At 35.1% G+C, this 144,179-nt stretch overlaps 4 protein-coding genes across 9 annotated transcripts in view; 1 reads left to right on the top strand and 3 right to left on the bottom strand.

Moving 5' to 3' along the window:
- Positions 1 to 3,103: 3,103 nt before the first annotated feature.
- Positions 3,104 to 8,832, bottom strand: LOC110102837 (5-methyltetrahydropteroyltriglutamate--homocysteine methyltransferase 2). 4 transcript variants are annotated; one of them, XM_028697456.1, is made up of 15 exons: positions 8,692 to 8,805; positions 8,268 to 8,461; positions 7,068 to 7,421; positions 6,873 to 6,960; positions 6,443 to 6,570; positions 6,155 to 6,346; positions 5,830 to 6,032; positions 5,581 to 5,744; positions 5,288 to 5,368; positions 5,038 to 5,204; positions 4,801 to 4,906; positions 4,189 to 4,439; positions 4,026 to 4,098; positions 3,819 to 3,947; positions 3,104 to 3,736 (listed from the first exon to the last, which is right to left on the bottom strand). In XM_028697456.1, the coding sequence occupies exons 1-15, from the start codon at positions 8,788 to 8,790 to the stop codon at positions 3,368 to 3,370; spliced, it is 2,598 nt and encodes an 865-aa protein (XP_028553289.1). In that variant the 5' UTR covers positions 8,791 to 8,805; the 3' UTR covers positions 3,104 to 3,367. The 4 variants fall into 4 exon arrangements, with proteins under 4 accessions (XP_028553289.1, XP_028553291.1, XP_020687014.1 ...); XM_028697458.1 differs by lacking the exon at positions 8,268 to 8,461 and adding an exon at positions 7,958 to 8,035 and having other exon boundaries at positions 8,692 to 8,773; XM_020831355.2 differs by lacking the exon at positions 8,268 to 8,461 and having other exon boundaries at positions 8,692 to 8,832.
- Positions 8,833 to 38,664: 29,832 nt separating this feature from the next.
- LOC110102734 (dehydrin HIRD11) lies at positions 38,665 to 39,395 on the bottom strand. Of its 2 annotated transcripts, none has more exons than XR_002303878.2 (2): positions 38,955 to 39,395; positions 38,665 to 38,849 (listed from the first exon to the last, which is right to left on the bottom strand). XR_002303878.2 is itself a non-coding variant. In XM_020831227.2 (2 exons), the coding sequence occupies exon 1, from the start codon at positions 39,318 to 39,320 to the stop codon at positions 39,009 to 39,011; it is 312 nt and encodes a 103-aa protein (XP_020686886.2). In that variant the 5' UTR covers positions 39,321 to 39,395; the 3' UTR covers positions 38,665 to 38,849; positions 38,960 to 39,008. The 2 variants fall into 2 exon arrangements, 1 of the variants encoding a protein (XP_020686886.2); XM_020831227.2 differs by having other exon boundaries at positions 38,960 to 39,395.
- A 25,099-nt stretch (positions 39,396 to 64,494) lies between these two features.
- On the top strand, positions 64,495 to 132,345 carry LOC110102564 (trafficking protein particle complex subunit 8). Its single transcript, XM_020830968.2, has 29 exons — positions 64,495 to 64,641; positions 67,192 to 67,434; positions 67,519 to 67,613; positions 73,728 to 73,827; positions 86,343 to 86,447; positions 86,603 to 86,765; positions 88,696 to 88,816; positions 88,912 to 88,974; positions 89,232 to 89,312; positions 89,386 to 89,480; positions 89,569 to 89,719; positions 103,915 to 104,001; positions 104,270 to 104,389; positions 104,542 to 104,673; positions 104,775 to 104,872; positions 104,989 to 105,112; positions 105,199 to 105,306; positions 108,834 to 108,975; positions 109,847 to 109,957; positions 110,042 to 110,105; positions 110,224 to 110,299; positions 127,009 to 127,191; positions 127,274 to 127,384; positions 127,653 to 127,817; positions 127,913 to 128,071; positions 128,617 to 128,850; positions 129,916 to 130,077; positions 131,385 to 131,488; positions 131,578 to 132,345. The coding sequence occupies exons 2-29, from the start codon at positions 67,272 to 67,274 to the stop codon at positions 132,125 to 132,127; spliced, it is 3,867 nt and encodes a 1,288-aa protein (XP_020686627.1). The 5' UTR covers positions 64,495 to 64,641; positions 67,192 to 67,271; the 3' UTR covers positions 132,128 to 132,345.
- A 6,389-nt stretch (positions 132,346 to 138,734) lies between these two features.
- The window catches only part of LOC110102487 (ubiquitin-conjugating enzyme E2 2-like), a 12,168-nt gene continuing 6,723 nt past the window's right edge, over positions 138,735 to 144,179 (bottom strand). Inside the window, exon 4 of one of the 2 annotated variants that reach the window (XM_028697455.1) lies at positions 138,735 to 139,130. In XM_028697455.1, the coding sequence (XP_028553288.1) occupies positions 139,002 to 139,130 (129 nt within the window). In that variant the 3' untranslated portion in view covers positions 138,735 to 139,001. The remainder of the gene's footprint in view (positions 139,131 to 144,179) is intronic. The other variant, XM_020830872.2, reaches the window with a different exon arrangement.

Raw genomic sequence — 144,179 nt, 5'->3', positions numbered from 1 at the left:
AGTCCCCTCCTATTAAACTTTCTGTCAACACGTCAACAAAATAACTTATAGACTATTTTATTTTGTTGGTTGAACATTGTCGACTCTGTCAACTTACCAACAGAGGATTAGGTTCGTCGTCAGCTTTATGCTTTTATTAGTTAGCTCTTCATGTTATGGACCTTGTAGGCCTAATATGAATGTATAAAATAAATATCTCGATCGACGCCAAAACTGCATATTTGTTTGATGGTTCAAACTGTGTCAACTCCTATCCATTCATGTATAAGGATCAGGCTCAAACTTAAGTTCATTTCTTGGCCCGCGTAGCATCCTCAGACATCATTTGTGTGCACACATCACGCTCGTTTGGGCACATACATAAAGTCATATTTTAATGCATGAGGGAGAGCATTTAAATATTTAAATATAATTATTTGTGCTAAGCATGGTTTTGAAAACCGAACCGGACCGGCCGGTTCGACCGGTTCAACCGTGAACCGGTCTTACGGCCGGTTCGGTCTTCCCTAAGAACCGGGCTGGCAACGAACCGGTCAAAACCGGTTTGAACCGCCGGTTGAACCGGCCGACCGTTGAACCGGTCCGTTTCTTAAGAACCGGCCGGTTCAACTAAAAATATATTTAAATATTTTTTTATACAATATGTTTAAATAAATATTAAATTAATTTAAATATCATATATTTCATTTAATTAAAATGATTCCAAAAATTTTATTATATTATATATTAAATTAAATATAAATAATCTAGCTTACATGATGCCATAATACCATGAGAGCTCTTAACTCATTGGTACAAAGAAAGGTATATAAACAACACAACATAAAACTCCTAAGTGATGTGGGACTAAACAACTAGTTGCATGTTTATATTTAAATTTAAAATTAGTAATTATTTATATTTAAATATATAACATAAATATAATAATTATTTATATTTAATTTTAAAATTATGTAATATATTATATATGTATGAATTTTGTTTATTTTTTAGTCTAAAAATTCTTAGAATTATAAAATTTTTAAGAATAAATTGTCATTATTATTATGTTAATTTTATTACTTTTAATTATATTATTATTTATTACGTCATCCGGTTCGACCCCGGTTCGACCGGTCGAACCGGTCGAACCATGAACCTCTCATTTTTCCGGTTCGTTGTCCGGTCCGGTTTTCACAACCTTGGTGCTAAGTGATTGTTATTAAATTTTGTGCAAAATTTCATTTGAAGCTTGAGAAACATCTTTTATTCACTTGCGCAAGTGTTGCAGATCCGGTGACATGGCGCTGTGCTATGGGTTCCCCATTACTTATTACAGGTAGGTTATCATACAACACTAAACTCTTGTTTAACAAGTAAGATGCACGAGCTTCGTTGAAGAGCCTGTGAAAGCTTTTTGTCCGCTTGTATGCATGTTGTGAATCTGGTGGGATTGTTTAGCAACGCAATTGGTTTCATTTATTGTGCATTGGCAATGCGATTTAGTTCATTTTGTCTTCAGTAGATTGTTATTTTCTTAAGCATTTAGCCTGTGGGAGTATACTTTAGCCTGTAAATAGGTTGTGTAGTGTGTTAGGAACCTCCTACTTGCCTCTTGCAAGTAAGTTGATTTATCTAGTGTGACAGCCTGACTCCATAAATTTATTGCCTCAGATTACCAGTGGCCCAAAATTTTTTTACTATAGATTCCATGCTTTTACTTATAGGTGAACCGTAGTGTTGGGTTATGGATCGTTTGTTGTTGTATGCAAGTAAATTATCATGTACTAACAAATCTCATGCAGTAGCTTGTAGGTGCTTACATTTGTTGTGGTCCTTTTACATGTGGCCATAAATAGCATGTTGAGTATATAACGAGTCTCCTACAATGACTCGTAGGTGTTTGCATTGGATGAAGGTCTTCTTTATTTTCTTGTAGATAATATATTATGTGTATAACGGGTTTCCTGCGATAGCTTTTAGGCAGATTGATTAGAGCACCATGAGTCTTATGTTATCTACCTATTGGGAATTGTGCATAATTGCTTGCATTTAGATTGACACCTTACTTTATTGTTCTTGCTGATCATTGCTTGCAAGTAAATCATGCTTGGAGTTTTGTTCATCACAAGTTGATGCCTGCAAAATTTCTTATGCTTGGAAATTGGTCCATCACAAGTCTCATGTTTGTTCATTAATGCTCGTTTGAATGATTTGAACCATATTTTGGAATTTATATTTTTAATTTAATCGTGCATTATAAAGTTTAGCGTACAATTCCTTGTCATCCAATTTGCATGTTCTATTCGCTGTGATCCAATTTGCAAGTTTGGTTCGTTGTCATTTTATTTAAGTTCAAGTCCTCTATCATTTGAAATTTTGGCAATTTCCCGACGTCTCCCCATTTAGGAAAAATTTGGGGAGTTGGGTCTTTCCATCACGCTACTAGAGCGTGTGTGGTAGGTGTCAGGCGACGTTGTGCTCGTAGTTCTTCAATCCCACCACACAACGAGTGCTTGTACGGGACTTCAAGGTACTTTGGCACTTTGGCATGTACATGAATACATAAAGTTTTCTCTGTCACGCTTCGAGAATGTGTACAAGGCCTTTCCACCTCGCCTCTAGTGTCACACCGGACTCCCTCCCACCACATTACGAGAGCATGTATAGGCGGTCCAGGATTTTTTGAGCTTTAGGAGCCATTATACCATAGTGAGTGAGCATGATGATGACGCGCGAAGATCAAGGCACAAAAACCCCACTTTTATTTCTTTTCTCTTTCTTCTCTTTTCTTTCTTTCTATTTTTCTTTTTTTTTAAATAAATAACTAATAATATTACTTAATACCAATTAATATTAATAACAATAATAAAGTTTGTTGTGTTGTTTTGGTGGGCTATTTTCTAGCGGATTGAAGTGGTGTAGGGAAATGGGTTGGGCTGTCTGTAAGTGTGGGATACTTAGGTTGAGGTGGATGTAAGAGGAATGGAGTTTACTGTTTGGGAATGGGAAGGAGGATAGTGGGCTTGAGGTGATATGTTTATGTGGGCTGCAGCTGTTGGATGTCAGAGGGATTTCGGCTGTGATGTGAGATTGCATGCAGCGATGGGTAAGTTATCTTCAGTTTGAAATAAAGAACAGATATTTTCATTCCACAATTTCTCAGTACAAAGTACTTCATATTGCAATACAGACAGACATAAAAACAAAACTATCCCTTCTTGTAATTGGTCATGAGAAGATTAGAAAAGGTAAGAAAGGGCATACCAGTAATGCCTCTGCAAACTCAATAGCGGGGGAACAATACAAAAATAATATGTTGCGCGAAATTACGATGTAGCAAACCATAGTTATTACTGGGTGGGGACAGAGCAGAAAGGAATTCCTCTCACTTCGTGTTAGCAAGCTCAGTGCGGAGCTGCTTAGCAGCAGCAACCAGATTGGTGAGCGCAGGCTTAACCTCAGTGTATTTGCGGGTCTTGAGGCCACAATCAGGATTAACCCACAAAATGTTGGTCTCAAGCACAGCCAGCATCTTCCTGATCCGGTCTGCAATTTCCTCTGTGGAAGGAATCCTGGGAGAGTGGATGTCGTACACTCCGGGGCCGATGCCGGCGCCATACTTGACTCCCTCGCGGAATACGGAGAGGAGCTTCTCATCTGAACGGGAGTTCTCAATGGTGATCACATCGGCATCCATGTCAATGATCGAGAGTATAATATCATTGAAGTTAGAGTAGCACATGTGAGTGTGAATCTGTGGTAAGACAAGCTCTTGAAGTTAAGGATCAGGTAAAATATGGAGCAGCAATGCAACAAATAGAGAACAATTTAAGAACCTGAGTGGTGTCCTTGACTCCACAGTTAGTGATCCGGAAGGAGTGGACAGCCCATTCCAAATAGAAAGCCTCCTCGGACTTGCGGAGGGGAAGACCTTCCCTGAGAGCAGCCTCATCAATTTGGATAACCTGTATGAAGACAATTTCAAATAAATCATAAAAATCATTGATCAATGAAACTGGGGAAAGAGAGCGATGAGAGCATACATTGATGCCTGCTGCTTCGAGATCCTCGACTTCCTGCTTGATGGAAAGAGCAATCTGGTAGCAGGTCTCAAATCTGGAAGAATTTTTGCAGTGTTGAGATATCTTGCATTCAAGATTGAGAAATTTAGGAAAAGATTGGATCTTGATAGAGTCATAGACAAACCTTGGCTGGTCATTTCGGACAAAAGACCAGTTGAGGATTGTGACAGGGCCTGTAAGCATTCCCTTCATAGGGCGAGAGGTCATGCTCTGGGCCAGCGAGGACCAGAAGACAGTCATGGCCTTGGGGCGGCTCACATCACCATAGATGATGGGGGGCTTGACGCATCGGGAGCCATAAGATTGTACCCAGCCGTTAACAGTGAAAGCAAAACCAGAGAGCTGCTCACCAAAATACTCAACCATGTCGTTTCTCTGCGCAAGAAGATCAAAAGTCATGCCATGCTTTTAAAACACTGGATGCAAGGAACAAAGTAACAAACAGTTTTTCTGCGATGCCTTTCCCCCACAAGATGAGATGCACTTCACATGGGAAAATTCTTACGTCCAGTGTCTGGATTCATCCGGACACCAATCCAGACGCACCACGTCACCCAGATAATTCGGGGCCTAGTGTATCCAGGTGACGTGGCGCGTCTGGATTAGTGTCCGGACGGTCCGGTCACCAGAAGTAATAATTCGCCCTTCACATGAAAGTTTTCGTTGTAATGATAGTTATAGACTTGTTGAATTTTCTTTTAAGGCCCAAGAGGGTAAAATAAATGGCAAAAGTTACCTCGGGTTCTCCATGGACAAGCACATCAATGTCCAATTCCTCCTGGATCTTAACAACCTTGTTAATTTCATCCTTGATCGCATTCACATACTCCTCCTCAGAGATCCTGCTTTACAGACAATAATGTAATATTGAGCATATGAAGGGTATTAAGTTTTTTAGTAAAGTAATGAAAATACTGAAACAAACGTGAGTGTTAGCCTTCGTAAAGTAATGAAAGAACTGCAAAAAACGTACTTGTTAGCCTTATACTCCCGGCGCACTCGTCGGAGTTCAATAGTTTGGGGGAATGATCCAATGGTGGTGGTAGGAAGAATTGGAAGGTTCAGTTTCTTTTGCTGGGCATCCAATCTGACACTGACATTTGTTGCCCGGCGGTGCTCAGAGCCCTTAAGAGCAGCAGCCTAAGAATGAAAAATGGCAAGTATAACTTAGAAGAATGGAGTCAGGGAAATAAAATCCAACTTCAAAACCATCAACAACTTACAGCTTTCTGAACTTCAGGATTGGTCACGCGAGGAGATGCTTTCCTTGAAGCCTGAGCAGCAGCATTTGCAGAGAAGAAGTCCTAAAAAAAGTGGCATTTGGTTAGAATTTATAGATGAATCTCCCAAATAAAATCAACCAAAGAGTTCATGAAAGACTTGACAAAAGGTCAGCTACAAAAACTATTACAGGCAAGCCAACTACCTGCTTTAAGCTAAATGTGAACGTTATTTTCTAGATAAAAGAAATGTATGGTCAAAAGAAACATAAAGATTGGTGCATTTGAAGATTTACCTCATCCTTTTGACCAGACAAAGCCTTAGCAAGTGCATTAACCTCCACGACTTTCTGTGCAGCAAAGGCCAACCATGACTTGATTTCATCATCCAGTTTTGTCTCATTTACAAGATCAACAGCGGTGTGTAAGAGGGAAGAAGAAGTTGAGACAACAAGCTTGTCTGCAAATATATATATAAATGGCAAATTAACTTGATGCAATATATTTCAGAGGCGAAATAAGAGCCAAAAAAGTGTCTGTCATACCCTTGCCAACAACATTCCCAAGATCCTGAAGAGTGCTAAGGGAGGCAGCAAGATCATTGGCCCAAATGTTCCTTCCATCCACAATTCCAGCAAAAAGATACTTTCCAGATGGAAATCCTACACTTTTGATCACATCAAGGGTCTTGTTTCCACGTACGAGGTCAAATCCAAAACCAGTGATTGCATTCAAGGCAATGATTGTCCTGAAATGGGCAGTTATACAGTAAATTTCATTGTGACTTGTGATGATTAGCTTAGCTGCTGGAGGGACAAGAATTAGAATTTTTTATTATTTTTTTAGGGACAAGAATTAGAATTGACTTACTTGTATGCCTCAACTGGGACATCAGCAAAGTATGTCTCAATAACCACATTCAATCCAGACAAGGATGATTCGAGCTCTGTATAGGCCTTTGCAAATGCTTCCAGCTGGTGAGAATCAAGATCCTTGACCAGGGTGGGCTCATCAAATTGAATCCATGAAGCACCAGCAGCCTTCAATTCAGCAATAACTTGCCTGTTGATGTTTAGCTAGTCTAAGAAATGAAACTTAACAGGGTAGAAAAATAAATCAATCAAGTTGATAGTTTTCAATAATTGAATAAAATCTTACTTGTATATGGGAAGAATATGGTCAAGCAGTGACAGAAGTGGGAAGGTTTTTGCAACACCTTTGGCAGGCTTTGAGAGCAGCAAGTAAGTCACAGGTCCAACAAGCACTGGAACAGTATCAATTCCAAGCTGAACGAGAGGACAGAAACAAATCAACGAGGAGACAAACCAAATAAATCTATCAAACTAAAAAGCTTCACCATTTAAGCAATATTGACACAAGTTGTTCGTAGAGAAGTAATGCCGGATAAATTCCTCTCAGATATACAGAAAACACGAAATGAAAAAGCTCCAGCATAGTGAAAATTCACAACAAAACTTTATGGAATTTATAAGTTATTATTATGTGTTTAAAGGATTGCCATAAGAAAACTAAAAAAATAGTAAATTATAATCTGCGATTAAAAGAATTGATGTGGACAAGTTCATACCGACTTAGCCTCGTTATATTCAGAGACAGCCTTGTGAGAGGCATATGAGAACTTCGTGTTGGGGCCCAATTCAGGGACAATGAAGTGGCTTCAATAATTCAAATGAAGGAATATTAGGAATAATATCACAGCAATAAGAGAACATTCCAAAACAAGTTTGATCCGAAAAAATAAAGATGGAGTATTCTAACTTACTAGTTGGTATCAAACCATTTGGTCATCTCCATAGCAGGCACAGAGGCATTTCCTCTAGCCATTGAAAAGTAGGTGTCAAAACCAATCTCACCGCCATTCCAACTATATCTCTCAGGGACCGCTCCAAGCGTCGCAGTCGTATCAAGAACTTGATCATAATAGGAAAAGGTATTACTGGGAATGTACTTAATTCCGGCATCAGCCATCTGCTTCCAAATGGAAGACCTGAGATTGGCAGCAACCTTCTGCAAATCCTCAGCAGTGCTTTTACCATCCCAAAAAGATTCAAGAGCAAACTTGAGCTCTCTCTTTGGCCCCATGCGAGGATATCCAACAATGTGTGATGCCATATTTCTGAATATTAATGAGAAAATATATAATTACATTACATCAAAATCAAACAGATGAGAAAAGCATCAAACACATTAAATTTTCTTTTATTGAAAAGACAACAGAAATAGAGAATAGACTTCTCAAGGGTTCCTTACACCAATAGGTTCAAAATAAGAAAAAATTGCTTTCCTTTAAGGAGATACTTAGGAGGGATTTAACCAAGGTTTAACTTAAATTCTGCCAAGCAGATTGTTGGATATTTTAAATCCTACCATTTTAATAAATCTTATTTCAAAAATTAAATCCAAATTTTAATAAGGATTTTCTCTGCTTAAAAATCTTAAATCCTAAAACAAATTGCCAAATAAATTTTAAGACTTTATTCAATCGAACCGTAATTATACGATCAAAGTTTCGAATTTAATCGTCTCAAGATTTATTAAATCTGGATTTACAGGATTTACTTAATCCTAATTGTAGCCAAACAGCCCATTAAATTTTTCTTTAATGGGACTTTGGGCGAGGCGACTAAACTTAATTGCAATAAACACGGGTACCAAATGCCGGCACAAGATCGCGCGCTGGGCGGCCGAAGCTTCACCAGCAATTTATCCACGGCCTAAGCGGCTACATTCCTTTTATATCATTTTGAATAATACAACATCAGATCTAGAAGCTAGACATAGAAAAGTGCTGGAACAGCAAAGAGAACGTAAGATGGTTAAGAAAATAGCTTTCACAGTATGATCTAAGAATCCGCCACTGAAAACAAAATTGAATCTCACGTCTGCATATGTTATCATACACTTTATTTGAGATCTGAAACTCTAAATCTACTGCATATCAGATCTAGAGATCCAGAATCACCTAGAACCAGATCTCAAGCTAAAAGCTCTCAATGTGCCAGATCCACAACCAAATCCCAGACATCTTACAAAAGGTCCAACGCTAGCAAAACTAGGCATGGTCGTAAACACCCTAAGCCCAATCAGCATCCTAAACACAGGATCTTCGAGCAAGCAAGGCAAGAAAAGCGAGCAGAACTCACAGATCCGCGGTGCCTACATCAGTTCAAATATCAAATAAGATCAAGACCTCAACATCCAACTTACCAGTTAAATCGAAAGAAAGGGGAAAATAGAAGGGAAATTCTAAATCGGATATTGGGAGGAAAAAACTTGTCGACAGACGCAATCAAATCGTCGGGAGAAAGAGGCAAGAAGAGAAGACTTTGATGGCCTACGCAAAGGGAACGAGAGGCAGAGGAATGTCCTGCGAATAAAGCACGCACCTTCTGCGGCGAAGAACTCGAACCGGAAGAAGAAATACCAGAGAAGGTCGCGGTCGAGAGAACTGCGAGGAACGAATAGGTGGGAAGGAGGGCGGCCATATTTATAGCTAAAATGCCAGAAGAGAGAGAGCGTAATGCGGAATGAAAACGGCTTTGATTCCAAACAGTAAATACTAATTGATTTCGGCGTATTCAAACGGAAATGGAGAAAAAAAGCCTAATCAAACGAGGCCTCAGTGATATATCAAGAAAAATTTATCTTGATCAGTCATGAATACCGAGGTAATTTCTGATTAAAAACTTTCGAAATTAAATTCGGAGCCATTTGAACTCTGATTTTAGCAAACTGATAGTCTAATTGAGCGTCCCGAAGAGACAAACCCAACGACTTCAAATTCGATCCAATCTGAGCTCATCCAAATCAAAAGCCCAAAGCATGTTTAGAATGTTCAAAGCATAAATTGGATGATCAAATAATTTCCAATTGTGATGTACTTACAGTCGAATCGAGCGGCTTGACGATACGAACCCAATATCATCAAATTATGACATCATTAAGGTAGTCAAATGCTCGTTAAAAGGTCTATGATCAAAGGAATCAATATCGATCATCCATTAAAAATACTCCCAACATGCTCTTGATCTTCTTATTTACTAGTCATAACACTCCCAAAAATTATAAATAAACCTCATTCTTGAAAAAAAAAAGAGGAAGGAAGAAAAAGGGGAAAAAATAAAAGGGAGAAGGAAAAAATATGAGATATTTCTTGCCACCAAGCTCCTCCTCAACCATCTCCCGACCACCAGCCTTCGCCAGGCTTTCGCTGGCCACCCACCGTCATCGGACTTCCGCCCAGCCATCAACCAACGTCGGACTTCCGCCCAGTCACCAATCGTTGTAGGACCTCCGTCAAGCCACCTGCCAACATCATACTTCCTCTTGGTCGCCCACTGACACTAGGGGTGTCAATTTCGGGTTGCATGTCGAATTTAGGTCGAACCCAAAACCGAACCGGCACTATTCGGGTCAATCCGAATCTGACCCATTTTTTGCAAACGGACTGATTTTTTGGACCTGAACCTGACCTGCTTTGGGTCCGGGTTAACCCGACATGGCCCAATTGACACGGGACCAAGAAAAAATTGTTAGTTTTTTGGTCAAAAAATGGGTCAATCTCCTCTTTTCAGGTCAAAATAGGTCAATTTTGGGTTAAAGGGCCAACCCGAACCTGATCCAATTTTTGAAACGGGTCGAATTGTTGAACATGAACCCGACCCATTTGTGGTCTAGGTTAACCCTAACATGAAATTTTTGGGTCGTATTCGAGTCTGCTTTTTGAGTCATGTCAAATATTGACACCCCTAACTAACACAGGACTTCCACCTTGCCTCTAACTAACGTCGAGCTTCAGCCGGGCCACCATCGACTCTTAACTTCTACCCATTCCTTAATAGACGCCGGACTTTCTCCTGGCCCGCCAACTATCGTATGACTTCCGCTCGACCATCGAGTGATGTCAGACTTTTGTTCAGCCATCAACTGAAGTTAGACGTTCTCCCAACCACCGACTTACACAAGAATTTTGCCCGACTACCAAATGGCGTTAGACTTTCGCCCCGATCATTGACTGTCACCGGACTTTCGCCTAGGTGTCAACCAACGTCGAAATTCCTTCCACACGCCGACTTTCACCATACTTTATCCAAGCCTCGACTAACGCCGAAGTTTCGCCCATCCACCAAACAATTAATTCATGTGATTCAGTAAATCAAAACAAATTATTTTAGTGTTCAAACGTATCAAAATTTCTATAATTATTGAATGATTTTTTCAATTATAAAGAAAGGCCAATATTAGGGTTGTCAATATTTGACACGATCTGAAACGTGACCCAGGCCCGACCCAAAAAATTTTGGGTTCAAGTAAACCCTTTTACCATAAGGATTGGGTTCGGGTATGAGATTATGACCCACTTACAAAGTCAAGTAGGATTTGGGTTGACTTAGAAACCCAAAATTGACCTGGTCCTGCATCCCACACCCGCTACCCAGCACTGCCGCACTACACCCACAGCTCGCGCTAGCGGTTAGACCCCTAGCTGTGCCCACACTCACAACTCAATCCAGTAGTCTGCATCCCGCGCTTGCCTCTTCTGCGGCCCTACGACTCGATCCCACCTCACTTGCTGCCGACACTAGATCCCTCATCATGTTCATGCCTATTACCCTTACCGAGTCACCGGCACTTTTGCACAGCACAATGGCGTCCTATCTGGACTCGTCTAAGCACACGACACATGCATCTAAATCAATAAGTCCTCGATCCAATCCAAAAACCCTAAACTCCTCCTCCCCCTCCCAATCTTTCGTCATTTATCCACTAATGTTGTGCCACCCCATGGAAGTCTCCGCCTTCGAGGAGACACTCCACAGCAATCTAGATGAGAAGCGGGCCGTCATGGACGCCCATGCAGAAGCGGGAAACTGTCTATAAGGTGTAAGCTCAAGGCGTTTGGATTTGTGGATCGGGTTGGGCAGCCCGGTAACCCTCACGGGTCATATCCTAGTTGGAATTCCGGACCCGTTTGTAAATCGGGTTGGGTTAGGATCAACCCATTTGGACCCAAGCTAATATTCGAGTTGGACCCAAGTTAATATTCGAGTTGGACCCAAATCCAACATGTTGACCCATTTTGACACCGCTAGCTAGCATTACGCAATATTTTGGATAAAAAAAAATTGTGACAGATTATGAGGATATGGTTAGAATAATGGAGTTTTGGGGTGATGAAATGCAAAATTTACTAGAAAGAAAGTTGGATAGGCGAATTTACTGAAAAGAAAGTTGGATAGGCGAGTCGGTGGGAGTGGGAAGAAGGTGGCGGGCTACTATATTGGCACTAAGGTTTGTGGGCCATAGTGAAATTATTTTCAGCACTTGCCATTTATTTATGTTTAATTATTGGGTCATTAACATTAAATTATGCAAGATAATTGGACACGAGGTGAAGAAAGAAATGTATAAACGCATTTCATAATTTGGAATTATTCGAGAGGGTCAGTGTTGTAAATTTGTCATAATAACGACAAATGAAGATTGCGTTTAAGAAATTTTATGCTTTTTTTTTTTAATGCTCATTTTTCACTCATAATTGTAAATATATTTTTTTGACAATAGCTTTTTAAAAGATAAAATTTTTAAAAAGTTGTCAGTAAAATACATATTATTTATTTATGAAGTATGAACTTTATAATATTGTCGAGTTATTTTTACTAATATGAAATATAATTTTAGACGAGGGAAGATTGATTGTCCCTTGCATGAGTATTTACATTGATCAACAATTAGTACCTTGAAGTATATACTAAAAATATAGTTGTGAAATGAATAATTTCACATAGAATTTAGATAATTGCATCTATTGAATGCGGGTAAAATAGTTAAAATTCTTATTATTTTGAGAAAAAAATCAAATTTGACAATTGTCCACCCTAAGCTATTCATGGTTCCTCTCCTAGTTGCATTTACGATAATTATTTTCAAAAATAATAATGTGGACATCTTATGATGTAAAAGCAAAAAAAAAAAGATTTGCCTCTCTTTATATGTAGGAGTTACTATTTTTACTCCCAAGACAGAGGTCTGGTATTAGGCCTAACGCACCACTAATGATGCTCGATCTATTGGAATTCTTATGAAGTGGAGTTTTAAAAGCACTAGGGAGATCACTTGTGTTAAGTGCAAAAAGAAGAGCCATATAGCATCTGTGCGAGTCCCAAATCCTATTTTGAATGAGTTTAATTTGCCTATAGGTGATGATCTTGAGAATGTATTTAATGAGATATACTCATAATAAGGTGAAATTGACAATAATAATAACAATCATATTAGAGTTATAATATGCTTATCAATTTTAGAAGTAAGATAGAGGATTGGAGAACGAAAAATATTATCTCCATGCATGTAGCATGCATCAATAAGAGGTATAAGAAAATTATTGATGGTAGGGTTGTCATGAATGTCATATACACCCATGTACTAACTAGTAAGGGATAATTTTTATGCTGAATTTTATCTTAAGCCCCTCCATGAGAGTTTGATGAATAATACCTCCCCTATATATCACCAATACATTTTTTTCTTCCCCTAAAGATGGTGTTTACTAGGATTTGATATGATATCCTACTTATAAACATAACACACGTTTTATTAGGCTAGCCATAGCTATATGATATGTGTGTTATATATGGTGATAGGACAAGCGCTTATATATTTAAGCATCAAATCAATACCATTAACTTTTACCTACAAAGTTGATGGAAAAGGCACCCATTATAACACCACACAAATCCACATATGAAATCCATGCATTTCACTCATAAGAAGAATGACATACTATAATTTATTTGTTTAGATCCCCTATAAATGGAGTTATTGGTTGTGTATATAGTCTTATGGTTATTACTCTTGGTAGTGGGGTATAAAAGGTAAGATTTAGTTCTATTAGATGAGAGTTTGTTGAACTTTTCTCATTTCATTTATTTCATATGAAGGAGGTTATCCTTATGACAGTGGTGGCACACTGACGAGCGCCAGGGAACTCCATGGTGGGAGGATGATTATGTGCATCAAATTAAAAAAGCTTTGGTAGATCTCACTAAAATAATAAAACTAAATGATCATAAATAAAATTTAGATAAAAAATGATAAATATGTCACAAAAAAAACAAAGAGTATTCGAAATAAAACTTGAGAGCAAGCAACAAAATCTATTAAAAAAGCATATACATATCACTATGTCAACTAATAGTAGGCATAGATATCGAAATAAAACTTTTGAATAAAAGCATGATGATCCTTATGTAACAACCACAATATTCTCACATGTGTGCATTCTTTATATAAATATGTGGGATTAATATAAATATATTAAAGTTAAATTGAAAATTATTGCATGCATCAAAATTCAGGTGGGAGCATTATGGCGTTGCCTCACTATTTTGAAGTATTCTGGCTTAGCGAGTGTAGTAGTGCTGGAAAGCGATGCACCAGCACTGATCCCTTTGTTCTATAATGAATTTGGGGGAGCACTGCAGCGTTGGTGTCTAGAGCACTACGGCGCTAGTGTTTAGAGCGCTGCAACGCAAGGCCAGAAAATTTATTTTTTAAATATCTATATCCACTCATATATTTAACTAACCCCAAAGCCCATTCCCTCTCCATTTGCATGCCTTAGCCGATGAGAAGAGGAGGAGAGTGTGCTTCAGGTTGGTATTTTTCACAAATCTTATTATGAAAATTATTCTGATCGTTGTAGGTGACCTTAATCATATCCCTACTTTTTATAATTTTTACTTCATATATATTTTCTCTCTCCTAAATGTAATAAGAATATTATATTTTATAATCTAGATAGCTTTCACTGTGTAACTTTTGATATATTACATATATATATATAATTATTATGCGCATTTTGATATGATTGTTTTGTATTTTTATCGATTAGTTTGAAAACTTTTGTATTCCATATATATTAATATAAATTGCTACAATTGATCAAAAACTTCTCGAGGCTAAAAGGAATATTACATATAACTATTAAGTTTGATTTTTATGTATAATGCGATCCTGGTGAACCTTATTGTAACAATATTATATTGGTGACATGCATATGCATTGTGAATACTTATTAATACTACATACATTGGAGGATATGGTTATATTTGTCAAGCCATAAGATACTGCTTTTTTTTTTTTTTTTTTGTCGGTGTGAGCAGGGATTGGAACACCGCCAAATCGCCAACATGTGAAGCTACCGACGAATAGCAATAATTGAAATAAGGATTGTTTTAATTAGTGAGTAATTAATTGGATCCAGATCAAGATCTTGCCACTCCTGGGCTATTTATTGTTCAATCGGCACCGACATCAAGCCTTGCATTTCCTTGCACCCATATATATATATATATATGAAAATAAATTCAATAATTTTAAAGCATGTTCTAATTTAAAATTTGACAAAGATATCTTAATACAATTTTTTTTCTAAATATAAAGGAGGAAGAGAGAGATGATTACATATTTATATCTTTTGAGCTAGGTTTGTGTTCCATCACATTTTACTTTTATTTTTATTTCATTTTTGTTAAGAAATTTTTGGAGAATGAGAAGGAAGAGATCATCTTGAGCTTCTTCGAGGAGAGAGAGAGAGAGATAGGGAAGGGAGACCCTTTATTTCACTTCAATTGGGATACAAAGGAATATCAATTACACCAACATATATATATATATATATATATAGAGAGATAGAGAGAGAGAGAGAGAGAGAGAGAGAACTTCATATGGAGTCTTGCAAAGCAAACATAACCTAAACCTAGACCAATATTTAACAATCTCTACCTTTGTCCATATTTTACCAAAAAAAAACTTAACAAACTCCTCGACCTGCATCGTATGTACCTGAGCCTGTTGGGATTCGAACGCACCGTCCGGCTCCCTTTGTGCTTTCTGACTCAATGCCATGCAACCATACCCAAGATCTCAGCCTACATGAAATCTATAGTTTGTCACCGCTTCTGATTTCGCAATTCATTGCCACTCTGAAGCCTATCTTCCGCTCTCACACTTGGATCCAATTCATGTCCAATCCCGCACATCCAAGAAACGATCATGATCCTACTGGCGAACTCGCTTCGGTCTTCCCTGCTGCGAGCAAACCAGCTTCGCTTGTTCTCTTGCAACGTTCGCACCTCCTTCAATATCTCTAGTCAACCTCAATTCTACGAATAAGCCCCAATTGAATGAACTTCGCCTCCCATTCACTTGCACCCAGGCCTGACCAAATGAGGCGACTCGGCTTGTCATGCCTCCCAATCGCGGCACCTCCTACAATGTTTGGCCTACACCCACGACTGATCTTTGTGCGCAAGCTTGGATCAAACCCACATGTCGTACCTCCACCCCGCTCAGTACATCCAACACGTCAACCTTTGTGCACTCCTTTCTTGATCACAATAACCTTCCTCCACGATCGCCTCCACAATACTATGATACCACTTCTTAAGAATTTCTTAAGAAGGATGATATCTTCTTGAGCTTCTTGGAGGAGAGAGAGGCACGGAAGGGAGAGTTCTTTATTTCACTTCAATTGGGATACAAAGGGATACCAATTACACCAACCTATACACTTATATATAGCTATAAACCCTGATATGGAGTCTTGCAAGACAAACATAACTTAAACCAAGACAAATATCTAACAATTTTGCATACATATTTTAATTTGAAATAAAAATATATTTTATATTCAATAAAGATTTGTCTTCATTTTAATTGAATATTACATAAGACTGTTATTACGGTTGACAAAAATATTTGGTGGCTAACGGTGGTGGGCAGTAATATAGGTGATTTTTATTAAGAAAATAAAAATATTAAAAAATTATTTTGGGTTTTTCAAAGTAGCTTAATTTATTTTAAAAATAGAAATCAAAATATAATAATTAATTATATTTGTAAACAATAAAAAAAATAAAATTGATACCGAACAACCCCTAATTAATTTATTAATTTTTATTATTAAAATGGTTAGTATTATGCAAATCTCTAGCCTTATTCGTTGGAGGCTGATTTTTTTTTAGACATTTGAGTCAATTAATTAAGACAAATTCAAACATACATTACATAAGCAAGCATCGAACCCAAGACATATTCATTCGTAGCTAAAGCTCTCAACCAACAGATTAAGATGAGCTGCGTAGGTTGGAGGCTATGACTTCCATAATGTAGATGGGAGTTTGAGCAACCAAATCATTAATAATTATAAGTAAGGCTTCGTTTGGGACTGCTTTCTTACTGGTTCTTAAAATAATTTTTTAGTACAAAAGTTAGATTTTTTTGTACTCGAAAGTTGCTTTAAGAAGTAGTAAAAAAACTGTCTCAAACGAAGTCTAAATTTGATTAATGTTTAAACAAAGAATTATCATTGACAATGAACCTTGATTTGCTTCTCTTCATTTGTTTTAATTAATTAATTTGATTAATTAATTTGCTTCTCTTCATATATAGGCTTCTATTGAACGGCTTAGGGCTCGTTGTATTTTTTTGCAAATATAAAATATATTTAAAAAATAATAATGGCATTATATGAATGTAGCTTTTCTTTGAATTATTTTCAAACAAAAGCGTTTTTATACTTTTGATTGCATTTTATCAACGACTGTTAAGTCATAAAAATGATCACTAAAATCTTAGATGGAAAGAGGTTAGGAACATAGATGAATTCCTTGATAAAAGGAATTATAAAAACGTAATCCCTCTTATAAATAAAATTCTAGGAACATACTAAGGCTTCGTTTGGGATGACTTTCTTATTGGTTCATAAAACGGAGTTTTAATACAAAAATTTTAATTGTTGTACTAAAATTCCGTTTTAAGTATCAATAAAAAAGCCGTCCCAATCATTTGGGATAATTTTTTTATCGCTTTCTAAAGCAATTTTTTAGTATAAAATTTTCTAATTCAAAACATTTTATATTAAAAAAATTACTTTGAAAATAATGAGAAGGTTATTCCGATCAAGACTCGGTCTCTTTTGTTTATATATACAAACATCTTTCTTCGTGACTCTTTTTGTTGCTAAATCTCATAAAAAATAAAAAAACTAATTAATTTTATTTTATTTTTTCTTACATGTTTTTAAAATACTATCAATCATTGACATATATTTAATACACGTATAATTAAATATATTTTTTAACTATATATCTAACTTCGTCTTCACTTCGGAGCTTTTTACGGATTGAGCTAGCCGCTATTTGGTTGAAGTTGCGATCCGAGTTCGGTCCGCCTAAAACTAAAAAAAAAAAAAAAAAAAAAAAAAAAAAAAAAAAAACAAGACTCTCTTAGGGCATCTTCAATGGAAAAACTCATTTTCTATTCTAAAATACAGTAAAACTAAAAAATGCAATAATTCATCTCCAATCAACCGAACTACATTTCTTTCTCATCTTTCGCACGCTTCTTCATCTCGCTGCAAAGGTAACCATCTTTCTTCTCTTTCGCATGCTTTTTCAGCAAATTCCATAACACAAAATTGAAGTGAATAATATGACGCCAATATTATCATCGCACTATTCATCTACCTAATTTTGACGTAAAATTCAGTATTCAAATGGTGCTAATCCATATATTGTTGGATGGCCAAATTTTCAGAAGCAGCAGCTTTGAAGCCATATTTAGGGGAAAAAACGTAATCGAGAAAAAACTTAAAAAAGAGCAGAAATGTCGAACCATTTGGCGTAGTCCAGGAATGTACAATATGATTTGGCGCATTCAAAGAATGCGCCTGAACGTTCGCGAACGCCAACCGCAATAATTTCGCACAAAATTCGGATCTTTATTTCCCATCATCCAACTGATGGCCTCCAACCAACCTCAATAATTTCAGCGCAAAATTCGGATCTTGTCCCCCGCCACAGACAAGATTTCGCACGGAATGCGCCTAAACAATCGGCGCATTCTTTGAATGCGCCAATCAAGACTATGTATTCGCTCTTTTTTAAATTATTCCTGCATCACGCTCCTGCTAAATTACTCCAAAATTATGCTCGTTCCAAAAATTTAGCCTAGTTGGATCAGAGATTACCTTACTTTATTCAGAAACACTATCTTAGAAGGAAAAAGTCTGTGATAAGGGACAAAAAGCTTATGGATACGATCTAAAGGCAGCATGGCGCCTGACAGAAAGCAGACGAAGCTATTTTGGTTCTTTGTAGGACAATAGTTAATTAAATAGCTTTAACTCCTAATGTGCACTACAAAATTATAATCATAATAGAGATATCTTAAACTTCATTTGAGAAAATTTAAAAAATAGTAAAAAAAAAAAAAAACTCAAATGAAAGCTTAATATTCAAACTTGTCAAGAGGAGCCATCCCCCTTCCCTTAATCTAAACCCTACATTTTAAACAGTGGCGGAGCCAGAAAATATATGTAGGGGAGCCTAAATTTTTTTTTTTTTTAAATTTTTCTTCAAATTTTTTAATCTGACTTGGAACCGGCGTGGATAGTTTTAATTTTTTTTTTCTAAGTATTATTTAAGAAGATAGATTATTAAATATTAAATAATAAACAACTTACGGTTTATAACATCTATTCTTAATATTATGAAAGAATTAAATGATTACTTTATTATCAACATTATATAAAATATATTTTTTAATATAAGCAAGTAACTTATCATTCAATCAATGCTCTTCAATTCTATTTCGCACCTGATTTTTTATCTATCGGTCATGAGATTATATTTGTTGTATTAAAAGCATATATCATCTGTGTGGCATTCGTTATCTGTGTGGCATTCGTTGTCTCTTCTGCTTTTAAGGTCGTTTATGAGGCTCATTACTCGGAGCAATTATTACGTCAGATCACCTAACGCGTTCAGAGACCAATAATCACGCGCCACGTCACCCGAAACTCGATATTGCTCGGTATGCGTTGTGTGTGTGAGTTTGCCTTAAATGGCCTAAATGTCCCAAAAAAAAAAAACGTCTGGATTTCCAATTTTTTGTCCGAACGTAATAACTTCTCCATTATTACTTGCTTTCATCATAAAATGATCAGATTGAAGTTTGTAGAAACCCGCACTTTGAAATAAAAACAAAAGAAACAAAGGAAGAAAGGCGTTTGTGTCTGCTATGTAATGGAAGAAGCTGTAGTGAGAGAGAGTTTTTTTATTGTAAGAGTATATTATTCACATGCATCAAGCTATATAATATATAATGTTTGAAATCTGCATAGTTTTATCCTTCTTTTGTATGTGCAGTTCAATAGTTGATATGAGAGAAGGATTTTTAGCTTTGAGCTGAAGCCCGGCGGCGGATGGCGACCAGACGGACGTCCGGCAGCGATCGACAACCCAAAGAAGGTATGGCGGTCGGGCAAAGCTCAAGCGGCGGAAGGCGGCGGGCGAAGGTCCGGTGACAAAGGTCGGGCTGAAGTCCGGCGACGGACGGCGGATGGTGGTCGGGAGAAACTCCGACGAAGGTTGTGCTGAGCTCCGATGGTGGTCGGTGGCCAGGCGGTGGTCCGACGAAGGTCGGGCTAAAGTCCGGCGGCAGTCTGCGGCCAACCAGTGTTCCGACGAAGGTCGGGCTGAAGTTCGGTGGTAGTCGGAGCGGGGCGGTGGTCCGACACCGGTCGGCGGCCGGACAAACGTCCGACGATGGTCGGGCTCAAGTCCGGCGAAGGTCTAGAGAAGGTCGGGCTAAAGTCCGGTGGCAGTCGGAGCCGAGCGGATGTTCGGCGGCAGTCAGCGGCCGGGAAAAGGTCCAAATATGGTCGGGCTGAAGTCCGGCGACAGTCGGAGATGGGCGGTGGTGTAGCAGGGGTCGACGGCCAGGCAAAGGTCCGACGAAGGTCGGGCTGAAGTTCTGCTGCGGTCGGCAGCCACAAAATGGTGCTTGAGCTCTTGAAGCTTCAGAGCTCTCTCCAATCTCGACGAAAAGGTCACCTTCATGTAGAAAGTGGAGGTCTATTTATATATTTTCATGAGTGGCACACCCCGTAAATATAGAGAAGATCCGGGGTATGTACAGAGTGCTCCATCGTATGGCTCGTATTGATTCTCTTGATCATAAAGAGTTTTTCAACTGTTTAAGTGCCTTAACGGTGTCAAAATTCAGAGATATTGGGCTTATTGGATTTGTCTCGTCGAGCCGCTCAATTTGATTATAAGCATGTCATATTTGGATATCATTTTATCATCCAAATAATACTTTAAACCTTTCCAAATGTGGTCTGGGCCCCCGATTCGGACCCATTTGGGCTTGGGTTGGACCAATTTTGATGTTGTTTGGTTCGTCTCTTTGAGATGTTCAGTTTTGGAATTCAGATGATCCCAAATTTAATTTTGAAAGTTTCTAACTTGAATATGCCTCAAGATTCGCGCTCGATCAAAGCAATTTTTGAGTACGTATCAATTATAAAATTCAATACAAGATAATTATGTTTCTATTGTAAAGATAATTATTAATGCAAAGTAAAAAAGAATATTTTAACTTGAAGAAAGAGAAACTTTTATTGAATTGTGAATAAATAAATATATTTAATTTTCTTACTTTCAATTGTGAAATCAGTCATATTTACATAACACGTTTTTTTATAAAGTATTTTCTTCCAAAATTATAGAATTAGATTTATAAATATGATCTATTAAAAATATATATTACTTGGCATTTTATTAGAAAAAAAAAATTGACAATAATATTATAATATTCAACATTTTCCTTTTTTTTTCCAACCAAAAATTATGATTGCTACTTCTATCTAACTCTCCACCATCTACTTCCACTTGCTTGTGCTCCTCTATGAAAGAAGCATAAACGTACTAATTGGTCCCACCACCTTAATTGTTGATTAGGGGACTTTCATTAGCTTTGACAAAAGAAAAAGAAAAACAATTGACAATGACTTGCAACCCCTACAAGTTAGGTGCTCCTACTTTTCGAGGTAGGTAGAGTTGTGTGTAACTGAGTCAGATCGTCCGGAGGTGAATCAGAACGGGTCATGTCATTCGGTACATAACAAACGGGTGACGTGACTCATTTTGATTCGCCTCTGGCCAGCGTCCGTATCCACAAATAATAATTTCATGTAATTGAGGTCTCGTTTGAGACTGCTTCTTAAAGCAATTTTTTAGTACCAAAATTTTAATTTTGTAATAAAAAGTTGTTTTAAGAAACACTAAGAAATGCGTCTCAAACGAAACATGAGTCAAGTAGACTCATGAGTTGGCTTGAGCATGATATTAAATGGTTCGTGATACCAATTTGATGAGCTAGCGTGTTGAGTATCAGCTAATTTTGACTCGATTTGTTAGCATGTAAGATAACTTGTTTAAAAATATTAATATAAAAATAATTAAAATCAATTATAATTTATGAGTTTAAGTATAAAGTTATTTAAAATATTTTAAAATTATATTTTATTTTTTATATTAATTATTTTTTTTATTTTATATCATTATTATTTTTAAATTCATAATACATGTGCCATTTGGTAGGCAGACTCAAACTCGTAGACCGTGCTCGAGCTCGAGCTCCAGCTCAAATTTGAATAATTAATCAAGTTGAATGGAGATTTATTTTGGCGCTAATCTCAAAGCAATGGAATAGAATGAGTGGCTGAAGAACCATTTCGGTGGGGCCATGTTGGTTCATTAGGAAATAATAATGCCCTGATAACTTAGTGGAAAAAAATTATACCATGAAATTATGATTATTTTTAAGTATAATATTAAGAGAAATAATCAAAGCGTTATTGGTTTAATTTTATCTAAATATCTAAATAGTCCTTACTATTTTTATATTTTTTAAAAAAATTGATTATCTCGCTTTTTATTACATAAAAATATTCCAAAATATCTGATTTGATTTTTCCGCTTATAGTAAATCGTTAGGTTTGACCATACCAAACACTTATTTCTTATGATGAGGGTATAATTAATATTTGTTTTCTTATTGAGTATGACGAATTTTTAGAATTTTTAAATCCCTTTTCTGAAATTCAAATAGGAAAAGCTTGAATGAAAGAGGCAATTAGTCAGTTTACAAGCACAAATGCTGACCATGGTTAACTAATTTAGGCTTCGTTTAGGATTACTTTCATACTTCTTTTTAAAGAAGCTTTGTAATACAAATATTAAAATTTTTATACTAAAAAATTGTTCTAAGAAGTAGTAAGAAAGTCGTCCCAAACGAAATCTTAGGCTTCATTTGGGACCACTTTCTTAGTGCTTTATTTTTCAAACCTCAATCATAATTCTTATTTAATCACTGTATTTTCAATACTTGCAAAAAAAAAAATGTTCGAGAAAGTTACTTTCTACAATAACTTTTAAAAAAAATTATTTTCTTTGCAGCAACTTTACAATCATATTTATAAAACATTATAGACATCCCAAACATACCTTTCGATTTTATTTGGGACAGCTTTTAGCCGCTGGCTTTTAGTTGCTTTCAAAAAAAATTGTACTAAAAAATTTACTTTAAAAAATAATTAAAAAAATCTCAAATGAAATTTTACTTTCCATAATATTTTATTGTATGAAAGTAATTTTTAATTTTTTTTAAAAAAAATGAATACTGAACCACATACTGAAAAAACAAGCAAAGCGTCAAAAAATCTCTGCACTAATTTAGTGCCATTCATCCAATTGATGTAATTTATGCAAAGCTTGCACAGACTATTCTGATGGTGATAAAAAATAATAAATTTTTTTGAAATTTGCCCACCAATAAATGTTTCTCCAATTAAGTTGGCCGCTACAACTTTCAAAATATCACGTGCAAATTTGTATTTTAAATATTTTGATATGCTAAGGCGTTTACGATGACTTTCTTGTTGATTTTTAAAATAATTACATATTAAATTTATTCTAATTACGTCTTCATTTGAGACAACTTTCTTACTGTTTTACTTTTCAGACCACAACCACATTTTTTGATTAGCGTCTATTTTTTCGTTATTTTCAATAATTTTTTGTGTTGGAAGTTGTTTTGTACATCATCCGTAAAAAAATTATTTTCTCAACAACAACTTCATAATTACCTTCATAAAAATTAAAAAAATTATAGTCATCCTATATAGATCCTAAAACTAGAGCAAGGATAATAGCAAATAAAGCGCTAAACACAACAAGCACTATAGCAATCAAATGTGTAAACTAAACAAGTGAGTGCATGTTAGGGGTGTTAATTTCGGGTCACGGGTCGAGTTCGGGTTGAATCCGAAATTGACACGGCACTATTCGGGTCAACCCGAACCCTACCCATTTTTTAAAACGGGTCAATTTTTCAGAGCCGAAACCGACATGCTTCGGGTCCAGGTCAACCCGACACGACCCGAATAACATGTTTCCAACAAAAAAAATCCTAGTTTTTGGGTCAAAAAACGAGTCAATCTCCTCTTTTCGGGTAAAAAAACGGGTCAATCTCGGGTTGCCATGTCAAAATCGAGTTTTCGGGTAAAAAAATGGATCAATTTCGGGTCGATTTTGGGTCAAAGGGTTAACTCGAACCATACCCTATTTTTTAAACTGGTTGAAATGTTGAACCCGAGTCCAAAATTTTTGGGTCAGATTCAAATCGGGTTTTTGGGTCATGCCAAATATTGACACCCTAGTGTAAGTAAAGCAAAATAAGCAAGAAAATATGCATAATAATTTTATGTGGCTCGACCACAACTCGTCAGAGTCCACACCAAGCTAACTCCTGGGCCAGGATTTTCCTGGCCGAAGGTTATCCTGTAAATAATTTGCTATTTTATAAACTATTGTAGTTCAACAATTGGATTAGGCCCAACTGCAAGTCCTAGCAAAAGCCTACTCTAAAGGCCGAGGAAAAAGCCTATTTACAACAGCCCATTTGTAAAATATTTAAATTTGCAATTCTGAATTTTGTTTTCGATATTTTATCTTCCCTTAGAACCATAATTTTTATTGCTATTTAAATTTAGCTTAATTTTAAATTTAAATATTAATTAACAATCAAAGAAAATAGGCTAGACATTTCATTTGCTATATATCTGATGATATTTATCCTTTATTGAAAAATAAATAAATAAATCTTAGTTGTTATTGTTTGATTAGTAATTAAAAATGCAATATTATATCCTACCTGTAAAAAGGGTCTAAAGAGCTCTTCCTTCAGCTTGTTATCTTCTCTTTTCATCAACATGATCTTGCATACTATATTTCAAGCTTTTTAACTCTACAAGGCATTTGGACATCATATGATGGTTCATGGATGTTTTCTGTTATGTAGCTAGGGTTGAAAAAAAGCGAAACCGAACAAGTGTTTCTTCATATTTGAGTTCGTAAGCTTGTTCATGCTTATTTTGAGCTCGATTTGAATTTTTCTATTGTGTTTAAGCTTGGTTCGTTTAAAATGATAGATTTTTATGTTTGATTTGTATTTGATTCAGGTTTAATTCATTTCGTGCTTATCAAACATTAAACAACTTAGCCTTATCAAACTATTTATGAGATGAGACTTTTTGAGCCTACTAACAAGCAATTATATAGAGTTTGTTCGTGAACATATCTAGCGAGTACTTTCCAGCTACAAAAGAGCTTATTCAGGAAAATATCTAGCAAGTGTTTTTGAGCTAGCAAATGAGTCCATTCACAAACAAACGAGGTCAGAAAGTTCTTTTTCTTATAATTTTTTTTTTCTTGAACTCTTTAAACAAACAATCCAGCAAGCATGAACAATTTCTCTTGTTCATGAACAACTTCATTTTGAAAGAGTATAATATTAAAATTGAAATTAATTTTTTATAAAATAAAAATCATTTTTCATAATAAAACTAAAAATTATGCAAAAACATACCAAATAAAGATTTATAACAAGACTTAATTGATTTTTAACACACTAATTCACAAGTTATGTATTAAATATTAATCAAGTTTCTTAACAAGCTTTATATCGAGCTTCTTATTAAGTTTCTTCATTAGTTTTAATTGATATTGTTTATGAACATAAACGAGTCAAACTCATAGTTGTTCAAATTTGTTTATTTAATAGTCGATTTTCTTACAAATTGTTCAAATTTGTTGGATTATTATAGATAAACAAACATGAAAGAACTATAATCGAGTCGAACCACAAATAGCTTCTAGAACGCTCAGTCCTATCTTTACCAAATGATATTAATAGTGTGATGTATGCTTTTTGCAATGGCATAGTTCTAATTGGTACACATAGATCCACTAAAATAAGTGAATATATAGAACAATGAATACAATATTTATAAAATATAACCGGTTATAATTACTATAACAAAGACCGAGTAGTCCTAAATAGGTTGATTATATTACATTGTACCAAAAATAATAGAATACACAAAATGTAACAGAAACAAGATAAAATCTTCATACTACAATGGCCATAGAAAGTCTTGCAGCTTGAGCAAAGCTATTACAACTGTTATTGCTGCATAAATAGGTGGTACTCTAAAAATTTTATGGAATTATAGTGACTACAAACCTTTTCAATTGTATTCTTCTTGGGTGTTTAGAACTAATGAACATTGTGAACACCCTCTCATTTGCCTCTAAGTTCTTATCCTTTAGGGTAAGGCATTCCTTAGAGAGCATTTCACAAGCTAATATCTAAATTAAAAATAATATATACTTAATTTTAAATTAGATAATTAAATAAATCACTATAGAGAAGTTAGGATAATGTTACCCATCTATGCCAACATCTTTAGAAGACTAGGAAACATATTTATGAATCATATTAATTCTTCATAATAGTAATTGATCCTAAATAGACTATAAAAAATAAAACAATTATTAATTATTTATTTACTATCAATAATAAAATAAATAAAATAGTTTCATATCGACCCTTATTATCTTAAAATGGACTTCACATGACCCATCATATAATAACATGTTTATTTCTTAGAATTTCTATTTTAACACTGCCCTCTCTTAGAATGAGTTATTTAGTAAACTCTAGTTTATTTTTTAAGAAACAAAAATTAAATCAAAGTGTGGTGCTAACCTTATCTTTTCTACTTTTATGAATCAAAGTGTGGCACTAAGGTAGAGGCCGGGGGTCCATTGTCAGGAGATAGATGTCAGATTGATCGTAGTCAACGGACGACAGTGGTCATAGGGACCATAGCCTATGTGTAGCAACACAAAAAATGAACAAAAAAGTAAATATTTGAAATTTTAAAATGTTTGGATTTAAAATTTTTGTGTTTTAAACTCATTTGCATGTATTTAGAAGTGTTTTAATTCTTGAAAAAGATTAAGTGCTCTAGAATGAGTCCCAATAAATTTGGAGCAAATTTTGGAAAAATTTGAAAATTGTTACTATTTAAGCACCCAAATGTTGGGTGTTCGAGCGTCTCAATGCTATTATAGTACTAGACACCAAATAGTGACATTTCAGTGCTCTGAGTTCTGGGATTTGAATTTTTGAACTAGCATCACAGTGCTAGATCATAAATAGAACTTTAAATATAAAATAAATCCACTATTTCAACTCATTTAAATGCTGTGCCAGCCGAAGTAGAGAGAAAGAGGGATTTATAAGCATTTTATTGAGAGAAAGTTGGTTTTGAGTTGCTACTAGTTTTTTTATTCGTCGGACTAGTTAAAAAAGTCTTTTGGATTGATGTAGGTACATTAAATATATCTCAGATTTCAAAAAAATTCAAAGTTTTCTAGATTTTTTAATTAAATTTTTATTTCAGTTACTAAAAATTGTGGATAATTTTGTATTGATAAAATTTTCAACGCGTAACTTTTATATGTTATAGAGATCTAAATTATGAATATTTTAATTTTCTAAAAATTTTATAATGGTATTTTAGATTGTGTATCTTTTTAATTGAACATAAATTAATCTAAACTCTAAAAAATAGTATTATAGTACAATTAAAGTATATTACTTTTTATTGTAATATGTGTAAAAGACAAGTAAAGATTGGTTGTCCGTTGGTTGAAAATTTATTGACCTGTACAAGATGGTGGGTCGACGGGCTTTCCTTTAAATATTATAGTTGAATATTATCCTCAACTAATTCACGTGAAATAATAATATAATGATTAGGAGTTATTTGTGTGCCAACATGTAAAGAGTGACGACTTTGTTTATTAAGCTAATAGTTACTGACTATTGATTACCGGCTACTAAAAAACGTTGTGATAAACTTCTTACTTGTTTAGTATAACTACTGAAATGCATATTTAAAATTCATTATTACTATTCAGATTAGTCTTATAAAGTTGATTTAGCATTACTATCTTGGGTTTACTGATACGAATAAGAACATCGATATTATTATTAAACGATTACTTATACTACTATTGATTCATTGTATTGATTATTAATATTAAACATGTGACACTGAACTCAACACACGATAAAGGAGCAATATGCATGTAAGGAGTGAAATTAGAACATTAGCATGCACATAATCATAGGACAATATAATAAAAAATCAATAAAATAGAACAGACGTCAAATCACTAAAGCAATTGTCATATAAATAATATAATAAGTACAGAAATTATATAAAGAATCAAATTAAACCATCGATAAAAAATGTTGAAATTATATGAATGAAGTAAAAATATATAAAAATAATTGCGTCCATGTATCACATGATCAAAAATATTATATCAATGTCAACTCAAGTTATTGTCTAGTGCACATGCTCAATATATATCACTTCATTATCATATCAATAACAGTATAACAATAATATCATAATTGTAGAATAGTAACGTCAACATCATGAGTGATAGTAATAGTAAAGTTATATAATGACAATTATTCAGAGCATGCATTCTAATATTCATATTAAATAAGTAAATTCCCTTGCTACAGCGATGTTTTTCCAGTATCAATAACTCGTTAGCTCAGTAAATAGAGTCTTCACTCTTTGCTCATTGGCACAGTAATCATCTCATTATAATTTTCAATTAATATATCATGTGAATTAGTAGATGATAACACCCAATCATAATATTTAAAGAAAAGTCTGTCGGTCCACCATCCAATATATGGGTCAATCAATCTCTAACCAAAGTCAGTGAATAACCCATCTTTACCTATTTTCTCCCACACAAATATATTATTATACACACTCATTTTTAATGCATTATAGTAAATAAAATATAATTAAATTTAATTCAAAAAGTTTCAAAATGTCTTAACGTCAGGCAAAAAAATTCAACTGATCAAAAATTCATATTTTTAGAAATAAATCAAATTAGCATATATTATGTAAAATATCTTTCTAAAGCTTTAATTGAACTAAAACACTAATTTAATATGTCAAAATAAATTTTAAAGTAGGCAAAAATAGTTATTTTTTTCAAAATCAACCACTGAAGAAAAAAAATTTAGGATATACTCAAATACTTATAATCTCGATTTCTATAATATATAAAAAGTTACGCTATACAAATTTTAACAATACAAAATTATCCTCATTTTTAGAAGAAAAAAATACAAATTTGATTGAAAAAAATATCAAAAACACAAAATTATTAAAATTAGAAATATGATAAAGATTACTTACAACGAGACGAACAAATATCCCAACTAGCCCGATTAATGGAAATCACTCCACGACCTGCAAATCCGAGCTTTTCTTTTCTCTCTCATCTTTTTTCTCTCTATTTTTCTCTCACATATCTCTATTAGCCGAAGCTAAGGGAAAGGCATTTTAATGGCTTTTAGTTAATTACTTGAGATATTTATAATATTATAATATTATTAATTAATTATATAAATTAGTTAGTTTTAAATATAAAAAATTTATATAAATCATTTTATATCTTCAAATTTCTAACATAAAAATTATTAAAATATTTATAAAATAACATATTTTATTTAAAAAATAATGGTGAAATCAGTTTGCAAAATGGTGGACACCTAATGATCCTAAAATCCAGACTTGTAATGGCAGGTGTCAAGGATTTTCATCTATGCCCAAAATTACAAAAAATTAGTGCAAGCAAATCACTATAATATCTATAATATGGCGAAGTCAGTTTGTAATTTTGACCTATAATGACTCCAGGAAAAAAATCAATTGGCTATGTCAAAATCGGACTATTACATGTAGTCGGTGGGTCGTTCTCGATGGGTGATGATGGTCAGAGGGACCGTAGTCAGCGGTTGATGGAGGTCGAATGAAGGCCTAACGTTGGCTATCGGATAGAGGTCCAACAGTGATGGTGGGGCACATGGGCAGAGGGAGGGGGGGGGCAAGGGGGGGCACGTGCCCCCACTAAAAAAATTGAAATTTTTTTTTTAATCTCAATACAAAATTTAGTTGGTAACTTCAAAAATTAATTCGGAGATCATATGAACTCCGATTTCAGTAAACTTACAGTCGAATTGAACGTCTCAAAAACACAAACCTAATGACACCAAATTCAACTCAATCCGAACCCAAATGACTCCAAATCAAAGACCCGAAGCATATTTGGAAGGTTCAAACCATAACTTGGATTAACAAATGGTTTCCAAACATAAAATGCTTATAGTGGAATCGAGCGGCTAGACAAGACGAATCCAACGAGCCCAAGATCTCCAAATTATGATATCACTAAGACATTTAAATGCCCAATAAACAGTCCATGATCAAGAAATTTAACATCGATCATCCATTCAAATCACTCCCAATTTAATTTCCTATTCATTTATATTTTTTTTCTTGATTGATATTAGCTTAATCCTATATTGATTCGATCTTAAAGAGATTTTATGATTTTTTTTTTTTTTGAAATGAGATTTTTAATATCACGTATTTAGTTAATTTATTTAATATCATGTATTTAGTTAATATATTAAACACGTTCTAGCAGAAATCGAGTGATTTGATGATTGAAGTCATTTTGTGAAGAAAAAAAATAAACTAATTCACTAACAAAGTTTTATCATTTTTAAAATTGATTATATTGGTCCTAAGTCTGGATGTAAAAAATTGAAGAAAAATAATAATATAATAAAAAAATTTTAGGCCCCCCCTAGAGATATTTTCTGGCTCCGCCACTGGTGGGGCAGAGGTCCAGTAGCGGTAGCCTTATGGCAACAGTTCGCCAGGGGCGATGTTGGTGTGGAGCTTCGGGATGCTTCATGCCTTCGAGCTCTTTTGAGTCTTTGGCCCATGTTTTGGGTCTATTGTGTTTATGTGTCTTCGTGATACTATTGTGTCATAATTAAAGGACCATCTACTTCAAGACTCTTCTTCTACCTTTCCTTATACTATGCATTTAAGCTTTAATCATCTGTAATTCCTGGCAACCATGATCTGTGATAATTTCTGTAGAATTTGAAGCTTCATATGCCCAAATCAATATTCTAAGGAAGTATGTAGTTCTTTCTTTTTGGTGAGTACACCATTTTTTTTTTTTTTTAAGGAACACTGATCTGTATGATATGGATGCTAAAATATGATCTTGATTGGTTTGTACAAACCAATGGCCGAACTAAGATTTAAAGAGAAGGGGCGACAAAGTTAGAGATCAACCAAAATAAATTGAAATTAAAAGTTCAATTTCTTATTGCTTTCTAAAGTATTAAGATTTTGTAAAAATTTTGTACTAGAATGCTACTTTAGATAGCAGTAAGAAAGTTGTCTCAAACAAAGCCTATATCTAATATTTCCTAATTGCATCAAAATCATTAGGGCTGCAAATGAACCGAGCCGAGCTGAGTATGTGAGTGTTCATGTTTGTGTTCATTTAATATCGGCTTGTTCAAGTTTGGTTCATGTTTGTTCGAGCTTTATTGATTGTGTTCATGTTTGTTTCATTTAAATTAATGAGTGTTCATATTCGATTACGTTCATGTTCAGTTCATGTTCGTTCGTTTAGTGTTTATCGAGCTTGTTCGCGAACGTATTTAACGATTTTTTTTAACTATCAAACAAACATGTTCATGAACATATCTATGAACAAACACATTTATAATATAATAATTGTCTATGTAACAAAGGCAGTGATTATTTATATTTACTAATTCTATAGTCAAATATTAATTATTTTTATCGAGCTTACTCATGAGTTCAAAATCAAACACGAATTGAGCTTTCATCAAGCTTAATGTCGAGCTTGTTCACGAACTTCAAATGATGTTGTTCGTGAACATAAATGAGCCGAACGCATTAGTGTTCAAGTTTGTTTATTTAAGAATCGAGTATTTAAAATATTATTTAATTTTGTTTGTTTAGTTAATCAAACGATCACAAACGAGCTTTAATCGAACTAAACAACGAGTAGCTCGTCGAACGTTTGATTTGCTTGCAGCTCTAAAAATCATCACGTATCTAAAATTAATAATTCTACAATTTCTTGTCATTATGTATCTAAAGTAGTTATATGAAAATATCAACGTTATAATAATGTTCCAGCTCAACATTATCCCTAAATCACGTTGTAGTTTTATCGTTAAACAGATTGATTTGATAGATTCCAAAGATTTATTCGGTTCATATGCCATAAAGAGATGTTTGGCTGGATCGTTTATGTCTTAGAAAAAGAGGCCTTTTGCTCTTCAGATTCCCATTAGTGTTTGGCTTTGAATATATTCATATTCAGCTGGTCGCTCTCCTCTTAGCAACGAGCCTGAAAATGATTTTGCCTTGTCTAAGTTCTTATTGGATTTATTAATATTTATTTATTTATTGACGATGCCCAACAACAATGCTTAGTTAGGTAAAGAATGAACATAAACGGAACAGTAGTAATCAAGAAGACAAAGAATGAGTTGAGAAGCTGTAAGCTTTTCTGAAACATAATGTATTTCTTGTTATTATTATAGGCTAAGTCACTAGTATATAAAGACTTGAATTTACATGAATACATGTGTACAATTGCTATAGGAAGAATTTATTGTGATAGCAGATGTGGTATTTATTAAGTTGTGCTTTTGTCTTCTAATAGTCCCGCGCAAATTGATGGATTTGGAACAATCGTCAGTTTGAGTCTTAGCATGTGAAATCTTGGAGTGGTTAGCGGCTTTGTAAGAATATCAGCGATTTGATCAAATGTGCTTATTGGTAGTAGCCTGATATTGTTGTTTTGAATTTGATCGTGAACAAACCTTTGACCAATCTCAATGTGTTTTGTATGAGAATGAAAAACCGGGTTATTAGCAAGGGCTAAAGCCGAGGTGTTGTCGCAAAATAGATCAGATGGCTTATTGTGAGGAATATCAAAGTCATGTAGAAATCTTTTGAGCCACATTATATTTGCAGTGGTTGTCGCTAACGCTCTATATTATGATTATGTAGACAATCTTGCCACTGTAGTCTGTTTATTGGCTGACCAAGATATAAGGGTTATACCAAGAAATGAGCAGTAGCATGACGTTGATTTGCGAGAAACTGAATCTCCCGCCAAGTCAGCATCGGAAAATGTTCTCAGTTGAAAATCAGACTTGGTAATTGGTAGACATAAGTCTTGTGTTCCCCGTATGTACCTGAGAAGACGTACGTTTGAGCATGTACGTGTGGTATGTGGATGGCTCTTGCATATGTTGCGAGAGAAAATTGACTGCAAATGCGATATCGGGACGTGTTAACATCAAATATTGGAGGGAACCTGTAATTCTTATGTAAAGGTTTGGATCAGATAACAGAGGATCCGAACTAATCTTGGTCGGAGTCTTGGTACACATGGGATTTGACAGAGAATTACACCGTGCGAGCTTCGCCTGCTGAAGAATAGATATGGCATAGGCTTTTTGCGAGAGAAAGTATTGATCTGGACTGGATTTGATCTAAATTTTGAGAAAGTTTTTTGGTTAAATCATAATAGTAAATCTTGACTCAAGTTGTTGAATAAGATGATTGAGAACAGTTTTGTTGTTGCCTGTGAGGAGTATATCATCTACGTATACAAGTAGGTAGATTCTTGTGTCATTTTGTTTGAAGGTAAGTAAAGATGGATATGCCTTTCCATGTTGGAATCCGAGTGAGATAAGATTATTGGTAAATGTGGTGTACCATTGTCTTGGCGCTTGTTTGAGGCCATAGATGGCCTTGTGCAGTCTACAGACGTGATCGGAGGTAGAAGAGTCCTCGAATCCTTTGGGCTGCCTCATGTATACAGTCTCGATGAGATCTCCATGTAAAAATGCATTTGCCACATCCAGTTGTTGAATATCCCAATTGTGAAAGAGCGATGTTGTAAGGAGCACTCTGATAGTGGGTAGTTTTGCTATTGGACTAAACGTTTCCGTATAATCTATACCTTGTTCTTGTCGATTACCTTGAGCGACTAACCTCGCTTTAAATCATGCTATGGTGCCATCCGCGTGATATTTGATTCTGAATGTCCATTTGCAACCTAAAATAGAAGCAGTCTGAGGTGGTTCAACAAGTGACCATGTACCTTGTTGTTGGAGAGCAAAAAATTATGCAACCAACCCCTTTCTTCATTCAGTACTTTTGATAGATGCACTATATGACATTGGTTCAGATTGAGAGGAACTCGGACCCTATTTATGGAGAAGATTTAGATGATTGCAAGGTTTGAGTGAGCCAGTTTGGAGTCTAGTTAACATAGGATGCCTTGTAGGCTGAGGAGACAGACTTGGCCTGTGCAGAGATGGAATGTTGGAGAGCTGTGTTTCTTGAGTAGATATGATATTGAGATTCACAGGAGATTGATGAGTATTGCTAGAAGAGCAAAGATTTTCTTGGAAGTATGATGAGTCGTTGTTGATATACTGGGAATTGGAGATTAGTATGAGAAATGATGGCTGAACGTAGGTGGTTGGATTGGATTGTTGATGGATAGACTTTTGAAAAGGAAACGAGTCTTCAGAAAACGTGACATGACTTGAGATGTGAATGATATTTTATTCTTTTTGTAAACATTTATACCCTTTGTAGTTATCTGAATAACCCAGAAATACGCAAGATATAGATTTGGGTTGAAGTTTATTGCGAGTATGGTGAGGAGTTAACGGAAAACATTCACAGCTGAATGTTCGTATATGAGAGTATGAAGGTTTGATATTCTGAAAAAGATGAAACGGGGAGATATTTTTTGTAGTTGTGGAGGACATGCGATTTATGAGATAAATAGCAGTTAGAGCTGCATCATGCCAGAATTTGTGAGGAATAGAGGCCTGTTGTAAAAGTGTCCTAGTTGTTTGAAGAATGTATTTATGCTTATGTTCAGCCAGACCATTCTGTTCTGGTGTGTAGGGACATGAGATTTGGTGGTGAATACCGTTTTGAGAAAGAAATTGTGTAAATGGTGATTGAGGTATTCACGACCACCATCGATTCTGATGGTTTTTATTTTATGAGACGATTGATTTTATACAAAGACTTTGAAATTTATGAATACATTATAAACATCATATTTGTGCATAATCGAAAATAGCCACGTAAAATGCGAGAAGTCATCTATGAAAATTACATAGTATAGAAAGATGAGGATTGCTGCTAGCAATAAGATGAGTAATCTTGTGATGGGGATGCCCCAGAAGGTTATGCCATATGTCCGAGGAATGCATGATCGCTTGGAATGTTGAAGGTGTCAGCTAAACCAGATTGGAGGATATGGGATACAGACCGTCTTTACAGGGGCCTTTGAGGAGGATTTGATTTGTCTTCATATCCTTGAATAAAAAAACCCAACGGATCAAATGTGATAGATATATCATTATCTTTGATAAGATTTGAAATGGAAATAAGGTTGTGAGATATGTTCAGAAGATGAAGTAGATGATATAAGTGGAGCTTACGAGACGGAGTTGGAAGGATACCAGTGCCCGAGTGAGCAATCGGAATCGTCCTCCCATCTCCGATGGTTACTGTGTCAGAACCCTTGTAAGGCATCAGTTGTGAAAGATTATCCTCAAGATTCATCATGTGGGAAGAAGCTCCATAGTCCATGTACTAGTCAGTCATTGCCAATTCAGCAGTAACGACCATAGCTTTGTTAGTAGTGGATTGTAATTTATGTTGAGTATGTGCCAGCAAGCTAAAGTCGTATGCCCTCTCTTGTTACAAATTTGACAGATTGTAGCTGATTGAGATGGAGTCCGCGTGTTGGAGGTGGTGTTCTGCGGATACCGTCCACGATTTCTTTTATTTCTTCCTCGATATGTATATAATGCAGTTTGTGAGTCATGATTCATAGAGATTATGGCATTGTCTGCGTTTATGTGAATTTCTTCGCTTATTAACAGCGCGTACAAGTTGTCAAGACTGGTCTGAGTAAGAGTCGTTCTTATCGCAATCTTAAACGCTTGATAAGGAGGTGGGATACCATTCAAGATATACATGATTATATCTTCATCATCTATCATGGAACCTGCAGCCGCGATCTGATTCACCTGAATTTTGATTTCTGTCAGATATTGTGTCATAGAGAGCGCCTTCATGGAGACATTATGTAGCTTGTTCTTGAGCTTGATAACTTTAGATTGGTTAGTTGATTGAAATATGATTTCAGGTGTCTTCCGTTGCGCTTGCGGATAGAAATCCGATTAGAGAAGAAGCGGAGTTCGCCATGGAGGATACGCCAGAAAAGAACATGCTCTGATACCATAAAGAATGAATAGAAATGGAATAGTAGTAATCAAGAAGACAAAGAATGAGTTGAGAAGCTGTTCTGAAACAAATTGTATTTCTTGTTATTATTACATGCTAAGTCACTAGTATATAAAGACTTGTATTTACATGAATACATGTGTACAGTTGCTATAGAAAGAATTTATTATGCTAGCCGATGTGGTATTTATTAAGTTATGTTTTTGTCTTCTAATATTAGGGAACATTGATAACGTGGCCTTCTTACTCTTGGCATATTGAGAGTGCCAGCTTTCTTATTAGTTTATTTTTAAAATTGTAATCATAATTTTTATTTGATATTTATTTTTCATAATTAAAAAAAAAATTATAATAGTAAGTTACTTTCTACAATAATTTTATAAAATTATTTTTTCTATAGCAACTTCACGAAACAATAAGAAAGTCAGCCAAAATAGTTTTTATCTCTAACACAAAATTTTATAATTCAATAATTTTTTAATAATAAAAAACTGCTTTAAAAATCAATAAAAAAATTATCTCAAATGAAACCTAAATCCTCCCCTTCATTATTGCCCTGTGTTGGAGTGGGCATATCATATCATGCAGATGCAAGGTACTTCTCTAATGGGGAGACTTAGCTATGAAGGAAACATAATGCTCTTTTTTTTTAACTTTTGAATCACTTAAAATAAATTTATACATATCACATATATAAAATTCAAACTCAAAAGCTCTTGGTTGATAATTAAAACTCCCAATCAATATCAAGATCAGTTGCATACATATAAAGCTCTCTTGGTTCACCTTTTTTTTTTAATTAAGAAAATAGGTGAATTGAGCGAGGGGCAGATCTACATAAAACTCAAGGGAGCCTTGGTCCCCCACCATCTACTTTTTAGTCTTATTACAAGGATTTTAGCATTTGTGAAATCTCTACACATTTACTTATAAGTTTTCCTCCCATGAAAATGAAGGCTGGTTCCATCCATGAATTGAACTTTATTTTGAGTTGTTTGCCTTATCAAGTATGTTGAAGTGCTAATTTGGTGCATTAACAAATAATTTATGTTGTGATTAATGGGACTTTTCATTTTGTTTTTTTTTTTAATCTTTATTTGTTATAGGTGTTCCTTGAAATCCGCATGACATCATTTTAGAAGGAGCTATTATTCTATACAGACACCTGACGGAAGAACCGTCTGGTTAAGCACTGAGTACCCAACAATACTAAGGGGTACTGAGCTGAATACCAAACGATGGGGTGACATGGCGCTTTTTTTATTGGTCTCCAGACTCTGCACATAATAATAAATCTTTTGGAAGAGCGCCTACTGGCTAGGTTAGCATTGTGCTTTTTATATATATGTTTATATGAGCATAGCTTAAAATTTTGTATTTGACCATATTTCAATATTAAGATTAATTTACAATTAATTAAATTTATTTAAAAATAAATATAATAATTAATTTCTTTAATAAAACCGTAAAAAAATGAATATATTCATTTTTGTTTGCAAAAAGTTAAAAGTTCCTCCGATTAATTTTTTGGGGAATAGTAAAGTGAAAAGTTGATGAAAATAAAATAAAATTATTTTTTAAGCTATGATTTGAAGATAAACTAAACAAGACAAATTAACATGGTTATTAAAATCAGATTAGATCGATCATTTCAGTCGGTTGATCCGAAACCGGCTGGCTGATCGGTCTGACTAATCCTAAAAACCGGTCTATCATCAAATTGATAAAAAACCAGACAAACCGTCCGATTTTGAAAGAACCATCCAATTAGAATCGCGCATAAAGGGAGTTGTGGATTGTAAAATGAACGGTCGAAATCAATCTCTCTAAGCTACTCAGCACGTAGTTCCTTCGTTTCCCCCTCTCAAATCACGGTCATCCCTCTGTTCTACTCTGCCATAAGTCGTCGATTCTTCTTCAATCTTGTTGGACCATGCAAGTCATTGAATCTTCACAAGGCTTGCTTTCACTGTCAACACTACAAGAGAATGCTCAGGGTCTTCATTACTAACTTCTTTCCTTTCTTTTTTTCTCAATCTTCTTCTTCTTCCCGCATCTATTTGCCTCGTAGATCTGTGGTTTTGGTCTTTTATTTCTATTTATACACCATTCTTTGATTTCTTTTTCTATTGAACTCGAAGGGATCATGTTTTGTAATTAGAGGATTTGATAGAGCAATCATGGTTTATTTGATGGTTGATGGATTACATGGGTATCTTGTTTTCGTGACAATTTTCTAATAAGTTTTATTGTTTAATTACGGATTTGACTTCTGTTCTATGGTTTGTGTTTGATTTCGCATAGATTATTTTGTGGTTTTAGCGCTATCATGGTAATGATCATTCCTTGGTTACTTTTTGGACTAATTTATCTTGAAATCTATTGCAAACACTGTGTTGCGTACAATTTCATGGATTAACTGCAAGAAGATATAAAATTTGTGATTAAGGATTAGTAATATCTCTTGTTTTTGTTTGCTAAGAAAGAGAAAGCGAGAACTAGACATGTTAAACTTTTGTTTCACTCCAAACAAATCTTGGATACTGCTCTGTTGAAAAGTAGGATTTTCCTATGTGATATCGAATTCTAAAAAGGAAAATTAGGTTTACTTTTGTGTGATAATATAAAATGTATTTGATTTTCTAATTATCATCTTCATCTCAAAATAAATAAAACATTAGTCAAAACTTTGATTAGAATATTGATCAAATTTGTCGCCAAATCAACAAATTGTGTTCTGTTTATAGCAACTATTATTAGCTACATCCAACCAGTTAGAAACGGCCAAATTTTGAGATTCTCGATGTACTGGAGATAAAAAAATTTGGCCAGCCGTGGAACCATATGCATTTGAACAAAATTTGAGATTAAAATATGAAGTCATTAAGATCTTTCTTATAGGGTAGATGATCAGAAGTTCATAGTAAAGATAATACCAAGTACTTTATTACATAGTCATTCATCAGCACCATAACAGAGCTTCTATAAGCAAACACACATCACATATAAGCACTCCCCAATCCATGCCCTAATCCTTCTCTGTTCCTGCAAAAGAAAAAAAAAAAAAAAAAATTCTCATCAGAACAAAAACTACAAAGCAAGACGCAAATCTCCAAACAAAATGAACAAAATAAAAAAAAATCAAACAACCTAACCTCGCAGAAGCAACAAAGAACGCAGATTAGGGATGATATTTTGGGGGATCTAATCGCTGTCGCTGCTGCTGCTACCATGACCGTGGTGCTCGCCCTCCTTCTTGTCCTTTTTCTTCTTTTTGTCCTTCTTATCACCCTTCTTTTCCTTCTTCTCCTTCTCGCCGCCATGGATCTTGTCCTCCTTCTCACCGCCATGGATCTTGTCCTTGATCTTCTCCACGATTCCCTCCTTGTGCTGCTCCCCTTCTTTGTGATGCTCTTCGCCAGAGTGGTGCTGCGCCTCAGCGTTGTGTTTCTCATGCTCCTTGTGCTGATCGCCGCCGTGGAGCTTCTCCCCGATCTTGTGGATTATTCCCGCCATTGCTTGCTTTGTTATCACTCGCCCTTCTCCTCTAGCTCGATTTCGATCGGATCTGGACTGTGCTTTCTAAGCCCTAAACCTCCGTGTTATTTATAGGCCGGAAGGAGCTGAGACTCGTTGTTCCCAGTATTGTGCAAGATTATCCACAAAATCACGGGCTTGCCACAGCAGAATTTGCGATGATTGCAAATAGGGGCAGCCGTGGCATTGTGTGATTTGTGGGTAGCAAAAAAAATGGGTGAGTTTTGAGAGGCAGACCCTTTGCATTTTTCGAAGTGGTTGGGCGGTTGCCGACTACTTGCCACGACGCATTTCCGCGTCGCTAACGTCGAGGCGCAAGGGTAACATTTTTGGTGCAAGTACATTTGCAAACATAAATCAAAAGAGATATTTATAAGGCGATATTTATAGTACTTGTTATTTTCTCTTTCTATTTTTATATAATTAGATCAAAAGATAAATTATATACATACAGAGTGAAGATATTTTTATTAATTATTTTCAAAAAAAACTTAAAAATATGTAGTAAAATTTGTTGTCTTGAAATATTTATGAAGGGTGTAGCGTTCATAAGAGTCATCAGAATTTTTATATGGAAATCCTTTTAGAAAAATCATTGGTCTTGACCCAATTTGAATGAATTTATTAGTATTTGCAGTCGATTACAAATGAGGTTCTTCCTTTTGGGAATGTCTTCGCAAATATATATCATATAGAGTGCATTATATGGCGGGAATTTGAAGAATCAGTATTGACATTTTTGTTTGGTCTGCAGGACCATAGTCGACGGCAACAGAGGTCAAAAAGACCGTTAGTCGGGTAGTGGTAGTCGAAAGGACCATAGTCGGTGGATGACGGATGTCAAAAAGACTGTTATCATGCAACAAAGGTCATAAGGATTGTATTCAGCAGTCGATGAATGTCGGAAAGATCGTAGTTTACCAACATAAGTTGGAATTAAGGACCGTAGTTGACATGTGACGAAGGTCAGAATGATCGTTTTCTAGTGTCAAAGGTTGAAATGATCGTTGTCAGCATGCGAAGGTGGTCATAAGGATTGTTATCTGGTGATGGAGGTCTGAAGGGATCGTAGTCGGGGGGCAATGGAGGTCTAAAAGACCGTAGTTTGGCTACGGAGGTCGGAAGGATCGTAGTCGGCAGGCAGCGAAGGCCAAAAAGACCGTAATCTAATGACGAAGGTCGAAAGGACCGTAGTCGACAGACGATGTAGGTTAGAATGACTGTTATCTAGTAACGGATGTCAGAATGACCATAGTCAGCATCCGACTGTGGCCAGAAAAAACTATTATCAATGGTGGAGGTTAGAAGGATCGTAGTCGGCGGAAGACGATGGTTAGAAAGATTGTGGTTAGGAAACGGAGGTCGGAAAGACCATAGTCTAACTACGCAGTCTGCGGGCAAACGGGGGCCAAAAAGTCCATAGTTTAGTGATGAAGGTCGAAATGACCATAGTCGATAGACGGCAGAGGATAAGAGGATCGATATCTTGCCACATAGGTCCAAAGGATCATAGTCAACATGTGACTATGGTCAGAAACTGTTGTCAGCGATGAATGTCAGAAGGATCGTAGTCTGCGGGCGATGGTGGTCAGAAAGATTGTAGTCACGCGAAGGTGGTAGGAAGGACATAATTGGCGGACAATTGAGGTCAAAAAGATCTTAGTCAGTGACTGGTTGGGAGGAAATCCAGTGACAATCAATGGTTGGGTGAAATTTTGGTGATAATTGGTGGCTAGATAAAAGTCCAGCGATAATTCATGGTCTAGCGGTGGTCGAGGAGGAGCATGGTGGAAAGAGATATATCATGTTTCACTTCCTGTACTCTCTTTTTTTTCTTTCTTACTTGGACCCCGTCATTGAAGAATTATATTATATTTAAAGTTTTTTGGGAGTGGCATGACCAGTAAGTAGGGAGAATATCAAGGGCATGTTGGGCGAATTTGAAATGGACGACCGATATGGACTCCCTTGATTATAAACCATATATCAAGTATTTAAGTGTGTTAATGATGTCAGAATTCAACGATCTTAGTCTCGGTAGATTTGTCTCGTCGAGCCACTCGATTTAATTATAAGCATGTCATATTTAGAAATCGTTTTGTATGTAGTTTATAGTCTGAACCATTCAAATTCACTTTGGATTTTTTATTTGGAACCATTCCGACTCATATTGGGTTGAATTTGGTGTCGTTGGGTTCGTCTTTTTGAGACATTCAGTTCGACTATAAATTTGCTGAAATAAGAGATCGAATGGTCTCAAATTAAATTTCAGAAGTTTTCAACTTAAATTTGCCTTGAAATTCGTGCCCAATATAGATAAAATTTTTTATGATATATCAAAAATATATAAAATCACAATATTATAATATTTTAATAGGTTGTGAAAATCATATCAGACATAAAACAAAAAGGAGAGGTTCAAAGTTTAATGTTTTGATCCGGACTTAACTAAATAATATAATTAATATTAAAATTATTCAATTATAATAGAAATTATATAATAAATGAAGTTTTTAAAAATAAATATTTAATTATCTCTATTAAGACTCTTAAACAAACTCAATTAAAAAATATAAAGTGTGGTAAAAAAACTTGATTAATTATTAATATGAATCTAAATATGTGTATTATAAATATAAATATATGAACATTAAATATACTTATAAAAAGTCACGATCGTCCTGGACGGTTCCCAGAACTATTCTCATGACGGTATTTTGAACAGTACAGATCGGCCTGGACGATCTCACTATCGTCCCGGACGATCCTGGGAGGAAAATCCAAGTCAAAGAGGAACAATAAGGGAACGAGGTCTCACAAGTTTGGGAGAAAATTCAAATCATGACAAAATTTTGAGATGGAAAATTTCATTCACAATCTGATTATAAGTTTTCTTGTGAACATGTTATCATTCTAAAATATGATGTTAATTATAATTTATTTAGTTCAATTTCAGTAATATAGTTTTTAGACAAAATGAATATGCAAACATTCATATAGAGAAAAAATTTTACGGAAACTAAAATACATCCAAGTCATTTAGATCGAATTAGGGTTTATTTAGGATTTCTTTTATATATATGCATATACATATTAAATAGCATTCATAATTTTTTTTTTTTGCTATTATTGTCTTTGATATATTCTCGAAAAAGTATATTGATCGGCATGAATCTCGAGGCAAAACCCAACCTGGAAACTTCAAAAATTAATTTTGGGAGCACCTAAATTCCGATTTCAGCGAGCTTACAGTCAAACTGAGCGTCTCGGAAATACAAAACCAACGACACCAAATTCAACTCAACCCGAAGCGCTGTTGGAAGGTTCAAACCACAATTTGAGTTACCAAACAGTCTCCAATTTTAACGATCTTATACTCGAATCGAACAGCTCGACGAGACAAATTCAACGAGCCCAAGATCGCTGAATTCCGACATCATTAAGGCCTTCAAATGTCCAACGAACGGTACATGATCGAAGGGTTCAACATCAACCGTCCATTCGACCACTCCATATTAGACCCTGATCTCACACCTATTTATAAGCCATGTCACTCCATAAAATATATAAATATAGCACTCATTCTACACAAAGGGACTCAAGTGAGGAGAGAGAAGAAGAGGAGAAAGGGGAAAGGGAGAATCATCTCCTCCTCGACCACCGCTGGAGCTCTTCCCGTCGCCTGAATACGCCGGAACTCTGCCGGATTTTCAAGAACGACGGGATTTTGCAAAACTTTGTAACTTTGCTGATTGTAAACTGATTGTCTCAACTTGTGAGACGAATCAGTCTTTGTACTTCAAACAAATACTAGTGAAATTATTTCAACTGGGCGTGGCCCCGTGGTTTTTTTCCCTCTTTCGGGTTTTTCCACGTAAAAATCCTAGTGTACATTTTCTTTCTGTTTGTGTGTGGAATATAAAAGAGCTTGCTGCAGAATCAAGTATCCATTCTGAAGTATTGGAGCTTTGATTTTGAGAAAGCAGAGCACGACTGGGCTCTGAAGAGGATGATGAGTAACGATACCAGCAGGTCACAGCAGTGTGTCCATTCTTGGCACATATCTGACAGACGGGACGAGTGTTTGGAGTCGTAGCTTGAGGACGTCCAGCATTGGATTGTTGCCGAGAGGTCATTCCGCGGCCTCTGGTATTCATACGTCCCCTGTTATTTCTCCCTCGGCTGGAGTAAAAGGCTAAGTTGTCAGTTGCTGGGGGAGTATCCTTTCTCAGTTCATTTTGTATATTTATTTCTTCACTGCACAAAAGAGAGTATAAAGTCTCCAAGCTGATAGGAAGCAGAGAAGTTCGTACAGAGCTCTTGAAAAAGTTATACGAAGCCGGCAAACCATTGAGAATGTACATTAAAATGTCTTCAGTGTCCACGTGAGAACCTGCAGCAGCTATATTATCCACAAGAGTTTTAACCTGAGCCAAGTATTGCGTCATTGAAGAATCCTTCATCTGTATATTATGCAACTCATTTTTGAGTTGTATAACACGCGACCTGTTGGTCGGCTGGAGCCTGGTGGCCAGCATTGCCCAAATCTCGTGTGCAGTAGACAAGTGAAGTACATAGGAAAGTACTGATGGAGATATTGTTGAGAATAAAGCCGATACCAGGTTTTGATCTATAAGGCGCCACAGCTTGTATTCGGGATCGGTCACGGAACAACTCGGGCAGGCTTGTTGTCCTGATAGGTAACCTTCAAACCCATTCGCTGCAAAAAGTTTGTGAATCTGAAGACTCCATATAGCATAGTTCTCATTTGAGAGCTGAATGTTAACTATGGTTTTCAGGTTAGACATCAAGAACTTTAGCGGAGCAGGGATTGTGAATTCTGCCATTGTTGAGGTTAGAGAAGATACCGGAGGAGCAACGTCAGCTGCAGCTGGCGGAAGAGCAGTCGAAGATGATGAATCTGGATTAGCCATGATGCAGTTGCTCTGATACCATAAAAGAGCTTGCTGCCTGTTAGAGCCTGCAAGCAAGAAGAAGAGAAGCGAGCAGCAGAGGAGAAGAAGAAACAGAGTGATATTGAAGTTACTGTAGCATTCTATTTCATTAGCTGCTCATACAATGGTATTCAGTATATATAGATAAAGCAGGAAACACAATAATGAGAAGCCGTTGGACACAGACTGAAAAAGAGGATAGCAGCAGAGCAGCGTATCGTATGCAGGTGGTCCACGGATATTCAGATGGTAGTGGAGAGCAAAGGTGAGGGTGCTAACATAATATTCGTGCAACGCTCGGACGCGAATTTACGAACTCTACCGCCGCGTATATTCTAGCACGCAACAATCTTGATGTTTTTCAAAAAAATTAATGATAAAAAATTGATTTTTGCAATCAAAATAATTAAATTATTTTCTTCACAACAATTATACAATCAATTTTATAAAACCCTACAACATTCTCAAACGGATCCTTAATAAAACCTCATTGATAACTTGATTGAATTTAAAATATCTCGACAGATAAATAAAACAATTAATCATCAAATTTAAGGAATGATGATATCTTCAATGACCCACCGCTGCTTGTTCGGGTGGCAAAGAGCCGGCTCGGCAAAGCCTAGGTTCATAGTTCGAATCCCTTGGCAAGCAGAAAAAGTTTTAAGTGTTGGCCCGTATAAATTGATGTGAGTTACATTCTAGGTCGACCACAATTTCGTCTATATATATCTCTCTCTCTCCAATGCAGCGCAGCGCGTATCGAGTAGCGGCTTGCTGGTTCACTCCCATGCCATAAAAAAAAAAAGGGAAAGGGAAATGGAAGGTCGTGGGCCTCGTGGCCACACGAGTGGCTGCAAAGTGACCGAATAGTCCAACGCCAAGCGCACGTGCCGGCACGGCAGTGGCTATCGGGAATAAAATAAATAAAAATTATTCCAAAATAAATAAATAAATTATAAATGTATAGAACTTGGGATTCCTCGAGAAGAGATCAACTCAGCAAATAGAAATTGACCACCACAAAGATCTAAAGCCGAGGAAGAATATGTGATGGTCCTTCACTTTAGTCGGACTGTAGGTGCAAATAAGCCTCGGCTGCGGTACAGAACTTCGTTCTTTCCATTCGCGGGTCCATAGTGGTGTCGGAATCGCTTGCCGACAGCACGCCAAAATCGCAAATGGGAAGCCTCTACGTAGCTAATGTTGGATGAAACTTCCTTTTACGTGGTTAATAAATATTTATTTTTCTGGGCATAATTTTTACATATTGTTTTGTAATATGATCATTTTATGATAAAACTGGTGTCAAAATTAAAGGAAAAAAAAGTTATAAAGCTTGGCAAGTCTTGCGGTGACTTTTCCTCTATCTTTGTTCATCTCATTGATGACTTTTCTAACAAGCACTCTTCACAATCTCGATTCCTAGTCATGTCGGTGCATATTCTCATGAGTTCTGATATGTTATCATGAAATTATCTTGATCGGGCACGAATCTTGGTGCAAAAGTCAAGTTGGAAACTTCAAAAATCAAATTTGGAAACACATGAACTCCGATTTCAGTGAGCTTATAATCAAACTGAGCGTCTCGAAAATACGAACCCAACGACATCAAATTCAACTCAATCCGAGCCCAAATGAACCCAAATCAAGCGCCCGAAGTGCTGTTGGAAAGCTCGTACCACAATTTGAGTTACCAAACGGTCTCTGATTTTAACAAACTTATATTCAAATCGAGCGGCTCGACGAGACAAATCCAACGAGCCCAAGATCACCGAATTCCGACATCACTAAGGCCTTCAAATGTCCAACGAACGGTGCACGATCGAAGGATTCAATATCAGCCATCCATTCAACCACTCCCTATTTGCCCCTGATCTCACACCTATTTACAAGCCATGCCACTCCAGAAAAACTATAAATAAACCCCTCATTTCTCATAAGGGGGGATGGATGCAAGAAAAAGAAGGGAAAAAGAAGAGAAAGGGAAGGAGAATCATCTCCTCCTCGACCACCGCTGGAGTTCTTCCCGTCGCCAGAACACGTCGGGATTCTGCCGGATATTCGGGAGAACGCCAGAATTCTGCCCAACTTCCACGGGATGTTGAAATTCTTCTCAATTAACGACAGAGTTCCCTCCTGACGCCGAAACTCCGCCCAAGTGATGTCGGAGTTCTCCTCGCCCACCAACAGACGTCGGACTTTTACCCGACACCGGACCTTTACTCTTCGCCAAGTTTCTACCCGACGCCGGACTTCTACCGGTTATCGGATTTTCGCTGGACGTATATCCGAAGATGGATTTCTTTCCATTGTTTGACTTCTACCTAACGTCATCCTTCTGACCTTCATCGTCAGACACAATCCTACCAACCTCCGTCGACTACGATCCTCCTGATTTACGTCGCCCACCAACTACAGTCCTTTCTTATCTCCGTCACCGGACTATGGTCCTCCTGACCAAACGAACATGTCAATAGTAATTCTTTGTATTCACATCAAGTAATGTACTCTATAAAATGTACATCAAGCTAAGGCCTTCTCCCAAGGAAGGGCCTCATTTGTAAACGATTGCAATACTAGTGGATTCATTCGAACTAAGCTAGACCCCATGGTTTTTTTCCCTTTTTAGGAGTTTTCCACGTAAAAATATTGGTGTATCATGTGAATGCTACACATTCTCTCTTATCTGATTGCGTGCCGGATTTTCGTACAACACTAAGATATTAATTTTATATTTCTCTACCGCCGCGAATACTCTTGGATGCAACAAGTTCTATCATGAATTGGTTTTCCACCATAAATGTCATCGCTCGTGAGCTCGTACCGTGACATCCTCAGTGACATATTAATATAATCTTGTTGGTCCGTGGACTTTCCTTTGATGTATTTTCATACTTTAGCTAAGATTATAAGTTGAGCTTAAGCTCATTGTTATGTTGAAAAGCTGAGTTTGAGCTTTCCTTATTAACATGACTTGAGCTTCAGGTTGAGCTCGAGCACATGCTTATTATTGGTTATGAGAGTCAAACTCGAGTTAGTAGTGAGTCAAACTCAACTTGACTCATTTATAACCCTAATCATCATGCTAAGAAAATATAATAATAAGGAGCATTTTATTGACATTTGAAGGATGAAATTAATATTTTATATAATTTACCAAAAAAGAATTCTTAAATCTTTCTCGGTCTTGTTTATAGTAAACAAAATGTTAATGATCATCTTTATAATTAGAAAAAATCTAAGAATTAGGGCCGGCTTAAGGCCCTTAAAAACCAATGGACAAACCCTCTCATTAGACTTTGGATTTCTAGTCACTATTAGATCAACAATGAATCTCACCTCAATAACATACTTTAGAGGATGAATATTAAAAGTTTTGATATGAATATTGTTGCGTCCAGGAGTATTCGCGGCGGTAGAGAAATATAAAGTTTAACATCTTAGCGTTGTACGAAAATCTGGCACGCAATCAGATAAAAAGAGAGGGTGCGTCATCCATTATAGACACCAAGATTTTTTACGTGGAAAACCTCTAAAAAGAGGGGAAAACCACTAGGCCTAGCCCAGTTTGAATGAATCCACTTGTATTACATTTGGTTACAAATGAGGCCCTTCATTAGGGGAAGACCTTAGCTTGATGTACATCTTATAGAGTACATTACATGATGAGAATACAAAGAATCCCAGTTGATGTGTTTGTTTGGTCTGAAGGACCGTAGTCAATGAGTGACGTAAGTCAGCAAGACCGTAATCTGCTAGCGACGGAGGTCGGAAGGACTGTAGTCGGCGGGCGACATAAGTCAGAAGGATCGTAGTTGGCGGGCGACGGAGGTCGAAAGGACTATAGTCGGCGGGCGACATCAGTCAAAAGGACTGTAGTCGGTGGGCGATAGAGGTCGGAAGGACTGTAGTCGTCGGAAGGACTGTAGTCGGCGGGCGACGTAAGTAGAAGGACCGTTGTCTGGTGTCGGATAGGAGTCCGACATTAGTTGGCAGCCGAGGAGAACTCCAGTGTCACTTGGTGTTCGGGCGGAATTCCGGTGTCACTTAGGCGTCGGGAAAAATTCTGGCATCACTTGGGCGTTAGGCAGAATTCTGGCGTAGCTTGGGTGTCATGCTGAATTCCGACGTCGCTTGATTGGGGGAAGTTTCGGCGCCGGGCGAAACTCCGGCAGTGGTCGAGGAGTTTCTACCTCCTATCATTCTCTTCTTATTCTCATCTTCCTCTTGCTTTGGGCCTTGGGGTCTTATTTCTATTGATTTGGGATTTGGGTTCACTCTCAAGAGAAATTAATTATCTATTTATATATATATTTTTGAGTGGCAAGGCCTATAAATAGGAGCAGGATCAAGGGCAAATGTGGAGTGGTTCGATGGACGGCCGATATTGAATCCCTTGATCGTGAACCGTTAGTTAGACATTTGAAGTTATTAATGATATCAGAATTCGACAATATTGGGCTCGTTGGATTTTTCTTGTTGAGCCGCTCGATTCAATTATAAGCTCGTCATGTCTGGATACCGTTTAGTAACTCAAATTGTGATTTGAACATTTTGAATGTACTTCGTGTATTCGATTTGGACCCATTTGGGCTCGGATTGAGTCAAATTTGGTGTCGTTGGGTTCATATTTCCGAGATGCTCATTTTGACTATAAGTTTACTGAAATCGGAATTCAAGTGATCCCGTATTTAATTTTTGAAGCTTCCAACTTGATTTTGCCTCGAGATTCGTGCCCGATCAATATAATTTTTGCATGATATATCAAATCTAAATAATAAGATATGGGGAGCCAAACTCCCATGCATATCTAAAACTATTTCAAGAGAGGAAATCAATTGCTTTATAAATTATTTAGCAGTAAAATGTTCATCATGTGAGTTGAAATTCTAAATTGAAACATATTCATAAGGATATTTATTTGTGACCCTACTCTTATACCAAAGTCTTTCATGTATAAGTTAATGAGTCATTTTGGACCATCCTATCTCATTCTTTCTCACGTGCTCATTTTCTTGTTGAATTTCTCTTAAAGAATCCTCTATTATACATGGGTATTGATTATTATTGCTCATCTTAGTTATATATATATATATTTTAAAAATAACCAAATTACTAGATATTATGTTGACCACTGTTTTAAGACTTTAATTGTATTGCAACATTATTTTCTAGCATCCAGATAATTTTTTATTCAATAAAAATCCCACAAAATTTAAATTCACTATTGCAAAATTTTTAGAAAATATTCAAAGTATTCATAATCTTAATATTTATAACATATTAAAAATTTCGTGGCGAGAGTTTTATTAGTGCAAAGTTATTCTCCATTTTCAATAACTAAAATAAAATTTAATTAAAAAAAATTGTATTTTTTAAAATTGAGATAAACATAATGTGAATTACTTTAGGATGAATATATTTCTCAACTAGGCCGACTGAAAAATATGGCTTTAAGACATTCAAAATTGAGCGTTTCTCCCTCCCTCTCCTCTCTTTTTCTTTATATTTTTTCTTTTCCTCTTTATATTTAACGTGCATGCATGTAACTGGGTTTAGATTTTATTTTATATTAAAATATTAAATAATATTCTAATTATTTAGTTTTTTAGCATAAAATTTATATAAATTCTTTTATATCTTCAAATCCAAAAATCTAAAAATCACAATACAATATTTATAAATTAACTAAATATGTCTAGAATGCTCTGGGAAATCAGTTTATGAAATGAATATCCAACAATCCCAAAAACCCCAGTTGAACGGATAAATGCCAATTTCTTAAGGGTGATAGTATAAAAAAAATTATGAAAAAAATTAGTGAAACTAAAACACAATAATATATATGCTATGAAGAAGATGGATTATGATTTGGATTTATAATCACTTCTGAAATAATTTTTACTATTATAGGTCAAAACGACTTTTTTAAAATTTAAAAGTTACTTCAAATTTAGCCTAAAAACATCATTGACGGAGTGTGATTATTATTCATCTGATTTAATTTCTTGAGTTGATGATTCATTGAATTTTTAGTGATTGATTAAAATATCATATTTATTTAAAATTTAAATAATTAATTAAATATGACCAAATTTTAACTTTTAAATTTACTTTGAATTCTAGAATTTTTTTTTTATTTTTCGTAAATACAAGACCTTATTATGAGTTCAATGCATTTACAATTGTGTCAATTGGGGATTTTTTTTTGTAATTAATTATGAATTTTACAAAATCAGCCTAATTAAATGAACTAATTAATTCAAGTAATTATAGAGATGTTGATTAATGGTCTAAATTAATTCCGAACACCTTGAAATCTCTTCTAAATGTCAGCAATGACTCTTAAGAATAATTACAAGTGTTTGGAATAATTTAGGATTTTTAATTCTTTTTTTAATTATTTATATTTTTTCTTAATTATGAGATCACATTTTATTATGAAAGTTTGTGATGTGGCTTTTAATTTTTATTTATTAAACACTTGATTCTAAGCAGTATAAAACTTAATTTCTATTTTTGTTAAGATTTATTTAAATTAATTATGATTTAAATAACATTCTAAGTCAATTAAGTGAGTGTATTTTAGGTTCATTAATTGACATACCTAATTAACTTCAATTACAGTTAAATTTGAAACATAGGTTCACCTAAACATGTGCTTCAAATCCAAAAAAAAAAAATTTAAGTCATGGAAGCCTTCATAGGTTTCATAATTAACTTTCAAAGTAAATAAACTATACTTATGGGGATTTATTTAAGGCAATCTAGTGTTTGGATAGGGTTGCAATCATGGTCATCTAACCCTTACAATAACATGAACACATTATAGAAAAATGAAAGGCTAATTATGAGCTTATTTAGAACAATAAATTTTCAAGGGTTTGGATCTAATTGTTACCCATATAACTTTAAAAATTCAATTCACCAAAACCTATTTGTCATCATGGCCAAAAAATAAATAGGTTATATAGCACACATACCCTAGTGTTTACTGTCAAATTTAAGCTCAATTGGGTCACTAGTTATAGAGTAATTAAAAAAATTATAAAAATTTTAAACCCTAATTACTCTCTATGCATTGGTCAAAATTCTTTAATTTTTTTTTAAGAATAAAGTTAGACTCAAGCCGATTCTAATGAGCCCAAGAAATAAAAAATTGGATGAAAAATATATTTATGCTGATTTTTTAAAGTTTTGAAAATTTTGAATCATTTAAATCAAAATACGACAACAATGGTCATATGACTTAAATGTATAAGCACGATCGTATTGTAAGATATGTTTGATAGTACAATACAATCTACATAGGAAAAGAAGAAAAAATGAAAAAAGTTGTGGAAGAAGTTGAATATCTTTGTATGCACTAATCTAAATGCTATGAAATTTGAAACATAGCTTTCCCACACTCAGATGAAGAGTCGGGAAGTGTTTGAAAGCTCTGACAAGTATTTTTAAAATGCTATTTAATTTTGAAGGTAAAAGCTTGGGTGACATTTACCAAAAACCAATGGATCTCGAAAGGTGTGTAATGGCTTATTTTCTTCCTTAAAGCTCCATGAACAACTTCTCTCAAGACTTGGTGGTTGGAACAAGGATCTAATTTGGAAGAATTATTCTTTTAATCCTTTAAACCATCAATTTACCAAAGCTATCTATGTCATTCATCAGTAAAATCAGTACAACATATTATATAATTTAAAATATCAATGTACACATTTATATTTATTTCTAAAAGTCATTTACATTACTCAGGATCTTCACAATTTTCACGTATCCTTCCTGTCTTGAGTACAAAAGAATCATTATAGCAGAAAAAAAAAGAATATAACCTGAAGAACCCTGATCAATCTCATACTCCTGCTCCCTTGCCTTGACATGAAATCATTAACCACATATAATGAGCTTAAAAAGTCCAACAAGTTACCAACCTATAACTAAAATCAAAGCACGGTACCGAAGCAATATGCATGTCAATCAGTCAAATCATAGCAATCACTTACACATGATCATTGAGTCAATGCAGAAACAAAAATTAGTGTAAAAATAGTAATCAATGCATAACCAGTATCAATACAAAAATAGTATAATCCACAATCATTAGTGGTGGAATCGGTAAATAGTAAAAAAACCCTTAAAGCACAATGAACCAGTACATATGTCAAATATTTAAAAGAACCATCGTATCTATAAAATTAGTCAATTCAATAGAGAAATCGTCATATCTAAAATCTCAGTCAAATCATTAAGGAAATAATCTCCGTCAATAATATCAGTCGGTATTAAAAACCGTATAAAGCATCAAATCAATATAGCATTAGTAATTGTTGAAATGTGATCATTGAAATAAAATCATATTGGAATGTACACTTGCTGTCCAATTATTGGATATTACGATCACATGCAATCCATTTAATCTATATCACATGCTTAGTGTATCACATGCATAATGTCAGTACAGTGACTCAATGGTATCTGTGCATATATCAGTGTCTGTATCAGTATCAGTAATAATCCAGTGATATGAGCAGTAATACAATAACATTGAAAATCGCGCAGTAACAGTAAATGAGTACAATAACGATAAATTCATACAATATTAATAAATTCATACAATATCAATAAGAACAATGCTTAAAACATGCATTTCAGTATAGTAGTCATACTCAACAAGTAGAAGCACTGTCTATTACAATGTTTTTAGTCTTCTATCAGTATCAGTATTATTATTTATTGGCTCAATAAATAGAGTCATCACTCTTTGCCCGTCGGCACAATAATCATCTCCTTATAACTCCCAATCAATATCACGTGAATCAATAGAGGATAACACTAAACGATATTTAAAGGAAAGCTCGTCGGCCCACCATCCTGTACAGGTCAATCAGTCTCCAACCAACGGTTCAACCAGTCTTTACTTGTCTTTACACACACAACCGTATCACAGTAATATAACAGTACTTTCAATCATGTAACCACATTCATTTTCATTTTAATTTTATCAATGCATTACATCAACATACATAATTTAGCTTAATTTAGAGAACCATTAAAATATCGTACAGTAGACAGATGTCATAAAATACACAGTTTTAAAAAATTATCAAATTACTAGAAATCATGTAAAACAATGTTTTAAAACTTTTATTGTACGATAACACTATTTTTCAACATCAAGATAATTTTTATTCAATAAAAATCCCATAGAATTTGGAATACCTAGTGAAAAATCTCCAAAAAATATTTAAAACGTGCAAAATCATAATCTCTATGACATACAAAAAATGACACGGTGAAAATTTTGTCAATACAAAGATAAGCACGTTTTTCGGTAACGGAAACACAAATCTGAGAAAAAATACCAAAATATAAAATCTTCAAAACTAAAAATAGGATATGAATTTCTTACTGTGAGATAAGCTATTCTTCCAACTGCGTTGACAGACGAAAATTGCTCTATGGCCTCCAAAACTAAGCTTTTCTTCCTCTCTCCAGCTTTTTCTCTCTCCTCAAAATGATCAAACAGTCCTTTATATATAAAAGATATTTACATTCGTACGAATGATATTTACGTTCGTACTAGGACGATCACCTCTATCCACATATCGTACGGACGATAATTGATTTTCGTCCCTAGACGATGGGCTCTGTCAAAAAATTTTATTCAGTTCGTACACACAAATTATGTTTATACTGACGGTTCGTACAAATGAACCTACACCATGTTCAATTTGTACAGACTAACTGCACACAAAAATCTTGAAATTCAAGGGTTCTCACAGGAAGAGCTCTAGATTTTGAGTTTTGATGGAATGAGGGTTTCTTCAACTTTTGCCATTTGAAGCACCTCCTTTTCAAACCAATAGTTGAGATTAATCAGCCTCCCTCCTTAGATAGTTGCTATGGGCATAGATTTTTGGATTTGTGAAGTGTGCATGTAAGAGGTTTGACTAAATTAGGTGAGTTGATCAAGCCAACTTACCATGAATTGACTCACATATGATTTGGGTTCACTCAAGGCATGAAATGAATTGCACTACAAGAAATTTCGCTTTTATGGTGAAAAAATCCATCGCAAAATAAATGAAATCCATCGTAGATCCTTGTTTGTGGTGGATTTGCGGTGGCATTAATTCCATTGTTAAAGCTAGCATTGCAAAAGTATTTCGATGGAAGATATATGTCGCATTGATTCCGCTGTTAAAGCTAGTGTTGCAAAAGTATTTCATTGCTGAACTCGTTGCATCCTTTACACTTTTCTCAAAAATAGGAGTGCTCACTTTCTTTTTTATAATTCTAATTGGGAAAGGCTAAGTGAGAGTATATACAATAGACTTATAAAATTCTCCCTTAGTAGCTCTATGCACAAGCTTAAGATGCACAACAACCTATGAACAATCCTTGTTCATGAGCAAATTATAGGTTTATATCCTTAGACATAACTAATGATTTAAAAAATATGCACTTATGTCTTTATTCAAAAGCTAGGATAAGAAATTCATGCATGTGAGCACCTTTTTTGCTCCACCAAGTCGACATCTTTGATGTGCTCCTCCCGAGCATGGGCGGATCTGTGCTTAGCTGAGGGTGGGCAAATGCCCACCCTAAAAAAAAAATTTAGTGTAGAGGAGGGGCTGTTTTGGAAATTTGCCCCCCCTCAAAAAAAAAATTATTTGCCCTAAATCTTCCCATCTTAGCCAGGTTGCCCTCCCGTTCGCAGTTTTCTTTCACATTCTTGTTCGAAAAAAAACTTGCAGCCGCCTTCGTGAAGAGGTCGCCGGCTCCCCGCAGCCCTCTCTTCCCATTCGCAGCCGCCTTCATCGTTTTGAAGGTAAGTTTTTTTTTGTTTGGCGACTACCTACTACTCCATTTGTTCTATTTCTTGCTTCCATTTTTCCTTGTCTGCATTTTGAAAAAGTCAAGTTTACTGTTTACAGACTTACATTTGGTGTTTACAGTAGGTATTTGAAAATTTTTGGTATATGAATCTGATGGGATTTTTTTTTATCAGAATCTGATATTTTGTTTTGCTTCTTTCATGATTATAATCACAATTTACAATCTTCTCCACCGGTTTCCCCATGAAAAGATAATGCTGGAGGTTTCGGTTATAGTTCAAAACACTAAAACAGAGTATTTCAATGCTAGAGGTTTCAGTTTCTTCTAATGTCAATGGTTTCTTCTAATCCAACAATCTTATTTCCAGAACAATTGTTAGTAAAATTTTAAAAATAAACTTTAGGTTAACGTATTGAATTTTATAAAAATATTTTTAATCATTTTTATGATGTTTGAAAATTTATGGATGAAAACTTTAGGTCAATAATGATCATTCTTTTATAAATTTTTAGTATTAAATGTTAGCAATTTGTTTGTAATTTATTAATGATTTTTAAGTATTTTTTCTGTCAATTTAGTAACTTTTCAGAAGGACCCCTAAATTTTTTAGGCGTGTTCGTTCTAGTTTCGAATTTTTTGAGATATTTGATTTAATCTCTTAACTCATTAAAATTATACTTATTTGCTCCTACCTATTTGAGCGCATCTTTATCTGTTGTATCAAAGGCATGTGTTTGGCCTTTCTTTATTTGTTTGGTCCTACCTGAATAGCAAGAAAATAGATTGTGTTTTCCTCACATTTTGTTTATCAATCTACCTGCTGATCCTGGTCTTTGACGATTTATCTGGAGTTATGATATAAATAATCGTGATAGAATTTGAAGAGCTTATTTATTGAAGAGACCGCATCAACCCAAAAATTATCAATTCTCTCAAACAATGATAGGAAACATTGCACTTAGATTTAACTCAAAATAGTTTGAAGACTTTCCTAATTGTTAGACTTATTATTGTAGCACTGACTTTGTTAGTTGCTACTGCTACAGTTGAGAGAGCATTTTCTACAATGAAGATTATTAAGCATCGGTTGCATAACAAAATGTGTGATGTTTGACTCAATGACTGTCTAGTGTCTTATATTGAGAAATAAATATTTGATTCTGTCCTGAATAAAGTCATTATGCAACATTATCAGAAAATACAAAGTTTATAATTTTCTTTTTAATTTCATAAATTATGATGTAATACAATGCTTTGCTTTGAATTTTGCTAGTGAAATATATCTATATTTTTTGTATTTATTTTTCTATATATCGACTTTGCCCACCCTAAAAAAAAAGGATTGGATCTGCCACTGCTCCCGAGGAACTCAATGCATCTTTCCCCAAAGTTCTAGATGGCTTCATAAGCACAAAAATTTAATGATATTACATACCTAATTATAGTATGATGGGATATGGCTTTTTCTTTAAGACAAAGACCTCAAGTCCATCACATCCCTGTTTGACTCTCATAGTGTCCTCTCTTATGACATTGAATGCAAAGCATCACCTTCATCATCATTGTTGTCATCCTCAAGTCTAACATTTGTATGCCATTTAGAACTATACTTTAGACTTTTATATTTTAGGCCTTTTTATCATGATATTATATTATAGGCTTATATGTATTTGGTGAACTTTTATGTCATGATTAAGAGAGCGAGAACCTGCATCAAAGTATAAGGTAGAGAAGAATAATATATAAGAGTATTTTCATATTGCTTAAAGGTTGTATTGCAGAGTATAAACATTTATATGAGGACACTCGAGACATGAGGCTAAAAAAGAGCATAGTCTTTTTCTGGTAGACTGTGGTTGCAGGTGTAGTGGAGAAATGATCTATGTTTGAGCTGGTTGGATCACAATCTGATGCGAGGAACTTGCGGCTCATTGGAGTAATGTGATAACAACCCCCCTCAAATTAAGTATTCGATGATCGGATGGTTAATTTGTCAATGAGGGAGCTAAACCAAGTAATAAAGAGTGGCTTTGTCAGTATATATACTGGTTGATTGACTGAATTGATGTGTAAAATATCAATCTCATTACCCTTAATGTGATCACTGATGAAATGGTAATCAATTTTCATGTGTTTGGTTTGAGCATGAAAGATTGGGTTTTTTAAGGGCCAAGGTTGATATGTTATCACAGTAAATGCTTGGTTGATGTTGTGGGGCTTGAAAGTCTGTTAATAGCTGGATAAGACAAAGAACATCTGATGTAGTAGATGGAGAGCACGATACTCTACTTTGGTTGATGATTTGGCCATTATGACTTGTTTCTTCACACTCCATGAGATCAGGTTGCTGTCAAGATAGGCGTAAAACCTAGAAATAGATTTTTGATTAGTGGAATCTGCAGCCCAGTCGGTGTTAGTATAGGTGTAGAGTGTAAGAGTGCATGGTGTTAATGGGATGCCAAGGTGTTGTGTGCCTTTGATATATCTAAGAAGTCTCTTGAGGGCCTGTTGATCACAATTTGTGGGATTGTACATATGCTAAAAGATGTTGTTGGTGACAAAGGCAATGTGGGGCCGCATTATTGTAAGGTATTGTACAGAGCCAGCTAGTTCATGGTAGAGAGTGGGATTATCGATCGTATGGGTTAGTGTTAGACTTCACTTGGGATTATTTTAGAGACAAAGTCATGGGAGTGGATTTGCAAGAGGTGAAACGAAAGGACTTTAGGATGTCCTGAGAATAGTGAGTTTGATGAAGAAATAGTCCAGTTGTTATGTGGCTGACATGAATCCCAATGAAGAAAGAAATTGAAAACAAATATTTTAAGGAGAATGTAGCCTATAGTTGGGAGAGTAGCTGCCATATGGTGTCAGGATGGTTGTTAGTGATCATCAAGTCATCAATATAGATAATTAGATATATCTAAACATCTGAATGATTGTACATTAATAATGATAAATCTGATTTGCTGAACTGAAATCTAAAATGAAGAAGATATGAGGTGAGCTTGTAGATCCACTAGCGAGGAGCTTGTTTGAGGTCATAGATGGCCTTGTGCAATCTGCAGACATGTTGCAGGAATTATGAATCTATGAATCCCTGGTGTTGTTGCGTGCTGACTTCTTCTTAGAGCTCACCATGAAGAAATGTGTTAGCTACATTAAACTGAAGGGTGAGCCAGTTCCTTTAAAGAGCTATAATTAAGAAAACATGGATTGTCGGCATTTTGGCAACTGGAATAAACACGTCTTTGTAATTGACGCCACATTGTTGAGTGAATCTTTGAGCTATAAGGCATACTTTATATCGGTCAACTATTCCATCTTGATGTAGCTTAGTCTTGTATGTCCAATGACAGCCAAGGATTAGAGTATTGGGTGGTGGTTTGGTAAGGGACCAAGTGACCTATTTCTCAAATGCTAAGAACTCATTAGGCATGGCCTTCCACCACTGAGGAAGTTTTGAAGCTTGGGTATAGCTATTGGGTGTGGTGGCTGATTCATTATTGCAAGGATATTAAATATTTGTTTAGGTCGTAGATGACTCGTTTGAAGATGAGTATGTATTGGTTGAGTGGATGTTATGATGAGTCGGGTAGGCGAAGTGGGGGAAGGTGGAATGTATGGTGTGTGAGGTTGAGATGTAGAGATTTTTGATATGATTAGTGACACAAATGTGGTGGCTATAACGGGGAGGTGAGGGAGGATGAGTAGAATCTTTCTCTTAAGTTATATAGGTAGATGTAGTAATTAATAGAAGAAGTGAAAAGGTTGAAGTGAATGGTGAAACAAATGTTGGTAATGGGTTGATAATTGAAGGGAAGGTTTGCTCATGAAAGATAATGTGTTTGTAAATATGGATTTTCTGGGTTTGAGGGTGAAGGCATTGAAATCCCTTATGGTGGGTGGAGTAACCTAGGAAAATACAGGCATGAGAGTGATGTGCAAGTTTGTGGGGTGCTTGTGGTTGAAGCTAAGGAAAGCAGAGATAGCCAAAGGTTTTTAAGTGGTTACAGGTGGGTGGATGACCATGGAGCATTTGGAAGGGAATTTGAAAATTGGCGGTGGATGTAGATAATCTATTGATTAAGTAATTTGAAGTTTACAAGGCTTTAACCCATAAATGGGAAGGAAGGTTGGCTACATGTAGTAAGGTGCGAGTGGTATCTAGTCATGATGGTATTTTCTCTCGGCTAGCACATTTTGCTCGGGGGTACAAGGACAACTTAATTGATGAGTGATGCCATTGGTGATTAGAAATTGTTTAAAGTTGGTGTTGGTAAATTCCCCGCCACCACCGACCTAAGGGTTTTTATATGTGTATTGAAATTAGTTTAAACAATTTGTACAAATTGTTGGAATTTAGTTAGTGTTTCATTTTTAGTATGCATTAAGAATAGCCAACATAAACAAGTGCTATAACTACAAGAAAATTATCAATTACTGGCGGTTAACATTATTTTGTTGGCAGTTTTTTGACAGTTTCTTACTTGCCGGTATAAAGCGCTTAAGAAACGAATTGTGGCGCTCAATTTATGGCGGTCATAACATTGGTGACCGCCGATTACTTACCGGCAACTTATCGACCATCTCAAATGCTGGTTTAACTGGCGGTCCAGCCGTCAGTTGACCTGCGATTTACCGACGGTATTTACCGACAGCTATATTAAAATTTGGACGGTTAAAATAAGTTTATGGTATCGAAGTTTCCAGCGATCAGATAGCCGATTTAATCGCCGATAATTCTGGCAGTTATTTGACCTCCGGAATGACCACCAGTAAACACTAATTTTTCTGTAGTGTATAATTGATGAAGACAATATAACATTAACCATCTAAAGAGGGAATTGGGGTTGGACCCCAAACATCATAGTGTATTAAGTTGAAGGGATGAGTTATATGAGTAGATTACATAGGGAAAGCTAATTTATGAATTTTAGCCATTTTACAAGAGTTACATAAGAAGGATGGTGAAGTACTATATAGAGAGAGAATAAACATAGATAAGATAGCCAGCACATGATGGTGGGGATGTTTGAGGCGAGCATGCTAAAAAGGAGTTGAATCTATGTTGGTGTGAAGCACTAGGACTATTGGTTCCATGGTGGTGTGAATTAGATATATGTCGTCATGGCTGTGGCCACGAAGTAGTGCTCGATTGTCTAGTAGGTCCTTATTGATGAATCCACTTGCATCAAAGGAAATATAATAGTTACCGTCTGAGTTAAGTTTAGAGATAGATAGGAGATTATGAGAGAGAGATAGAAATGAAGAGGATTGTGTAGTCAGAGTTTACAAGCGGAATCTAGTAGTGGTAGAATACCTTGACTGCTATGTTGAATGGGTAAGGAGGTGCCATTGACAATGGAGATGGATCAACACCTTAATAGGGAACTAGTTGATGTAGATTGTTGATTTCAGATGTGAGGTGCGTAGACGCACTGGAGTTGAGTACCCATTCAATGGTAGGATGAGTTTGTTGTTGAGATAATAAGGCACGCTGATTCAATGAAGGAGATGGGGCATATTGAAAGTTGCATATATGCTAACAAGAGAAAGAAGAATGATTGATTTTTTTTTTCACAAATTTGACATGTCGGTCTTTGTGAGTTGGAACTAGGTACTTTCGGTGGCCTCCTGAAAGGAAATGGTGGATTGAAGGGAGCTCCTCTGGCATGGATTGGTTTGGATGAATTGGAGGAAAAAGATTTGTCTCTGGTGGAGTTGGCGCGTGAGATGTATAAGTCCTGATGATTTGTAGGGGGATGGTGTCTTTCTACAACTCATTTTAGATGTTAATTTCTTCACTATGCAAGAGTTAAAAATATTTTGTTAAGTACTTCTCGTCATATCTGACTGGGATATACTGAGGAGTATATACAACAAATTTAATGAAGTACTTCTCGTTATATCTATGCACCAACGAAGGGGGAGAAGGGGGAACAATCATGTATAAAAAATAAGTTAAAAATATTTTACAAGTTAATTTATAATAAGGATTCATTGCATAAACTAATAGTTAACATACAATATTGTGCATGTCATTACATCATTATTCATAAATATTCTTTTTTTTTTCTTTCTATGAGTACCTTGCTACCATGCCAACTAAACATCCTTGGTTCTCTTTCTAAGGAACTCAACCTATTTCATCCCCAACATTAGAATGGCTCATAAACCAAGTACTTTAATGATATAACCTATCTAATTATAATGTATTGGACTAAGACATTCTTCTTTATAGCTGTGGACTCATAGTGCATCATATCCTCTTTTAGCCATCTCAGTGTCCTCTCCCATAATAGCCTATCACATGAAAACCCCAAAAAAGGTTTCATCTTCAACCAAGTTAATTATCTTAGTTAAAAAAACTCTATGTTTATCATGATTGAGGAAGATGTAATCTATAAAGTAATATAAACTTAGCTTCCACACATTATCCATCGTAGTATACTCTATAAATGCTTTCTCTAAGTCTGCAATTTTGAAGTTTTTATTTTAATTCAAGGAATCTAGTAGCAAGCTACTTAAGCTTACCATGTTGAATTTCTCCCTAGATGAGAATTCTTCAAATTCCTACCTGGCCAATTGTCAAAGCAAATTTAACATATCCTTTTTTTGTTTTTACTTCAAATGTTGAATACAATATAGTATCATTTATTCTTATCATCATCAATCAAAATTACCCTTAGTAATTGTTTATGAATGAGAGCATTATAAAATTATAGTTCCGATGATTTAAATAATTAACTAATGGGAGATCTATCAATATTTAAAAATATGATTGAATCATAATCAAACCGGGTTCAAATCATAATAAAAAATGTTCAAATCATGCTTGAATCTTGTTATAAGTATGCTCGAATCATGTTCAAATCAAGCTTGAATCGAAACATACTCAAACCTAATACTTATATTGTTTGAACATTGCATACATCTAGTTTAGATCATATTCAAACATTATTCAACCCCATTCCAATCATTTTTAAACCTTGTTAGAAACTTGCTCGAACAAATTTCAAACTATGTGTGAATCTTATTTGAACCTTCTTCGAAAGTTCAAATAATATTTGAACTCGTTTGAAGAATATTTGAATAATGTTTAAAATACAAATAATGCATTCAAACATGAAGAACCAAATATATAACATCATTGATCTTCAATAGAGGCGATGATTAGAAATTTAGGATAGTTGCTATGACATTTTATTACAAATGAATTCTTCCTGTTTTAAGATCATGCGAGAGAATAATTTATTTGAAAAGTTTGCATGACTTTTGAGGGTGAATTTCAAATACAATTTCTCCATATCAAGAATATTTTAATTTGAAATAAATATTTATAAATATTTACTCAAGAAAAAAAATATTTGGCTGAAATGAATTGGAATAAATTTTTTTTGGACATTTAGACCAATCAAGGGTCTGTTTGGTTGACTGTAAAGTAAATGCGGTGTAAAGTAAATGTTCTGAAGCCCAGTAGTGAGGAGATGTCCCTCTTTGGATAGCCCGAGTCTTTTCTTTGAGCGGGAAAGTACCGCTATTGAATCCGCATCTGTATCTGTTGTCGAAACGAAAATGAGTTGAGTTATGAGTGATTCTAAATACAAAATAAATACAATTTTAAGTAAATATTTTGAGGCTGTTTGATTGTCCGTAAAGTAAATGCATGAGAACTATTTTTTTATTTGGTTAGGTGTATGCAGAGTAAATTAACTTAGTATATTTTGAATACTTAAATTTCATTTGGTTAAGTGTCTTTAGAGTAAGTAAAAATATTATAATTTGATTAAATATTTACCTCATTTTTGACATCAGTCACTTCCACTATCCTATCTCTTGCATTTGACAATTTGATCCGCCTTCCTATATGACACATTGCTATGTTGTTGAAGGGTTAAATCACGTATTTTACCTTGATTCGTGCTCGATCTTAGGATTCATTTATTTGCAGGGGCGGAACCCCATTATGACTAGGGGGGCAATTGCCCTCAAAAGTCATGCAAACAATAATAATAATATTAAATAAACATGAAATATTTTTATATACATAAATATATAATAAATCTATTTAAAAAAGGAGATAATATAAAATAGAAATTTGATAAAATATGTTTTTATTAAGTTAAAAAAAACATGTCTCATTTAAATTACTTTTCTATTAAGTTTGAATACAAAATTATTTTAATTTCACTTTTTTATCATCCTAAATGGAGTAATTTGTTATCTAGTGATTGAGTTTTGACATCAAAGATAATATTTACATGCATACCATTTTATTTCATGCTATTTATATATTTAACATTTAAAATATTAATATTATATGACTACCACCTATAGAATAAATTTATGTGCATGGAATGAAATATTAAAGTTTATAGGATAGTATGAATGGTTGAAATAAATTATAGGACTGGTATATTTGATATTAAAGTTGTATATGAATGTTAGATTTAGATATATAATATTAATATTTTAGATATTGAATATGTTAATAATATGAAATAAAGTGGTATGTATGTAAATTTTTCTAATATTTAATATCAACCGTTTGATGAAGGGTTTGATTTTCGGATTGAATAGAGGCAACGCCGGTTCAAGGAGTGGGGACGGTTCACACTCATCCAGCCGCAAGACCTCACACCTTTTTTCCTCTGGTTCCCTCACCAGCCACCGACAGCAGCTCTCATTCTCCCTCTCTGAGATCTACGATACACTCTTTGGGAAGACGAAGCAGCCGATCTAGCAACACCTCTACCCCCTTCTAGCTCGACTCCTCGTGCAGCTCAAGTCCCGAAGCCTCTCCTCCCTCAGCGGTGGCGAGCCTCGGCCTCCAGCCCGACGCCACCTCTCGACCAACCTCTCAGTTATCCTCGACGTCGACCGGCTCCAGCCATACGATCAGCTCGATCTCCACCTCCAAGCCACCGCCGATCTGGCCTACCCGAATCCACCCCGACTCCAGCCCTTTGCTGGTCCAGCCGACTCCGCCTCCGCCTCCAGCCGGCCTACCTCCAACCGCCGGTACCTATTCCCTCTCCAATTGGTCATCTTGCTGACCACCTGCTGTAGCTCTGCTTTAGCAGCCGACTACCCAACGCCGGACTCAAACCCAGCTCCTTAGCAGCAGCCCTCCTGCTCCATTACTTCGGCTGCACCTAGCACTCCAACTTTGCTCTTCGAACAAGTACGGAGGAAAGAGGGGGGTGATTCATCTCCCAAAATTGAAAGTAGCAAAGTTCTTCGGATAAGCCATCAGAGAACCAAGAGGCATTCTTATCCAATAGATGATTAATTTCTGAAGTTTGCTTGTTACATACAGGTACTATTAAAAAAAACCTAGCACTCCAACTTTGCTCTTCGAACAAGTACGGAGGAAAGAGGGGGGTGATTCATCTCCCAAAATTGAAAGTAGCAAAGTTCTTCGGATAAGCCATCAGAGAACCAAGAGGCATTCTTATCCAATAGATGATTAATTTCTGAAGTTTGCTTGTTACATACAGGTACTATTAAAAAAAAAATATTAGCAAATATAATTATGTTCTATGTTTATTTACATATCTTCTAACTTGTGTTGTCCTCTATAATCAATGATTTTTTTTTTATATATATATATATATATATATGCCTTTTAAACGTTTCTTCTTCTCTGCAATCGTGGTGTTCATTAAGTTCCTGTTCTTAAGTTACTTGATTTTGAAAAGATGCTTGAACTAAACTGTGATGCTTCCCATGTAGGCATTGGAGCTGTCCTTAGTCAAGAGGGTAGACCTGTTGCTTTCTTTAGTGAAAAACTCAATGATACCCAATCCCGATATTCTACTTACGATGTTGAGTTTTATGAGATTGTTCAAGCCCTAAAATTTGGAAGCATTATCTTATTCAAAGAGAATTTGTGCTAAACTCTGATCATGAAGCTCTCCGATGCTTAGGATCACAAAAAAATTTGAATCAAAGACATGCTAAATGGACATCTTTCTTGCAAGAATATACATTTCATCTTAAACATAAAGCTAGAATTTTAAATAAAGTTGCTGATGCCTTAAGCCAACGAGCCCAATTATTGATAACTATCAAACAAATTGTAATTTCCCTTGATTCTTTAAATTATAGCTATGCTACTGACCTAGATTTCAAAACTATTTGGGAATCATGTTGTGCTTCTGGAACCGACTCTTATGCTCAATTTACCATTCAACAAGGATTTCTGTTTAAAGGAACTAAACTTTGTATTACCCAAAGCTCTTTACGTGAAAAAATCATTAAAAAACTTGATGGTGGAGGGTTAGGAGGGCATTTTGGACAAGGAAAGACCACTGCTTTAGTTGAGGAACGATGTGTATGGCCCCACATGCGAAAACCTATAATGAAATTCATAATACAATGTAAAATCTGTCAAGAATTCAAAGGAACCACTCAAAACATTGGTCTATATACCCCTCTCTCAATTCCAAACAAACCATGGGAAGATATCCCTATGGACTTTGTTTGGATTATCTGTCACTGCTTGAAAATTTGATTATGTGTTTGTTGTTGTTGACCGATTTAGCAAAATGACACATTTCATATACAACAATAACAACATCAAGCCTTTATCCCACTATGTGGGGTCGGCTACATGAATCCATTTTCTCCATTGTGTCCTATTAAAAGTCAAATTTTCATTTAAATCTAATAAAGAAAGGTCATTCCTAATATTTTCTAACAAAGTCTTTTTAGGTCTACCCCTACCTTTCTTAACACAAGTCAAATCTAATACCTCTACTCTCCTAACCGGGTCATCGGAAGGCCGTCTTTTTATGTGACCAAACCACTAAGGCGACTCTCTCTAATCTTATCTTCTACTGGAGCTACTCCAAGTCTCCAACCTTTTCACGTATATGCTCATTTCATATCCTATCTCTAAGGGTAAAACCACTCATCCACCTGAGCATTCTCATCTCTGCCACACTTAACTTAGTATTATGCTTCTCTTTTAATGGCCAACATGTGGCACCATAAAGCATTGCAGGCCTCACTACCATCTTATAGAATTTTCCCTTAAGTTTGATGATAAATATTTATGAAAGATGAAGATGACTGAAATAAATAATCAAGAAGCAGATTGGAAAGCTTGGACTCCACAGGATGGGGCATGGGAGAGACCAATTTGTTATGACGATGATTCCAATAAAAATACCCTCACTGATGACACTGCAGATAATTTTTGAGTTAATTGACAACTATTTTAGCTTTCTTTAAGAATTAATTGTGGATGAGTAATGTAGTGAGAAAGAAAGAATTTGAAGTTAAACTTGGTGTTATATGATAGTTTTATGCAATTCTTATAATTTATGTTATTTTCTTCTTGGATTTCAATTATATTCACGCAATTTATCCCTTGTCATTTTATATTATATGCAATTTCTTTTTCATATGTATGACAATTTGTTACATTCGTTGGGTGCATTATGACTGATGGTCTTTTATTTATGTTTGTTGAAAGTATCTCGATCATGATGCATGAGGGTTTATTGTACGATGATGTGAATTTTATAGTGTTTTCTCCCACCTTAATAAGAAATTGATCAACTGTTCTGTGCCATTTCCATTCTTGAGAGTCGAGACAGGATTCTTGGTTTCTCTTCCACTTTACTAAACAACCTCAAAACCAAAATTCTATTTGCTAACCCGTACTTGAAGAAGAAAGTTGCCTTTCATAGCCTTGCTTCATAATTAAAATTTTAGGGAGCAAAATATCGAGTTTTATCTTTGCATATGGTATAGCGTTAAGACTCAAGGCCTTGCCTTATTAATTCTTGACTCATATATGGATTCATCCTACTGAATATCTTCTTTGCTGTTTTTATGCACTCACAGATGTCTTTTCCATTTATAAACTTTTTTATGGTTATTTACTGACTACAGCATGTTAGAAGCATATGGAATGCATGCAAATCAACCTTTAGTGTTGGTCGTTACAAAAGTTGGTTTATTTACAATTTATCAGACAAAATTATGGGCTACATTCTTCAGTTCATGGTGCATTTTACAGTTTCCGTTGCTGTTATCAGGTTAAGCGGTGTTCCTAGGAGTTTTTTTTTGGGTCTGAGGAATCCTTGCAAAGTTAGCTTTGAGGTATTTGTCTTCATAGATGATGGATCCAATGAGATCCTTGCTTGGGAGAGTGCTATTAGAAGAAATAACCCCTGTTGTCATGGTTCTTTCTACTCCTCTTGCTGAAGAAGCTTGCAGAAAAAATGGTCTAAATTTTGTTGAAATGCTGCTCCCATTCTCTGTTTTCAACAAAATAGATGGTGAGGTCCTTTCTTTTTTAAATGCTTAAAAGCTCAGGTTTCAACTAGGAAATTGAACTTTACAATTTGCAAATATTTTTACAGTACCTGTTCGTACAGCAAGTGATCAACCCTATAGACTGCAAATGTTTAAGCTTCGATTAGTTTATGCTTCTGACATACGCCAGCAAGATTACAAGGTTCCTTCTCATCTTTCTTCATTAACCACAAGCTACATAAAAATTTATGCTATTCTTTTTGTCGTAATTTCACATTTCTCCTGTATGGCAATATTCACATCTGATGCCTCTGACATTCTTCATATCCTAAAAACAACTTTTTGATTTAAATCCCAACAACAAATGCTTAAAATATTTTGTAGAGCAGATAATGGAAAGAAATGACTTTAACATTCATATTAGTGTTAGAATTTCATATAGAAATGGTTTTGGATGTAAAGACAAACTGTTGGGATTGGGGGTTGGTGTTGGACAACAGAAATTGGAAGCTTCAACGTTTTTTTGCCTTCCATAAAACCTTAGCCTCTGCTAAAAATTGAATGTTTCTGATTTTTCTGTCGTACATAAGTTATTTCTATATACAGTTAAGTTTTTGAAGATCCAAATTAGCCAAGGCTTCCTGTTATGAAATCAAACAGACAACATCTGATTCCAATATTAATCACGCAAATTGCTCCTCATAGTTTTAGGAAATGAAATAAAAAAACCATCTAAAGAACTAAAGAATAATCTAAAAGTATAATTGTTATATTCTTTACCTCCTAGGAAGTCTTCCATGTGTTCTTTGCTAATTTTTTAGCTGTGAAGAAATTTAGGCTTGGTTTGGATTAAAGTGAAGGAACTGAAATGAAATCTTAATTGAACATGGGTTGATTATGAATCTGTGGCCACTTATTAAGCTTTTCAGCCTTTTTCTTATTTTCTTTCACTCAAATTCCCATCATCCAAACATAACGATGAAAGGTCATGAAAATAAATTTCGAAAGGTAGTACAAATGATGGAACATATTAAGTAACATGATATATGAGGAGATAATCTCCACTAAAATTCGTCAAGTCACAGTAGATCAATGATTAAAATCCCATAATAGATGAATAAGAAGCGTCTATACCTCTAGATCCACAATAGAAGTTTTTTTTTAGGTGTAAACAGCCTTGCATTACTAAAAGTTTACATATTTATAGATGAAAAAAATGACAAACTAATAGCAAGTTGTTTACAGCTTATAATTTGCTAACACACTGCTAATAAATTACTAGAAAACATAATATTATTGACCAAAATAATCTTAATAAAATAACAAAACCTAAAAAAATGGATCAAATATTCATAATAAGGTAGCAACGGAAAATTTATGTCCACATCAATTCCTCCGGCTTCAAAACACTACTCCAAGTGATAGTGATAATACAGTTGAAGTAATCATTATACTCCATGAACTATATATCATTAAATGGTGGATGATACTTCCACAAATTAACGAATGATATGGTTTTGAAGGATACTAACAAGCTTCTTTGACAATAGTAAGATAAAAAATAAATCCTACTTATAGAAGTATATAAATTAAATACTTGAGACTAGAAAATACGTAAATTACGTAACATATCCAAAATATAGTAAGTAGGACTAATAATCATATTATGATGTATCATTTTTTCTAATAATACTATATAACTTAGAGTTTTGGTAGGTAATTTCAAGAAAGTGGATTCCAAATAGCCTATTTGATAGATATGAACAAAGATATAATATCATCATTGTAAACCCAAGCATTTGATGAAAATCATGAGAACTTTCAAAATTTTATTTTGTATCTCAACACCATCACTATAAAGTATAATATGCATGAAAATCATGTATATGATTAATGAATGTGATGCGACTTGGAAGTAAAAACAACAAACTAGATAAGAAGAAATTGTAAGAACATAAGTATGGGGGGCTGATTTATGATTACTCCAACAAAAACGAAAGATACAATTGATCTACTATTCGAGAGGTAGATCAACTCTCCAACACACCTTAGCCGCTGCTAGGAATAACTTAAAAAAATTTTGAATCCAAAGAACGTTAAATTCAGCTTCAAACCCATCATTATGTTGCATGCATGTTCTCAAGCGGGCCGCTTTGCTCGTAGGGCAGAGTTGTAAGTTTTACATTGCAATTCTGATCCTCCGCATAATAAAAACTGGAGTCAACAATACTTGAACCCCTTAAACTCTATCCTGTGCAAGTAATCAAATATAGTTCATAAGTCTTGCATTGCAATTATGATCCTCCATGTAACAAAGACTGGAGTTGACAATACTTGAACCCCATAAACACGATCCCGTGCAAGCAATCAAATATAGTTCATGAGGTTTGATGCAATAAAGGCCAGTCAAGCAACCAATTCTTATGATAGGCATCGTTGTTGCAAATCATAACCCAAGAGGTTTAATTTCGATAAAAAAAGAGTAAGCTTAAATTTTAAATACAAATGATTCAAACATCCTACCTTGATAATGAATTTGTCTATATAAAATCTCAACAGGAGGGAATCTTATTTACCAAAATGCTCCCAAATCTTAAAGCAATTTTTTTGGCTAAAATTTTGATAGAAGTTTAAGGATTCAATATTTATTAAAAATTTAAAATTATTAAAAAAATATTTCAAGCAAAATTAACCACACTAAAGTAAAGTAACAATCATCCACCATCCATAGTAGTTGATAAGATGATAAATTTAAGATAACATCAACTCACAAAGAGCTAATGTTAGAGTAGTTGTAATTTTATGGTCACTCTCAAAGATCTTATGACAATTTGGATGTGGTATGTGTCTTTTGATCGAGTGGTTTTATTGCCAAATGTTATCATTAAATAGCAGTTATGATCGAGTCCTTTATGATCGGTTAGTTTCATAAGAATATGTCACGATTAAATTTTGGTTATGGCCAGAGCCCGTAGATTATTCAATGTCTTAAAAACCTTTTAGTTGTGAATCATGGGTGCACTTAATATTTGGTTGGGCATAAAACCCTCGGTTTGTTAAGGTCATCTAAAAACTGCTCCTAGAAATATCCACCTCGAGTTTATAAGATCTTCTTGGATGGTATGACCTATGATTATTGACATGGATTCTTTAGTCAGGTTGAGTCGAATGCCGCCTCTAATTAAGTAGATTAAGGTTCATGACAACACAAGATGAGGGATGTATGAGATTTTGATCAGTTCATCATCTTTCCTCCCACCATAAGCCCTAAGCTAAAGACAATAAACTTTTTCAATCTAAAATCAAATCTCTACGACTATAAGTTGTGTTTAGCATCTAATGCATAGACTTAATAAAAAATTCTCTCTCGTTATCTAGAGGGACAATCAACTATAGGGGCTTGTACCTATGGGAAAATTAGAATCATATCATAAAATCCTTGTAAAATAAGGGCAAAATATCTAGATAGTTTCTTAATATAATTCAATTCATCTTCTCAAAATTTCACTCAGAACAAACTCTCTCTCAATAGTCAGATGTGAATTTTTGAAGCCCACATAGGCCCATCCAACTTGACAAATTGAAAGGTTTATTCAAAGTTTGTTGTCAAACTCATTAGACCGACTCAACTTAATCGGGCCCTATTTTTTGGTCAGGATTTGGGCATATGAAAATCTATAGGATCAAAGCTTGCCGTAAGATTTAGGGGCTATTTTGTTTGTTGAAAAAGAAATGTAGAGTAAAATGAATGCAATGTAAAAAATACTTTACATCTATTTTGCTTTAAATCAAAGAACCCTGTAAAGAATTAATCAGGCTGATCCAACATACCTCTTAAGATATAATCCAACTTGGCTAAATAATAATGACTTGCTATTAGGTTGAATTGGGTGCTGGTAATGGAAACAAAAGATAGATGAAAATTAGATATTGCGTGAAAGTAATTTGAGTAGCCCATTCACATATTGAGTGTTAGATATTTTTGAGGAGGGAGAACAAGCAAAAGCTTGGAAGAGAACGAAAAGTTCCTTGTTAATGGCAATGAGATTGCTAAAAGACCTGTTATCTTTGGAGGAATACTTCAATACCAATTATTTTGAGGTGCCTTTTGATGTAATGTATTGAGTTTCATTAGGAACTCTAAAAAAAGATAAATTATTCTTTTTGATATATGTTATTTTGGGTTTGCACGAAAAAGGATAACAATAATGAAATAAATCCTATGTAAAAAAAAGGAAAGATTATCGGATTATATAAATAAATGTTTAAACCAAATATTTGTGGTGATTTTTGATATAATATGTTAAAATTTCATCAGGAACTCTCCTATTAACATGCTTATGATGGTGTATTCTTAGGATAAGTGATCTTCTAGGATGATGCACCAGGACGGGTAAAATTGTAACGCTCATCTTATTACGGGATAGGTTAGACCATAGTGAGCAATATCTTACATAATATGGATTGGATCATTACAATTATTATCATAGTTAGATCTTCTCCAGTACGATATGTGGTTCAAAATAAAACATGAGGGTGGTCTAAAGAGAGCTGGGAGTGATTGCTAGAGCAGATGCCTTTGACAAGGAGTGGTCCTGGTAGGCCTCTAGGATAGCCGATTGCTAGGAGCAAAGGCGGGGGGCAAGAATGAACTAAACCTCACATTGAAAAATGAGAAAATCTTACTGGTTATATGAGTAAAGATGATGGGGACATCAGATCAGCGTGGAAGGTTTTTCAGTGACGTGGCCGCCGATCTACGGCCACGATTGTGAGCTTTATTGTTTGATGTGCTTGCGATGGAGCATTCAGTGAATAGGTGAATTTATTTGGAAATTAGACTAAGGGAAAAAGCTTGAGGTTTTGCTTGATATGGAATTAGCTAAGCTAAAACAGATAATGTGTCACATAATATGGATTTGGTCAAATGTATATATATTATAAATTATGATCAGTAAATTCAAAAAAATTATAGACCCAAAATATCCTAATATAATAACAAATATAAGCTATTTTTATTTGACCCCCTCATGCACTATTTTCTTGATAGTTTCCTTTAAAATTACGGAGTCCTAGCTAATTCGAGCTATCCAACTATGACATCGTGATTCATGCTTTTATGATCTTTATGTAGTGGAGCCAGGAAAAAGCAATGATACTTCAAGATCACCACTATTAAATCGTTTCAAGATGCTTGAAGGGTTCGACTCCTTCAATCAAATCTATAAATTTAAGCATTATTTCCGAAGCATCAATTAGAATTCGATGGCCCAGCTTAGATCTCACCTAGCAAAAATCTGTAGGCCTTCATATAGTTTGATTTTGATCTCCTGCCACTTGGTTGATTTCAATCTCTGGTCAGGCAAATTTATTTGCCAAGGACTCCACCCATCTATCCATCACTATGATTGATTGAAGGACTAAAATACCCTTCACACAAGGGCATTTTATTTTGACTTCGATCTTGAAGGCAAGTTGTCACTTCTGTCCACCATCCGCCTCACCAAAAAGCACCATACTTACCTTAATCTCTACCTTTATAAATACCCCCTTCTAGGGGAATGTTAAATCCTTCTAACTCTCATCTCCCCCTCAGAGGGAGGAGCCCTCCCTCGTTATCTTAAATGGGTACTCTACTGATTTAGTTCGAAGAGAGCCCTCTCTCGTTATCTTAAATGGGAACTCTACTGAATTAGTTTCCATTATTATTCATCTTCAAGTTCTATCACAGACTTAAGCAACAGAGGGTCTTCCTTGTAAATGAACAAAATTAAGTGAAGTACTACCCTTTCATTTATTTTCTTATTGAGTTTGAAGCGAACTTGAATATGAAAGTTTAAAACGAATTTGAGCTGTAATTTGTTGAATGTTTAGCTATTTTGTCACAGCCTTTTTAACCGACTGCTTCATTCTTGGCTTTTAATCTAAAGATAATTTTTTTCCTACTATTATCATTTTCATGACAGGCAATCATATTTTTTTTAATACTTAGCTGTATTTTTTTAATGAAATGAAATCTTCAATATTGACATTCAACTTGGCCATTGACATTTTTCTAATGTCATGAAATTATTCCTAAGTTGAACCTTTATTTTGATGTTTAAATTTTTTCCTTGATCTGAACAGAACACTAACAAATGTTGTCCAATATTGTAGCTTGTGGAGTAATTTCACTGAATTCTTTTTAGCTATGCCTTTCTTGATTTTAAAGAAAAGCCATGATAAGCATCTTAGCTTTTTCTGATTGAAAGCGTTGATACCTAAGGCTTATTTCTACATGATTAGATCCAATTGTCCTTTTTGTTTTTCTAACCAGGTTGCAGAAAATCATTTGAAGCAGTTAGTGAGCGATGCAGCCAATGCAGCGCTTTCTGATTTGCAATCTGAGCTTCCACAACTTGAAACTATCCTCAGTGGTATTTATCTGATTCTATAGTACAGTCTTACAAATTGTGAAGCGTACGGCAGGTGCCAGCATTCATACATAAATTATATTGTGTAATTGTGATAATTAATGTAGCCTATATAGCATTAATTTTTAATGCTTCGCATCATGATATGTTGTTGAAGACAGGTGTCAGGATTCTTACATGAATTATGTGTGTACTTGTGATAATTAAGTTAGCTAGATATCTTAATTTTTTAATGCTCTACATCATGATATGCTCTAGGAGAAACTGAAGACCTTGTTAGATTATAATGATTGGAATGGCATTGAATCATTTTGCATTTTTGCTTTCTCAAAACATTCTTGGAATCAAACATTATATCGTTTCTTTATTTATTGATTGTAGGAGCATATTCTGTCTGTTGGATTTGGTAGAAGGGAGATTGTATGACTAAATAAGTTAATAAATGCAAAGTGATTTCACACTTAAACTAGGAATAGTAGTTGTCAGGATTCAAAAGCCTTTGGAGAAGCTTGAGGTCTAGTTTTAATTTGAAGTTTCTTTGAAAAAAGTAAAAGCAATTTTCCGAGAACAAATTAGGCCTGTTTTATATTATGTTTCTAGCATCACCAATCTTAGCTGTTAATTAAAAATTTGACAGATCTCAAGGTACTTCTTTACTTAATAGAGAGGCTTAAGGGGCTGTTTGGTTGCCTGTAATTAGCTTGTACTAGAAAATAAATGCGCAAATTTGTCAAATTTTGGCATTTGGTTCCGCGTGAAGTAAATAAATAGTGAGAATGTAATGCATTTGGCTTGCATTCAAAGTCATTATGCGGTTCATTTCACGTGTATTACAAACTCGCTTAAATTGAACGAGTTCCAAATATACTGCTTCTCTGCGCATGAAAAGGAGCGGAACCCCAACCGTCCAGCATCTTCCTCGTGAAATCCATCCTGTTGTCCTTTCTGCAAAATCTAGTGCCTGTAGATGTTCTTCACAGACTGTAAGGGTCTCGCCCGACACATTTTCTTTGCAGTGCTGAAGAATGCGACCTACGTATTTCGCAGCTGATCTCACCCGCGACACATATCGTTCTTGCCCGCGACCTATGTATCTTTCGTCCCAATTTTTAGTTCACATTTTACCAATCAAAATTTCAGTTTGTCCATCTCCTGTTTTTTTGTCTTGCTGTTATCTTTCTTCTCGATTTGAAGATGTCGAGCTTTGATGAAAGCATTCCAGTCTTCCTTTATGTAATGATTCAATTTTCTATCTCCAGGCATGTATGATTGAGCTTTCAAGTATTGAATAATATTATTGTCTTTCCATTTCAATAGTATATTGCATATAGTATATTGCATTTGATACTGCACATTATACCAAACAACACCAAAGTATTCAAAATACACTGCTTTTACTACCTCACTAAACAAGAAAAAACAATTCACAACCAAACAACTCCAAATTATTTTAAACACGCTGCATTTACTTTATACTACATTCCTTTTTCAGGCAACCAAACAACCCCTAGTTCATTTTTGACAAGATGATAATGTGGCTTTTGACAGTTATCAAATAACAAAAGTTAAAATAAATGACTTATGGGCTAATTGTTTTTGTTTCGTGATGCATGGCCTTGCTTAGCCATCTCTTACAAAATTTTGAAAAGTTTGTACACATTGTTCTGCTTTACAGTCATCCGCTATAAAAGACCATTATTTTAATTTTAGCTAATTGATTTTGGCTACCAAATGTGATTTTAGAGCTATGATGATCTCAATTTTTGGCTTTGCGCCTTTGTCATCATTGTAGGTGGACACCCATCAACCCAAAAGTTAAATTGAATGGATAAGGGTTACTGTTGGGATATTAGAAACTCAACATTTGTTTCACTTTTGAATTGATATTATTCTTCACTTTCATGTGAATCTTAAGAACCACATCCGATAAGAGTCTTTCGCATCGATCGTCACTCTCTCCCAAATATAAACTTTTTAATCTTGTCAAATTTCATGCAACAAAAGCCTACTTGACTCCATATAGCCTAAATGGAAGTCAATCCACTCTTAAAATTTGCTCGACATGTTTGAAGTTCCTATGGCCTGTAGGATCATAATTGTAATAGTCATTCACTCTTAAAACAAGCAACTCATAGTTGTAAATATTTTATAATAAGTAGAACCATTTTATAAGTTTGCTATTACAATTAGTTTTACAGAGGATCTCCTTAGTAATTAAAATGTTGAAAATAGTTTTTATAAGCTTATAATGTAAATATATGTAAATATATAGTGGCAAATTATATGTGGATTAATTCGTTGCCAAAAGATAAGTTGATGGAGCAATAAATATTTTTAAAAGATTTTGAGTAAAACTTATTTAATAAAACACATGTGCTCCTATATTATGACCTATGAGTTGCTGGGTTGAATGAATATATTTCTTTATATTGATTTAAATATTGTTCTTTTAAGTAATGTAGCACTCTTTGAATTGATTTCATCTTAGTACCATTTATGTTGTCAGATCAATTCGTTTGATTCAGCCTCTGCAGTATTGACATCATTTGCAATATCCCTGGTGTTGAATTAAAAAAAAAGACTTTTCACTAGTCGATATAGCTATTCTTATAAAATCAATAGACTAGTTGGCATGAGGATATAGACGACAACGTGGTTGAAAGTATTGGTTATGTAGATGCATGTAGATCATATTCACATGAACTTTTAAATGTGATCATAATCACAATTATGTTTATCTTTGTCTGTCTTAGACTATGCAACCCAGTGTATACTTAAATATATCATGAAGTTCAAGTCAATCCGATTTGGGTTCTAAGTTAGCCGAAGAAAAAAAATCACTTAGTTCAGCATGAACTGGCCATATTCACCATGAACTTGTTGGGTTCACTTGAACATGCTAGGTTTGCTAAGAGGTTACCTGGATCACATTGAACTTGTTAGAGTTATCTTGAAGTCAAAGCTAAGTTGATGTCATAAGTTATAATATATTGGATATCTCAAGGAGTATTTGAGTGTGTTCCGAGAGCTACTTCAAAGTTGGATATTGTAGAAAGATCCTTAGGCTATGTCATATGGTGACGATCTCCAAGTATGAAGCCATTAGCTTCAACTCTTGTGATAGATGAGACTTGCTATCCTGACTACAACAAATAATCTACTCCTCGATGAGTTGAGCAGCCAATGCCTCAACTGACAAGTGCATTTTTACCTCTAGTCGACAACACTCATATCAATGCCGAGGAGTACTGATGCAGGACTACATATGCAAGGTTTAATTCATTTATATTTTGCACAACTTATGATTGGAATAATTTTAGAACAAATCTACTAGCAAATTCAAACAACGAAATAAAGCAATTAGTGGTTATCCGCTTAGGCTAAATCACATGGTGAGAATTTTGAAACTTCCAAAATAAATAGGAAAACAACATAATGAGTAGTAGTAGCTTCAAAATAATCCCTAGTCTAACAATGAGAATAGGAAAACATAGAGGTGCGCTCAACCCTACGTTTACTAAGCGTAAGCAAGAGCAATGTGAAAGAGCCCGCCGTGACTGCAGTCAAGTTAAGAGAAGTTAGACTAAGAGATAAAAGATGTAAGGGGGAAGATGAACCTTCTTCAAGGGTAGTGGAGATCCTCCACTCAATGCCTTCGAAGTGTTCGTCAATAGCTTCAACCAAGTAGATCAACGTTCGCTCCAAATAATCTTCTACGGTGTGATCAACCATTGGATTTACATCGAAGTAGGTAGATTGTAAAATGTCAATGAAACCGTCCTCGTCCTATGTTATCCCATAATCAACTTCCAGATCCGCCATTTATGGAGGATTGAAGCTTCCTAACAATTGATGCTCCTCTTGAATAGTAACAAAGATAAAGGAGTTTCTATTGATAGGGGGGAAGGAAGCAAGTTCCAATTCTTTTTCTCTTATAATCTGAAAACAGTTTCAGATTTCCAACAAAAATCTGAGAGGAATTTTTCAGATTTTTGTGGGCTAGAATGTAGAGAAATTGGAGGGAGGAGTCTAGCCTTAATTGTGAAGAGAAAGCTGAGAGTGAATTCCAATTCATAGGTTATGGACTAGAGAGCTATCTAGAGCAATTAAGAGAGAGGAGGGGGCGGTGGAGCATGAGAAGAAAGAGGGATTTATTTCCAAAAGGGAAAGGCATGAGTTGGGAAGGAATTAAAGGAGGTGGGGGCTTGACATTTTCAGCCAAATAAAAAATTATCAGGTTTGGAAATATTTCCAAAGAGATGGCTTGGTTTTAGGAGAGATTTCCTATTTTAAATTCCAAATGGGGCCGGCGGCATTTAATGGGAAAATAGGGCGTGTGGCAATTATTTATTGCATGCTAGATTAGGATATATAAATTAGGAAAGGAGATTTTAAATCCTAATCAAATATAAATAGATTTGAATGAGGTGTAAAGACTTTCCTAAAATAGACTTTGTATATTAGGAAATATTTTGAATTTCAAACAACTTGAATTTGAATTCAAATATAATCCTAAATATATTTAAGCCATAATAGGAAATAAATGGAAGAGGAGGAAATCCAAAAGAGGGAGAAAGGGGGAGGTGGCCGGCGGCCAAGGGGGCTCGGGTAAAGCCTTGGCCGTGGGATGGAGAGGGGGAGAAAGGGCCTCGGGTGGGGTTTGTGACCGTGGGATTGAGAATGGAGGAAGGGAGGAGAACTAAGAGCCACCGGTGGTGACTGTTGGGTACGACGGGTGGCCTCTCCTAGGCTCCACCAAGATCTCTAACTCTCTCGCTCTCAAGCTCTCTCAAAAGCTCCAAGAAGACAAGTGCAGGAAAATATCTCATAATCATTCATTAACCAAGAAATAATAAGCAAAGAGCTATATATAGCCAAGTACAATGGACTCAAAGAAATAAAAGACTAAATTGCCCTTTGGGCTCACACATGACATTTCCCACTACAGGGGTATAAACGGAAAGATCAAAATAACACTAAGCAAATAGAAAATACATAAATAATAAAATAACAGAAATGGCTCAGAAATACAAAGACTCGATCGTGGCCGTAGATCGTCGGCCACGACTCTGATAAACCTTCCATGATCTGATGTCCCCATCAAGTACAATAGCAGAGCATTTGCTTCTACCTCTAGTTGACCAAGGGGCTTTAACTCGGTGGGAAATTTTCGGTGATTTCTTAGAGACAATAGAAGTTGTCTGAAGAATTCGAGGTTGGAAAGGAAGTCATATCTTCCGTAACAGCACCAACTTTCCACGAACCTACTAATATCCCACCATCACCTTGCTGAGAGTTTCAATGGCTGCAATTGCGAAAGCCATCTATAAAGGCTACTTAAGTGACTACCGCTAATGAAGGTTGAAGCTCATGTTAAGAAACCCCTCAAAATATTGTGCTTTTCACAAAGATCATGGATTTAACCTAGAGGACTGTTGACATTTCTATAATCTGGTCGAATAATTGATAAAGAGAGGACAGTTGAAGGATTTTGTCATAGTGGATCCAAGGAGAAGTGATAGGGCCATGGCGGAAGAAAAGAGAAATGAATCAGTTTTAGCCTATAAGATCCATATTGTTGGAGTGATTCCAATTATGCTTGGTGGAGCAGGGTTAGAGGCATCGTGGCAAGCTTATCTCAAATGATTCTGGTTTGGAGAGGTGAAAAAAGCATCTCCATCAAGAGCCACATTTGCTAAAGTTGTGCCCATTGCTTTCATTGAGGCAGATAGGCTTGTGAATATAAATCCTTGTAATGATGCAGTCATTGTCACATCTCTAATCACCAATTACCTAGGCAGTAGCATCCTAATTGATACTTGAGCTCTATGAGCATTATTTTTAGAAGTATTTTTTGAGAAAATAAACTTGAATTCTTCTCATTTAACACTTACTGTTGGGCCTCTTTCAATTTTTTTGGAAAATGATGAGAAATGGAAGGAATGATTGCGTTGTCCATCATTAGGGGAGAAGGAGAAGATCAAATTAATAGCTATGGCCTACTTTGTCATAGTTGATGCCGTAACAACATACCATGTAATCTTTTGCCAGCCTCCACTGAATACTTTCAGAGTTGTAGTCTCCACTCACCATGTTGCTTTCAAATTGCTGGCAGGAGGATAGGTTGCCTCCATAAGAGGAGACTTATTGCAATAGTGGGCATGTTTTTGAATGGTTATGAGAAATATTCAAGTGGATATTCTTCAACAAAGTTAAAAGAGGGCCTGCACTTAAGACTTTAGAGGTTGTAGAGGAAGTGCTATTTCTAAAAGAACTCATGATCGATCTTTTTCATATTAGCACTTCATTTAATAAGGAGCACAAAGAAGAATTATTCAAAACTCTCCAAGAGAATATTGAAGTTTTTAGCTTTGGCAGTTGCCAAAATGGTAGGTTTGTAAATCAATATTGCCTTCCATAAATTGAACTTGAAAGAAATATTAGGACAATAAAATAAAAGATCAGAGAATGAGCTGCAATGCAAGCCAAACCAGTTCATTGTGAAGTCCAAAAACTCTGCAGTCTGAATTCATTAGAGAGGTACAATTCACATAATAGATTTAAAATGTAATGGTGGTTAAGAAGTCAAATGTTAAATGGATAATATGAATTGAGTTTACTAATTTGAATTCAGTTTACCCAAAAAAAATAAAAAATAAAAAAAAAACTATTCACTTTCCAGAATTGATGCTCTACTCAATTCTATAGTAGGATTCCCTGTCATGAGTTATCTTGATGCATTCTTCACTATTACCAAATCAAAATGCACTCTGTTGAATGTGAGTAAACTTCTTTTATAATTGGTGGCGATTTATATTATTATAATATGACTTTTGGCTTAAAAATGCATGTGTGACTTATAAACGAATGATGGATTATCTGTTCAAGTAACAAAACGGGAGAAATATTGAAGCCTATGTTTACAATTTACAGGTGAAAAGCAAAGTCCAGAGCTACCCATCTTAGTTTTAAAAGAGGCTTTGGCAACATTAAAGAAATTGAATGTGTCTCAATTTGTTCAAATGAACTTTGGGGCAAAATATGGAATATTCTTAGGTTTTCTTCTTACCATAGAAGGAATAAAAGTGAACTTAGATAAGGTACAATAAATTCTTAAAATCGCTCTTTGAAAATTGCCAAATAGCTATAATAGCTTGTTGGAGTTACAATATTACGTTGCTTGATCTTGAAATAGGGAGACATGTGCTCATCTCTGTTAAAAACTTTGAGAAGTGCCAAGCATTTCACATGGAATAAGGAGCTTGAAAATGCATTTAATCGGTTGAATTCACTTATTTCCTTACCTTCACTGCTAAAAAGCCCACTACTAGGGTAATATTTACTTTCATACCTCAGAGTATGAGATGAGGTAGTGAGCTTGGTGTTGTTAAAAGAAGATGACGGAAAATAATGATTAATTTACTATGTGAGCAAAGTTCTCCTTGAAGTTGATCTAAAACACCCATTTATGGAGAAATTAGCATTGGCAATACTTAGCACTGCTCAATGACTTCAACCGTATTAAGCTCATTTAATGCAAGTCATCATTAACCACCCATTGAAGATAGTATTCACAAAGCTTGATCATTCAAGAGTTGAGTGAGTTTTGGATTTGTTATATGTTAATGACTGTTATCAATGCACAAATGCTAGTTGATTTCTTGGCTAATTTCACTCTTTTGGATGAAGGAAAGGATATAATAAACTAAGAAGAGGTTTTTTAGGCTTTATATTTTGATGAAGTCTCAAGAGCTTGATTGGTTGGAACTAGAATGGTTTTAAAAGCTCATCAACAATCATGTTGACACGAGTTGAAATTTTATTTTCAAATTACTAATAACCAAGCTGAATATGAAGCATTGATTGCTAGACTAGGTTTTGCGGCTGGAGTTAGAGCGAAATATTTAACTTTCTACTTGCATTCTCTACTCATGGTGAATTAGGTGGATGAACATATGGGAGGAAATTCTATGAAATATCTCTTTAAAGTAAAAAATGGAAATTGAAAGATTTGAATATATCAGAATAAATTTATATACTTTTTTATTTGAAAGTATAGGTTACTTCAAGATAACTAATGGAAGGATTTTAGTAAAAGTTCCCGCATAGCATTCATTGCATAAAACGTAAAAGAAGTTTTCTAGCTCATATTACAATACAAATTAAGGGTGACTCGAAGTAAGCTTTTCTTTGACTTCCCATACAGAACTAGTTGCAGCAACGAAAAATATGAAAGCTAGATTAGAAGTAAATTCATGGGAGATTGCTACACTATGGATAAATTGTTGTATAACAAACTTGCCACCAACAAGGAATAGGCTCAGTTTGGACATCTCTAAAAACTTACGATTAAAAACAACCTTAGTCTGCAATTCCTGTGCTTCTTGGCAGAGAGTATTGGCGACTTCATTACAAAATGCTAGAAAACACCCTCGATCTAATTAACTTTTCTTCCACTAACATCTTCTCATACTCAACCGAAGTTCTGATTAGGGCGAGGTGATTATTGAAGTCGGTTTTATTTGAATCAATTCGACTTTACACAAAGAAGATTTCTTGGTCAAAACTCAATCATTAGATCCTCAACTTTCTTGTAAAAAAGTGGCTCTTGGTGCAATTGGAGTAGAATTGCGAGCATCGCGACTACATTTTTGGAGAATACACATTGGAGTTTTATCTTTTTCTTTCTTAGCAGTGGTAGTTGTCTCAAGAGCTACATTAACTTTTTTAAAAGTTTTGGGAACTTTGTCATTAACACCAACTTCCTTTGAACTATCAGAATTCTTCCTTACAACAACCATCATGAGTCCTTGAATTAATGTCAAGGGTATCCTTTAATTTTGGCTTATCCATAGAAGATTCAGAAAGGAGTATCTCTTTTTGAACAAAACTTCAGACATAAGCTTCTGCAAGGCGTTGCAAAGTTTGTAACTAAGAAGGATCACAATGCTCATGATAACAACTGGATCAGGATTTATAATAACATCTTTCTGAGTTGGACCTTTACCTTAAAGCTCACTCATAGTATGGTGAATATGACATCTCTAAGTTAGTTTAAAGAAAGGTTCTCTGAGTTTGTTTAACGATAAGTTTCTCTTTTTTACCTTCTTAGATAATCTCTTGTCCGGCTTGTTCCATATGGAAATTCAATACAAGTCACGGGATTATCCTTCTGAAAATTTATATTAGAATTATTAATACACTTATTAACAATTTTAACATAAAGACATATTTATATGAACTCAATAATTACTCGAATTAACAAAGTCGCTAGTTTTATTGTTGTCTTATTCAAAGGAACAGCCAAGTTACCAACTTGCTCGTTTGCAGGGACATCGTTGAGATCACTCAGAGAAGTTGCTTTGGTAGTGACAACATTATGATTCTATGCCATCTTATTCGACTTGCCTTCTTCTAATTTCCTTTTTTTAACAGGCTTCTTTGAACTCTTCTTTCTCTATTAGTCGCTTGAATTTGTCCTTTCTTCGCTTAAGAATTACAAAGAATTTTTAGGTTTGGCACATTGTCAACTTTTATTGTAGGGAGCTCGGCCATTGAAACTTAGAGAAAAAAAAGATTATCAAGTCTTTTAGAGAGAAAAAAGATGGAAAAAAGTGATCTTAAAATAGTAAACTTTTACTTATTTTCAGTGAACCTCTTTTTCTGTACAAATAATCTTCTTGATTAGTCGTTTATTCAATAAGTGATTTACTTGAAATATTCTATTTGAAGGGTTGAATTTTTAATTATAAACTCATTGGTCAATTACAGGTTTATAGTATAGCATTAATAATGAAATATTCGTATAGCATTATAATTTATACATATGAGCATTTAATATAAATTTGAGTACTGCAAATCCTTGATTTATATAACATTCATTAAGATTTATATTTTTCAATTTTTAATCTTTAACAATTCATTTATTCCAAGGGCTCCGTCTAAATTTTTGTCCAATATAACCATTTTCTTTTTTATTTCCAATATTTTCATTTATCATGCTTGGGTATGTTCCATCCCCAACCAATACCATAGGGGGGGTGAATACGTGTATTTGCATGTTATATTTCACTCATTTCATTTCATTCTCTCTCTCTCTCTCTCTCTCACACACACACACACACACACACACACACATATATATTGTTTTCTCATTTTAATATAAAACTGCTCCTTTAAAATTTAACAAGTATAATAAAGTTAGTGTAAATCAATGCATTGAACCAATAGTTAAACTATATATGCTATAAAATAAAATGTAAATCAATACATAAGATTTATCTCCTTTGAATTCAAGCAGCACCTAAAATTAAAAATATAATTACATAAATTTGTGCAGATATTTAAGAATTATATTGTATTAACTCAAAGTAAATCTCTATTAACATATTAATTTATTACCTAAAATTTTTCGAGAACATTTGCATTCTGTACTTTTGCCTCAATAAAATTACTCAATTCTTCTACTGTCCAAAACAACATTAATTGCATTAAATACTATTAAAATTAACCCTAAAGGTGTTGATCAACATCAAGATAACGTTGAATGTCTCTAAATTATCAAATCACATTTCTAATTACATTGCCTATCATATTCCATGAAAAAATGATCAAAATGATGTTTAAATATCTCACATTACAACAACAACAACATCATCAAACCTTAATCCCACTACGTGGGGTTAACTACATGAATCCTTTTTTCTCGATTGTCTTGTTAATAATGAAATTCTCATTTATATCTAATATAAAAAGGTCATTTCTAATACTTTCTAACCAAGTTTTTTAGGTTTACCTCTATCTTTCTTAATATGGGTCAAATCTAATACATCTACTTTCCTAACTGGTTCATTGGAAGGTCGATGCTTTATGCGGCTAAACCATCTAAGGCATGTCTATCTGATCTTATCTACCCGTGGAGATACTCCAAACTTTTCGCTTATATACTCATTTCACATTTTGTCTCTAAGCGCAAACCACTCATCTACCTGAACATCCTCATCTCTGCAACACTTAATTTAATGCTTCTCTTTTAATGGCCAAATTCTGCACCATAAGCATTGGAGTTCTCACCATCATCTTATAAAATTTTCCCTTAAGTTTGAGGGGTACTTTTCTATCACACAATAGCCCGATGCATTCCTCCACTTCAACCATCCAACTTGCACTCTTAATAATATCTCTATCAATTTCATCATCAATTTGAATATCCGAGATATCTAAAATGTATACTCTTTTTAATATCTTGATTGCCCAAAGTCACTATCCCCCATTAGATCTTTTACTACTAAAATTACTGTCTATATATTCGGTTTTAGATCTACTCAGACGAAATCCTTTAGACTCTAAAATCGAATATATGTAGTGTATTTTTAGTAGCATCAGATCTAGTTCGGAGATTGTTACTTTGGACAATCAAGTCATTAGTACACATTTTAGATATCTTGGGTCTATTGTTCAAAGTGATGGTGAAATAGATGTGGATTTTATTAGTAGAATTTAGGTTGGATGGTTGAAGTGGAGGAATGCATCGGGCTTGTTGTGTGATAGAAAAGTCTCCCTCAAACTTAAGGGAAAATTCTACAAAATGGTGGTGAGAACTGCAATGCTTTATGTTGCAGAATGTTGGCAATTAAAAGAGAAGCATTATATTAAGTTAAGTGTCGCAGAGATGAGGATGCTCAGGTGGATGAGTGGCTTTCTCTTATAGATAGGATACAAAGCGAGCATATACATGAAAATGTTGGAGTAGCTCCAGTGGAAGATAATGTTAGAGAGAGTCGCCTTAGATGGTTTGGTCACATAAAATGGCAGCCTTCCCGGTTAGGTGAGTAGATGTGTTAGATTTGGCTTATGTTAAGAAAGGTAGAGGTAGGCCTAATTAGATTTGGTTAGAAAATGTTCGAAATAAGACCCAAGTAGTGGCATAAAGGCATGATGTTTTTGTTGTTTTACTGGTCAGAATTATAAAAAAAATCTGCTCATTAATCAACAATCTGCTCTCAAATGGCCAACTTCCTTAAAGCTATTGTTGGACAAAATATTTAGTGCTATGGCCTAAGTGTTATTTGTATTCATTTTCTATTGTTATTTCACACCAAAAAGGAGTATAGATGTACAATTTCATTTGTATTTTCACGTCTTTCACCTCATATATCAAGCCACTTTGAACATTGGTGATTTGCATCTGAGATCTCCATTTTTATGCTTAAGATTCATGCCATTTTATTCTCTCATGTAAATGTTATCCCAACTATATGAGGCATTTACATGAGGCCCATCCAATCAAAGTTTTTACCATTATTCGCTTTTCCTCTTTTGTTGCTTGAAATCCTTGTTGTAAGTAGGGAACGCCTACCATAACTGAAGCTCTTAAACTAAATTTGGTATCTCTTTGAAATTGGTCCACAATTTATTATTGTTAAGGACTCCTATAATTTCTACCCTTTTATCTTATTTTTGGAAGTGTTATGCATTGGAATTAAGGTAATTAATTGAGTAAATTTTTAACTTTGCAGAAACTGAGTTGAACTTCTGCCCATCCTGGATTCAGACCTTCAATAAAGAGCTGAGAAAGTCTGTTTCTTTCTCTGAGCACGAAGCTTTTGATCACCCTGTAGCATGTAATTAAAGTTTTTATTTGTTCTTTCAGTAGTTGTCTCGCAGACTTATTTCTTGTTGTGGCTTTTCACTGCACTGCATTTCTTGGAATTCTAAGAACTACTTACCAGAATTCTTTTCGTCTGATTACTTGCATTACTTGCATACGTGCGTGCAGGCCTTTTCGTTGTCTCATCTAATGATGCACAGCCGATCAATAGATTTGTTGATCTATTCAACACAGACCAGTTGCCATCTCTTCTAAATGACGGTGTTATGGATCCCAAAATTTTGAAGCAATATTTGTTACTCCATGAAAACCATGACGGAACAATGGATAGGTAAAGCATTTTTTAAATGGAAGATCTTTCTCCAACTTTTCATTTCAGAATAAAAAAATTGTATATATTTTCCTCTCATTACCACCGTATTATGCTGAAAATGATATGCCTTAGAGATTTGCTTTATTTCTTCTTTTGGTTTTGAACATTTTGAATATATCAGTAAGAAGCACGCACGCCAAGTACATGCACATTAACATGTAGACACACAAGTATTATATATTAGAGAGAGATATCTAAATGGTTGAAAATTATATTTTATAAATAATTTAATTAAAAATGACCAAAATACCCCTTGATTTAACACCATTAATCCCAAAATTTGATTTTAGGACTAAAAAGTTTTTCCTTTTTAAAGAGTTGAGGGACCAAATTGATCCCTCAAATGAGTTGTGGATCATTTTGGTCTCTAATAAAGAGTTAAGAAACCATTTTGATTCGTTTCCATCTCTCTCTGTGTATATATATATATGGATAAAGGCTTGACGTTGTTGTTGTTGTTGTATATATATATAATTCTCAAACCTTGCAATCATTTCACTTTAATTTTAAATCAGCAAATTTATTAAATATTATTTCTTTTTTTTTTAAAACCAAACTCTATTAAATTGTCATAGAAGATGAGATAAAATGTTTCTTATGTTGTCATGTTCTTTAAAATAATAATCCAGTTAAGATAGTGAGATTTTGTTTTAAACTTTAGTTACGTTTTCAAATAATTGTGGTATTTGGATTTCATGCAAGTTGAAAATTTGATTTGATTTCACATGGAATTTAGATACTATTTAGACAAAGGAATCTAATAAATTGAACTAGCTATTCTATTAAATCTATAAAAGAATTAACATTATGCTCTATATAAATTAGAAACATTTCAACAGAGAAACAAGAGTTGCATGTTTCATAAAATTCATGCATATTTAAGTCATGCATTCTCTATTTTTAAAATATATATGTATTTGTGTGCCTTAGTTGCATCTAAATCATACCTAGAAAATAGTAAATATGAAATTGGAAATGGTCTTAAAATAACATGAGATATTTTTTGTTAATATATAAACTGTATATAATTTAAGATATTATTATGTAATTTTTGTAAACTAACTGTCAAAAAATTAAAAAGTAATGGTAACTATAAAATTATCTGACCACTTTATAATTATATAATTAATTACATATTTCTATAAAAAATGAAGATATGGCTGAGATTTATTAATTGATCGTGTTATATAATCATTTAATTGAAGAAATTATCAATGCTTTGATGAAAAGTTAAGAATGAATGATCTAGATCTTCGTTTAAGAAGTTTTGGTCAGTTTTTAAACTATTCTATAAAATGAGTGCGTCAATTTCATTTTTGTGTGGAGGAAATAGTTAAAATGATCCATGGATTGCTTGTGAGGGTTCATTTTAATCCTATATTATTTAAAATGTCCAATTTAATACCTTGATTGACTTTTTAAATATGAAGCAAAATAGTCTCAAATTTTGAATAACAGTTTAATTTGACATAAATTTCACATAGTCACAAATGAGGTTGGAAATGAGGGTATTTTGAAAAGAAAAAAAAATAAAGTTTTTATATATCTTAATCTGCGTGAAATACGCTCATACCCCACCTTATTTGTGAACTTTCTGTGAATTATTTATCAAAGTGAACAATAATTCTAACGGTGGGATTATTTTGGATTATATTTATGGAATCATGGAACAAGATTAAATGCTTTTAGTGAGTCATGGGGCTAGATTAGACGCTTTAAATAGCTTGAGACTATAATGGTCCCCCCTCCCCCCCCCCAAAAAAAAGAACATAAAAACATTTTGAGTGGCCATTTTGAATTTTTTTTTGGTATTGGTCTTTTTCTAATTACAGTTAATTTTTTATGCGTTTATATGTATTATGAATTTTTCATTGTCTTTCCTATGAAGGGCTACTGGCATTTTAGCTGAAATGAAGAGTACATTTGGGTCAATTGACTGTAGACTATTGTGCATTAATTCTTCTGATGGTGGAGATGGTGAATTAAAAGATAATCCTTGGCTAAATGTTGTAAGTTGACTCTTTGCGCCAAGTATTTGGTTGGAATTAGCTCGTCATTTACAGCTTCATCTGCAACTTACTGCTTTATCTTTTATTCTGCGCAGAAAGCACATTTGTCAGCTAGCCATGAAATTGGTTCTTTTCTTAACATTGATGATCTTATTGAGGTGATTGCCGCATTATTTTGTACTGCCTGTGATCGGAGATGTTTTTTTTTCATAATTGTTTGGGGAAAGATTGCTCCGCCACTAATTTCCTAGTTGTTTCATAGTGATTATGTTCTGACGCCACAGAAACTTTTTTCTGCTTAACATTAGTTTTCAGTTGGTTGAATTTTTCTTTTTTTTCTTAATTTTGTTTTGTGTAATTTCGGTGCTTTAGCCTTTCTCTATGAAACTAATTCTATGGTTCTTTGATTGGTCAGATAAAAGAATTTATGCAAGAGTTATCTTCAAAACACATAATTCCATACATGGAACAGAAAATACGTTTTCTCAATCAGCAGGTAATGGCTTTTGTATATTGCTAAAAGATATTCTTGCACACTTAAAAAAATTTCTAATGGTCTTATATCCCAGGTTTCTGCAACTAGGAAGGGCTTTCGAAACCAAATTAAAAATCTGTGGTGGAGGAAAGGAAAAGAAGATGCACCTGAAACTACTAGTGGACAGATGTAGGTTTCTTCTTTCGGCATACTTGCTTATCATCTTTCTTTTGTTTATTCAATTGAATTTATCAAATTTGCGTTTGTCTTTTCTTAGGTATACATTTAGCTCTATGGAGTCTCAAATCAGAGTCTTGGGTGACTATGCCTTTATTTTGCGTGACTATGAGCTTGCTTTGTCAAATTACCGGTTACTTTCTACAGATTACAAGCTTGATAAAGCCTGGAAACGCTATGCTGGTGTACAGGTGGTTTGTTAGGTGCTTTGATGTTCTCAATTACCTATGGAAGATTGGGAAAGTTGTTTTATTGATCTATTTTCTACCATCTTTTATCTTTGAAGCATTTGCCTAAACACTGGACTATCTTTCCCTTTTATAATGTGAACATTTTAAGCTTTATGGTAACTTTTTGGAATTTTACCGTTAATGGGATAAAATATGATACTATAGTTTTTATAAGAATAGCTATATACAGTTTTACACCTCATGATTTGTCGATGTTGTTGGCACACCTAAGCTATGTTTTGAAGTATTTTGACTGTGTTTCAAGAGTTTCATTGATTTTGATTAGTAATTGAGAGGTACTTATGTTTTTTTTACTTTGGATACCTACCCGTTGTCTACATTCTCAATAAATTCGTATATTTATTTGAACCCTTTGTTCTTCAAGCTGCCTTAGTCTTCTCAAGTGTTATTGCATGCATGATGATTGTCGTTTGATTCGAATTCATATTCTTCGATGTCGATGATGCAGTTAATCAAATATTCCGTTTCTTAATTTAGCATTTGGATTTTGCTTTATTATGTTTGTTTCATGCCTTGTTAATTTTTTAAGACTTGTTTGCCTTCAATAGGGTTATTTTATTTTCTTGTAACCCTTGATCCCTCTCACCATAAATAGGGATCCCTATGACTAGGTTGAAGGATTAATTTAGTATTGAATAAACAGTCTACATTATTTATCTCAAAAGTTATCAATTGTTCTCTCACTCGTGTCTTTGTATTTATGTATTTATTTGTTTTGTATTAAGTGGCATGAGAGCCTAAAACGATCCTTATTAGTAATGGACCCGTTTGATCCATTTGGCATTAATTTCCACTTGGGTTGTTTGAGCCCATTGTTGCCCATCGCAACCTCTCTTGCTAGCTTGCTAGACTCATAGCATTCCTCCTTCACTATAGTCCTCATCCATATTTAACCATATACTATTGCACTTTGCCACTTGCATGATTTACCGTTTATACAAGACCTTGCTCCGCTTGAATACTGTCGATCACAAGCCAACTTGCACACTGTGCCTCTCACAAGCTACCTATACACTTCATTGAAACCATGTGCTCATCCTTAGCTATGTGAATAGCGTGCTTACAACTTCGATCCCCATAGCTAACAACTCCATCATCGTGTTGTTCTATAGCTCCTTGCGACCCATTGCTCATCCTCTGCTCTCGATCCATGACTTCACCATTACTTGCTTGCTACTCTGACTTGTTACCTATGCTGGCCTGCATTCATCTTGCATGAGTTTCCTAGTGCCTCTCACATATGGTGTCTGGGTGCATGCCACTTGTAACCTCCTTTTAGTGCCACCATGCAAGTTGTGCGCTTTCCTTGGGCATGACCCTGCCCATCGCTTCCCTCAGATGCGCAAATTCAATGTGTCATTCTTTGTTCCGCAACAATAATCGCTACTATTCCATTTTCGTTACACTATAAAACCACATCACCGTAGAGATCCTTATTCTTTGCTCCTTGAAAAGCCCTTAACGGTTGCATCAGATCATCTCTAGACTTTTGAGGCCCTCCCATTCTACTTCACATAAGCCTCTCGCTTCTCTTTGGGTGAAATTTCATAGTGGAAAAGTAGCTTTATGCTGCCCACAACAAAATCTATGACCTACCGTCATCTTATGGAGGTTGATAAACGTATTATAGGCTTTTAGGGATTGAAGTACTTTATTGTTCGAGAACCTACATATTTGTGGAGCCCAAAGGTATAAACTCCTTGATTGTTAGTAAATTTACATGATTGATTTCCTTGCAAATTTTTTAATTATTGCATGATGTTTACTTTGGAAACTCCATTAAAATTAGGGGTGAATGAGTTCCATCAAATGTGACGTCCTAAATCTAATTTGGAAGAATTATTCTTTTATATTTTAATTTACACAACCAATGTTACCTAATTTCTTTTATCAATATAAATAACAGTAGAAATAAAACTATTGATCAAAACATCAATATATACATTTATATTTATTTCCCAAAAAACCAGTTACACTACTCATAATTTATATAATTATAACATATTTTTCATGCCCTGAGTATAAAAGAATAGCTAAAATAACAAAACCTGAACCTGAAGGATCTTGATCAATCTCACACTCGTGCTCACTTGCTATGACTTAAAATTATTTAATCATATATAATGAGTTGAAGAGCCCAGTAAATAACCAAATTCTACAGATGAACTTAAAGCATGACAAATGAGCAATTTGCATGTTAGCAGTAAAATCATAACAATAACATTTATATGATCATAAATCTTTGCAGAAACAATAAACTTCATATGCAGTAGCAGTAGAATTTGGAAACTGCAAAATAGCACTATACGGAAGCAAAAAAATAGTACAATGGGGAAACTAATAAACCAGTATGGGTGTCGAATCGGTAAAGCAGTCGTCGTATCAATACTATCAATTAGTAAAGAAATCTATAAAGCAGAAAAATTAAACCATCAGTAAAGACTGTCGAAATCATATCAATGCAATAGAACTCTATAATGATATACACATGATATCCTATTATTTTATATAAGTATCAAATCAGTATTTTAATCACATGCTCAGTATTAGCAGAGTGAATCAATAACAATAATAGTGAATCAGTAGTAGTATCAAACAATATCGATATCCATATCGGTAACAATATCAACACAGTGTCATCAGTAAAACTGGTGGCAATAACATTAAATATATGCAGTGATAGTAATTCAATATAGTATCCGTAAAGCCATACAAAACAATAAATATGTAACATGCATTTCGATGGTCACATGTAAACAAGAAGTCTTGGTTATCATAACGTTTTTCAGTGGTCGATAATCAATAATCAGTAACCATTAATTCAATAAATAGAGTCATCACTCTTTGTCCGTTAACATGATAATAACTTCTAATAGTTGTATCATTGTATCACCTGAATCAGTAGAGGATAACACCCAACCATAGTATTTAAAAGAAAGTCTGTCGACCCACCATTATGTACAAGTCAATCCATCTTCGACCAATGGGTCAACCATTCTTTACTCGGCTTTTACACACATTACAATTAAAGCAATAACAACGAGCTATTATCCAATCACATATAATTTTCATTTTCAATGGTTGTATTAATAGTATGCTTGAATAAAAATACCCAATTTTTATACATTGTAAATCATACAAAATTCAATAACTTCTCTGAAATGGTATCGGAGCAATACATCAGCCAGAAGATGAGAAATAAGTGTCATACAAGATAAAATTCTATGCCATAGAAGTCACCTCTTGAACCCTATATGGGACAAAGTGCTACATGGCGGGAGTCACCACTTAAACTTGTAGGGCCACCTCTAGAATCCTATCTATATGGTGGATGATTATGAGATAAAGATGCTGACAAGGATGTCAGTTACTTCAATGGGGGAGATTATGAAACCCTTTAAATAAATGAAGCTAAATTCTTGAACACTGAGGTTCATTTTGGTGTAATAGTTATAATTTCATTAAGAAACTCTGCAATTAAGCGTGTTCACCTCGGAGAAATCTTGGGATGGATGACCTCCTGGGAAGTTACACCAACGGGACAAAATAGTGAGGCCCTTGGGCCAAAGAGGACAATATCTCGATTGTTTAGTGTTTGTGTTGTTACACTAAACCTGTTGCCTATCACCATATAACTAACATAACTTAATCTCTTGCATATCTCGAGATATTCTATGCATTAATAGTAGGTTTTATAATCACATTTTAGTAGAATCATTTTTCTTTGATATCAAAACAATTTGCATTTTCATCGTTATTTTGTAGTTTTTTAGTTGCATTCATCACATCATTTTTTAAACCATTGTCAGCATATATGTGTTCTAGTCACCATGAAACTTATTGCAGTTACGGTTGAACATAATAGACTAGCACTATTTCTTGAGCAATTGAGCTAAAGGGTAGAAAACCTACAACATCATAGGATGACTTCTGGTATGCATATAGAAAACAATTTTTATTAAATTATGGGTCGATTTGATGATTTGTCATGTCAAATTCCGTCATTTTGAAGCCTACTTGAAATTCAAAAGGAACATTGGTGAAGGTGCCTACCAGGATATCCTTCCATATCCAATTGCAACCATTCAAAGTGAGTTACCTCTTGAACTCAAATCAATTATTCAAATAAAATCCAGAACATTTGCTGATCCAACTATACCCCCACATGTTGTTTAGGAGCACTTTCTTATGAAAACAACATTGAGGAATGATCAAGAACTTAGAATTTACCAATAACATAATTCTGATTGGAATAGTAGTAATAATTGCCATCCTCTATAATAGGGACAATAATGAAGAAAAATATCCGAATGATCCCTGAACATGGTTGATGCTTTTTATGAAGAGGAAGACCTAAGGAAGATATTCTTGAACTCTGCTGCCACAACAAAATTATCATATAAATAATATGAGTAAACCTCAGCCTTGAAGAGTTATGATTTTGAGTTGTCAAAAAAGGGTATAGGTTGACGCTTCTATTATCAACGAAAAGTATAATCCAAATTCTTTTTTGTATTTGTTCTCGTAGATGGAGGTTTTCTTTGATTCTTCACTTAACATCACATGGGTAGTTGCAACGCAATTGATTCATGATAATAAAGTTACTAGGATTTGCCAAAAGATTTTGATGAGAGGTCAAAAATTAAATTTGATTGCTAAGGTGAACATCCTATTTTTGCATGTGATGAAATGAAACATTGGCTTCAGCAAAAATACATTCTGATATATTACAACAGGAAGTTAGTTGAACAGTTGATAGACCTCAAATAAGGTGCTCAAGCCGTCATTGAATATTTGAATAAGTTTAAGGAACTCACTACTCTTGTTGTTTCATTAAGTAGCCTTAGGTAGGCATGTCTAGATTGAATGGCTTAAAATTTGAATCATGAAGAGATTAATTTTCATTATGATGCTCTTTGATATTAGTATGTTATGCTGAGATTAAAATTTCGTTTGGGACGGCTTTTTTACTGCTTCTTTAAGCAGCTTTCTAGTAAAAAGTAGTAAAAAAGGCGTCCCAAACGAAGCCTAAGATTGTTGGCATTCACATTGACACACTGAATTTGTATTCTTCAAAACTTAGTAACAGTCAGAGGCCTACAAAATTAGGTAGGACCACATTACTAAAAGTTTTGCTATGGAGGCATGTAGATAATAGCCGCATGAACATTTAAATGTGATCAGAATCACTCTTATATGAAATTTTGAATCATTATGCAATGCTTGTCTTATTAACTCTCAAGAAAAATGGCTTATGAAGAACGTTTTACGTTTAACTAGCAACAAAATTACGATTCAATATATGTTCACAATTTTATGTTTAGATGAAATGTTGGATCTAATTTTTTGGATCCTTATTCTTCTCCATGATTGGTAATGGAAGTGGTACCAGCAAATCATGTTTTGTCAATGCTAGACTAGTTAAATGGAGGAAGTTGCTAAACAAACTCTAGGCCCATTTACTCCCTTATCTATGTTTAATGAATCATGGCAATTCATCAACTTGGATTTTATGTTAGAATTACCCAATACTACCCATGAACAAGCTTCTATATTAATGATCTTCTTTTTTTTGAAAATGTCACATTTTATTTCCTATTCTAGAACTATTAATGCCTCTATTGTGGACATTTTTTTGGCCTCCACTTCCTTTGCATTTGGTAGGGTGCAAGATTTGCCAGCTATATTTAAAAATTTTATAGAAATTATTTTGAAAAAAAATTCCATCTTCCTATCACCTTTAAACAGATGAACAATTAGAAGTTGTGAATAGGGGCCTAAATAATTGCTTCATTGCTTTGATGTTGAGCACATAACGCTATCATATTCATTGCATATCAGTTTTATGCTCGTGAGAGACACTCTCTTTCAGTGATTTGATGTGATGTGCATACTTTAGTTAAGGGTCGTACAACCCGTGACACATAACAATGCGCTACTTTGTTTCTTTTGAAGATAGATGTTCACGAGGGTACGAGCTGCCTAACTTTAACAACTGGCGTGCATGTTACCAAAAACACTTGTGCACCAGTGACTTACAATGTAATGAACATTTTATCAATTTATCATGAAGGGTTTAACCAGAAAATTACTAGAGATATGCAGAGATTTTTTTATATTTTTACAATTAATGTAAATGCATTTTGTTAAAAAGGTAGATAATTTTTTTTACTTTTACCTTCCCTTTTTTAAAGATAATTATTACCCGTATTTAAGTGTATTTACGTTCGTATTTCAGCTGCTGGTGAATACTCTAAGAAACCAAAGCCAAAGCCTCAAAATGACATCATAGGATCCTAAGCCGATGGGGCCCACAGGTGTATCTTCTCTGTCTTTTAGCAAGGAGATCCTAGGCTTACGGGGCCCACAGGTGTACCTTCAATCATGGTTTAAAATTGCGCAATACAAGGCTGGCCTTGAGGCCCGCATTTGCGCAATTCTAGTAAAAAACGCCTCGATGCTTACGCCTCGAATTTTTTTTATGAGGCTTGCGCCTCAACTTGGTTGAGGCCCGCCTCGCCTCACTGGCATGAGGCTTACGCCTCACGCTATATATATTAAAACTTACATAAATCTTGAAGTAAATGCCCAACATTGGACTCTATAGGAGAGGAGGAAGGGGAGATAGTAGTTCACCATAATGATGATTCAAATGAAGAACCCCTTAATGATGACAGTGCTGATGACTTATGAGTTCTTATGTGATATGTTATTGCTATTTATTTTTGAAATCAGAATTATATGTTAATGAAAAGAATACTAGGATTTCGGAAAGATAGAATTTTTAGTTGAACTATATTTCATGTTGTCTTATTATTGAGATATTTTGATTTCACTTCATATCTTATGCTTTTTTATGTTTTATATTATTCATTCATTAGTATATAACAAATTTATCATTTTATGTTTATACAATCTTTTGATTTTGAGGCTTACGCCTCAAATCGCCTTGAGATTTACGCCTCGCCTCATGAATGAAAAACGCCTCATTACCCGAACACGCAATTTTAAACATTGCCTTCAATGTCCTTTAGCAAAAGGATGCTAAGTTGGCGGGGCCCACAAATAATTTGAATTCAATGTTATAAATAGGAGGGTTGTTCAATTCATTTTCTTTATATTTCATTTCTGCAAAAAACTTTGGTGGGGGACTTAGGTGTGTACAAATTAAGAGCTAGGAGGAAGAAGCTTGATTTTTATTTGTTAGCGAACAACTAATTATCTTATAAGTTCACTGTATGTTGCATTTTGTTATGATTTAAAATTTTCTTTTATATTTGTTTTTAGTGTCGGAAATCTATGATGTCATATATTTTAATTATTTTTGGTTGACTTAGAAACTTATAGGTAGATTTTAATTTTTTTTTGAAAAATTCTCCAAGTAATGTATTTTGTTGAAAGTTTCAGCAATACTCTGGTGTCGTCCTCGTGTAGGGGGCTACATCAGAAATGTAAAGCCTTATCGGCTTCCAAGAAAGGCAGTCACGGTAGATGTCAGGTGACATGACAGTCGCAGTCTTATTCCCCGTTCTCTAATAAAAGGGATCACGGGGTCTTCAAGTACTTGTTTAAAACACACCATTTTTTCCACCTAAAAAAGGCAGTGACGAGTATTTATTTGTTTTTATAAATAATAAATTTACCCGCTCACTAATAAAAGCGGTCACAGGTACTTATATTTCATGCATACGAATTTTTTCGTTTTTTAATAAAAGCGATCATGAGTACTTATTTTTTCAGGCTCACTAATAAAAGCGGTCACGAGTACTTATATTTTATGCATAAAAATTTAAAGTATTAGTGTCGGGCTTTTACCTTGGGTGCGCAGTGATCGAGGTAACGCCGGCGAACAGTGGCAACAAATGAAATTCTGCGATGCACAATTTAATTTTTGTCACCTATACAATGTAATTAGTTACACATGATATTTAAAAAAAAGGTTAGAGAGAGGAAAAGATAAAAAAGAGAGTTCTCTTTCTAGAGAGGAAAAGAGAGATAAAGAGAGAGAAAGAGAGGGATTTGGTTGAAAAGGCGTATGACACATAGTAGAGTGGGGGGTGAAGTTTAGAGAGAGAAAATCTTTCTTTCCCTAATTTTGGAGAGAGAAAGAGAAGGGAATGACTCTCTTTCTGAAAAGAGAAAGAGAGGGAAAAGAGAAATTTGCATAGGGTTTAGGATGCACAGGAAATGGAGGGTGAGGTTTAGAGAGATAAAATCCCTCTCTCTCCCCAATTTTACGGAGAAAATGAAGGGAATTTTCTCTGACTAAGAAGGGAATATGGAGGAATGGTGGTGAAGGGAGATATTTAAGATGGAGAGGAAATCATATGTGAAGAAATTTCTTTCTCATTCTAGAAAGAAAAATTTCTCTTTAGGTTGGAGAGAGAAGTGGAGGGTGAATGATATTTTTGGTTGGGTGTGTATATGATGTGTGTACGAGTGTTTTTTGTGAAGGGAGGTTGGTGATTTGAGGCTGGTGAATGAGGGAAGAGGAAGAGGAAGGAAAAGAAGAAGAAATTGATGAATTTCTTCTTTTCCTTCCTCTTCCTCTTCCTTTCCTCCATATTCTTCTTCTTCCTCGACTTTCTTCTCTAAACATACTCAAACCTTAAATCCTAATTATTCAATTTCTAAAAAAAAAACCCTCAAACCACCAATCTCCCTTTGACAAAAAATATTCTCATCCACATCCTACAGACCTCCAACCAAAAAGCTTCTTCACCCTCAACTTTCTCTCTCAAGCCTAGAGAGAAAATTTTCTCTCTAGAATGAGAGAAAATTCTCTCTTGAATGAGAGATTTTTTAACACATGATTCCCTCTCCATTTCAAACATTTCCCTTCACCACCATTCATTCATATTCCCTTCTTAGTGAGAGAAAGAAAATTTTCTTCTCTTTCTCTCTCTAAAATTGGAGGGATTTTCTCTCTCTAAACCTCACCCTCCATTCCCCATGTATCTTAAACCTCTTCCTATGCAAATCCCTCTTTTTCCTTCTTTCTTTTTCTAGAAAGAGCCATTCCCTTCACCTTCTCTCTCCAAAATTAGAGAGAGAGGTTCTCTCTCTAAACTTCACCCCCACTCTTTTACGCGTCATACGTCTTTTTCACTAAGCCCCTCTCTTTCTCTCTCTAGAAAGAGAGCTCACTATTTCTTTTTTTCTTTTTCTCTCTGACCTTTTTTTTTAAATGAACATGTGTAATTAATTATATTGCATATGTGATAAAAAATAAATAAATTGTGCATCGTAGGGTTTCCTTTGTCGCCTTCGTTCGTTGTCGTTGTCTCGATCACTGCACATCCAAGGTAAAAGCTCAACACTAGTATTTCAAATTTCTATGCATAAAATATAAGTGTACTCATGACCGCTTTTATTAGCGAGTAAGGAAATATAAGTATCCGTTGTCGCTTTTATTAGCAAGCGGGGAAATTCGTATGCATGAAATATAAATATCCGTGATCGTTTTTATAAGCGAGTAGAGAAATTTATTTTTTATAAAAAAATTTAAGTACCAGTCTTTGCCTTTTTTTGCGGGAAAATATTGTTTTTTAAACAGTTACTTAAAGACCCCATGACACTTTTATTAGCGAGCGGGGAATGAGACTGCGGCCGTGATCTTACCTGACACTTACCGTGACTGTCTTTCTTGGCAGGCGTGAATGTTTTACACTTCTGATGCAGTCCCCAACACATGGACGATGTTGGAGTGCTGCCGAAACTTTAAACAAAATTCATGACTTAGAAAATTTAAAAAAAATTTAATCTACATAAATTTTTAAGTCAATTAAAAATAGTTAAAACATATGACGTCATAGGTTTTCGACATTGACAATAAATATAGAAAAAATTCAAATCATAACAAAATGCAATATACAATGAACTTGTAATGAAATTAGTTGTTCGCAAACATATATGAATCAAGCTTCTTCCTTCTAGCTCTTGACTTGCACACATGTAAGTCCCCTACCAAATTTCTTTGTAGAAATGAAATGTGAAGAAAATGAACTGAGCATTCATCCTATTTGTAACATTGAATTCAAATTATTTGTAGGCCCTGCCAGCTTATGATTCCTTTGCTAAAGGACATTGAAGGTACACCTGTGGGCCCCACAAGTCTAGGATCCCTTTGCTAAAAGACAGAGAAGGTACACATGCAGGCCCCATCGATTTAGGATCCTAAGATGTTATTTCGAGGCTTTCGCCTTGGATTCATAGAGTATTCACCAGCTTGTGAATTACGAGCGTAAATACACCTGAATACAAGCAATAATTTTCTTGAAAAAGGGGAAGATAAAAGTAAAAAAAAAATCTACATTTTTAACAAAATGTATTTGCATTAATTGTTAAAATGTAAGAAAATCCATATATATCCCCGATAATTTTCTGGTTAAATCATTCATGATAAAATGAGAAAACGTCCATCACATTGCAAGTTACAGATGCACAAGTGCTTTTGGTAACATGCATGCCAGCTGTTAAAGTTAGGCGGCTCGTACGCCTCGTAAACATCTGTCTTTAGAAAGAAACAAAATAGCGCACTGTTATGTTTCACGGGTTGTACGACCCTTAACTAAAGTATGCACATCGTGCCAAATCACTGAAAGAGTCTCACGAGCATATGACCAATGTGTAATGAATATGATAGTGTTATATGGTCAGCATCAAGGCATAAGCAGATGCATTCAACCCCACAAGCAAAGAAATTGGAATTGATTGTTGTCTTCACACGAGTCATGCAAGAAGACATAGTAGCCCCTTCTGCATCCACTTGCAAGCACTAATGGAAGCTTTTAATGTCTTGAGATGTAAGCAACAATTGCTATAAGAATTAGAAAAGTCAATATGCAGGGAAGGATAAATGACATATGCGAGTTCCTATGAGTCATTGTGGGTAAGCTCTCGCGTATGCAAATGCTTATAAGCCATACACCCTGTGTGCACCTATAAACAAAATACATAGTGACAATCAGGTGTAAATGCCTATGAGTTACTTTAGGAAACTCAACGTGTATACGATAGGCCATATGCAATCATCTAAAAATGCAAAACATGAGATTCATTAGTGCACTATGAGCCAACTACAGAAAATAATAAGTAGTGCACGATAGTCTACCTGTACAAAACAGCAAACAACTCAATGCAGAAGGTACTACAAAACACCATCGGATATGCAACATCCTTGCAAGCAGACAGAAGACGTATACAAGCATCCAAATAGAATGCTTTATTCAAAAAATGAGGTCACCCGTCACCCGCACAGTTGATCGGCGTTAAAATATTACAAAAAAATGTCCCTGTATATGCAACGTTGTATGTATATACATAGGTACACATGGGGTAAGTGCAATCACAAAACCCGTGTTGGCTCCGACGAGCTTGTTGTAGGAACACACGTGATGTTTAGCGATGCTGTGCAAGTTATTAAATTTGAATCTGATCATCCTAAGCAAGTAAATAGGAGTCGACAACGTTCATCAGATAATCATAAAATGCCCCTAAACACTGGCATGGGCTCCAGCGAGCGTGTTATGAGCATACATGTAATGTCTAGGAATGCTGCGCGGGTTAAACAATAAACCTAAATTCGAGCACGATCATTCGATATGGGTAGATAGGAGTCGACACGGCTCGAACTATCAAACAAATATACAGTCAGGGTGTCGATCGAAATATCTATTTTATACGTTCATATAAGACCTTCAAGGTCCATGAAAAAGAAAATTCATTCACAAATGCATAAAGCCTACGAAACAGGATCCTTTGTCGACAGCTCGACAGAGTCGATAAGGTTCAATCCACAAATGTAAATAACCTCATATATATCCTGATGATGACCATGTTGAATGTAAATCTCAACCGGAGTGGTCAATTTTAAATATCCAAAATATCATTCAAACTCCCATCAAAACCCCAAAATCCCATAATCCAAATATTTAAAATTGAAATAATCCATCAAATCGCTTAAAGCAAAATCCATCCACCCTCCACAATAATTTGCCGAGGTGGACAAATTAAAATTTACTTTAGCTCACGTAGAAGTAATGTCTAGTCGAAAAATATCACTAAGATTCATTCTCAAAATAATCTCCTGCTAGTAAGGATGCGGTATATGTCCTTTAACCAGCAGTTTTGCCGCCAAATGACATCGCAGGATAAACGGTTATGACCAGTGGTCCTCTGAACCGAGTGATTCTGCCGTCAAATAGCACCACGAGATAATAGTTATGGCTATAGACAATATGTTTCCTAGTGACATCAAATCCTTGAGATATGAATCAATAGGATATAATCGATAAGGCACAAAGCCCTCTATTAGTTAAGGTGGATTCAAATATGTCCCCTTAGACAAACATTTACCCTAGGTCTATAAGGTAGCCTTGGACAGTTGGACGAAGCAACGCATGGATGCCGATAAGGATCCTTTCGTCACGTTAGGTCGACTACCTCCTCTGACTAAGTAGACTAGGGACCACGATGGCCCGGGACGACGGAACAATGGGATCTTGATCGAGTCCATCATCTATTTCCCCACCATCCGTTAAGTTCAAGATGGTGAAATTCTCAATTTTAAATATCAAATTTTCCAACGTTTAACCCATGCTCCTACTATATGCCAGATAACACATCTCTACGTATCTGATTGACAACTAGCCTTAATCGAAAGTTCTCTCTCGTGATCGGGAGGAGTAATTAACTATAAGGGCTTGCGCCTATAGGAAACAAGAACTCAGATCATAAATTTTTCACAAAATGAGGTCGAAATCTTTGGGTAGTGTCTTATCTACAATCACATCTGCCTTCCTAAAATTTACCCCGGAACTTAATTCCATTTTTCGGAACCCACAAGCACGTTTGTTTGTGAATGAGCTCGTTTTGGTAGTTCAAAAAAACTCGCTAGATGTGTTCGTATGCAGGTTTATTTGATAGTTTGAAAACCTTTACTAGATATGTTCATGAATAGACATGTTTGGTAGCTCAAAAACACTCAATATATATGTTCGTGAACATGCTCGTTTTGTAGTTTGAAGAAATCTCTAGAAACGTTCGCGAACATGTTTGTTAGTAGGTTCGATAAAGTTCATTCGTTAAGCTAATGAATATTTAAAAGTAAAGCTAATTATAGCTTGATAAGACTCATTTGTTTAAAGCTCGATAAACATGAAACGAATCGAACAGGAACCAAACATGATATCCATTAACTTAAACACGAACAGGAAAGCTCGAATCGAGCTCAAATAAATATATACAAGCTGATAATAAACAAACACAAACATGAACAAGCACATGCTCGACTCGGCTTGATTCGTTTATAGCCCGACGTGCTGATTTTAAAAGTATTAAAAATAAAATAAATACGCCTATTCGGCACACATCTTAAATATTTTATGATTTTTTAAATATAATTACTTTAATTTAAAAGTTTTATTGATTACAAAAAAATTCTCCTCTCCATAGCCTCAAATTAATCGCCTACACTCAGTCCCCTATTCTTTGAACATTCTCATTTCATTTCTCTAGCGGGTTGTGGTTTGGGTTTTTCAACGACACATAATGCCATCTCAACATCGATGTCTGATACCATCACAACATTATCATTTTATAACCATATGAACATCAAAATTTGACATTGCCTTGACATTAATGCTTGATGCCATCAATTTCTACTCCCACATTCATGCCCCCAGGTTGTCTCGACATTTCATTTTTTTCCTATGTTGTCTCAACATTGACAGCTGGTACGGTCTTGACATCTCAACATTGATGTCCGACTCTCGACAATTTTTTCATCTCCACTCTCGATGCCTGACACACAACATCGATGCCCAGCTCTCCACATCCCAATATTTATCATTTTAAGCATAAATCTTAATTTAATGACTAATTATTTTTTAATTTTTCTTAATATTCTACTTAGTCAAATTCTATACACTATTTTTAAGATAGAAAAATTATAATGACGTATCCAATCTGTATTGTTGTCCTATATTTTCAATAATTAATGTGTTTCGTGTCTGTATTGTGTCCGAGTCTATGCATCATAGGATAGCATTATTCCTATTTTTGTGAGTCATTTGATTGTGGATTGATAATCACTTATGTCACAATTTTGCTGAACTTTTTATTTATTAAAGCAGGAAATGATGGGACTTGCGTACTTTATGCTAGATCAATCAAGGAAGGATTCAGAGACTTGCATGGAAACTGCTTTTAACACCTACTTGGTATAATTTTAACTCCTTTCTTCTCATGATATTTTATTATTTTTTCAAAGATTTTACATTGCCTATAGTACCTCATGCAAAAGCTTTTACAATACAATATTATGTTGCATATTTTTGTGAAAAATCATTTATATACCTTACGGGTGTTCTTACTCTTTTTGTTTTTGGTAAAAACATATTGATGTTTCCTTATATTTTCTGAAGCTCATCTAAGAAAATGATTTAAGTATCATTCTATGCTAATGATTACATCCATATTTGTCTGTAGAAACTTGTGCCTTCAGCTCAGAGAAATGCTACAAGATGTGGGCTCTGGTGGGCAGAAATTCTGAAGGCTAGGGGCCAATATAAAGAGGCAGCTGGCATTTATTTTCGCATTTCTAGTGAGGTGATTTTCTTAACTCAGAGGATAAATATGCTAGCATGTGTTTGTTCTTTTACTTGTGTGCCTATGTATTTATGTCCATTTATGCATATATTTAGAGTATCTTATCAATCATGTTTCTTCTATCTGTGCTCTTGGCGGCTTCTCTTCCCCAGGAACCACCGCTACATGCAGCTGTAATGCTTGAGCAGGCTTCATACAGCTATTTATTTTCTAGACCACCTATGTTGCGCAAGTATGGTTTTCATCTTATACTTGCCGGTAATCGTTACTATGTTTCTGATCAGGTATATCTATTTTCCATAAACTTTACCTGTGCATAGGATAAACTGTATCTGATGAATCAAAGTTTTCTTGATTTCCTTTGCCGGGTGTCTTTCCAATGCAGAGACCACATGCACTTCGAACATATAGAAACGCTCTCTTAGTTTACGGAGGAATTCCTTGGAATTTTATTCTTGACCATGTTCATTACAATATTGGAAGGTAGTTATGGCATTCATTTTCCTAATAGTTTTTCGTATATATTTGAATAATAGGGGGCCTTGTGATAGACGGAATTCTTCCAGTTCTGATTTCTCAAAATCCATCATATGGTTCAGGTGGTATGCTTTTGTTGGAGTATTTGATGTGTCTGTGAAGCACATGTTGGAGATTCTTGCATGCAGCCATCAGTCAGCGACAACGCAACATTTATTCCTGGGGAACTTCTTCGAAACTGTCGAGGTAGTTCACCTGGATTTGCTTCCCACTTTCTTTTTATTTGGCCAAACTCTGTTTTGTTCTTAATAGGTGTTTTGTTGATTCATCAGAATATGGGGAAGATATTTGAAGTTAACAAGCTTCAGCTTCCTGTTGTAAATATGTCATCCATCCAAGTTATTTTTGAAGATCACCGGACTTATGCATCATTTGCAGATGTAAGTTGGAAAACCTTAGACAAACTCCTGCTGCACACCCACGAGATTCCAAGATATTTATTAACTGGCTAGATCTCCCAATTCTACATTTAAATTTCACGACCTTCCTCAATCCCCGTAGAACTCTTTTAAGCTAGATTTGCATGACTTCATTACAAATTCAGCTTTGGTAGAAAATAAAGGATGTTTACCTTGGAGATTCAATCACAAATAATTAATTAACTCAGTTTTTTATATTGTTTCCATCAAGCAATGGATTAATAATTGGTAGCCAACGCTAAATAAGAATGAACTATTGGACATATTTAACCTTGTTATTGCATGTTTTTTATACTTGGAATTACCAGTTTACTTGTTATTCAACAACACTTAGTTTCCGTTCTTATTTTTGTGTTCTTCTCCAATTTTCGAAGTAGTCGGATTTCGACGAAATTAATTTTATAAAAGTGTACATTAAATTTCAATTAAATCGATATAAAGGACTTATAATATAAAACTCGAAGAAAGTTGATCATAAGCGTTGCATGCATTTTGATGCACCGCGATAAAATTTAGGCAAATTTTCAAAGTCGTTGGTTTTTGACGAAAATGATTTTATAAAATAGTATATGAAATTTTGAGCAAATCGGTTCGGTCCCCTTAAAGCTCTAAATGGCTTTGGGAAGAACAAATGACCAATTTGCCCTCACATGCCTTTATTTTTCTTTAGGATTCTTAAGGGCTATTAAGTCATTTAGGAAAAATTTTCAAAACTTATTTGATTTTTAATTACAAATCTATGTGAAATTCCATATATGTCATTTATACCAATTTCTTCGAAATATTATGTACAATTTTATAAAATTATTTTTGTCGAAAACTGACGACTTTGAAAATCCACTTAAATTCCGTCGCGGCACATCGAAAAGCGTGCGATGTCTAAAATTAACATTTTCAGGTTTTACAATCATGACATATAAAAAATTTCCCACGTTTTGGAAATTAAAATCGCCAAAGTTCCATAATATAAAAATTACTTAATAGCCCATGAAAGTCTTAAGGAAATTTTTTCAGGTAAGGGTAATTAAGTAATTTGAAAATCTCTAACCGCCTGATGCAATAAAAAAGATCGCAAAAATATATAAAAACTAGATCTTTCTTTTAGAATAAGAAAATACAATAATTAAGCAAAACACAACTTAACTTTCATATTATAAAGACAACACATACAAACTTATAACATAAAACATCCAAAACTACATTTCCTTGAGAAGAAAGATACAAATGGGGTGGTCACTTTCGGATAGAAGAATTAGATAAGAAGTCTGAGACGGAATCGTAGAGAGGATAAGAGAAATGGAACAAGCTTGCAAGCTTTTCCGCAGGTTTTTTTGCTCCAAAAATTACTTCATATCATCCTCTATTTTCTTACAAAACAACCCATATATATAGGTGACAAGAGGCAGCCAAACAACCCCATTTACCTCCAACCAAACCAATCAGGAAAGGGGAAACAGAAGGTCAGCATGTGGCTCCAGGAGCCGTATCTGAAGGGACCACACAGGGGAGAGGAATGGGCAACCACGGGACAGGAGCCAGGCGGAGAAACCAAACGGGCAATAGAGAGGGGGAGGGGGGAATGAACCTGATTTGACATTTATGAACTAATTTTAGAGGAAGAAAACAATAAGTAACCAAAGGGGAAGCTCAAACCGAGCTACCAAACCCAAACAAGGAACCAAATCAACCCAAAAAACAAGAAACATCTATTGCCCACCCCTTTGCCTACATCAAATTCTTCCTCGGTTGAAAGGGCTCATCTCCTGATGAGGATGCTTGAATACGTTTCTGACGAGATGAAGGCGCCGCATCTAGCTCTTGCATTATGGCCGCATACTTCTTCATGATTTTTTTTACATCTTCAGGATAATTTATCTTTCTAGCTTGAATTTGGCCCGGAGATTTTGCATTTTCTTTTCGTATTTTTTCGTACATAATTGCATCTTCATATGAAGTTTGTATAATTCGTTTTGTAGCGGATCGGTAGAATCTCCTTGTGGCGGAATTCATCTGTTGATTGGAATTTGGAATTCAGGATTTCTTGGCTGATTTTCACCCACAACTGACTCATTATCTTCATGTTTTTCCAGTTTCCTAAATACTTACAAAAAAACACGAACAACCTAGGCTCTAATACCAAATTGATGCAATAAGAAAGATCACATAATACATAAAAACTAGGTCTTTCTTTTATAATAAGAAAATACAATAATTAAGCAAAACACAACTTAACTTTCATATTATAAAGAGGACGCATACAAACTTATAACATAAAACATCTAAAACTGCAATTCCTTGAGAAGAAAGATAGAAATGGGGTGGTCACTTGCAGATAGAAGAATTACATAATAAGTTCGAGACGAAATCGTAGAGAGGAGAAGAGAAATGGAACAAGCTCTCAAGCTTTTCCAAGAAGAAAACCGTAAGTTTTTTGGCTCCAAAAATAACTAAATATCATCCTCAATTTTCTTACAAAACTACCCATATATATTGGTGAAATGAGGCAGCCAAACCGCCCCATTTACCTCGAGCTGAACCAATCAGGAAAGGGGAAACAAAAGGTCAGCAGGAGGCTTCAGGAGCAGTAGCCAAAGGGACCACACAGGGGAGAGGAACATGCAAACACGGGGAACAAAACAGCCAACCATGGGGCAGGAACCAACCACAGGACATGAGATAGGCAGAGAAACCGAACGGGCAACAGAGAGGGGTAGGGGTGAATGAACCTGATTTGACATTTATGAGCTGATTTTAGAAGAATAGAGGAGGCGGACAAGGGACGACGACAAGGTTTCGTGGCGGCAGAGGCGGTTTCCAACGACCAATTTTGGGGAAAATTGTGATGGGAGATTCAAGGAAGACTAAAGTATGTTTATAAACAAGAATATCCTCCATTTCACATATATTTCTTGAGGAAAAAAATTCTAGGGTTTCTCCAAAACCTAAAATTTTTCATGAGGATTGTTAGGGAGAGTTGAAGGAATGATTTAGAGCATATAAATGAAGTTTTCCGAAATTTTTAGTGGGTTTGGAAAATTAGGGTTTGTCATATTTTTGGATTTTTAAGAAATTTTTTAATGCTTTTTGTTCCTAATGATCTTAGGAATAATTTTAATGAAAGAAATTTAGTATTTTCATAAAATTGTAATTTTCCAAAATTTTAAATTAAAATGATCCGAAAATAAATTTACCTAAGTATTAATTAGATTTAAGGGAAATTTTTGTATGGTTATATTATGAAATTAGTGAATATATGATTTCTAAAATTTTGGTTTTTGAGTAAATCCGAAAATTAAGTTTATTTTAGTTTAAATTAGGAAATTGTTATCTCCTTTAGTTATCTACAAGTTTTCCCTCTGCTGTGCTTAATTTTCATTACGGTAACATGCTATATTGATTGATAGATTAATTGTTAGCATTCTTTCTTGAGAATATTAACTTTACCTTTTATCTCTTGTCTGTAAAATGCATTTTGTGTGTGGAATCAGCTTAATGTGAATGAAAACTTGTGGAAATCATTGGAGGAGGAAATGGTTCCATTGGCGTCTACTATTAAATCGAATTGGCTTGAATCACAGTCAAAGTTGTCCTTAAAAAAGTATGATGACTCTCATGTTTGTGTTGTTGGAGGTATGGTTTAACTTTCAGTCTGATTTCTGATTGGTATTCATAATTTTGCAGCCCCCTTAAATTAGGGACAGGAATTGTGGATTTTAAAGTACCAATATTCAGCATGGTTATATTTTGTGTTACAATTATTTTATATTGAAAAGTGTGTAACCTATGCATATAACTATAAGTTTTTGAGAGAGCTTACAGTTTTTGATGTATAAAATTGAAAGATGTAGCCACTTCAGCTCCAGCTTTGTTTGGGATTGCTTTTGGTTTTATTTTTAGAAAACAGGTTAAAGGAATCATAAAGCAAGTTTAATAAGTCATTTTTTTGTTTCTGAAAACAAGTAGAGTTGTTTTGATGTTAGTTGTGTACCTTTCTCCATTCATTTCTATTCATCATAGGCCTGCTTTAGTCATGTAGTATTGTCTACGCCAAATCTTGCATTAGTAATGCCAATGTGGTTGTTTATCTGGAGTTGAATAATTGTTTTTTTTTTATCTCACTAAAACATCAAGCATACTTGAAATTTTGAAACAAGAAGTTTTATGAATGCTACCTTACGTGATTGATTATTTTATTTCACAACCCAACTTCATGCGTGGTTAACGTTTTTAAAATGGCATGTTTTATACATGCTATCTCAACACTTGAGTGCTTTTCTGTTTTTTTTTTTTTAAACAAGAGCTGGCTTTAGAGTTCTAAAAGCTACTCAATACCCTAAGAGATAGTAGGCAAAGTTCATTGGAAATAGGCTGATGGTTTTTGCGTGACTTATAAATTTGCTAAACGATGTACCCTTATTATGCTTTAAACTTTGCTAGAGTGTTTTTTTTTAATGTTTTGTTTTGCTAGGCATACTTAATTTTTATGTTTAATTGCTTGCAGAAGCAATAAAACTCGATATTGAGTTCAGAAATCCTCTTCAGATTCCAATTTCTGTTTCCAGCCTTTCTCTTATTTGTGATATCTGTGAAAAATCTAAAGAGGCAAAGATTGGTAAATCACCTTCCCTTCTATATGTCAGTAATTCAGTCAGTGCATTTCTTAACTTTCTATAATATTTATATGTTAACTATGCAGATGGAGGTACATCTTCTTTTGGATTCAATGATATTGAAGAACTTAAGGAGGCTCCTAGTTGTAGGTACAGGCTATTTAAGTTTCATTGTTCTCGGCTGGAACCTTTTTGGTTTTCACCTGATTTTGAATTCTGAGAACTTACGAATTGATTTTCTTACTACAGTTTATTATGATTGTTGCAGAAGTAGAATTGGTGATGTTTCAAATCTTGTCCTATCAGAGTTTGATCTGGTTCTTGGTGGAGGTGAGGCTAAAAGGGTAGGTTTTGCATATTGCTAAATATTCTTATCTCACACGCCTATGAACCTGCTAGACCCTCAAGTATCAAATGCTTGAAGTTTTTTTTTTTTTTTCAACTGATATAAATGGAGTAGAACAAACTGCTGGTTGAAATTTGGTAAAATTGCATATAGATATAGGCTAGATCCCTCATTCTCTAACGTGTTGTAATTAGGTATCTATTTTTCTGAATTCACTCCCCAAGCAGGCTAGTATTTTTTCTTCTGGTAAACTGTTATGACAATAAAATAGAGTTTTTTGTGCTTTTAAAATATATGGGTTGTAAAAGCGCTCAGGGACTCCAGGGATGATCCCTCTCTTAGAACTCTTTTAGGGTCTAGGAATCTTATGTTGATCAACATGAAGTTTTTAAAGGTAGAACATTTCATTTTCCCATATATTTCCCATTGGCAAAATTTTGGACTATTTGAGGTTTATATTGGATTTAAGAAATATTGGCTTTCAATGGGTGCTAACTTTTATAATTTGTTTCATCTCAAATATTATATTTGAGAATATTCTCGATTAAAGATATTCATGTGCATTTTGAATTATTGATGATTTAGTTTTGTAATTTGTCTATGGTAGAAGCAATGTTTAAAATTGCGTATTCGGGTATTGAGGCGTTTTTCATTCGTGAGGCGAGGCGTAAGCCTCAAGGCGTTTTGAGGCGTAAGCCTCAAAATCAAAAGATTGTGTAAACATAAAATGATAAATTTTTTATATACTAATGAGTGAATAATATAAAACATAAAAAAGTATAAGATATGAACTGAAATCAAAACATCTCAATAATAAGACAACATGAAATGTAGTTCAACTCAAAATTCTATCTTTTCTAAATCCCAGTAATCTTTTCATTAACATATAATTCTAATTTCCAAAAATAAATAGCAATGACATATCACATAAGAACTCATAAGTCATCAGCACTGTCATCACTAAGGGGTTCTTTATTTGAATCATCATTATGATGAACGACTCTCTCCCCTTCCTCCTCTCCTATAGAGTCCAATGTCGGGCATTTACTTCAAGATTTATGTAAGTTTTAATATATATAGCGTGAGGCGTAAGCCTCATGCCAGTGAGGCGAGGCGGGCCTCAACCAAGTTGAGGCGCAAGCCTCATAAAAAAGACTTGAGGCGTAAGCATCAAGGCGTTTTTTATTGGAATTGCGCAAAGGCGGGCCTCAAGGCGAGCCTCATATTGCGCAATTTTAAACCATGGGTAGAAGGATGAATTGTCAACCTGATTATATCAGAGTTTTTCTTAAGGCATCCTGTGTATTCTAAAGATTGAAGTCTATATCATAGGTTTGACTCAAGGCGATTCTTGAGATTTCACTACTTATTTTAAGCATCTTCATGTTAATAACATTATGATGCTTCTACAAGGTGCTTTTAATAGGGACCTTCAAGTTGACTTGAGATATGAGTTGGAATGCAGTTGAGTTAACGGAAGATCTTGAGCATAAGGTAAGTATTTGGTTTGCACATAACATATGAGTCTTGATTTTGGGAAAGTCAAAGCTTACATCCTAAGGCATGTGGATGGATTTTGAATTTGGTGGATGTTACTTTTGTTTGATCTTTTCTAAATACTGTTTTATAATGTGTGATTTTGCACCTCTATGTTTTCTTTTAGAGATGTAAGACTCGACCCACGAATCACCCCTTGAGGACTCAAGTGAGAGATCACCCACTAGTTTTGAAACAAATTGGATCAGTCAGATTTGAAGTTTATTTATATTGAATAAACTTGACCCATAAATTCAAGGGAAGTTGAGGTTTACATTTCCTTATTTTATTGAGAAAATATGATGGATTCAAGATAATTGTATCTGGTATTAACTTGGCTTGGAGTTTGGGATTTAGTAAAACTAGGGCTCATATCCTTGTATTTTGTAGAGAAGGCTTGACGAAGCTCCAAATACATGCATGTGGTATAAACTCGGCTCGTAGGATTTAAGATTTGCTCGGAGTTTTGATCTTAGAAAACTTAATGGCTTTGTGTTGATTCAATTATTTGTTTGTGTGGATATGATGAATCATATCTTTATTTTTTAACAATCTAAGGGGCTTGAAATTATTTATTTAATTTTAAATGTGGTTTGAGATTCTTTAAGGCAATAATTTAATAATCACCTAATGAAATAAGTACAACATCAAGCAATTGCAAAGAAAAAGCTTGTTGAAAAAGAAAATACCAAAATACACCTTCCAATATAAGTTGATAGTAATGAAGCAAGAGTAGTCTTGGTGGAAGTATATAACCCTCATTTAAAGCATCTTGTTTGAAGCCTGGTAAACCTTGGAGAGTGATGATATATTTTCTTTCTATTTGTGCTCCTCAGTTTATAGAGAATTGGAAGCATTTTTTTCAATTATTATTCTATAGTTGAAATACTAACATCAAAGCCATCAAATTATGAATCTAGATCACCAATGTACCCAACAAGAAGATGATCATAGGGAAATAATACATCTTTAGGATTTGGATCAATTATATTGTTATGCAACCTAAAGACAAACCTTGCTTTAGGAATACAAATGAAAACACACTTCCTTTTTTATTCACATAAACCCTTAAATAACACAAACAAACACAATAAAGAAGTACTAACACAACTTATAACTTATAATAGAACAAGACACGACACAACTTAAAATTTACAATTTAGAGAAGAAAGATGCATGTGGAATGAGAATCGTGGAGAGAAGAAGAAGATAGAAGTCTGAGACAAGTTTTAAAAGATAGGGAGGTAGAAAAAAATAGCACGCAAGCTATATAAACTCGTAGGTTTCACTTTCCAAAAATCATCACAAATCTCTCTCCCTTTCTCTAAAAGATGGAGAAAAAAAGTATAAATGCTCTCCTTAATGAGCCACCCAAATCAGCCAATAGAATAAACCCAAAACTGCCCACTTAATGAGAAATTAAAACACTTTAGCATAGGAATCAACAAGGAACAGTTCACGAACAGCGAGCTTATGAAAGACAAAATAGCCACATATGACTGCATCATCTTGTGTGCAAATGAGGTGTTGGTCACCTCCTTTGTGGTAATGACACCCAGGGATGATTTTGATTCCATGATAGGATATAATGTTAGTTCAAAGTTGTATACAAACCATATCAAAAGTAGTTAGAACTTTTTAGCTGATGTTGATCATTTGAATTTTCCCTTATATCCTGATTGCTAGCATTATTAATAAAAAGGGAAAATCCAAAATTAATCCTTGGATTATTCCTATGTGGCTAATTTAGCCCCAAATTATTGCATCAATCCATTTTTTTCTATCGACTATATAAACCTTCTTCCAAATAGTCCCTTCGGGATTAAATTGAGATAAATTTTATATAATTGAGGGACTACTAAGTTGGGATCAATCTTATATCTCAATTTTCATCATTTTCTTCTTGATGGAGCATTTCGATTAAATTTTGCATAGTTCTGGGATTAATGATGTAATGCAATCATGTGTGGATTAAGAATTGCAAATTAGAGATTAATAATAGACTATTAACTTTGCATATTAACCATAAATTCTAGCTTTCTCAAGTAGGGTTCAAGAAAAAGCAATGATTGATTAAGACATGGTGATTGACTACAATTGAAGATTATAAAACCTTTACGCAATAAAACCAAAAGAAATACAAGTAATGTAAATAGCTAGGAAAACAAAAGCCACACGTTTAATATATAGATCCTTCACCTTGAGGTCCTTTAATTACTCTCGAAAATAGGGCTAGCGGAGGAGGATTGTAAGCAAACTCAACGATGCCATTAGTAGACAGGTGATACCAAGGGGACTCGTCGCCGGGGAAGAAGTCGGAATTGGAGGAGCGGGTGGGCGACTGTCAATGATCCACTCGGAGTCTGGACGTTGTCTGTCGATGACGTGTATGAGGGTCGGTAGGATCCGATCCAAGGAAGTTCCAACGGTGTCGTCGTCGGAGTCAAATCCCGCGTCGAAAAACGGCGATTGTAGGACGTCAAGATTACCGTGGGCGTCAAACACAAGCCCCCATTCTAGCTCCGGATCCGCCATGCATCTTGCCGGGAGGGATGAATGCATAATAGTTGGGAAGGGAGAGGGAAAAGGTGGCGGGTTGTAGGAGGAGAGGAATTGCCTTGAGAGCTTGAGATCATCAACTAGAGAAAGGCTCCAACGACAGTAAACTGAAAATTCTGCCGTAGTTTCAGTTTTTAATAGAGGTGGGAGGGAATTAATTTGAGGAATTCAAATTAATTCCAAAGGGATTGATGGGGCGGCAAAGGGGAAGGAATTTGGGCTGATTTATTGGTGTATTTATGTCATTTGGAAGAGAGAGAAGGCCAATAAAGGGGGCCGGCCATATGAGGAGGGGGAAGAGGGATTAAGGGGTTATGAGAGTGGGGCCCAAGTTTAAGTAAGTAAATCAATTAGATCTGAATTTTTAATTTCAGATTTAATTAGAGCTTAAGTAACTTCCCAAAATTTAAAATTGAGAGGGAGACCAAATTTGGATTTAATCTCTTTAATGGGCTGGATTAATTGCATAATCACCAATTAGGAAAGTTAATAACTCATGAGATTTGAAATTCAAACGGTGGGAAGCTCCAAGAAGGGGAGGCGGCGGAAATGGGCTGCTGGGCTGTTCGGCGGGTGGCCAGCTGCTGGCCGTTGGGGGCTGGCCGGCGGCGGCTAAATTTCAGGCCGGCGGTATTGGGTCACTTGGAGGAGGCGGCGGCAAGAGCAAGGGGAGGGAGAAATGGAGTTCTAGGAATTCGACGACTACGGATTTACTAACCTCAATTATCTTCACCTTGAATTTCCACAAGATTAGGTAGTATGAAAACTAGAACTCACAAAGAGATCTAGTTTTTCCGACGAACTCTCTAAGAGATCTTGGAGGGAGGAACTCACAAAGAGAACAAGTAGTAAATTTCATTTCATAAAAAACTAACTATTACAATCCCTCATGCCTCATATAAAGAGGCCCAAAATAAATATAAAATAAAATGACGTAAATGCCCTCAGGGCTACATAAGTGAAACAATGCCCTCAGGGGCAAACTAGGAAAATAAAGGAAATAACATAAAATGCGAATACATCAAAAATAGAGACTCTGGATCGTGGCCATCAATCTGCGCCTCCGGCGATGGTACACGTGTCGAAATCTGATGTCCCCATCAATTAAATTGTATAAATGTGGTTCTTTTGGACTAAATTGGTTATATGCAAATAGTTGAAGGATTATTTTGGGCTATTTCTCATTAATAAAATATGATATCTGCAATTTTGGATGAGCTTAGAAGAAACCTATGAAGTTGGGACCAATACAAGAAGAAAATTACGATGGAATGCAGTCAAATTCCACCTCCTATTAGTAATCACGAGTTATGAAACCAATTCAAATCTTCTTCTCCAAAGGGATATTAACACTCATTTCTACTAGGACTCTAGCCATGACTACAAGAAATGAAACTAATAAAAGCGGTTTGAGATTTTTTTTTAAGTGCAATTTTATAACAAGATGATAATATGAGTACAAGAAGGGAAATTATCAAGAATTGCTAGATTACAGAAAAATGATCAAATACATCCATCATAAAGCCAAATGGTGAGTCATTAAAAAGTATAGGAAAACAACACGAGATAATGTTAACCTCTACAGCAAATCCAAAAAAAAAATCAAATTAAAAAAATATATATGCACACCTTCGAAAAACCCGCTCAAATCCGACCGAAAGCACTGTATATTCGGTGTTGTTTGCTTCTCATCTCTGTGAATCCTATTTCTTCCACACACGAGCCTTCAGCTAAACTCGCACAAGCTTCCGTTAACACCCTTTGCACGAAACCCTGTATCAAACATTACCTCCATCTTCCTATGTCTACCGCAAGTCTCACGTTCTAACCTTACCTCCCATAGCTGCATAACTCACGAGCCACTACACTCGAGGGATTCAATTCTTTCTCCAAACTCTAGATCTCGCTCGCATAAGTTCCCTCCCGCCTGTAGCTTCCCATCCAACATTCAGAATTCGGCCCTAGTTATGCCTCTAGTATCGATCTGCACCTGACTCCCTCTAAAGCCATTCTCCAGTCTCCACAGCAATCGACCTGCTTGCTCCCTTCAGCAAATAGTAGTCTTGCTTAGCTTTTCATAAGTTATCGATAACACACATGGAGCCAAACTTCCCACGAGCTACCGCCTTCAGTTCACTCGACTTCTGAGACCCCCATAGCCTCAAACCACATGGTTCGTTTTAGCTCACTGTATCGATTACCTATTATCCTTCAAGCCAATGAAATCGCAAGTCCTTTCGTTCCAGCTCACTATATATATAGTGTGTGTGGAAAAAGAAAGAATAAAATGCAAAAAAAAAAAGGAAGAGGAGAGAGGGGAAAAAAGGAGAAAGAGGGAGGAGATTTTCTTTTGTGCATATTTTTGATTTTTGTCGTCACTTAGGTATAATGGTTTCAAACTCAAGTCCTCCAGAAACAATCTAGTTTTTGGCATTTGCTGCGAGCTGGAGGACCCTTTATACACACTCTTTATAGCGTGGTGGGAGGAAATCCGATGCGACGCTTGCACGGGTAGGCCCTGTACATGCTCCGAGACGGGTAGGCCATGTACACGCTCTTCATAGCATAGAGGGGACAATTTTAAGTACTCGTATGCCCTTGCGAATATTTTTTTTTAAATGTATTATTATTTAACGAATATGATTTGAAAATTCTATATATTAAAACATCATAACTTATAATGGTCCAATCATAATCTTTAGGTTACAAAGTATAAGGGGAATTTCCAGTAGAGAATCAAATTCTATTGACTTACTTGCAAAAGAAGTGAATGCTTTTATTTTGCTGATAGTAGCAGGCTTTATAGGCCTCGGTTTTAGAGGTAAGTAAATTGGTTCTAAATTCTGAATGCAAATTTGAGCGATGGGCGAGGAGCATCAATTGTTACAGTAGTAGGAAGGGTTTTTCCATTTGAAAGTCCCTCTTATGGCCGAATGTTTGATGTTCTTAGATCTTGATAAGTCTTAAAATAATTAAAAAAGTATATATCGAATGACTTTATAGAAAGAACATGGGGGGAGGGGGGGGGTGCTTTTATAGATTATTTTTTGCAAATATCTAGAAGATTGTAAGCTAATCCACACCTTTTCCAACAAGGTAACATTCCTTTTTACAAAAAAAAAAAGTGTTTATAAAAGACCTTGAGATACGAGTAGCAGCAAATCTACTTGCAAATGTTTATCTAAGTTAAAAACCCATTTTGTATAATGTTTGAAAAAAATATAATCGAAGTTGAGAAAATACGTCCTAAATAGTGATGTAGGAAAAAAATATTCCTTGGGTATTTATTATTGGGCTGAAATTCATCTAAATGGGCTTGGCTCATGTTTCTTTGGCTATTTGGTGTTTGGAGAGTTGTGGCTGATTGGGGGCTATTTTTTTGAGATATTGGCTGCTTTGGTTGTCTTTTGAGCTTCTTTCCCCTATTTAAATGACATGTTGGCTGCTGTTGGGAGGTTGGTGAAGTGGATATTTATCTCTAAAAACTTGAGTGTTTTCTTCCAAAGCTTGAGAGCTCTTCTTCCCTACTTCTAAGTCTTCTACCTAGTTCTTCTCTCCACAAGTTACCCTTCCACTGTATCATTCTTAAGTTTTTATAAGTTGTATTGTGCCTTTGTTTTACGCAATAAAACCAAAAGAAATACAAGTAATGTAAATAGCTAGGAAAACAAAAGCCACACGTTTAATATATAGATCCTTCACCTTGAGGTCCTTTAATTACTCTCGAAAATAGGGCTAGCGGAGGAGGATTGTAAGCAAACTCAACGATGCCATTAGTAGACAGGTGATACCAAGGGGACTCGTCGCCGGGGAAGAAGTCGGAATTGGAGGAGCGGGTGGGCGACTGTCAATGATCCACTCGGAGTCTGGACGTTGTCTGTCGATGACGTGTATGAGGGTCGGTAGGATCCGATCCAAGGAAGTTCCAACGGTGTCGTCGTCGGAGTCAAATCCCGCGTCGAAAAACGGCGATTGTAGGACGTCAAGATTACCGTGGGCGTCAAACACAAGCCCCCATTCTAGCTCCGGATCCGCCATGCATCTTGCCGGGAGGGATGAATGCATAATAGTTGGGAAGGGAGAGGGAAAAGGTGGCGGGTTGTAGGAGGAGAGGAATTGCCTTGAGAGCTTGAGATCATCAACTAGAGAAAGGCTCCAACGACAGTAAACTGAAAATTCTGCCGTAGTTTCAGTTTTTAATAGAGGTGGGAGGGAATTAATTTGAGGAATTCAAATTAATTCCAAAGGGATTGATGGGGCGGCAAAGGGGAAGGAATTTGGGCTGATTTATTGGTGTATTTATGTCATTTGGAAGAGAGAGAAGGCCAATAAAGGGGGCCGGCCATATGAGGAGGGGGAAGAGGGATTAAGGGGTTATGAGAGTGGGGCCCAAGTTTAAGTAAGTAAATCAATTAGATCTGAATTTTTAATTTCAGATTTAATTAGAGCTTAAGTAACTTCCCAAAATTTAAAATTGAGAGGGAGACCAAATTTGGATTTAATCTCTTTAATGGGCTGGATTAATTGCATAATCACCAATTAGGAAAGTTAATAACTCATGAGATTTGAAATTCAAACGGTGGGAAGCTCCAAGAAGGGGAGGCGGCGGAAATGGGCTGCTGGGCTGTTCGGCGGGTGGCCAGCTGCTGGCCGTTGGGGGCTGGCCGGCGGCGGCTAAATTTCAGGCCGGCGGTATTGGGTCACTTGGAGGAGGCGGCGGCAAGAGCAAGGGGAGGGAGAAATGGAGTTCTAGGAATTCGACGACTACGGATTTACTAACCTCAATTATCTTCACCTTGAATTTCCACAAGATTAGGTAGTATGAAAACTAGAACTCACAAAGAGATCTAGTTTTTCCGACGAACTCTCTAAGAGATCTTGGAGGGAGGAACTCACAAAGAGAACAAGTAGTAAATTTCATTTCATAAAAAACTAACTATTACAATCCCTCATGCCTCATATAAAGAGGCCCAAAATAAATATAAAATAAAATGACGTAAATGCCCTCAGGGCTACATAAGTGAAACAATGCCCTCAGGGGCAAACTAGGAAAATAAAGGAAATAACATAAAATGCGAATACATCAAAAATAGAGACTCTGGATCGTGGCCATCAATCTGCGCCTCCGGCGATGGTACACGTGTCGAAATCTGATGTCCCCATCAATTAAATTGTATAAATGTGGTTCTTTTGGACTAAATTGGTTATATGCAAATAGTTGAAGGATTATTTTGGGCTATTTCTCATTAATAAAATATGATATCTGCAATTTTGGATGAGCTTAGAAGAAACCTATGAAGTTGGGACCAATACAAGAAGAAAATTACGATGGAATGCAGTCAAATTCCACCTCCTATTAGTAATCACGAGTTATGAAACCAATTCAAATCTTCTTCTCCAAAGGGATATTAACACTCATTTCTACTAGGACTCTAGCCATGACTACAAGAAATGAAACTAATAAAAGCGGTTTGAGATTTTTTTTTAAGTGCAATTTTATAACAAGATGATAATATGAGTACAAGAAGGGAAATTATCAAGAATTGCTAGATTACAGAAAAATGATCAAATACATCCATCATAAAGCCAAATGGTGAGTCATTAAAAAGTATAGGAAAACAACACGAGATAATGTTAACCTCTACAGCAAATCCAAAAAAAAAATCAAATTAAAAAAATATATATGCACACCTTCGAAAAACCCGCTCAAATCCGACCGAAAGCACTGTATATTCGGTGTTGTTTGCTTCTCATCTCTGTGAATCCTATTTCTTCCACACACGAGCCTTCAGCTAAACTCGCACAAGCTTCCGTTAACACCCTTTGCACGAAACCCTGTATCAAACATTACCTCCATCTTCCTATGTCTACCGCAAGTCTCACGTTCTAACCTTACCTCCCATAGCTGCATAACTCACGAGCCACTACACTCGAGGGATTCAATTCTTTCTCCAAACTCTAGATCTCGCTCGCATAAGTTCCCTCCCGCCTGTAGCTTCCCATCCAACATTCAGAATTCGGCCCTAGTTATGCCTCTAGTATCGATCTGCACCTGACTCCCTCTAAAGCCATTCTCCAGTCTCCACAGCAATCGACCTGCTTGCTCCCTTCAGCAAATAGTAGTCTTGCTTAGCTTTTCATAAGTTATCGATAACACACATGGAGCCAAACTTCCCACGAGCTACCGCCTTCAGTTCACTCGACTTCTGAGACCCCCATAGCCTCAAACCACATGGTTCGTTTTAGCTCACTGTATCGATTACCTATTCTCCTTCAAGCCAATGAAATCGCAAGTCCTTTCGTTCCAGCTCACTATATATATAGTGTGTGTGGAAAAAGAAAGAATAAAATGCAAAAAAAAAAAGGAAGAGGAGAGAGGGGAAAAAAGGAGAAAGAGGGAGGAGATTTTCTTTTGTGCATATTTTTGATTTTTGTCGTCACTTAGGTATAATGGTTTCAAACTCAAGTCCTCCAGAAACAATCTAGTTTTTGGCATTTGCTGCGAGCTGGAGGACCCTTTATACACACTCTTTATAGCGTGGTGGGAGGAAATCCGATGCGACGCTTGCACGGGTAGGCCCTGTACATGCTCCGAGACGGGTAGGCCATGTACACGCTCTTCATAGCATAGAGGGGACAATTTTAAGTACTCGTATGCCCTTGCGAATATTTTTTTTTAAATGTATTATTATTTAACGAATATGATTTGAAAATTCTATATATTAAAACATCATAACTTATAATGGTCCAATCATAATCTTTAGGTTACAAAGTATAAGGGGAATTTCCAGTAGAGAATCAAATTCTATTGACTTACTTGCAAAAGAAGTGAATGCTTTTATTTTGCTGATAGTAGCAGGCTTTATAGGCCTCGGTTTTAGAGGTAAGTAAATTGGTTCTAAATTCTGAATGCAAATTTGAGCGATGGGCGAGGAGCATCAATTGTTACAGTAGTAGGAAGGGTTTTTCCATTTGAAAGTCCCTCTTATGGCCGAATGTTTGATGTTCTTAGATCTTGATAAGTCTTAAAATAATTAAAAAAGTATATATCGAATGACTTTATAGAAAGAACAACATGGGGGGAGGGGGGGGGGTGCTTTTATAGATTATTTTTTGCAAATATCTAGAAGATTGTAAGCTAATCCACACCTTTTCCAACAAGGTAACATTCCTTTTTACAAAAAAAAAAGTGTTTATAAAAGACCTTGAGATACGAGTAGCAGCAAATCTACTTGCAAATGTTTATCTAAGTTAAAAACCCATTTTGTATAATGTTTGAAAAAAATATAATCGAAGTTGAGAAAATACGTCCTAAATAGTGATGTAGGAAAAAAATATTCCTTGGGTATTTATTATTGGGCTGAAATTCATCTAAATGGGCTTGGCTCATGTTTCTTTGGCTATTTGGTGTTTGGAGAGTTGTGGCTGATTGGGGGGTTTTTTTTTTGTTTGAAAAAAATATAATCGAAGTTGAGAAAATACGTCCTAAATAGTGATGTAGGAAAAAAATATTCCTTGGGTATTTATTATTGGGCTGAAATTCATCTAAATGGGCTTGGCTCATGTTTCTTTGGCTATTTGGTGTTTGGAGAGTTGTGGCTGATTGGGGGCTATTTTTTTGAGATATTGGCTGCTTTGGTTGTCTTTTGAGCTTCTTTCCCCTATTTAAATGACATGTTGGCTGCTGTTGGGAGGTTGGTGAAGTGGATATTTATCTCTAAAAACTTGAGTGTTTTCTTCCAAAGCTTGAGAGCTCTTCTTCCCTACTTCTAAGTCTTCTACCTAGTTCTTCTCTCCACAAGTTACCCTTCCACTGTATCATTCTTAAGTTTTTATAAGTTGTATTGTGCCTTTGTGTTAATATTATTGTTATCTTGCTTATGTTTGTCAATGTTTTAAGAAAGGAAGGTTGTGTTTTTACGCTATTATTTTGTTGTATCAAATAGTAAAAAGTGGTTCAAATTCATAACAAGGCAATGATAGAAGTATAACAAGGGCAATTATTAAAAATTGACAGAGAAAAAAATGTTTAATAGCATTAAATAAAAATATCATGTTGTGTAAGTTCAATTGCCCGCCTATCTTGAAGCTTGATGCAAATAGGTAAGTGATAATTTTTTTTCTCATTACTGCCCCATCTGATGAATAAGATATGAAATCTCCTATCCACCTACATGTTTGCATTCATAATGCTCCCATTCGATTCAAGAGGATGTAATGAATCATCATCTTTTGTATCTTTACCAATAGTAGAGAGAGGAACTTCCAAAGTATGAGGATAAATATCTATATTATGCATTTATGAGGTTGATGAAATTGATGGATTGAAAGAGCTGAACAAACTAACTGCAACTTTTAAGAGATCAATTTATTCTAAATTTTGAGCGCACACCTCAACTAATGAAGAAGTAGCAATCATTGAGGTGGAATGAATGTTTGGCTATTTGAATGTGCTTCTTGGGCTTGATCAATTGAATTTCTTAAATCCAGACGGGCTTTGAAGTAACTAGAGTATATGTGTTAAAAAATATTTTAGAAAAAGCAATAGTTAGAAATGCCTTCAAATTCAACATTTTGCCAGTAACCACAAGACGATATATCAATCAACACCTTCTTATGAAGAGGAGAGGTACCCGGTATTTCTATCGGGACCAAGGTTATTGATAACCTAAAAAGATGGGGGCAATAGCAACATCAAATTGCAAAGGTTTACTAAAAATAGATCCCAAATAATATAAAGTTGATTAATTGAAGAAATGTAAATGTAACTTAGTAGAAGCTACCCATACACGTTTGGATGATAGGTGATTTATTTGGAACTATCATAATGGGGTGACTATTTCAGCATTCTCATTCTCATAAAAATGCTTCTAATTTAATATGCACAATGAGGAAAGAGCTTGTCGTAATTTTTTCAAATTATTTTAATTTTTTTTATATCAATTTTTTAATTATTTTATTATTTTTATTTTTTATATCTTTTATCACTAGGTGTAATTTGACTCCATATAAAATTTAATAAAAATATGCAATGATCAAAGAGGTCATATGAGAATTCACCTATTGACTACAAGTCTAGCATGAATTTGCAAGTGATGTGCTTGTTGGTACTAACCAAAAAGAAATTTTTAACAATTGTGAAGCGAGTTTACCCCGATGATGGCCGTGTTATCTCTATTGCACACGACAACTATTATGAACTGTTCATAGTAGCACTTGTCTTAGGTTTCGTGAAAATGACATGCAGGATGAATTAATGAGTGCTATTGGCTAGTTGCTTGTTTGGCTCTAAAAATGGAAATCTATTTTGATTATCTTATTTAAAAGCCTTGGCTCAAGTGGTGTTCTTCTTGGTTTTTATTTTAGAGTACTCGGGCACCAATTCTAGAGACGTAACTATGATGAATTTCTCAAAATCCACATATTGATAAAGGCCCATCTAATAAAAAATATGGGATAGATTTTGTTAAATTCAAAGAATCAAGGAGGAAAAAGACTTAATTTTATTATACAAAATTATCCTTATTTATAGATCTATTTAAGATGTCTTAATAAAGAAACAAATAACTATAGAATTATGCATTATTGATTTAATATAATCCTTCCTAAACAGACTCCCAAATATAGAAGGAGATCGGCATGATCTAGGTGAGCCTCTCGCGGATCCCCATGTTGGTCGTGTGATCAAGGGCTAAGGGATGGCTGAGATTTATTCGGGTGATCCAAGTGAGCCTCCCACTGATCTCCATGTTGGTCGTGGAAACAAACTAAGGGAAGGCTAGGATTTAACACTCCCCTCAAGTTGGGGAATACAGATCTATCATTCTCAGTAAGGTAATAAGTCCAAAAAAGGTAGAGTTATCAAGTCCCTTGGTAAGAATATCTGCAACATCGGTTTCATCATTTTCCTGCGCCCCATGCATCTTGGTTTCACCTTCAATAAACTCCCACTGCTCTTTCTTTAGGAGTAGCACCTCTGCATCAGCATCATATATAATTTTATGCATTCTTGTACTTTAATTAAAAGAATCGACAATATCATCATAAAACCTATGATCATTTGGCCACCAATTTTTTTATCTTTGAACCAACAATTGTGTCATCCAAGCCTTTCTTGCACTTCCGTGGTCTAGAAGCCTCTTGTACGCCCTGAGCACGCTTCCATCTTGATTTTGTTTCAACATCCCGAGCTTTTGAGAAGGTTTGTCTGGCAGCATCCCATATGCCGTTTAGCAGTAGTCAGGAAAATAAAAGTATCACTAATTTTTTGAGACACGAAATTCCACAACCATGACATAATAATGGAGTACGTTTTATCCCATGTTAAAAAAATTAGGATCTCCTTTTTTGCTCCTACTCCAAGGAGGCGATTCAACTTTCCTTTCCCTTTCAAGTAAGTCTTCACAAATTACTACTACTTCAGATAGTTCTTCTCATTTAAGCGATAGAAAAGTTGCATATTTTGGAGATCCCCTCTTCCTTGATGCACCATAGATCCTCAATTTGGTCAACACGCTCTGGGAGGAATTCATTTCAGCATTGTGGTGCCAAGTGATAGGAGTGAAGGCTATTTGCAAGATCCTGGATAGCAATGAAGGCTTCATGGAATTTTACCCTTTGAATTCTGACAACGACAATGAAAGCTGATTCTTGTTGAGTAGATCAGGAACTATAACAACTCTTGTTTGGAGGCGGCGCTTCTATTTCGCTCAGTTCATATGCACGAATGGGTTTTCACGGCTGATCTTCTTGCCGCATGCGTTCTTTCTCATGTACGTGAGAGAGGTTCCTTTCGTCGCACGCATGATCCTATCCAGATGCACGATCCTTCTCTGCATGCTGCTGCACGTGAGATTCCATCTCCGCTTTCTCTGGCCGCATGCACAATCTCGCCTAGATGCAATGGATGTCGCCATTATAGATGTACGCGAGACTCTTGTCTCAACTTTCTTTGGTCGCACGCATGATACAGAGGGCACTAGAGGCTCGACTCTCGTTCGATCTCTGTCCAAGAAGCAAGGGAAATGAAGGCCGCTCCTCTCTGCTTCCTCCGATTGGTATATCTCAGGGATCGAAGGCGCAAGGTCCCGTCTCCTCTATATGCAAGATCTGCCAATGGTAATGACAATGAAGGCCGGTGGTGGGACAAACTGATTATATCTCCTTAGGCTCTGATATCATGTTAAATTCAAAGAATTGGAGAAGTAAAAGACTTAATTTTAATGTACAAAATTATCCCTATTTATAGATCTATAAAATATGTCTTAATACAGAAACAAATAACTACATAATCATGCATAATTGCCTTAATATAATCCTTCCTAAATCAGCCACCCAAATATAGAAGGAGATTGGTGTGATCTAGGTAAGCCGTGGGATCACGGGCAAAGGGACGACTGAGATTTAACAACGCCCACAGATCCCCATTTTGGCCGTAAGATCAAGGGCCAAGGGATGGCTGGAATTTAACACTTGTTTTTCTGATTCATTTTTTCAGACCCTGTCACTTAATGAGTACCTACGATGCACATACATGGACACGACGACACATAAACGGGGCACATCAATTATTGATAATATAGGATACGGACATGGGTTGGACATGATATTATAGTTTTATATTTTAAAAATAGTGTATAAAAATTAAATAATTATAATTTTAAAATAATTTAGAAATAATAAATCATTTAACTAGAATTTGAGCTTAAAATGATTAATATTAGGATGTCGAGAGTCGGGCGTTGATGTCATTTATTAGTCATCGAGAGAGGAGATGATAATGCTGTCGAGAGTCAGGAATTGATGTTATGAAGTAAATATTGGGCGTCAATGTTAAGAGGGCATTTATTGTCGATGTTGAGAAGGCGTTGGTTGTCGATGTTCAGAAGGCGTTGGACAAAGTTGAGATATCTAAGTTGTGGGTGTAGAAATTGCTAGCATTGAGTATCAAATTTGTATTTAAGATACGTGTTTAAAACAAAAAATATAAAATATTTAAGATACGCGTGTCCAATTTGTATTTAATATTTTTTTAATTGAACACGTTTTCGGCGTGTCCGACACGTGTTGGAGGAATGTCGGATGCGTGTCGTGTCGGATACTTGTCGGACACTGCACACCTCTTTGAAGAGAAGTGTTGGTGCATCATAGATGAGTACATGCTTTAGAATATTCTTTAGTGGATTATTGGAAGCATAATTCGCATCCTCATACTTTGTATTTGCAGAATAACCATCAAGATGTTACTCTTCATTGATGGAGACCTTGCTTTGTTGGATATTCAATATAACACTGGTTTTTATTTTTTAGCTACTCCTGGTATTGAGTGCATAACGTGATATGCTGTGGTTTCCTATGATATTAACTATTATAAATCATTAAGAGCTATCATTGTCTTATAGCCTTCTTGTCTTGTGAAAATGCTAGTGATTGAACTGCCTTACATGTTAAATCCTCAGTAAGTTTGTATTGCACTTGTTTTTGAAGCTATGTATCTTCTCCAAATATGTAAAATCACAGTTCTATGTTCAAAAGCCAGTCTTTTCCAAGTATAACACTCCATGATCATGTTTACCTAGTGTTCTAAAATAATTTATCAGTTTTTTTTTTTAGATACAACTTGATGCTACGCCAAAAATAGAAGGAGTGCTGAAAGTACTTGGAGTTAGATGGAAGTTATCTGAACTTGTTGTTGGATATCATTACTTTGAGCCTAATATGAAAATGAAACATAAGAAAGGAAAACGAGTAGCCAGGAATTCTTCTGGGGGAATTCTTAATTTTATTGTCATCAAGGTTGTTGCCTTTTTCCTGGCTTTTAGCTTTCTTCCTCCCTTTTTTAAGAAATGAAAAGTCAATCAATCTTTTTTCTCTTCAGGGTCTGCCAAAACTTGAAGGATGCATCCACAACTTGCCTGGAACTACATTTGCAGGTGATTTTAGGCTTCTTAGGATGGAGCTCAGAAATCAATCAGAATACTCTGTTAAGGTATGATTGACATCTCTGAGTAGGTCTAGTGGCCTCCTAATATTTCTCTGCTTGCATAGAAGCCTCTATAATCTTAGTACTCCCATGTACTAGTCAATTAAAAATTCTAAATACTTGTAATATACTACATTATAAGTGCTGAAACTGGTGAAATTGTTTCTCATTGGTTTGTTTTCCTGCTTCTTTTTATCGGACCCTTTGCATCTGTTTTTATTATTTTATTTTTGAAGATTAAGTTTGGCTTAATAGGACATACATGGACTTGCAGAACATGAGAATGGCAATCAGTCATCCGAGATTCTTGAGTCCAGGGAATTTGGAAGACTTTAACATGGATTTTCCATGCTATCTTGAAAAGCAGAAATTTTCAAAAAGTATGGAAGCTCCGGCTAATGCTCAGAAGTTTAAGAACCTTTTGTTTTATTTCCCCAATGTGAGTAGGAAAGGGGATTTTTTTTTTCTGTTGTATTATATTTAATTGGGCATATTTATTGTTGGTTTAAAAATTGATCATCTTTCCCTCTGCAGGATGTGACTATAGAAGGAGGAGCTGCATTTTATTGGCCTCTCTGGTTTCACGCTAGTTTTTCTGGAAAGATTTCCTTATATCTATCTGTATATTACGAAATTGAAAGTTGTTCTAGTGACATGATCTATAGGACATTGCGTATGCATTATGATTTGGAGGTAATAGCTTATGAACTCTTCGTAATATTTTCTTTTTTCAATTTTTCTGGAACGAGCATAAAAGAATGTTCAAATTATGGTAGTGAAATCATAATGATTACGAAAAACTTTTTATCATGCATTTGCCTCATTGAAAGATGTTGATTACCTTTACATTTTATTAACCTATTTTAATTACGTAATGATCTCTTTATCTTTCTTAGATGATTTAATTACAAAAAAAGGAATCTTGCAGGCGATTTCTAAAGCTAATTGAACCACTTTTAATTCTTTAATTTTCGTCTAAATTTGTATTTTTGTATTAGGGACATTGAGATCATAACTATTGATAATTTGGATGGTTGTAAGTTTTGTAAGGATCCATCCTTTTAGTGATATTTATACCCTAGCTTGATGGTCATTTCTCATCTTTATAATTAATGGTATGTTGTGAATTCGGTACTTTTATGGTTCTCTAGGTGTATTTGGAGGTCCTAGTGCTTCCTTATTGAAAAATGACGTTATTAGTCATTAATAACCATGTCCGTATTTTTTTCTTCTTTCAGGTTTTGCCATCATTAGATTTATCAATCCATATAGCTCCATGTCCATCAAAGTTACAGGAGTTCCTTATGCGGATGGATATCATGAACAGGACAAGTACAGAGAGTTTCTCTATGCAACAGTTGTCATGTGTTGGCGATGAGTTGGGTATTTCAAGGCTGCCTGCAAATGAAACTATTAGCCCTTTAAAGGTTTTACATGCTGGTCAAGCTTTATCTTGCTTCTTTAAGCTGAAGGTATGTGAACCCTAATATAAAGACATAAGTTTGAACTGAGAATGACAAATGGCAAGTGAAACAAGGTCTCTGGTTTTAGGAGGACAATTTTTTTAAAAAATGTGATACATTAGTGTTTTCCATGTCAATTAACTAGTGTCCTTGAGTTCAACATTAATGTCATTTGGTGAATTTGTGCTTCTCATCTGCAAGGCATTAACAGAAATGCATCTGGAAAAGAATTTAGATATATATTTTGTTGTGTGTGAATTGAAGAGGTAAGTTTTAAGCAATCAGACAATGCTATGCAATTTAAAGCTTTCTAAATGCTATTCATCAGGCAATCCTCTCCTATGGTTATTCTTCCTCCTCTTGTACTTGGTCGTCGATGTTTTAGGTTTTTCTCGTCATCCTTCTTGTTATGTACCTATTGAAAGCTCTGACCTCTCACGTAACACACTCTATTCATCAGGCAATCCTCTCCTATGGTTATTCTTCCTTCTTTTGTACTTGGTCGTTGATGTTTTAGGTTTTTCTCGTCATCCTTCTTGTTATGTACCTATTGAAAGCTCTGACCTCCCACGTAACACACTCTCTCCACTGCACAGTAACACATTTCCAAGCTGCGCTATTTATCATCTTGTAATTGCATTATTTTCTTCTTTATTTGGTTCTCTCAATCATTGCAAGCTGTGATTAGCTTACGTTTATTCACCCTCCTACTTTAATTTTGTTTTAGACTACATTGTAAGTTCGTCATTGTTCATGCTTGCAGTTTCTTCATTGTTCCATTGGAATGCACTCGATTAAATACATCAACGGGTCCCTATACTTTGCCTTTCTTTTTAATTGCACACTGTTACAGTAATAATGGTAGATTTATGACATGAGCCATCTTTAAGCCCAAACATTGGGAACCCTGTAGGAAATAAGCTTCAACTATTCATTTTTATCGGCTGTTTTTATTCTACAAAAGCATGTGTATTGGCAGTGCAGAACATATTCCTTAGTATTTTAGATTTGTTTGAAAGCATGTTTCTGGTTTGAACTTTTTTTATCATAGTTTTTATTGATCTCCTTGTTCAGGATTGTAGTAAAAGCTTTGAATATGAAACTGGGCTTGCCTTTCATGGAAAAGATGAAAAGTTGGATGCTCAGGGCAACGGAAAAGTTCTGATTGATGTATCCAGATCACCTTTTCTGGAGTTTCACCAACAAGAAAGATATCACCAAGGAAAAACTGCCGAGGTTTATATGCTCAGCATTCTTCTGTTCTTTTTCGCCTTTTCAGAAGCTAATCAACGGGAAAAAGTGCTGGTTTTCTATTGTTTGCTGTAATTTCTGCTGGTTTTTGGTTCTTCTGTTCACACTAGCCTGTCCAAATTTGTGATGTTGGTCACTAAGATTCAAGGCATTGGAAATTAAGCCAGGGTTTTGATAGGAAATACTTGATTTCAAGTATTTCCAAATCACTTCTACAGCAAATCTCGATGCAAACTGCTGTTCACAGCAGGAAAAACAGCAAAACAGTGGGAAAAACAGGGAAAAGCTGAGAGAAAATTGGAAGAACAGCTTGTATTTTACTGGTAGAAGAATAAAATAGCAAGATACAATTGATCCTCAATTCGAGAGGAGGATCATTCTCTCCCAAATCTCTGGCAACGCCAAGAGCCCAAAGAAAACCTAAATCTAAGAGATCTCAAATTTCAGCCAAATTCAAGATACTCAAACCCTAGAAAAAACAACTATTTAATGCATACAAATCAAAAGGAATTCCCTAAACAGTCCCTACATTCAAATTTCTCACTGAAACTCCCCAAAAATCCTTCCTAAAACGCTCTAAATGAGCGGTCGGGCCGCTCGTTCTGGCGGAAGCTCCGCCTGTTCTGCGATTCCGCCCGTGAACCGGTCCCGCCTGGACCGGTTGGACTGGTCCAATGGACCGGTCTAACAAGTTTTTCAGCCATTCTTGAAAAAGAAAAGTAAAATGATAGTTTTTTTTTTTAGCTTTGAATTGATCGAGTTCTCATTGCAAGGTTTATCTTTTGGTGAAAGATGTTGCGTTCAGTGTTATATCTGTAAATTTGGATTACTTTTGTAAATCGTTCTTAATCCTTGGTCCTACCAACATGGCATCTCCTGTAAATTAATTTTTTTTCTAGGTTTTTTTTTCAATAATTTTTTATTTTAACTTAAAGTTGCCTATTCATAGGCTTATGTGTCAAACTGAAGCTTTGTTCGGGACAGCTTTCTTTCTACTTCTTAAAGCAGCTTTTTAGTATAAAAATTTAAAATTTTTTGTACTAGAAGGCTGCTTTAAGAAGCAGAAAGAATGCCGTCCCAAACGAAGCCTGAGTTTGTTGTCTTATACTAGTTTCCATTGTGTTCACCTCATCTTTCATCCGTGGTGATTGTTCTATGAAGTACTCATAGCTTCACAGTTTCATTATATGTTTACAGTAAAGCAAAATTACCATTTTTATCTTCACATCCCATCATATATCTATATATCTTTACTTGCTTGCTATATTGAGCTCCATTTTTTATTTATATAGGGAGGTATTAGCAACATCGACTTCATCCTGATTTCGGAGCTCCATGATAGCAGTTCTACAGGATTACACCCAAGCATTTTATCCTTTCATGCATGTCACTGCAGGCAAGTTCTAAGAACTGAAACACTTCTCGGATCTAAGCTTCTAAGATCTTTAATGAGCTAAAACAAACAATTTTTTTCATGTTTTGCAGCATCACTAACGAGATACCTTTATGGTGGCTTATGGAGGGACCTCGAGTGATGAGCCATGATTTCTCTGTTTCCTTCTGTGAGATTGATCTTGAATTAACAATCTGCAACTGTCTGAACGCTGAAGTTTCCATTAGAATCATCACCCATGATTTCATGCCCGAAACAAAGCTTTCAGATTATCTAATTTCTGATTCTAACACCAATCAAGGAGGGTGGCATAATGTATCTTTAGCGAATGACATAAAAGAGATCTCAAATGTTCAATCTGAGAAGTTATCCTCATCATCTTCACAAAGCATTTCTCCCTTTATTTGGTGTGCAGCAAGCTCTACTTCAGTCAAGATGCAACCTTTATCTACTGCTAATGTTCCTCTCAGAATCTGTATTTTCTCACCTGGGACATTTGATCTATCGAGTTATGAATTGCACTGGAATGTACAGTCATCCAGTCGGTCTGACAAAGGGCGGCCCGGCGACGATGCGACGAGAAGTTCATCTGGTATGAGCCGAGGACATCCATTCTACCTTACTGTAATGCAATCTCACTAAGATCTGTAGATATGTTTGTCAGTGACCAGTTTGTTATTTCTTTATAAATGAGTGATAGTAGTCAAGTGCTTTTGTAAAGTATGGGTTGGTGAGCTTCAGAAATTTTGTGAATCGCTCATCCTTTCTATGGTTTTTATAATAAAAAAAATATGAGCATGCAGAAAGAATGTAGGTGGAGAAAGAATGAAGAATGAAATTAGAAATGTTAATGTAAAAAATATTGAGAGATTGCCTACAAACAAAGTGAAATCATGATAATGGATGGGACTCGCAAACAAATATGCAATATGTAGTATGGCAAACAAAATGCTGTCATGTTGAAGAGATTATTATGCGCGGACACTGGATGGTCTGGAGACCAATTAAAATACGTCACGTCATCCAGTATATAACATTACCTAACTTAGGCACCGAGCAAAAAATGATATGGCGTATTCTGGTTGGCCTTCGAACGGTGTCTGATGTCCGCACAAAATAATTTTTCATGTTGAAGGTGATGATGGGCCAAATGATAATCAAATTAGATGGATTTAGAGTTCATTCGAGATATTATTTTACGTAATTTTTTAGAACCAAAATTTTTAATTTAAAAAATTTGTAGTTAAAAAATAAGGAAGTTGTTCCAAATAAAATTTTAATTTTTTTTAATGAAAAATCAAGTTCTGCAAAAGTTGGGTGATAAACATAAAACATTTGTATTGCAAGCAATCATCATAGCTAAATTATCTTAGTGATGATAAAAGCCTTATAATCATATACCGATTTTGTATAAGATTGAGAACTAATATATAAGAAATAAGAGTATAAAATATGCAGAAACCAATGGTAGATTTGTGGTATATTGTATTCTTAGCCCAATAGATATTTATATAAGCACTCAACTTTAAAATGTTAATGAAAATAAAAAAAGCCTAAAAAGAAGAGAGATTATTTCACGTGGTATGTCGAACTCTAATAAAATATTGACATATGGAGTGGACACGTGAATATTCAATTGAATCTATTTTTTACTTTATATATTTAATGTGTCGGTGGAATTTTAAGCCAAGTGCATTAAAACCGCAGCCAAAGAGCAGGTAAATCATAGTCAAACTGCAATAAAAAATCGTGATAAAAGAGCAGTCAAGGCTCAAGTAAAGTGCAACTAAAGTATAGATAAAGTGCAAGTAAAGCGCAAAAAAAAATAAAAATTGTGCAACCAAAGTGTACTCCAAGTGTTAAATTTTAAGTGGATGTTCGAACGTATCTTTACGTTCGGACTCCACACGAAATAATATATCCTAAAAGAGAGCTCGAAGGTAATGGAAAATGTAAAGAATAGCAGCTTGATGAACATTAGTAGACTAGGATAAATTGGCTGATAATGTGCACAACATTGGCACTATCTAATTGTCTAATGGTGAGATAAATCAAGCTACCAACACAAGTATAATATAAAGTGGAGTTGGTTAAAAAGTATACTATATTGTTAAATATGAATAGTGGACATTTTTGTAATAGAAGCAAAAGTCTACTTATAAATTATATTATATTGTTGAGAGAATTTTGTTAACAACCAATCATGTTTTATATTTTTATATTGCTTAATAGACCCATTTGATTTGATTTTGATTTTATACACTAAATGATAACCAATTTTGCTTTCACCTAATGGTGGAGGTTTCAACTCCCAAGCATTTATTTATTTTTACAATGGAGAAAATTTCTTAGCCATAATTAATTGTCAAAAGATATTAAGAATTATCTCCTTATAAGATGAAGATAAATCAATATTGGAGGTTGTAATGTATAGTATTTCTATTTCAAGGAATGTATAATAATAAATACTATAAAAATAAGACTTAATCTAATATTTATTGTCTAATATCTATATGATAAAAATGTCAATGGCCAATAATTTTAGCATAAAATTGTGGTATGATGTTTTGATTTTTTTTTCATTTGTGTACATCTTTTACATAATTGTGCACTTGTAACATTCAAGAAATTGTTTATTTTTTTATGAAAGTATTCATGATTTTATATAATTTAAATTCAACATTTTAACAAAAAATTCTATTTTTCTCATCCTTAAATCAGTAAAATTTCAATTTATATTCTATAATTATCTAGAAAATGATGTAAATAGTTGAGTTGTTGCTTTAAACTACATATAGAGTTGTAGCAACATAAGGTAAATGGTATGTAGATGTCTAGACTTATTGTTCTTAAAGAGAGGTGTTAAAATATAACCGTAACATATAGAGTTGGGAGTGATGGAAAAAACAATCAATCAATTTGAAATAATCGAACTCTTTGAGAGGGCCAATCAATATCCCTTCAACCAACTCTTCCTTTTTTTTCTAGTTATGTAACTTTCGAGGGCCTTAATCCACTTGTTTCTCCTAAGGAAGGCTAAAGATGAAAAAGAATAATAGTTGTTCCATTGTGCTTAATTTTGGTGGTAATAACACACATTGGAATATTTGAATTTGCGTTGATCATGGGGCTGAGGTTTTATGAATTTCTCTCATAGGAGAAGGTTGAGGAGAATATCACAAGCAGTTGATTGAGAATTACTTGGATTGTAATAAGAAATTCAAGAAAATTAATCTTCAAAATACCTTCATGAAGTGAACATTAAGAGAAGATATTTGGAAGCTAAATTTATGCTTTGCTACTGATGGGTTACTCTTCAATCATGAAGGAATAATTTTGTGTTTATTAAGATGGTAGCAATGGTTGAGGAAGAGGGCTTTTTTTTTTTGGCATACCAAATTACCAATGAGGAAGAATAACATATGATAGATAAAAGTTAAGTGTCTAAAGAAGTAGATGCTTCACAATAAAGGAAATATTCTAAAGGTGGAGAAGAAGAGAAGAAAGAAAATCCCAGCTCAATTCATTGTTAGTGGATTTATTGTCTCATTATCATGGCAAATTATTTGGTGCGGAGTTCGGACGTGCATTAGGTTCGGACTCCACTTAAATTTGTACACGTGTATTACGGACACATGGATATTTACTGCACTTTTTGTGATGAAATTTTTTAGAAATTCAAAACGTATAATTTTTTGCTCTTTTTCTGCGCTTTCATTTTTGTTGTGTTTTGTTGCCCTTATGCTTTTGCTGCGCTTTTATTGTGCTTTTATTTTTGCTACCCTTCGACGAAAAATAAAATGACCTAAAAAAATTAAAGCGCAGTAAATATCTTTACACGTGTACAAATTTAATTGGAGTCTGAACATAATGCTACGTTCGGACTCCGCACCAAATAATTTGCCTATTATAGTACTAAGCTTATGAAGTCATTTCAAAGCTCTAGAAAACCTATGATGAATTCCTTAGTGAGAAAATTTCTAAGGACGCTAAACTACCAAAACAACAAAGTTCTCACAAGCATGAATTTTTTTCCACCACCCCTAGTTAATAAATATTTAATTCATGCGCTTTATTATATTTCAAATGGTTGTTTAGGTTAACTAGTCATTATATTATTTCCTTGTAGCTGATTGTTAACCACTTAACCCTATTCTAGTGCATAGAGCAGATTAAGAAGACTTTGGATATAAAAGCACTTGTAGAGTTGTAGTATTAAAAAAAAAAAAAGACTTTTGATATGCCTCCAAAAAATACATCCAATCAAATATGAATCTCGATGCGATATTTAAATTAAAGCCTTCCAAACATTATTTTAGCCATGATTTTGGCAAACTTAGAGTCACATTGAACATCATCATCATGAGATGAACTCAACAAAATCAAAAGTGATTCAGTTCGACTCCAAATTAGCTCAAATCGAACACTTGTAGTATAATCATAAACTTCATGATATTCATTGAAGGACCAAATGATCTCTAAATCACACTTATAATTAAAATGAGCATCTTAATGAGAGAAATTCAATGAGCTTAAGACCACTCAATTATGAGTTCTTAAGGCACTTAAAAGCTGAAAGAATAGCTTATGATCAAGAGAAACCATATGAGCCATTTGATGGAGTATTTTAGAATTTGTAATTAAATTACAAAAGTTTCACTGTTCAAAAAAATATCAATAGGCCCAAATTTATTATATGAAGGGAAATTCGAAGCTAAACCTATACTTGAAGTTATAGAGAGCTTTGCCTAGCATTCGACATGAATGGCCATCATCATCAATCATTATCACCAGAAAACCATCATATAATCACCTCGCCTCACTAAGCCTTTTGTAATAACCTAGAAATATGAAAAGGGTTAAAAAAAATTACGAATTTCTATTTGAACTGAGGCGCTGTAGTGCTAAGCTTTATAATGCAGTGACATTGGCTTAAGAGCACGGCGGTGCAAAAAATTGCCATCGTGGCATGTGCGTCTTTGTTCTACATTTATTCAAGATACAGTTGGAAACGCTGCAATGTCGTGCACTAATATATATATATATCCCTCTCCCTTCCTCCATTCAATGCTGCCTTGCCCGATAAGAAACTAGAGGAGGAAGAAGAGAAAGGGAAAGAAGGAGGAGAGAGGAAAGAAAAAGAGAATCTTTGGGGCTTTTTCGTCCATCATTTTTGTTAAGAAAATTATATTACTTGTTGTAAGTAATTGTCTTCTTACTTCTATTATCGATGATTTTGATTTCTATGAATTTTATCTCTATTAAATTTGTCAAAAATATATTATCTCCTTATTTCATAAGCTTTCACTATATAACTTTTGATATATTATAAATTTGATCAGTTTGAAAAATATGATATGATTTTTTTACATTTTCACTAGTTAGAAACATGTATATGAATATTTCTATGAAATGAGCAGGAAAAAGGTTTATTGAAAATGGATTCAAAATGTTGTATTGTGATCTAATATGATAATACTAAAATATAAAATGTGCTAAAATGATTGTTATGACTGATATGTACTGAAGTGTGATACTAATCTAACTGAAAGGATATTCTAATTGATATCAAATATATGAAATAATAACCTCTATGTGATAACCTTAAGATTCACTAATGAGAGTCATAAGGAGCTGAAAATTGATTGAGAGATATAAAGAGTAGAGGCGATTGATCTATATGATTCAAGAGGAGTTGTAAGGAATATATTGATTGAGATAAGGGGCGGCTGATTGGGAGCCATAAGGGCGGAAGCAAGATAAAGATACTCATAATTAAATATTTGATATAGAGATATTGATTACTAGTACTAATACTAATTATTGAATACTGATATCGATTATTGAATATGGATACTTATTACTATATATTGATATTGTACGTATATAGATACTGAGACATTGATTTCTATTATTGATTGTTGTTACGAAGTATAGATATTAATACTACTATTATGATTGATGGACTGACCTATAGGATTGAATGATGAAAACCATAATTTTAAAAACCAGAATGGATTGGACTAACCAATTCAACTGCAAACTGATTAGATGTCTGATATGATCCAACTTAAAAATTGGCTTCGCATCAAATCAAACTAAACCAACAAAAACTTGTGATTCAACCAGTAAACCGTTAAACCAATCCAAGTTAGGAAAAATTAGCCGGTTCTATAAAAATCTAATTTTGTTTTAATTAAATTTTAACATAAGTATTTTAATTTTTTAAATTCTTTTAAAATTATTAAATATGAAGATTAATTACATCGTAATATATGAATATCATCTCAAATAATATATTTTGTTATAAAAAATATGTATTTCACACTACATAAAGAAATAAAGACAATTACCTCAAACTCCCTTATGATGTGAACTAAAAAAATTGCATTAGGTAGAATGTGAATTTGAGCTTGGTTGAGCTACGAATTTGGACTGATTGGAATATATTTATTGATAGCAAATTAATATATCGTAACTTTATTATAATATATATTATAAGAATAATATAAATTTATGTTATTATAAATTTATATATTATATTAAATATTACTCTTATTATAAATATTAAAACAATCCTAAGAGGAAACCTCAGAGCTTGTTAATTGGACCTCTTTGTTATTACAATGTTAGCAAATTCTCATTGGGTTGACACAACATAAAAATTATTTGTAATATTTTGCCTGATTTACATTTGGTTGTAGTTCATTTCATTATGATGATATTATTAAACTATCATTATAATTATACTATAGTAATCTTTTCTCAGATTGGACTTGCTATATCAATGATTTCTCAATGCACATGTCAAAACTATGATCCCATTTTGACTCTTCCAAGGAACTAACTATCACTCTAGTCTAGGAGAAATTATTCTGTGCGGAGACCGGATGCAGAATGTTGTCCGGAGACCAACCAGAATGTACCACGTCAACAGTACCAAGCCGCGGTACCGAACGAAGGGCTGATGTGGCGCATTCTGGTTGATCTCCAGACGACATTCGGCGTCCGCACAGAATAATTAATCCTAGCTCTAGATTACCTTCCTGCTACATTTTTTCAACCAATCCACTCCATATCCTTTAATATTATTCATTATGTAAAAGTTTTTAACATTCTTCCACTTTGAAGGCAAATTTCTACTTAGATCAGGTCTGTAATTAGTACTTGGAATCAACTTTTTGTTTGGGATTGGAAACTTTTGTGTTTGCACCTACCTATCCAAACAAAATTGGTTTGCACATAAAACTAGCAGACAACTATTACATTGCTGCACATCTGTACATAATCACCATCTGCACATAATGGTCTTACAGCAGTAGCTTATTCAACAATAAACCAACAAGTATTGCTTAATATAACAGGGCTTCCACGCACAACACATATAAGCAGTCAAAGAGCAATCAAGATTAAACAATTGAGAAGGTAAATGCCAAAACAGATCTGCAAGTATGGCATAATTATGTTAAGAAGCAGAACACTACCCAGGAAAGGTGATATCTGGCTTTCCTTCCTTTCAGTCAGCCGTCCAGCTCTGCTCTACAATGTCTCGCACTCGCCGGTTGTATTCGCGCTTGCTCTCGCTGAACAAGCGAGCGGCCTCGGAGTTTGCAGGAGAGTTTGGATTTGGGTCACAGAGAAGAGACTGGAAATGTAGAGCAAACATACTTAGTCAACAATGAAATTGTAAATTACAAAAAAAAGTTGTGAAGAAAAAATAATAGTGTCAAAGGCCACTCACCAATGCTCCATCAACTATTGAAGAATTAAAATATTTCTGATTAAAGAGCTAGACATTGTTGGTGCATATGGGAAATCCATCCAGAAAGGTAAAACGAATGGACATGAAGTGACAAGGAAGAAGAGCTAAGGAAAAGGATGACTCTATCTACATCAATATCGATAGAAGGAACATACCTTACATTCTCATGAAGTATAAATTCATCTTAGGGAATTTTTTTTAATCAACTTAGATATATTATCTTAGAAAGGAGGAGGTTTGCATGCCTTATGATAGATGAAAGTAATACACAAATTTTTATAGTAATGTAAAAGAAAAGCTAAATTGTGCTCAGGTTGGGTCGACTAGTTCTAATTGATCAAGTTAGGTAGGTTGGGTTGGCCTAGTAGGTCAATCAAGTTGGTCCAATTGGGTTGGTTTGGTCCATAGAGTGGCGTGATTTTTATTAGATCAACCTAGAATTTGATCATATTTGACATAATTAGGTTGAGTGAAACTTTTTGGGTAATTCCATTCTTTTAAATGAAATAAATGAACTACTTACTATGTGTGCGCAATGGATAGACTGAGGCTTACCATTGATTTCACACTAGAGAGAGAAGGAATAGATTTGAGGAAAGATTGAGTACAATAAGGGTGACAATTGGTTTAGGATTAATGCTTTATTTTGATTTAGGTTAGGTGTTTTGGTGATGTATAAGATTGCTTGTTGAGTTCCCTATTTGATTTGGGGTTGTTTTAATCACTAAAGAACTATTAATCACCTCTTAAACATAAGACAACACTACTTGCATTCGTTCAATCTCACCCCTTAGATTATAACCTCCTCATATAATCTTTGTCTTAACATAATAATAATAATTAAAAAAATGGCTCCTGCTTTTAATATTCCACTATAAGTTATAGAGCTTACTACTCTTAGCTCAGTAATGTTATTGAATCTGATATTATATCCTCTTTATAAATTCCATATAATACCTAACCTTATTTTTTTATGTAGATGTTATAGTTTCCTTATATGGTATAAGGGCATAATCCCAAGGACACTCCTCTTCCTACATTTTTCCCTTCCTTTCCCGTGACTATTCTATCAACAAAACATGGATAAATTTGAAATATCCCTCTCCAACCTTACTCGTGAGTATGAAACCACCAACTCCCTTCTAAAAAAGATGAACACTCCTATAACCTTCTAGTTCAAGTTCTTGATGTTCAACATCATTGTTTAAAATTGCGCAATATAAGACCCGCCTCAGCACAATTCCAATAAAAAACACCTCTCCTCGAGCTTTTTTTATGAGGCTTACGCCTCATCTTGGATAAGGTCCACCGTGAGACACGCCTCACCTCGCTAGTATGAGGCGTACGCCTCAATATATTTATGTTTTTTTTTTAATTTAAAACTTACCTAAATCCTATACAAAAGCACCAAAAAAATCATGTCTTCTTACACCCCCAAGCCGCAGAAACTTCCTCTCAATTGTCTCGACCTCCAGCCCACCGCCTTCACCGTAGCCACCACTGTCGTAGCTGTCACAGGGGATCACTAAAAAGTTGCACGCCATCACCATTTCCTCTTTAAATTTTGGAGTATTATCTTTATGTTGATGACAAACATTTATTAAAGCTGAAGGTGACTGAAAAAAATGAAGAAGAGATAGATGGAGAGGTATTGGACCCTACGTGATGAGGTAGGGAAGAGACCAATTTGTTATGACAATGACTCAAATAAAAATCCCCTTAGTAATGATAGTACAGATGATTTCTGAGTTGTTGACAATTATTTTAGCTTTCGTTAGTAATTAAACATAGTGTAAGCCTCATTGTGGTCATGAATTTCACCCTTCCACATCCAACACCTTGTCTCCCCATTACTGTGTGAACAAGTCCAACACTATACTACTCATTTTCCAAATCTACATTAAGCATAGCCATTTTACTGCCAATTGTCAGCATAGATGTGATATCACTCATACAGGTTCCACTCAAGCTCACTCTGCAAGCCAGCCAGCCAGCCCCTCCTGATTGGTACCTCAATATTCGTAACACCGCCCACCTTGATCAAACTGCACACAACTCTAGCAACCTAAGCTCTACCATGTATCATAACTCATCATAAGAAATGCCCAATCCCTTCCCACATATGCATCAGGCAATCTACTAGTATGCTTCTCTCTCATATTTTCCATGTCCCAAACACTCATACAATCTACTCTCTATTTAACATCTCACTAAAGGAAATTCCAGTTCCATTTCATTTAATGTTGGTGGTTATCAAATTAAGGATATGAAGACTGATCAAATTCATCTTAATGGATCGCGCCATCAAGGTTCCACCCACCTTTGGAAGGTATTAGGCACTAGCTATAACTCCAAATAAACATACTAATAAATTCCTTGCAATTTATTTATACACATGTTTCCTTGTGGAATATAACAAACATAATAAATGAAGGAAAAAAAAAATCAATGGTTTTGTAATACCAAACTTTTAGTGCTCTTATTTCTACTAATTCCACGATAAGTTAGGGAAGACTATATTTAGGTCCTCAACTTTTGTCAATATAATTATTGGGTACTTTCAAAAATTTACTAGGAGATTCTTAAATTTAAAATTTTTATGCACCTTTTAAACCTAATAAAAAGATCATTCTACTGAGAATTGTGTTAGGCCAATTCAGCCTGAATCGGCCCAGCCAGCCCAGGGGCCAGCTCTAGTTTACAGGAGGCGGACTTGCGCCTCAACTTGGTTGAGGCCCGCCTTGCCTCACTGGCATGAGGCTTACGCCTAACGCTATGTTTTATAATATTCACTAATTAGTATATAAAAAATTTATCATTTTATGTTTATGCAATCTTTTGATTTTGAGGTTTACGCCTCGCCTCACGAATGAAAAACGCCTCAATACCCGAATACGCAATTTTAAACATTGGTATTAAATAATAGGAGTTGTTTAGGGTTAGGGCGATGCTTTTGTTTTGGTGGCTGATTTCAAGAGTTCTTGTCTTGGTGTCTTGAGCTCTAAATTCATCTAAGGATTGGGAGAGAACGATCCTGCTCTTGAAATGGGGATCGATTGTATCTTGCTTATTTGCTTTCGTTATTTGATTGCCACCATAAAAAACTACTGTTTTTTCTGTTAGATTTGTGAAGATTTTTCGTTGTTTTCATCAATCTTGTTACAAGTTTAATTGAAATATTCAAGTATTTCCTATCAAATTGGTATCATAGCAGATTTTGGGATCAATTGTGGGCTGATTTCTGAAATATCAGCAATGATTTTTCAGCTGAAAGGAAGAATTTTTAGTTGTTTTTTTATCAAAATCCAAAATTTTCAAACCTACAAAAATTTCGGATGGCGGTCAAGAAGGTAGATGCATTGGAGGAATGCCTTGAAGGAGAGATGAGCCAAATCAAAGCAATGGTGGATGACAAAATTTCATCCGTAGAAGGCAAGGTTTCATCCGTGGAAGACAGTTTCCGATCTTTATGCGATGAGGATGAAGCTATTGGAAAATCAAATTAAGATGGCGTCATTGGAGGCAAAAGGACTGGTGGGAAAAACGACAAACTCTGAGTTTCGTAGGAGGGACGATGAGGTGAAAATCATGGAGGAAAGAGGTGAAAGGTATGGAGGGAGACATGGGTATGAGGGGCATGAACCAAGGGGTCCTGGTTGGGGAAGAAAAGAAGGGGATTATGGAAGAAAGCGTGCTGAATTTGAAGAAAAGAGGGGTTTGCGTATGAACATAAGAGGTGAAGGTCATGAGGCGAAGGTCATGAGGCCTTGTGACTTGGGAGAGGCATTGGATGAGAACTTCATGAAGGGGCTCAAATCAGAGATCAAAGCTGCGGTGAAGGTCATGAGGCCTTGTGACTTGGGAGAGGTCATGGACTTGGCACAATTGGTGGAAAATAAGAGAGAGCAAGGAGCAACAATTCAGGAGGCTCTTATAGGATGAAGACCACTCTTTTAGCATCCAAGGGTCCAACATTAGGAGGATTTTGTGAGACCACCAGGGAGAAGCCAGTACGAGGACGAAGTGGGGGAAATTTCAAGAGGTCAACGGAGAAGGAGATGCAGGAAAAGAGGGCGAAGGGGTTATGTTTCAGGTGTGATGAGAAGTATACTCCATGGCATAGGTGTAAGGACCGAACTCTTTAGGTTCTCACCATATGTGACGACAAGGAAACTGAGGAGGGAGGAAGGGTAAGGTAGAGGGAGAGATGGAGGAGAAGCTGCATTTGTATCTGGCAGAGGTTTTATTGAACTTTGTGGTAGGATTCACTAAGAATCATACCATTTAGGTGAAAAGGGAGATAGAGGACAGAAAGGTGTTGGTACTGATCGACAGTGAGGTTGCCATGAAGGTGCTGATACAGATCGACAGTGAGGTTTCCCACAATTTCATTTCCACTCAGATTGTGGACCAATTGGGAGTGAAATTGATGGATACAAGATAGTATGGGGTGATGATGGGTACAAGGAAGCTGGAGAAAGGCCAGGGGATTTGTAGATGAGAGGGGTTGACCATCTAAGGGATTCAGGTGAGGGATTTTCTTCCACTGGAGTTAGGAAGTACTGATGTCATCTTGGGTATGAAGTGGTTGAAGACCTTGGGGGACACCAAGGTTAACTGGAGAGCACTCACGATGGAGTTGGTGGATGGGAGAAAGGTAGTGATAAAGGGAGATGCAGGGCTATCCAAAACCATGATATCTCTTAAAACCATGGTGAGGAGTATACAAGAAGTGGGGGAGGGCTTTCTGGTGGAGCTGCACAAACTAAAGGGAGTTAGATTGGTGGAGGGAGGAGACATACCCCTCTAAGTATAGCTGTTGATCCAAATGATGTTTTGCCCATGCCAGTGTCGAGTATTTGGGCCATATTGTGTCTAAAGAGAGGGTGGAAGCAAATCAATAAAAAATTGAAGCTATGTTGAGATGGCTAG

The sequence above is a fragment of the Dendrobium catenatum genome, unplaced genomic scaffold (assembly GCF_001605985.2).
Source record: "Dendrobium catenatum unplaced genomic scaffold, ASM160598v2 fragScaff_scaffold_938, whole genome shotgun sequence".
Classification (NCBI taxonomy): domain Eukaryota; kingdom Viridiplantae; phylum Streptophyta; class Magnoliopsida; order Asparagales; family Orchidaceae; genus Dendrobium; species Dendrobium catenatum.
This window is presented reverse-complemented; position numbering and strand designations above follow the sequence as displayed.

Bases quoted from the DNA above. Each gene is read 5' to 3' on its own strand.
- LOC110102734 (XM_020831227.2), bottom strand. From the start codon at position 39,320: ATGGCGGGAATAATCCACAAGATCGGGGAGAAGCTCCACGGCGGCGAT.
- LOC110102564 (XM_020830968.2), top strand. From the start codon at position 67,272: ATGATGGATCCAATGAGATCCTTGCTTGGGAGAGTGCTATTAGAAGAA. The intron at 67,435-67,518 runs GTGAGGTCCTTT...ATATTTTTACAG, and splicing joins TGTTTTCAACAAAATAGATG to TACCTGTTCGTACAGCAAGT. The intron at 88,817-88,911 runs GTAAGTTGACTC...TATTCTGCGCAG, and splicing joins ATAATCCTTGGCTAAATGTT to AAAGCACATTTGTCAGCTAG.
- LOC110102837 (XM_028697456.1), bottom strand. From the start codon at position 8,790: ATGGCCGCCCTCCTTCCCACCTATTCGTTCCTCGCAGTTCTCTCGACC. The intron at 5,205-5,287 runs GTAAGTTGTTGA...TTTCATTCTTAG, and splicing joins ATCCTGAAGTTCAGAAAGCT to GCTGCTGCTCTTAAGGGCTC. The intron at 4,440-4,800 runs GTAACTTTTGCC...CTTCTTGCGCAG, and splicing joins TTGTCCATGGAGAACCCGAG to AGAAACGACATGGTTGAGTA.